Raw genomic sequence first — 104,232 nt, 5'->3', positions numbered from 1 at the left:
CTAAGTTCCTCCATCGCAATGGGGAAGTGAAAAGGGACTATGAGATCGGAGCGGGGAAGACAGTGCTATTGGCCTGGAAGAGGTTATATGGTTTTGTCCAAAAAGAACGGGGCTCCTTATCGAGGGCGGAATGGGAAAGACGCTGGAAATGGACGATTGATGTCCCTCCCCCGATTATGTGAGAGTCCGACGTGTTGTATTTCTTTGCTTGTAAGGACTATTCTGTATTTCTTGGGTTTTGCTTGATGTATCCTGGTCTATATTGCTAACCTGTGGATTTCTGATCTTGTGAATGTATCGTAATGTAAAATTCTAGTAGTTTGTTTATTCAATAAAGAAAACCTCCCTACATGACAAGCTGCACCTGCTGAAATTCCCTTATAGTGTATCAAAGATTCTTCTGCATGGCAGCAGTACCTGTGAAAGGGTGCTGGAATATAAGAAGTCCCTTTCCCTCTGTCTGCCTCACAAAAAAACAGTGTCTATGTGAAAGGATGGATAAGAACAGAATCAGCTCGAAGTGGTTAATAGAGAAGAAAGGAATCTTCCAGGGGTGTCACTACAATTTATCAAAGGTGAGTGGGCGGGGGACAAATTCCCTGGGCCTGTGAGGGTGGAAGGCCTTCCAGCTGGGTGACAGCTTCCTCTTTTATCTCTCCCCTCGCACTTTTGAATAAGAAGATGAGGGAGTAGGGACCTTGCTTCCCTTTTGTCCCTGGGCCCACTCCATCCTTGCTAGCCCTTGGAATCTTCCTTTTAAAAAGCCCAGCCCAACCCAACTCAATATGCCACATTTCTGCGCTCCAGAATATTTATGCTTCAACAAGAATATTATTGTGATTACTGTGCACCAGTCTGTACTGTGTGTTTTGCTATATGCCTCGTTTTGGAAGCCTATCCACTGTACAATGTTCTGGCTGACAACTAAGTATGCATATTGTTAGCTGCAAAGAGGAAACAGATAATTTACTTCCTCAACCCAACACAGAGGCAACAGTCAGAAACTGTCTTCAAAAGGCCTGTAATCTTTCAGACATGACAGTTATTACCAAGAAGGGATGACTAGCCAGCATCAGATTGATGGATAGATCAGCCCCCAATAGTTTTCACTACTCTTCCTCCTTTCTTGTGGTAGATAATAAGTCAATGGCGGGGAGGGGGCAGAATAGATACTAGGAGTATTTATTTATTTATTTTTATTTATTTTTACATTTATATCCCGCTCTTCCTCCAAGGAGCTCAGAGCAGTGTGCTACATACTTGAGTTTCTCCTCACAACAACCCTGTGAAGTAGGTTAAGCTGAGAGAGAAGTGACTGGCCCAGAATCACCCAGCTAGTATCATGGCTGAATGGGGATTTGAACTCGGGTCTCCCCGGTTCTAGTCCAGCACTCTAACCACTACACCATGCTGGCTCTTCAAAGTATGTACTTTGTGTGTGTCAAGTTCTTCTGGGACTTGTCTTGGAAGGGAGAGAGGTACTACATTTATTTTATTGTGAGTATCTTCTCTGGCTGCTGAGCATGTACAGAGGCCAGTTCAATCCAGACTTTAGATCTGATGCTATAGTGGCAATTTTATCTTTCTTAGCACAACTTACCCCACAGGGGTGTTATGCACATGAGATATCTCTATTACACTGAGGAAATATTAACAGAGATATTTTCTCTCATTATACGTAAAACAAAAGCAAAACAAATGTAGACCCATACTCTGAAATTGCTAGTTTGATTAATAATAAAGCACCACTGTCTTCACATAAGGCTTTCAAAAAAAGTATTTGCTTGATTTCAGTAAAGAGCTAGAGTATTCCCTGTACCAGTGAATAAAGCTGTGCAATCCTAATTTGATACGTCAGCAAATATTTCATATATGCATAACTGATGTAAATACCCCAGATACATATGTCAGACTGAATTATCTGGCTACAATTTATGCATTGTGGCTTCACAGTAAATCCCATTGGATTCTATAGGGCTTCCTTCTGAGTAAGCATGCACACTGCACAGGATCTGACTATAGGCCTCTCATGAGTCTGGTGATAGGCTTACAGCTTGATTCAATGCATGCTTACTCAGAAGGAGGCCCCATTGAGTCCAGTGGGACTTGTTGTGTATAATTAAATTGTAGCCAAACAGCCTAACCTTATACATGTTCCTCTAGAGGATGTCTAACAGAGTTCAGTGGAACCAATTCCCAGATGTATATGGGATAGCAGCCAGAGGGATAAAAGGATGGTTTTCTTTCACTCTGTGTGCTTATTATATGCTTATTCATTAATGATTGTGAGGCTAGAATCAGGGGAAGAATTATGTATGTTTGTGGTATGGAGACAAATGTAGCTTCTTGATAAATGTTTAATCTTATTTATCAGCATACCATGAACTTGGGCACCTCCTACAGTAGTCTTATGCAGTCACTGCTGCACAATTCACATGGCTGATGTGAGGGAGAAAGTTTCAAGAACTTTGTATTCTTAAAAATGCCTAGAAATGTTCAGTAGTAATAAATCCTATTCATGCCAAATCCTATGCATGTTTACTTAGAATTATGTAAGCATATGTAGGATTGCAGCAAGAATCTCACAACTTTGGTAGTGTACTATGAATCATTCTTTTATTTAAAATGGGATTGAATCTCTGTGGTGATAAGAAAGTTGACATTTATAACATTTAATGAAAATGTGCTTTCTGGGTTATTGGGAAATGTTTAATTAGAAGTGATGTTCTTGAAATATTTGTCACCATCAAAGCATACTACCATACAAGACTGTGAACCTTTTAGAGATAGGAAACCATCTTATTTCTTTTGTATGTAAACTGCTTTGAGAAATGGTTTGCTGAAAAGTGGTATATAAATATTTGTAATAATAGAAATAATATAAACCAAGCCACCCCACACTCCACATTAACATGCAATACATTGTTATTGTATATCAGTGTTGTAGGAAAGCCAAGCCAACACATTTGGGTGCCTGAGATGAAAAATAAAACTCCCTCCCAGTAAGGGGCAGACTCTCCACTGCTGGGAGTTCTGTGTGGCTCATGTTTGCAGAGTAGCCAGCCTCAAAATAAAATAAAATAAAATTGGGGGGTGGGGATTGCAGAACTCAGGGGAGGCAGGTTGTAAAATGTCAAGTGAAAACAGTCAGTGAGGCTGGGAAGATATTTTTTTGGCGTGGCAGGTACACACCATGCCACCAGCTGGCTAAGAGACTTGCAAAACCTACACTCAAGACATGACACCTATTTCCAGGATGACTTTGGATACCATTTTATAGGTTTGGCAGCTCTCCACAGATAACAATGAAAAAAATTGTGAATGAAAAATGAAAAAACTGTAGCATCGTTGCAATGGAGCAACTAGGGCTGGCCCTTGCATGAAGCCCAAGTGGAACTGGGCTGCTTCAGGTGGGCCAGTCCTCAGAAGCCCATTCGGCTCTTTCCACCCCCACCTCCACCCCATGGATGGCCTATAGAGGGAAGGAGGTGAAATGACACCACACTGCTTTTGATCTTCCTTTTTGAATAGCAAAGGAGGGGAAGGGGACAGATTTGCAAGAAGGAAGGAAGGAAGGAACTAGGGGTGTGGTTTTAATAGAGAGAGAAGGAAACCCAACTCTCTTCTGCAAATGCAAGGTAGGAGCAAAATCAGTTGTTCATCCTCTTTCTAACTCAAGTCTTATTTTGTGTGGAAAGTCTATGTTTTTTCTGCAACCCAAGCTATTATATTTACTATATGGGTTTGTTTTTTCAACTGGAAATCCACACCGGCCTCAGCTCCACCACTAACTTGCAATATTAAGAGTAGACTATACAGCCGACCTGTCCTAAGTCACAATCAGCCATCGTCCTCCACCTTGAAACCTGATAAATGGGGATAATGGACTGTATTTATTTATTCATTCATTCATTCATTCAATCAATTTTTATACCGCCCTTCCAGAAAGGCTCAGGGTGGTTTTGCATTGCTATTGGCCAGGCAGTTCTTTAAATGTTTAAAAATAAACAAAACACAGCTAACATGTTCACATGAAATAAGGTCTGAAAGAGAAAGAGCATGAACTCCTGTCTTTGGTACTACTTTGTGTCTCAGTGGATATGCTCCTGCCCAGTTGTGCTACACTAAGATCCTGGATGTCTCCATTGATTTTTGTGGCTAGCTCTCACTTCTGGGAAAGGGCAAGGGGAAACAGCATCAAAAGTAACCAGGAACCGGAAGAACTGTTTCCAGACATTCAAGAGTTGTGGCGAGACTGCTTCTGCCAGATGGGACAATAAGGCAGAGAGCATTCACCCAAGAGCTTCTGCCCTTATCCATTGCTACTTCTGAAGTCAAGCAAATTCACATACCTCAAGCAGTGCTGAGCTGGCAATGGAAGCTCAGGGACATAGGAAGCTGCCTTCTTCCAAGTCAGACCACTGGTCCATCTAGCTCAGTATGGTCTGCACTGAATGGCAGTGGCTCTCCAAGGTTTCATCTTTCCTTCCAGACTGCTAAAGCGACCCTGGGACCTTACCTGGCCCTGGCTCCTTCTGAAGGGCAGGTTTCCCAACGAGTAGGGTTTGGGCTGCCAGTTGTGCACTTCTGTGGTGTGCCGTTGCTGTACAAGCTTCTTCTTGTCGTTTCTGAAGGTCAAGGGGAGAGACTGGCAAAGTGCTCGTTTGAGTTCCAGCCCAGCAAAGGGTGTTGTATCCAAAAATGAAGGATGTGGTATCCAACACTTGGGGCCAGGGAGTTGTCTGGGGTGGCTCAGCCCTTGCAATAAGCTTGTCTGTCAGCTTCCCTGGGCTGGGGGGCAGCATGTCCATTGGGTATTGGGGTCCACTGGTCTTTGGGAGTAAACTCCTCCACCTCCGACTATGGCTTTGGCTCGGTGCTGAAAAAAAGTTGGACAGTGCTGCTGAGAAATGCCCAGGGTTAGATTTTGGGAGGTTTCAAAATAAAGAGTGATTGATTGATTAAGTGCCGTCAAGTGGGTGTCGACTCTTAGCGACCACATAGATAGATTCCTCCCAGGATGATCTGTCTTCAACTTGGCCTTTCAGGTCTCTCAGTGGTGCATTCACTGCTGTCGTAATCGAGTCCATCCACCTTGCTGCTGGCTGTCCTCTTCTTCTCTTTCCTTCAACTTTCCCCAGCATTATAGACTTCTCAAGGGAGCTGGGTCTTCACATAATGTGTCTGAAGTATGATAGTTTGAATCTGGTCATTTGTGCCTCTAGTGAAAATTCTGGATTGATTTGTTCTATAGCCACCTAATGGCACAGCAGGGAAGTAACTTCCCTAGGGAGCAAGAGGTTGCTGGTTCGAATGTTTCCTAGACAATGGGAAACACCTATATCGGGCAGCAGTGATATAGAAAGATGCTGAAAGGCATCATCTCATACTGCGCAGGAGATGGCAATGGTAAACCCCTCCTGTATTCTACTAAGGAAAACCACATGGCTCTGTGGTCACCAGGAGTCGACACCGACTCGACAGCAGAACTTTACTTTATGATCCATTTGTTTGTTTTCCTGGCTGTCCATGGTATCCTCTTCTAGTAGAAAAGTAATCTATAAATTTTTATCTTTTTATTAATTTTAAATGTGTTATATTGTATGTTTTTAATTCTGTAAACCGCCTAGAGATTTTTATACTAGGCAGTATATAAATTCAATAAATAATAATAATAATAAATAAATAAATAATAAAAGTCTTCTCCAACACCAAAGTTCAAAAGCGTCAATGCTTTTTCTGTCTTGCTTCTTCAAAGTCCAGCTTTCGCGTCCATAGAGTGTCACGGGGAAAACCATAGTCTGAAAGATTCTAATCTTTGTTGGTGTAGACATGTCACGGCATCTAAATATCCTTTCCAAGTCCTTCATTGCAACCCTACCAAGTGCTAGTCTGCAGCATATTTCTTGACTGCTGGATCCTTTACTGTTGATGGTCAATCCTAAAAAGGCAGAAGCTATCCACCACTTCAATGTCTTCATTGTCAATTCTGAGGCTGGTTGCTGTACCTATTGTCATTAGTTTAGTCTTCTTTACATTTAGTTGTAGTCCCATTTTTTCACTGTGCTCCTTGACTTTCATTACTAGAGCTTGCAGATCATCCGTATTCTCAGCTATCAAAGTGGTGTCATCAGTGTAGCGCAGGTTATTGATGTTTCTTTCTCCAACTGAAAAACCATGCTCATCTTCTTCCAATCCAGCTTCTCCCAGTATATGTTCAGCATATAAATTGAATAAAGAAGGAGAAAGTATACAGCCTTGTCTTACTCCTTTGCTGATCTGGAACCAGTCTGTTTCACCATGTTCTGTCTGGACTGTGGCTTCCTGTCCTGTGTATACATTTCTCATGAGAACAATGAGATGTTCTGGGATGCCCATTTTCCTAAGGATATTTCACAACTTGACATGGTTGATGCAATCGAAGGCTTTTCTGTAGTCAATAAAGCACATATTGACTTCTTTCTGGTATTCTTTGGCTTTCTCAATTATCCAGCATGCATCAGCAATGATGTCTCTTGTTCCTTGGCCTTTTCTGAAACCAGCTTGAACATCTGGCATTTCCCTTTCCATGTAGGCTCTAATCTGCTTTGGATTATCCTGCGCATTATTTTGCTAGCATGTGAAATTAAGGATATTGTCCGATGGTTTGCGCAATCTGTTAAGTCTCCTTTCTTTGGGATGGGTATGTAGACTGACCTCTTCCAATCTGTTGGCCACTGTGTCATTCTCCAAATTTGCTAGCATAGTTTGGTTAGAGCCTTGACTGATTCTTCTTCTGTTGCCTGCCATATTTCTATAGCTATTCCATCAGATCCTGTAGCCTTCCGACTTAGTAATGATCTAACTTCATCTTCCCATACTAGAGGTTCTTGCAAGTAGGGAATATCTTCTAGAGTATCTTTGATGTTGACGTCCCTGCTGTACAGATTTTCAGTATACTCCTTCCATCTCTGTTTGATCTTTGAATCAGTTACTATCTGTCCTTTGGCATCCCTTAACATACCAATTCGAGGTTGGAACCTCCCTCTGAGTTCAGAGATCTTTTGGAAAACTTGCCTTGTTTTTCCGTGTCTATTTCCATCCTCAAGGTCTTTACAGATGTCATTGTAGTACTGCTCCTTGTCTCTTCTAACAGCTTTCTAAAACTCCCTATTAAATTGCTTTGTGAGGTCTTTATCTTTCTTGACTTTGGCTTCTCTCCTCTTCTGGGCAATTTCCACCATCTGTTCTGACATCCCTTTTGCTTTCTTCTGTTTCTTGGTCTTCAGCAGTCTTTTTTCACATTCATCCTTAACAACTTATTTGATTTCATTCCACAGTTCCTCTGGTTGCCTATCAATAAGGTTTGGAACTTCAAAGCAGTTCCTGATGTTCTCCTTGAAAATGGTGGGGACATTCTCAAGATCATATTGTGGAAGCCGGATAGCTTTGTTTTCCGCTTTAGTTTGACTTGGAACTTGCAGATGAGCACTTCGTGATTGATCCCACAGTCGGTCCCTGGCCATGACTTTGCTGTTATAACTGCGCTCTTCAATCTCCTTGCACCAATAATGTAATCAATTTGATTTCTGTGTACTCCATCTGGTGATGTCCATGTGTATAGGCGCCGCTTTGGTTGTTTGAAGAATGTGTTAGCAATGAAGAGATCATTGGCTTGGCAGAAACTAATAAGTCGTTCTCCTGCTTAGTTTCTGTTTCCTAGGCCATAAAGGCCAACTATGTTTTCCTCCTTACTGTTTCCAGTTTTGGCATTCCAGTCTCCAACCACCAGCATCACATCTTGCTTGCATGTTCTGTCAATTTCAGACTGAACTTGAGCATAAAACTCATCAACTTCCTCTTAACTTGAGCATAAAACTCATCAACTTCAGTTGTTGGGGCATAGACTTGAAGAACTGTCATGTTAAAGGGTTGTCCATGAAATCTAATTGATATTAGTTAGGGATGTGCATGGAACTGGGTGGGGGGTGGCTCGAGGGGGTGAGAGGTGCCACTTTAAGGGTGGGGGGTGCACTTACCCCTCCCCCCACTTCCCCCCACCAGTGCTCGTTTTCCATTAAAGCCTTCGGGGCGGCAATGTACCTCCCTGCCACCCCTTCCCCCTCTCCGGCTGAAAGTGGCTGGAAGTACTGGATGCGCATGTGCACGTCACATGCACACACCCATCTGACATGCACGTGTGTGACGTGCACACAAGCACCCGGTACTTCCGGCCGAAGAGGGGGAAGGGGCGGCAGGGAGTTACACTGCCACCCCAAAGGATTTTATGGAAAACGAGCACCAGCAGGGGGGAAATGGGGAGAGGGGTAAGTGGTACCCCCCTGGCTTTAAACTTTGAACCCCCCTGGAGTTTGAACCTGGCCTGTAAAAGGGCCTCTGAACAGGTTCGTGCACATCCTTAATATTAGTTGGTCACTGACTGCATTGTACCCAAGTATTGTCATTGCTATATCCTTCCTGACCATGAAAGCAACACCATTCCTCCTTTGGTTTTCGTGTCCTGAGTAGTAAATGGTATGATTTTCTGACTGAAAGTGTCCCATTCCCGTTCATTTTAATTCACTGATGCCCAAGATGTCAATCTGTAGTTGATTCATTTCATCTTTCACTCTGTTGAGCTTTCCCATATTCATGCTTCTTAGGTTCCACGTTCCCATTGTAATTCTGTCTTTGCAGCTTCGGATTTTCTTTTCCTGCACGGCAACATCAGCTGCTAGATGTCCAAAAGCGTCATAAACACCATCGGTACTCTGAAGGATCCTCAGCTCTACCATTCAGCCTGAGGGGCCCATCATCCAGCACTACATTGACAATAATTCCGTCTATCCATGTGGTGTTCTTGTTAAAATACAGGAGTAGTTTACCATTGTCTTCTTCCGTGCAGTATGAAATGATACCTTTTTCGTTGTCACTGAAGTGATTGTCCACCTCCAGCACCTTCCTATATTGCTGCTGCCCAATATAGGTCACTGCTGCCCAAATATTGCTGCTGCCCAAAGAAAGAGTACTCCAATTTAATGGGCTGTGGTCAGTCACTTAAACTACTTTTCTGTATGCTTTTCTTGTATGGTGATATGACTGGTATTGTCAAGGAAATTACCTAGCCTCAATTGCTCATCTATGTCATTTAGAATAGGGACATTGAGGTGGAGGTGGGCAGATATAAAAAGAGATGGTTTCTTCATTATTATTATTAGCATTAGCATTTGGAGAGTTGCTTTCAAGTGTTCAAAGCATTTTATGGGATTTATCTTTATGTAATCCTTACAATTTATATAATCCTTACAATTTACAAAAGGGTCAACCCTTTTAGGATCGACCATCAACAGTAAGGATCCAGCAGTCAAGAAATACGCCACAGACTAGCACTTGGTAGGGTTGCAATGAAGGAAAGGATATTTAGATTCTGTGACGTGTCTACACCTCCAAAGATTAGAATTGTTCGGACTATAGTTTTCCCCGTGATACTCTATGGATGCGAAAGCTATCTTGCCATAGAAGCAAGATAGAAAAAACATTGACACTTTTGAACTTTGGTGCTGGAGAAGACTTTTGAGGGTACCATGGACAGCCAGGAGAACAAACAAATGGATCATAGAACAAATCAATCCAGAATTTTCACTTGAGGCACAAATGAGCAGGCTATCATACTTCGGACACATTATGCGAAGACCCAGCTCCATTGAGAAGTCCATAATGCTGCGGAAAGTTGGAGGAAAGAGAAGAAGAGGATGGCCAGCAGCAAGGTGGATGGGCTCGGTTAAGACAGCAATGAAGGCACCACTGAGGGACCTTAAAGGCCTAATTGAAGACAGATCATCCTGGAGATAGTCTATCTATGTGGTCCCTAAGAGTCGACACCGACTGGACAGCACTTAATCAATCAATCAATCCTTACAACAACCCTGCAAGGCAAGTGGGTATTGTTATCCCTTTATTGCAGCCGGGGAGCTGAGCGTGAGAGGGGAGTGGCTTGCCTGAGGCCATCTAGTGAGTGAGATTCCAGCCAGGGAAGTCCTGATTCATAGTTCAGTCTCTTAGGCACTATGTGAAAAGGGCAAGGCAGAGGGCGAGGCCTCATTGAAGCTGTGCCTGGCTGTACCACTTCAGACTGCAAGTGGGAGGTCCTGTGATTGAATGCTCCTGCAATCAAGCAAACTAGTTTCCTCCAGAGAGAAAACTAGTATGTCAGAGGGAAGGGTTCTAGCCTAGCCTTCTTCCTGACCTGCTGATACACCAGCACCACCCTGACGTTTCCTGCAGCAAACACATCAAGTGTGCAGGGCTGTCCTTAGGGCATGGCAAGCAGGGGGACTGCCCCGGGCCCCACTCTTTTAACCCCCATTAGAATAAACTGGCTGATCTGCCCCGGGCCCTGCACCCTGCCAGGGCTCTCTAAGGACGGCCCTGCAAGTGTGGACAACATATTTGCATCATTGGATGTGCTCATGTCTGGAAATCCATGCCTGTGGTGTGTGTGTGTGTGTACAGGTGTTTTAAAGATGAGATATGTCATCTGCACTTTGCTGGGGGAAACTCAGGTCTAATTGTACCTGTGTTAATTATGTCTGAGTCATGTAAAGTGCAGAGTAGCTCTTCTGTCTTTACCTTAACTGAAATGTAAGTGTTACTGCTTGTATACATGACTATTTTTTTGCTGTTTCCCCACCCCCACTGAAATGTGGATTGTATAAACTCTTCAGAGCCAGGTCCTGCCCTTTTTGTTTTGATCACATCATAAACATTGAAAAGCATCATGTACATTGATGGTGTAATAAAATCTAAGAAGAGTCTGCTGTACAAAACCACGCAGTCCAGCTACTACGTGGTCTTGTACAGATTCCAACAGTAGCCAATCAAATCCCCTGGGAAAGTTCACAAGCAGGGCATGGAGGCAGCACCCCTCCCTCTCCCACTGTTTGCCCTTCCAGCAATGGGTATTCAGAGGTATACCAGGCAAAGTAAAGTGTGCCATCAAGTTGGTGTCGACTCCTGGCGCCCACAGAGCCCTGTGGTTTTCTTTGGTAGAATACAAAATGGGTTTACCATTGCCTCCTCCCATGCCGTATGAGATGATGCCTTTTGCATCAACTATCCTAATGACCACTAGGGGCATTGGGGGTAGAGATAGTGAGTAAGGGTCTCCCTGACTGTTCTACCTGTCTCTACTTTATGACCCCTGATCTGAGTCACACAATCCTTCCCTTCTGCCCACCTAGAGAGAAGATGGAAACCTCTCTCTCCCTCCTTACCTATTCGTTATGTAGTCCTTTAGATTAGGTTTAGGTCTTTCCTATCCAAGTGTATTTAACCAATAAATATTTAGTTCTACAAGGATCTCCATGTGTTTTCTCTAAATAGCTGCAACAACTAAACCATCCTCTGCTACCCACTCTGTAAATGGAGTGTGTGCTCATTCCTTAGTGCTCTGCTGTTTTACCTAGGGGGGTGAAAATTAACAACCTCTAACAGGACTACCATAGGACGATGAGGTTAATCTAGCTATCATGGTTAATAACCATTGATAGTCCTCTATTTCTATGAATTTATCTAGCCCCTTTTAAAAATGTGTTGATTTTGAGCTGTGAACAGAGCCTATCACAGCAAAACGCGGACCCTGCATCTTCCCAATGTTAGGGGGAAGTCGTGTAAATGTCTTTTCATGGGGCGCCCTCTAGAGGGGGAGGAGGTTAAACTGTTTACTGGGGAGCTGAGTCTTTATAGACTACATTTCCCATCAGCATCCTGGGGAGCGAATGATTCTCCTTTTTCGTACTTTCAGAGGGCGGGTTTGCCGTGCTGGCCCGATCACGGTGCTTTTGATTCCTCTGCAGAATACTTTAGAAGAGAGACCTACTTACCTTCAATATGGCTGCTTTCAGCTGGGATTATCTCGGCAGGGGCGTATCTAGGGTGGGGCAGGCAGGGCACATGCCCCTGGCACCACTTGAAGGGGGGCGCCATTTTGTAAAATTAAAAAAATGGCTGCCAAAAACAAAATGGCCACTGTGCATGCTCAAATGGCCTCTGTGAGGCCCTAGGTCATGCCAGGCCTTGCAGAGGCCATTTGAGCATGCGCGGTGGCCATTTTGTTTTCAGTGGCCATTTTAAAAAAAAGATTATTTTTAAAAATGGCCACCGCACATGCTCAAATGGTATCTGCGAGGCCCTAGAGGCCAGCAGGGTGAGGGGGGACCTTTGCAAATCCCCCCCACAGCCTTTAGGAAGCCCCCCAAAGGGGCTACAGGTAAAAAAATTAAAAATATATAATATAAGACACTGTACACATATTCACATTGGCACTATGTACAGAGAATCAGGGCTTGTGAATACTGAACTGATGCTTATGACCTAGGATTGTATTCATTTGCTCTTACTTTGCTTCTTGTGATAAGTGAGTTAAATGTGATGTCTTGCTAATATGGCTATTAATGGTGAATTTGTCTTTGACTCAGTGTGAAATCCTTAATATTAAGGCCCAGTGGGAGTTTCTTACTCTCTTTCTCTCATTTTAACTGTCTTTCTGAAATACTAGAATATATTCCAAGCAGTGACACAGTTTACTCTGCATATCCTTTAATTATTTACAGAGTGTCTGGGAAAAGCCAAATTCTCCATTGATTTTCAAAACTTATGTAATGGTGATGCTACAATGCATAGCAGAGAATTAGACAGACACCTCCACATAGTATTTGGGTATTTCATGAGCCCCAGCATACTTAAATTTGTAGTTTTCCAGCATTTTTTGGTCTGGCTACATCCACTGCTAAATATTTTTTGAAATATTAAAAGATTAGCGAGCCTGACCTGTATTTTTCAGCTGATATTATGGTAAAGTTATCTGAAAGATGGGTGTCAGATGCTTGGACAGGGGGCGCAATTTCAGTGTTTGCCCTAGGCGCTATTTTCCCTAGATATGCCTCTGTATCTCGGCAAGGTGATTATCTGGAAGAATCTCCTGAGTAAGAACTGGCGGAGTTCTTTCATGTTTTTCTGTCCCCGCGCCTAGGATTTAGGAAGACGATAAAGCCTCTCACCCAGGAACTGGGAGAAGTAGCAGTCCTTTGTTCTGAATCTGGCAGGAGAGCGATTTGTGCAGCCCGGTTTTGTGTTTGCCTTCTGGAAATATGCCCCACTGAGCGCAAGGGGATTTACTCCCAATTCAAGATAAAAGTAGTTGCACTTAGTCTAGTTAGTCTTAACTTTAGATGTCTTAATTCCATGGCTTTATCATGCTATTTTCTGCTTCTAAAACATTTTCTATTGTTTGCTTATTATTTGTGTTAATTTTTAAAGAGACCCTGGGAGTTATAGAATGGAAAAGCAGGGTATAAATTTGTTGGTTTAAAAATGATTGTCAGCTCTTGCATTTCAATTTAAAGCATAACTCATATTTCTCTGAATCAGGGCCCCTGTCCTAGGAGTCAGAACTCAAAAATACTTCCAAGGGTTGATGCCACACCATTTAGGATCTGAGAAATTCAGTATTGTGCAGTGTTCTACATGTAGTGAATTCCAGGGGGTTTGAACAACCTTAACATCATTTGGAATTAGTGTTCCAAAGACTGGCTCCGTTTCCCTGAAGGTGAACATCAAGAGGTCACTTCTAAAGTCAAGCACAACTACTTTGATCATACAGTGCTGTGCTGCTAACTGGGCTAAAACCTCTGGTGGTTTCCCCTTCTCTGTCGGTTCTGCTGTTTTTAAAATCTAAAACCTCTCTCACCTTCTTGGCCATGGCTGCAAGGTTCCTTGTTCCAAGGACTCACAAAGGTTTCCCTTGTATGGCTTTGACTTTTGCTTGGCTCTGTAGGGGCAGAAACAAATGGAAAAGTGAGGTCTTGGTGGCTGAAAGGAAGGGCACCTTTCCCCACTTGTGCGGGATTCTTCTCACCTGTGTATGGCACAGATTCTCGAGGAGGAGGATGCTGTATCCACCCAGTCTTGTATTCATCTATTTCCTTTTCATTCAGTCTCTGGGTTGATTCTGGAGGATGAAATTCAGGTGGACCATTAAATCCAAGTCAGGATAGGGTTCTCTAGCTCCTTCTCCACACTTGTTATCTTCTGGCACTTACAAGACCCCTCCCTTGGCAAACCCACTTCCATCCTGCCAAAAAGCCCCCTTTTGGGACACCTTACCTTCACTTTCATCAGAGGATTCTTCATTTCCTGGGGAGTTGAGGGAATCCCTTAGGTAAGTCTTTGTAGAGTGGAGAGCTGGGCGTGACAGAAGGAATTGGGGCAAGTTTGGTTTGATGTTGGAGATGGATCTTATTTCTCCAAAAGCATTTACTATAGGACTCTCAAGCAAGGGTGTAGCTATCATTGAGTGGATGGGTTCAAAGAACCTGGGCCCCCAGCTCCTGAGGGCTCCCCAGCTTTGACCCTCCCTATTTCCTTCATTATCTCCCTCTCTCTGAAGGGGCCACCAGGGGAGAGGGGTCCCCTCTCTAGCTATGCCCCTTCTCTCAAGGAATACACCACTACCCTGCTCAAATCTTCACCTTGAGGTGTTCATTTATTCCAGCCTGCCCTTTTGCTTCTTAGGACTCCCCCCAGAGTTATTTGATTACTCCTGAATCTGACCTTTCTTCCCTGCCTTGGCCTTTCTGTAGTTGTATCTGTTTACAACTTCTAAACTTCTGGTCCATAGCTGTGTGTTTTCCTGTTCTGAGGACTCACAAGGGTCTTCTCTGTGTTGTTTTGGTTATCACCTGATTCTATATATGCATAAATGTGTGGGAAGGTGGGGTGTTAGTGCCTGACGGGTGTACCTTTTGATGGGTGTGCCAGGTTCTTCTCAACTGTGTGGGGCATTGGTGAAGGATGCTGATAGGCCTGCAGGTTCTCATAGTCATAGATCTTCTTTTCATAAAGTTTCCGGGTTGATTCTGGAGGATAAAATTCAGGCAAGTGGTTAAATCCAAACCCAGAAAGTTTCATATTCCTCCAGTTTGTTCTGTAATTCATCACACTTTTCAGCAGTACCAAACTCCCTCTCTTAGCAACTCCAGCCACACTTGCTTCCCTTGCTGTTTTCAGATGGCAATGGCAACCACCTTCCATGTCCCTAGTCACTTTGCACCCTTTCCTACTCATCTTCTGCTACCCTAGGCTTATGCACATCTTTGGCAAAAGCATGCAAGCAAGCACATTCAACAAGCACAGTATGGAGCTCCTCACTTGTGCAGCTCCTGCTCACATGGTTATTCCCTCTTTACCCATTCTCTTTCTCTCTCCTCCTGCCTCTTTCTAGGAGCAAGGCAGTTCAGCCACTGGCAGCCAGAAATCCTCCTGCCTCCTCTCTGTGAGATAACAGTATGCTGGCTGCAATGGCATTCATGACATTTGTATCCCATCCTTTTGCAAAGGAGCTCACAGCAAAGACTGTGTTCACCTTCACAACAGCCCTGTGTGGGAAGTTGGGAGATGGCAATTTTTCTAAGGCCTCCCTGGAATTTCCTGGCTGTACAGGGATTTGAATCCAAGTTTCCCAAATCCAAGCCCAGCCTTAGCTGTTGCACCCCACCCCACTGGCTTTCTCTTAGAGGGAATCCATACTATGCAGCAAGCAGGAGCATCATTAAGGGGTGGCCCATAGGGTTCAGGTCCCCAATGAATGGTTCAGAGCCCCAAATTTGATCAGCTACCTCCTTCTTGAATAGGGGTGGGGTGGGCAATCACCTCTGCTGCTGCTCCTCATCTCTGTCTGCTCCCTAAAAGGTGTTGTGCTGGGGACAAAACGGACTCCTTTAGCCCCCCAAACAGCACTTGTCTCCTCCAGTTCCCCTTTGAGGAGGAGTCAGACATAATTATTGGGGAGGGGGGGAAGGCATAATTGAGTTAAAGGAGGCTGTGGACCCAGGCGGCCTCCGATCTTTTGAGTACCCAGCAATGCCCCTGGCAGCACGGGTCACCTGTATGCTTGCTGCATTAAGATCATCAAGTATGAATGACAGGGCTGTGCCTCTTGAAGAGACCGGAAACGTGTGGCCAGGAAGCTAGGGACCACTGTGGCTCCCTGGTGCATGCTGATGTCATGTCCTTGGTGTTTAAAATAACAGGCTGCCTTTCATATGCAGGGCAGAAAATCCTGCTAGATACACAGTAAAAGTGCTTGCTGTGTGAAGTGCAAATTGACCTTCAGTCCTGACTTAGAGGACTTGGTTCAAATGGGCATATGGGATGTCACTGGGGAAACAGTTGCTTCTCAGTTCCATTTGTAAAATGGGAATTGTAATAGCAGCGATTACAGGAGTGCTGTGAGTATCTTATCAGATAAGGAAATGTTGTTACACCAGCCCTGGACTTTTCACCCAGGTTTTTTTGTTGGCTTTCCCCTTCTGAGCTCCACTCCCCAAGTGCTACCTGCTTGCCCTGGTTAGCAACAGTACCATATTTAAGAACATAACATAAGAACAGCCCTGCTGGATCAGGCCCAAGGCCCATCTAGTCCAGCATCCTATTTCACACAGTGGCCCACACATTTATCTGAATCCAAGACCAAGTTTTTTCCATGTTATTTGATGATTGAAATTGGGGAGTCCTCTTAAATTCAGAATTCTCTTCCTTTTGGGTAAATACAAGTATAACCTAAATTTAACCTCTAATTTTTAAAGGGGGTCATCTTAAATTTGGAGTCATCTTCTGTTCAGGTAAATATGGTATTATCTTAGTCCATACCAACAATAGGTCCATGTGGGATCTTGTATTTCTTTAAGCGGGCAAGGAGTTCAGCATCTGTCAAGCGTACCTTGTAGTCGTCCATAGTGCTACCTAGAAAGTGATAGTGAGAAGTTTTTCTTACCAACCTCTGTTGGGTCCCTTTGCCCATACTCTTCCAATCATCTCCCCCGCCCCAATTAAAAACGCTACCTTTACAGCCTTTCCTCTGAGAGCACATATTCCAATGCCTTCATTATTTTAGCTGACCTTTTCAGTAACTTCTCCAACTTTCAGGTTTGAATGATGGTGACAATAATTAAATGTGACCACACCATAGATGTATGTAATTGCATTATGATCTCATGCCATCCTTAACATGTTAAGAACTGAATTTTTTTTTCATCGTATATATTGCATGCATGCTTTTCAGAGAGGTTTCCACTGTGACCCTCGAAAGAATTTCTTGGCAGTCTGAGCCAATATGGACCCCATCAATGTGATGGTTCATTAGCAATCCTGGTTCGCAAGCCTTTCTTCTGTGCTCTGTCTACAGTTCCATGGGGAGAGAGGGATGTTGCAGGTGAATTTAAAGATGCAGTATTAGTGTGGGGTGGTCTCATATTCAGTTCGGACTGCCGGTCTTTGTTGCAAGCTTTGGACCACAGAGTGGGAGAGCAGTCAGGGGCATCCTTCCTCATTTCTTATACAACTGACTCAGTTATTAAAATTGATAGGTTTGGGTTTCCTTAAGAATTTCCCCATCAAGACATGTCTCTAAGGCTTATGACCAAAAAAAGAGAAATTTGAAAGTGAGTGAATCCACAGTAGGTTTTCCAAGGGAATAAGCTTCAGTGTCCAGCATACCTTTGTGCCTCTTTCCAAAAACAATAAAAGCAAACAAAAAACAACTCTGTACAAAATAATTTTATATATGCAAGTATATTTAATTTGCATGGCCTCAGGGTGACTTCAGGGTGTTAGAAGCCCAGCAGAGAGGAACAGGGAGAGTCTATCCACTTTCCACCCAGTACTGCCTGGAGTGAAAGACCAGGTGGGTTCTGGGGTTCCTTCTGCTGTTGTCTGCCTGCTTTTGCTTCCCCTGTGGGGCTGCAGCCTCAGGTTAACATCTGTGGGAAGTGTGGGCAGGATTGGGACCAGCCCCTGAGTGATTCAGCTGTTCCTCGGGTCACCTGCTTAGTTTTGGGCTTTATAGGAAGGCTGCTTGTGGCGGCAGGCCCGCCACCGAAGGGGCGGCACCAAAGGGGGTTGCCCCCTTGGGGGAGCCACTTCGGGGGAGAACAGAGGGCTTCTGTTTAATCAGTTTTAAGCTGTTTTGGACGAGTATTAGAATGGTCCACCCGAAAGGTTATTGGATCCATTAAGATTCCAAGAAGCCTTGGAGGAATTCAGTGTTGGCTTTGCCGGTGATCCTGTTGATGCCCTGGTTGAGAATTGGAACAACTTGCTCACCAGGGTGGTAGACACGATTGCTCTCAAGCGTCCCCTCGGACCTGCTTCAAAATTGGCCCCTTGGTATACGGAAGATCTACGGGGGCTGAAGTGGCAAGGTAGGCGACTGGGGCGCAAGTGGAGAGAGACTTGACTCGAATCCGATAGATTGTGACATAGAGCACATCCAAAGATCTATGCTCAGGCAATACGTGCGACAAAGAAGCAATTCTTTTTTGCCCGTATTGGCTCTGCGAGTTCACGTCCAGTGGAGTTGTTCAGGGTTGTGAGGCGACTAGTATCTGCTCCCCCTCCCTTGAACCAGAATTCAATTCAATTCAATTCAAATTCAATTCAATTTGAAATCAATTCAAAAATTTGGAGTCATCAGTTACCCGCTGCGATGTGTTTAAAGAGTTTTTTGCAGATAAAATCTCTCGGATTCGGGCCAACCTAGATGGAGACTCCACAATTAATTTGATGTCTGAACTGGAGGTGCCCATCAACTCCTCTTATGTGATTCGACTAGATTGGTTTCAGTTTGTGACTCCTGCGGATGTGGACAAACTGCTTGGAGTGGTGAGGCCTACCACTTGTTCTCTTGACCCTTGTCCCACATGGCTTGTTCGATCTAGCAGGGAGGCTGTTGTAGACAGCCTGGTGGAAATAATAAATGCATCTCTGAGGGAGGGCAGGATACCTCCTTGTCTTAAGGAGGCAATCATTAGACCTCTTCTAAAGAAGCCTACATTAGATCCCTCAGAGTTGAGCAATTATAGGCCTGTTTCCAACCTCCCATGGCTGGGCAAGGTAATTGAGAGGGTGGTGGCTTCTCAGCTCCAGGTGGTCTTGGAGGAAACTGATTATCTAGACCCATTTCAAACTGGTTTTAAGGCAGGCTATGGGGTGGAGACTGACTTGGTCGGTCTGATGGATGATCTCCAATTGGGAATTGACAGAGGAAGTGTGACTCTGTTGTTCCTTTTGGATCTCTCGGCGGCTTTCGATACTGTCAACCGTAGTATCCTTCTGGAACGTCTGAGGGGGTTGGGGGTGGGAGGCACTGCTTTGTAGTGGTTCCACTCTTACCTCTCGGATAGATTCCAGATGGTGTTGATTGGAGATTATTGCTCTTCAAAATCTGAGCTTAAGTATGGTGTCCCTCAAGGCTCTGTACTTTCTCCAATGCTTTTTAACATCTTCTTGAAACCGCTGGGAGAGATAATCAGGGGATTTGGAGCTGGGTGTTACCAGTATGCTGATGACACCCAGATCTACTTCTCCATGTCAGCTTCTTCAGGAGCTGGCATATCCTCCCTAAATGCCTGCCTGGAAGCAGTAATGGGCTGGATGAGGGAGAATAAACTGAAGCTGAATCCAGATAAGATGGAGGTACTTATTGTGTGGGGTCAGAACTCTAGAGAAGATTTTGATCTCCCTGTTCTAGATGAGGTCACACTTCCCCAAAAGGAACAGGTTCGCAGTCTGGGAGTATTTCTGGATTCACACCTCTCCCTGGTTTCTCAGGTTGAAGCAGTGGTCAGGGGTGCTTTCTATCAGCTCTGGCTGATACGCCAGCTGCACCCATTTCTTGAGATCAACAACCTCAAAACAGTGGTACATTTGTTGGTAACCTCCAGACTTGACTTTTGTAATGCTCTATGTGGGGCTGCCTTTGTACGTAGTCTGGAAACTTCAGTTGGTTCAGAATGCAGCAGCCAGGTTGGTCTCTGGGTCATCTTGGAGAGACCACATTACACCTTTACTGATGGAGCTACACTGGCTGCCAATAGGTTACTGGACAAAATACTAAGTGCTAGTTATAACTTATAAAGCCCTAAACCGCATAGGCTCTGGGTATTTAAGAGAGCGTCTTCTTCACTACAAGCCCCACTGCCCATTGAGGTAATCTGAGGACGTCTGTCTCCAGTTACTGCCAACTCGTTTGGTGGCTGCACAGAGACGGGCCTTCTCAGTCACTGCCCCGAGATTGTGGAATGCGCTCCCTGCTGAGATACGATCCTCCTCATCTCTGGCAATTTTCAAAAAACACTTGAAAACCCATCTTTTTGCCCAAGCTTTCTCAGCTTCCTAAATTTTTAGGTTTTAATTTCTGATTTATTTTTAAATTGTTAAATTGTTTTTAGTTTTTGTATAAGTTTTTAACTTGTTTTATGCTATTGTCAACCGGCCAGAGACGAAAGTTTGGGGCGGTGTATAAATTTGATAGCTAAATAAATAAATAAATAAATAAAGACCTATTTAGGTTGCAAAATGGATCCACTCTTGGTGTAGTGTTTTTTTGTTTTTTGTTCTTGGTAGTGCAGAGTATATGCCTCCCTATTGAGAGGTCCCTTGCCAGGAATGTTCCACTATTACAAAAAAGCAAATGCTGACCCAAATCAAGACAAAGTTCATTGCACTTGGTCTCGTCACTATCAGTGGGCAAATTTTCTCCAACCAGTTTAAAACCATTTATTTCAAAGGAATATTAAGTACAACTAAACTGGACACCTGTCTTCATGTAACTGCGCACTAATAAGAAAATTCTGTAACATAAATAAGCAAATTTGCCTGCAATCTTTGCAATTAAATACTGATATTTGATTGGCAATAATGTATTCACAGAAATATAGTGTCTTGGTGTGGCTTATCACAGGAAAAACCCCAGTGGAACCCCTTCCTTGAAAATAGTAATTTACCCCTCCATGCTTTCCTACTGTCGCAGCATTAAGCCTTCTGTGTGTCCTCCAAGTCACTGGCCAAAGACTCCCATTCCATATTTTACCTTTATAACTCCATGTTTCCCACCAGCTACTTATACGCTGTGGGGAAAGAACTGTGGAGACTGGACTCCATTTAACTGGTAGATAATTTGGGTGAGGGAAATAATACCAGAGCCCCACATTGTTGAGTTGTGCCTTCATTCCATAGGGTTATGCCTGCATTACCATGCTGAGAATATTCCTAATTTCTTGACATGGAGAGTCAGTGATTTTCCTTAGGTATGGCTTTGCAGAGCTGAGAGGGGCAAAATGAATTGGGGAGAATTTAGTTTGATGTGGAAGATAGCCCTTCATCCTCCAGAAGCTCCATGTGCCTTGCAATGCATATACCCTAACTGATTTTCCTCCTGAGATGCTCCTGTCTTTCCATAGTTGTCCCAGATTCTTCTCACCCTTGTAGGATGCTGATCTTCTAGGCAAAGGATGCTGCTGTGTCTGCAGGTTCTCATGTTCATAGATATTTTCATAAACTTTTTTGGTCGATTCTGGAGGAGGGAATCCAGACATGTGGTTAAATCCAAGCCCAGAAAGATTGCTAATATCCTCCAGTTCTTTCCACAAGCTCTTCTGGAAATGAGAAAACTCTCTTTCTAGGGCAATCCTGGCCACGCTCATGACTTTTGCTTCTTTCAAATGGTTACTACTTTCCAAATCCCTGCTCACTTCCCCAAGCATTAAAGCATTAAGACTGATAGGTTGCATATTAACAAGCATTAAAGTGTTAAAACTGATGGAGAACTTAAACCCAGTTACAAGGACTACATGTTTTATTCTGTCCCACATGACAGCTATCCAAAAACTGATTTATGCTGTACAACACCAAGCCTATAGATTGAAAATTGAATTAGTGGTATTTGTTGATTGCAATGTAATTGTGCTAGAGTTGACCAAAGAGAAAAGAGGATTTTAATCCATTGAAATTGAATATTTAAAGAATTTTAGCATATAAGGGATAGAAAAAGTGTGAAGGGGAGCCCAAGCGGTGGTCGGGGTGGTGGGGACCCATTAGTATAGTAGTGATGATGTTACATCAGTGACAGTCTGTGATTCAAAGCATATATAAAAGTAATTCCTGGGTATTATGTCATTTTATACAAAGAAAAGAGAAAAAGGCAAAAACTAATAGTTGGGAATACTTGAGAGAGAATATAAAAGTTCCTCAGTCACCAGAGTATAGACAAAGTTTTGTGACTGAAGAAATCAGATCTTAGAATACATGCTAAATGTATGCACCCAAGACTAGCTTCTTATGGCAAAGCAGAATGAGAGATAATATCAGGAAGAGCCTACATATAGGGACTATCTAACAGAACTTAAAGAAAAGACTGTTCTTGTTTTTCTTGTTGCAGAGAAAGCATTTGATAATGTAACAAATGCTTTTCAGCTGCAATGCTGACGTCATTTTGTTTCAGCAGTACTTTCTCTCCCACCCTGTCAATTCTCCTATTTTGCCTAAAACATCTCTCATCATCTCGTCTGCAGCTGAAGTTTTCTGTGTCCCAAGGACTCTTAAAGGTCTCCCGTATGTTATTTTGTCTACTGTGCAGCTCCATATGGGGAGAAACATGTTGAAAGGTGGGGTGTAAGTGCCTGATTGCAGTACCTTTGCCCAGTTGCCCCGGATTCTTCTTTTCTGTGTAGCACGCTGGTCTTCGGTGTGAAGGATGCTGATGTGCCTGCAGGATCTCATATTCATAGACTTTCTTTTCATAAAGTTTCCGGGTTGAATCTAGAGAAGGAAATCCAGGCGGGTGGTTAAATTCAAGCCAAGGAAGGATGATGATTTATTTCACAAACTCATCATTCTGCAAAACTCCTTCCTTTGTTTCTTTCAAAGGGTAGACACCTCCCATGTCCCTGGCCATTTCACAGCCTTCTCGACCCTTCCTCTACTGCAGCGGTCTTCAGGAGCTGGGAATCCGACTCCCTCAACTTGCAACAGGGAGCCCACCTTCAAAAGCCCATGCATGCACCCATTGGTAAAGCCCAACAGTAAAGTGGCAGAGCCTACAGAATAAGCTAGGTTTAAGGTCTCCAGCTATTCCATATGCTTATAAATTGCCTGTCATCAAGCAATGCATTGATGCATGATACCAGGCCTACACAGAAAACCATTACATGATCTTGACAGCAGCTGTGACACAAGCACAAAGGAAGAACTAAAAGCGCATCACTTGAATCAGCTGCAGTTTACATACTGGGTCCTATGTATAAACACCCATGTATCATATTATTAAGGAATTCCATATAAAGACATCCTGGGAGAACAGTGTCAGTATATATTAACTGTGAGGTGGTGTGTACAGCTTTAATTACAAAGTGCAAGTCACTGTGTTACAGCAGGTGGTGTAACTGGCAACATGTGAAGCCTGTTAACGAGTGATAAGGCCCTGAGTAATGGCCTGTGGTGATTGGTCACTACTAGTATAAGGGTAAAGCTCGAACTAGAGCAACTTGTCCACAGTGGTAAGGCTTATGACCAAAAAAAGAGAAATTTGAAAGTGAGTGAATCCACAGTAGGTTTTCCAAGGGAATAAGCTTCAGTGGTATGCTGAGGAAAGTTGGAGGAAAGAGAAGAAGAGGCCGGCAGATTCATTGAAGACAGATCATCTTGGAGAGGATCTATCTATGTGGCCACTAAGAGTCGACCCTGACTCGATGGCACTTAATCAATCAATTACTCTGGTCCTGGGCTTGGCATCCAGGTCTTCTGAAGTGCATGCCTATTTACGTGCCCAGGCACGTAAATCTTATTATATTATCATCTTACTTGGGGCCAGGATGAGGGTTAGGCAAGCAAGGCAGCCACCTAGGGCAGAGAGCACAGGGGGTGTGTGTGTGCAATGAATGACAGTTTTAACTATGAAGTGTTATACTTTATGAACATATTTTTACTATCAGGAAATTCATTCCTCTGTGGCATATATTTTGTGATGCTTCAAGCTGTTAAAATAAAAACCCAGAGCCTTTCAGTGGACACCACCACACAGATATTTGGCAGTTTGTGGTGGGAGTGGGAGACGTTACTGGAACCATTGCAAAAGGTAGATGGACGTCGCTGCAGTGCAAAACAAGAATCTCAACCTCCTTTGAACAGTCATTTACTAATCCTACAGTCTGAAATGTATACGTACTCTGAATGCTTCTCAAGAAAGCTAGACATGCATTGTTTATGGCAGGATGGGATAGCAGGACCTTGTTGTATATAAGCCTGGTTCACACAACCACCAGAAAATAAGACGGGAACCAGAGATTTCCAGGGAGCATGTGCTCCTAACCTAGACTGGTGGTCCCAACTCCACCTGACTTTCACCTGAGAGTCTCAGCCCAACTTCAAATGATGGTGACAACTTGAGCACAGAATCTCAGGCAGAAGGCAGGAACCAGCACAGGAACTGGTTTTGAGAGGTAAAATAGTGCCCTCCACATTTTCATTGGGGACTTAATTTTCAGACTGTGCATAAGGTGCACAACTGCCTTGTCTTGGCTCTGGTCAGTCCATACCAACAACGGGCCCATGCTTGATCCTGCATTTCTTCAAGAGCGAAAGGAGTTCATCATCTGTCAGATCTTTGTACCTGTCCATGGTATTACCTAGAAAGTGCAGGAGGGGAAACAGTTACAGCCAGTACACTTCTTGCCATGACTAGGAGTAAATCCACAGATTAAAACATAAATAAAAAGTTTGACAAAATTGAACCACAGGTTAATAGACAACTGTGTTAACAGCCGGAACAAATAACCTTGAAGCCAAATGCAGACTGGCCATAAGCTAGACTGTTACAAGTTTCCTGCAAATGGTGACTCCACTTGGCAGTTCTCTTACCATAGTGAAGTGGACAAAATGAAGGTAAGTTCTCACCAAATCAACTATACGTGGAAGACGGCATTCAGGTGGGACAAGAAAAAGAAAATTCAGTACCAAAGAGATGGAATTGTGTAGAAAATGTAACGCCGCACTCTGCTTTCTCCTCTGTTGTTTTAGAGAGTGAGATTGGCCCTAAAGACAGCATTGCCTCACTAAGAGCTTTCAATGTTGCCCCTAGGTTGTGGAACACTCTTCCCGTGGAGATAAGAGGATTGTCTTCGTTGGAGGCCTTTAGTAGAGCCTTAAAGACCCATCTTTTTAGCCTGGCTTTTATTTAGTTTTCATGTTATCTAGTTTTAATTGTAATTTTAATCGCTTTTGATTGGTTTTTGATTATAATTGTTTTGTTTTTTAATTTAATGTAAACCACCCTGAGCCACCTTTGGAAGAGTGGTATATAAATTGAATGAATGAATGAATGATAGAATAAATATTTTACTTATTGCCAAGTGGCAAGTGGTCATGAATGGGGTGGCTGGGTAGTAGATGCCCTGTCAATACACCTCTTCGAGTGGCATTGTAATTAGTCCATGTTGTGGAAAGGGATGATGGGAGCTGAAGTCCCACAACCGCTGGAGAGCCTCAGGTTGGCCATCTTTGGGCTATACCAATAGGCCACTATAGGAACATTGGAAGCTGCCTTCTATCAAGTCAGACCATTGGTACATGACCTAGCTCAGTATTGTCTACACAGATTGGCAGCAGCTTCTCAAAGACTGCAGTACTTGGGTAATTCAGCTGGGTAGGAGGGCTTCATCCTACCCAGCAGCTGTACCCAGCTGCTGAATGAGGTAGGAGGAAAAGCGCTTCTATCCTGCTGATGCTTAGAAGGCCATCACTGCCTGTGTCTCCTACCTTGTTTTTCATCCAAGTTGCGCACGATCACAAAACAAGAGCACACACAGCTCCTGAACTTGGCTAGGACACTTGTCCTACCCAATTTCTGCTCATGTGAACTAGCCTTTAGTGTTCTATCATCCCAGTTCAACCAGTAGTTGTGCTGGAGGGCCAATTTGCCAAAGGAGCGGAGGGGGAGGGGGAGGGGGAGGGGGGAACCAAAGACTTATACTCCACCCTCAAATACTCTGATGCCAAGATGCACTTGCCAAGCCTCTGCACCACTCTTTTGCCATAAGGATCAATCCCAAAGGCGCTACTGAACTACCAACAGCTTCAATTTTTGCATCCTTGCTTTCACCCTGTTGAATCAGAGCCACTGCTGTGGAAGATACAAGAACTGAAGCAGTCTCTTTTTCATTCTGCCAGAGGGAGTCCCAAGGGACTGAAAAGGATTGTTCTACAAAGGTAGCAGAAGAAAGCCACGGGGCGTGTGCCCTTTTATTTGTTGGTCGCACTTGAGGCTTCGCTTACCTCAAGTTACCAGCTTACGTTTATTTCTGTATGTCTCTGCTGGTTTTCATTGGACTGAAGCTACTTGCCGCTTCTATTCTGACAACCTCTGGGAATCTGTAAAAGGAACGATACCTCCAGAGGGTGACTTCCCCCACCAATGGCAGTGCTAAGTCATGGCAAAAGCCATGCAGATCTAATAAAACAAGGTACCAGTTAAAATCAAATCATTACACCTCTCTGGATATGTCTGACATTGTCTTTGCAAGGTTCAACCTATGCCTCTTTGAAGAAGGGTAAGTGTTACTGTTCTGTGCTGCCGATTCAGAGCAGATGAGATGGGCAGAGCTATAGTCAACCTTTGTCACTAGGCAGGGCTGCCACGTCTCCAGATGGGGCTTCAAGGAAATAAACGGGAAAATAAATTATTTCCTAATCACTGGCAGAAGCTATTAAATGGTCATCAGATGCATGTGTCTCTCTCAATTTTTTTGTCTGTAAATAGTAGTAGACATTTACATGCTAAATACAAACAGTTGTTTTTAAGTCCCGAAGCTTTTATTTCCTTATCATAAACACAGTTCTTCAATAACTCCCTTAAGTTACTGCTCTGTCCTTTTGAGCACCTTACCAATTATTTATTTCTATCGCATTTATATACTCAAAGAGGCATAGGTTGAGCAGACAAATTTCTGGGTGGTTTACAGACTAAAAAGACAAGCAATAATTAAAATATTACATCATGTAAAACAATCTAAAGTAACCATCCATAAAGCTGTAAACATGCTTTTCTCCCCATGCTCACAGGCATGGGGAAGGGTGGGGAGGAAGGGTTTCACGGTGTTTCATTTCCCCTGAATCATGGAAGCTCTGTAAGGTGACCGTGATTTTGGAAAATCCACCCAGAGGTGAATCGAGAGGGTGGATCAGCTCTGCCGACTAAAACCAAATTATTATAGGTCTCGTTCTTTGAATGGAAGCTGTCATCATGCCCCAAGTCTGAAAGCTTATCTTTAAAAACAACACCACAAGTCTTAGGTTGGGCTAAACAGTGCTGGGCTAAACAGGATGGCCCAAACTTTCGACCCAGGTGGATGGGAACCCTAGGAGAGAGTAAAAGCTGCTTTGACAGCAGGATCCTCTGCCTTGCATGGCACTGGGCTCCCGTTCCCTAGAGGTTTTCAAACAGAGACTAGTCTCTGGCCATCCGTCAAGGATGCTCTAGCAGTTCCCTACATGAAATAGGGGGCTTGTCTAGAAGACCTCCAACTTCAAGGTCCCTTCTAACTTTCTGTCCTATGAAAGGAGGAGGAGGGTGGGGTGGGGTGGGGTTGCATAGGGGCCGGCAAGTGTGGGGGGAGAGTTAATTCAGTACCTGCTATTCTGAGAGTGCTGAGCTCAGGAACGCAGATGAGAGCTCCTGGAGGGAGCGGAGGCTGAGACCGCAGTGGAAGCAGCCCCCGGGAAAGGCACTAATGCCTCCCTCTAAGCCCTGCCTGGGTCTGGGGCGTGCCTCTTTCTCTTACCTGCTCTGGACGGGCTGCTTGGTTTCATCTCTTGTTTGCGTCAATCCAGCCTTATTGGCAGTGTGAGAGAACAGAGCTTCCTGCCAAGCTAAGGGAAGAGAAATGACAGGCGGGGGGCAGATCTGCCAAGAAGGAGGTGCCTCTAGCTTTCCAATTTACCCTGGCTGGCACCTCTCATTCAAGGGCAAATGTTCAAAACGGCCTGATACGTACTTACTTGGCGCTTAGCTCACTTTCAGGCCCTGTGGATTCACAGTCAGGCTCAACAAGAGATGACTATAGTGTCATCCTATGGGGCTGTTCTCATGTGCAGCAAAGCCCAGGCTAGAGAAGCCCAGCCTGGGTTAGGCTGCGCCTGAGAACCACCGGGATGAGGAGGATGACGACGACTCATTATTTATTTAATTTAATTTATTTATTTGATTTGTACACCGCCATTCCAAAATGGCTCAGGGCGGTTATTATTTATTCGATTTCTATACCGCCCTTCCAAAAATGGCTCAGGGCGGTTTACACAGAGAAATAATAAATAAGATGGCTCCCTGTCCCCAAAGGGCTCACAATCTAAAAAGACACATCAGATAGACACCAGCAACAGTCACTGGAGGTCCTGTGCTGGGGGTGGAGAGGGCCAGTTGCTCTCCCCCTGCTAAATAAAGAGAATCACCATGTTAAAAGGTGCCTCTTTGTCAAGTTAGCAGGGGATTGGCCTGATCCCAGTGGGGCTGGCATTTTAGCCCACAGTTAGGCATGGTTAAGGGAGTGAGAGCCCCCTGAATCCGGGCTTCCTGCTCTTGTGAGAGCTCGGGCTTGCTTCCAGCCTGGCTGCACACAGAGACGGGCTCCTAGAGTGCCCGTGTCCTGGGGGAATCCCGCAATGCATCACGCATGCTCATTGTGGGGTCCCCGGAGGCTGAGATGCATCATCCCGTCTCTGCTGGCGCTGTGTGCTGCACCATGCAGTGTTGCTTGTCTAAGAGTGCGGTCCGTGCTCCCAGAAACAACCTATCACTCGTCTGGGGGGAAGGTGAGTTTAACCAGCCTCCCCCCCCCAACACCTGACTGCTGCCCCGCCTGCCCAGTCATGTGAACGACCTCTATGCCTATCCATTTATTTATTTATTTTATGTAACATGTTATATCCCACTCTTCCTTCAAGGAGCCCAGAGCAGTGTACTCCATACTTCACTTTCTCCTCACAACCATCATGGCTGAATGGGGATTTGAACTCAGGTCTCCCTGTTCCTAGTCCAGCACTCTAACCACTACACCACGCACGCACTGAGTGAGCCTGTTCTCACATGCAGTCAAGACAGGGCTAAAGGCAGCCAGGCCTGGATTGGGCTGCCTACGAGAACCGCTGGGCCAGCCGTGCAGTTCCCTTGGCAGCAGACCCTGCTGTGAAGCCCAGCTGTTAGACAAGGTTAAGGGAGTAAGCTCTCCCTTAACCCTGTCCAACTGACCATGTGTCAGCATTGGCTGCTTTCAGCCGGCACTGAGACCCTGAGGGGCACCCTCCTGTTGCTGGGGGTGGGGGGAGGGGGAGAGGCCCCCACAATGCACCTCACACTTGCACACTGTGGGATCTCTGCGGGCTGGGACAACGTCTCCCACCCCCCGCAACTCCAAACCTCCTGGGGAAGCAGCAGATTGTCTGGGTGTGCAATTCACGTGCCCAGCAACTGGGACCCGATCCTCTGTGGGGGAGGTAAGCTCCTGCAGCCTTCCTCCCTGCACACCTTCCCTCCTGGGTCCCTGGTTGTGAGAAAGGGCCCAGTGAGTTCTATGGAATTAATTGACAAGTGTAGATGGGACTACATGCTGAAATGAATGATAGCAGATGCTTATAGAAATTAAATGCTTCCTTCTGAATGGCTTTTGGAATGCCTTGAACTTTTCAGCATGGCCATTCATATGCATGAATGTTCAAATGCATGAAATCAAGGGCGATTTGTTGGTTACACATGGGTTTTTTAGACTGTGCAGTGTGCACAAATGGCTAAACAAAAAATAAAAAAAAATATTGTTTATTAGGAAAACAAGAATAAACATAATAAGCATATGCCCTGCTAACTGGGCAAAGAGGCACCTTTTACCGTGGTGATTCTCTTTATTTAGCAGGGGGAGAGTAACTGGCCCAATCCACCCCCAGCACAGTACTTCCAGTGACTGTTGCTGGTGTGTGTCTTATGTTTCTTTTTAGAATGTGAGCCCTTTGGGGACAGGGAGCCATCTTATTTGTTATTTCTCTTTAGCCCTGAGCCATTTTTGGAAGGGCGGTATAGAAATCGAATTATTATTATTATTATTATTAAGAACCAACCAGTGCATTCTGAAAAGGCTTGTCATTCAGAATGGCCATCCATTGCATTGGGATGAGTTAGATCTTCCAACCTGTCCTACATGGCTCAAAATAAAAATTTAAAAATAATAACACTGCGTTCTTGAAGGCATTTAGCTGTCTGTTGAGGTTTATTTGTACATTTTGAAATGTATGTGTCATTTTTCAGTCTGAAAAGGATTTGATCCTTTGATCCTTTGCACACATACAAGGGACAGTTTAAACAATGCAATTACAAGTCAAGTAAAAATGAATCTATTAGACATAACATATAGACAGCACCAAAACATCCCCAAAGGTTCAGAAAATGATGCCTTGCATCAAACCATTAAGCTAGTTTAACGTAAAACTAAAAGAGAGAATCATAAGATGATCTGATATCCTAATATTCAGAAGTGCAACTAATATTCAGAGGTACACTGCCCCTGAACATGGAGGTTCCATATAGCTATCGTGGTTCGTAATTTTCTTTTTTGGCGAATGTTTTTTTAAGGCAAGTGTTGTCAGTACATCCGTTCCTGATCCCTTCGCAGGCGATAGGCGCACCCTGCATCTTCCCCCGTCTTCGAGTGGTCGTGTAAAGATCTCGTTACGCTGGCGCCCCCTAGAGGGAAATGGGGTCTGCACCCATTAACTGCGGTCTCACCTCCTGGCGTTCTGGAGAGCGCGTGAGTGTATGTTGTTATTTCCCCGCCCGATTAGGAGGCGGGCTGATCCAGGACTTTATAGGGTAGCGGAGTGCTCTGAAAAGTCAGACGCATCTCAGGCATTGCTGCTTCTGGCTGGAGTAGTCATCATCATCTCGGTGAAGAGGTCATCTTCTGGTGAGCCTAAAAGGAGGTGAGCATGAGATGATGCCTTGTTGGATTTCGCTCTAGCCTCTAGGGTTGAGGAAATTTGTTAGCGAGCAGAAGCAGCAGCATTTGCCTTGTTCTGAATCAGGCAGGAGTCAGCGTGATTTGCAAGCCGGTTATATGTCCGAATTAGCGGGAAGGGGCCCCACTGAGTGCAAGGGGGATTGACTCTCATTGCCTAGATGAGACCAAGGTCCGTCTAGTCCCGCATTTTAATACGCTGCGGTATTTCACGCGCTTTGTTCTTTCTAAGATGTAATCTCTTTTTATATTTTCTATGGAAAAGTGGAGAAAATGAAATGAAATCCATCAGTCAACAAAGCAGCAGCCACCCAGATGCCGCTGAGTCTGGAATGCTCCCAAGCAGGATGTGATGATGATGACAGGCTCCCCTTGTTTGTTCAAATTATATACCGCCCTTCCTAAAGTGGCTCAGGGTGGTTTCCATTAAAATAAAATAAAAAATACATAATAAAACAATTAAAATAAGAAAACATTTAAACCAGATTAAAACTCATTAGAATCAAACTAGAAATCATTAAACGCCCAGCTAAAAAGATGGAATTTTAAGGCTGTCCTGAAGGCCTCCGAGGAAGAGAATCCTCTCATATCCACAGGAAGTGCATTCCACAACCTAGGGGCGACAACTGAGAAGGCCTGATCCCAGGTCGCCACCAAATGAACTTGTGGCACCTGAAGAGAAGACAGACCCCTCCTGATGATCTTAATGAGCGGTAGATATTGTAGTGAAAGGCGCTCTCTCAGGTAACCCAGCCCAAAGCAATTTAGGGCTTCTCCTCACTTGTTACTCAAAGATGTGCTGTCTCTGAACATGGAAGTTCTATCTAGCTCGCCCGACTAATAATCTACAGCCAATCAGTTTCATGGGGTGATCCTGAGTTTAGTATTGTGAAAAAGGGAGATCTCCACAGAGAATATTGCAATGGGCACACTCTTTCTAATTGCATGGACCAGTTCAGAAAGGCATTGTCAGAACTGGTTCAGGTTTGTCATCTTTGAATTCTCCACAGCTCTGACCTTTGGATTGGTTAGTTTGATTATTCCCCTAAGTGGGACGTTGAGGGCACTGTGCCCCCAGCCCTTGCTTTGGGGGTGACCTCCTGTGTTGTCTGAACCCCACCGCCCATACACATGATGTGGGCAGAGTTGCTGGGTCTCAATCCTGAGGCGGATCTTGCACCTTTAAGTCCACCAAGTGCAACTTCTCCCTCTGCAACTCTTCGAGATTCAGAAGGGGTGGGCATGCCTACTGTACCTAGCAGTGGCGCTTTCCAGATTAAACCCCACAACAGGGTCGCTACGGATCTCCCAAGTGTGCTTCTGTACTTACTGTGTTGTGGCACCGCAGCCCCTGCGCGGTCAGCAGGAAGCCGTTCACATTCCCGATGCCTTATTTGGGATTTTACCTTTGTATTAAAGTGCTACAATGTTGCAAGTCCATTGCAGAAAAATAGCTTAATTTTCCCATGTAGGAATTTGAGATTCTGGGGATCGTTTTCAATACGATCCTGCCAGGGGCCTAGTGAGACCCCCGGGGGCCCAGAGACAAAATCTTTGTAGGGCCCCCCATCACGTGTGCACCCCAAGCCAGGCCCCCTGTGACTGACGTCAGATGCAAGGAGCAGGGCAACAAACATCTCCCCCTGCCGCTGCCCCTGCCCTGCGTGGCCACCCTTGCCTTGCCGCTATCGCTGCTGCCCTGGCTCCACCGCCCCTGCCCCACTGCCACTTCTTAACTTTGCCCCTGTGACAAAGATGCCCCCGCGGTGGGTGCTGTGGCTGGGCCGGACTGGGCCTCTCCAGCCAGCTGGCGAGCCTCTCTCTCTCTCTCTCTCTCTCTCTCTCTGGCCGGCCGAACTGCCGGAGAGGCCCAGCCTAGCCACCGTGCCCACCACCACATGGGGGCAGAGATAAGAAGCAGTGGCGGGGCAAGGGCGCGGGGCAGCGGGCAGCAGGGTGGTCTGCTTGGGGGGGGGCATGATTCTCTGGGCCCAGGGATCCTGCCAAGCCAAGGCATTTTACCCCATTGCAGCATGCAATCTGGAAAGCACCATTGTGAGGTCTGTGAATTGAACTGCATGAAGATATCTGATCTCCAAAGAAAGTTTCATTCCTGCTGATTCCTCAGCCTTGTGTAGGACAGTTGGAAACAGTGAGATCAGGACCAGCTTAATTATGAAGCAACATGATCTGGTCTTTTCAGACAGTAGATTGTGTGTGTGTGTGTGTGTGTGTGTGTATGCACACACAGCATGTTGCAGAGATAGGGCCATAGTGTGGTGGTAGAGCACCTCCATTACATACATACATTTTGATTCAAATCAATTAAGCGATTCACAAGTTAGCTCACTTGCACCTCAAAAGTTTACATGTCCGCCATCTTGAATCAGGGTGGATGACAGCATCACAAACTATGCCATTGAGGTGTCCCTGTGTGTCCCTGTGTGTAATAATAATATTAATTAAAATATGACAAAGTAAATGCATAGAGGTTAGAGACTGTGAGCACAAAGCTAAAATCTATGAGGAGTTCTAAAAGTTAAGATTAGAATTAGCATTTGATTAAAATACGAAAAAATGAAAACTATAACTGGGTAGTAGAGATAGCAGTTAAGTGAAAATTAATCTGAGGGTGTTGTTGGCAAAGATGCAGGGGCATAGCAAGGTTGGAGTGGGCCCAGAGACAAGATTTTAAAATGCTCATGAAGTAAAGAAATATTAAATGAGGCTGAATAGTGGTAACAAAAAGCATATCTATATCTATATCTATATATCTCCTATGTGCCACAATAGAAAATTATCCTAAATTATTTTTTTAAAGGTTTTGTAAATTGTGACCCTATCCACCCCCAGCACAGTACCTCCTGTTACTGTTGCTGGTATCTATCTTGTGTTTCTTTTTAGAATGTGAGCCCTTTGGGGACAGGGATCCATCTTATTTATTTGTTATTTTTCTGTGTAAATTGCCCTGAGCCATTTTTGGAAGGGTGGTATAGAATTTGAATTAAATAAATAAATAAATAAATAAGTCATTTCATGGTACTAGAGAAAGACATGCTGTTCTGGTGGCTCCAGGTCTTAACACTCACATCAGTTTGGGAGGATGAATACAACTGAAGGAACCCTGGGCGGGTGCACGGCTGGAAGAGTCAGTCATGTGCCTCTTGGGGGGGGGCAGACAACTGTCCCCCCCCGCCCTATTTTAGTTACGCCCTTGCCAAGATGGGCTGTGTTTATTATGTATTCTGTATGCATTCTGATTCTGTGTTGATTATGATTCTCAAGTGCAGTATATTAATATAGGCATATCTTTCGCTACCATCTGTCACCAGATGCACTGGGCATCCCTTTTGGGCCTTATCAGTCCTTCCCAGTTGAGGATCCTTTCCCTCTGTTGCAGTAACAGTCATCTGCAGGCAGTGAGTATGGCTTGTGCAGCCCTTAAGGACAAAGGGTTGTACAAGTGGGCTGAAGAGGGCAGGAAAAATTGACAAAATACTAGCCCCTTTCCCCACTCAGAGCACTGCTAGTCTGGAACTTGCACTGCTGCACGTGTGCAATGCAAGTCTGGATGTAGATAACTATTTTGTAACATTCATTAGTAACCATTAATGGATGTCATTGCAATATTAGGCGATTTTGGCAATTTTAAATATGTGACTAAGGTTTTTCAGGTTATTAATCTCTAGGAAGGGTGTGGGAGAGTACATATGTTTTACTGAGTACTCCAGTAAAAATAATTTCTTTCCATCTACTTTTTAAAATCTGTTTTTAGTATAACATCTAAACCATATTAGGTTTTAGGTGTTAGTATTGATTCTGTCCCCCACCCCTGCAACAATTCAGTTCATTGACATTGCTACTTGAAAAACTATAGTGTGGGAAATTAATATGGGTTAAAAAAAAATCTGTTAAATAACATGCCAAATCAGATCTCAATCTATTTAGGGCTTCAGAAAAAATTGTATAATTTTTGTATAATGTATAATAAGGGGAAAATGTAATGCCAATATGATGCAAATAAGGTAAAAATTGCATGGGAAACTTCTGCAGAAAGTTTTCCCGTTCAAACCTTTCCAGAAAAACATACACAGATTCTAACATCTTTTTCTTCCCTCTGTGTCAGCCATGGCTTCTCCTCAGGACTTCCAAACATTTGTTTTCTTTGATGTTGAAACAACTGGCTTGCCTTATGACAAGCCTTGCGTGGCTGAGCTGTGCTTTTTTGCAGTGAATCGCTGTTCCCTCCAGAACTCTCCACAGGATTTTTTACAGACCCCACAGCCACCCCGCATTGTGGACAAGCTCACCTTTTGCATCGATCCCCAGAAGCCTTTCACCGCTATAGCAGAGGAAATAACTGGGCTGAGCAACCATGACCTGGAAGAGAACTGCAAGCCCAAATTCAACACTGCTGTGGTGGAGGTCCTGAGGGGTTTCCTGGATCGGCAAACTGGCCCAATCTGCTTGGTGGCCCACAATGGGTTTCCCTACGATTTCCCCCTGCTGCGTACAGAGCTGCAGCGAGTAGGAGCTGACCTGCCCCCAGACACTGGTTGCCTAGACACTCTGCCTGTCTTTAGGAAACTGGACAAAGCTGCAGATGTGGACAAAGCTGCAAAAGTGAGCTACAAGCTGGGGGAGATATACCGGCGCTTCTATGGACAAGAACCCACCAGAGCCCACTCAGCTGAAGGAGATGTGCTCACTCTTCTTCTGGTGTTTCTGGCCAAAGCCCCTGAGCTGATGGAGCAGGCAGCCAAAGAGGCTCGTAAATGGGGAGATATCCAGCCTATGTATGTCCCTGAGCCTGAGGAAAGGTGCCAAATTTAACTTGCCTCTTCTAATTGCCTTCCTCCCCCTGCCCTCTTTTCCTTTATGTAGGGGGCAGGATGCCATCTTGCCACTTTGCTTACTCTCTAATAATCTGCTGCCTGAGGGACCACCTTCCTTAGCCTCATAGAAGGGCAGCCCGCTGCCTGCTGGAACAGACAACATCCTACACACACACACACACACACACACACACACACACACACACACACACACGCTAAATCGCAACTAGAAGGAGCTAGTATAGATTTCTTTGTGTAATATTTTAAGTATTCTCCTAGGCTTTTGGCTGGGTTGCAAATTTTAGCTGTTTGGCTTGTTTGGAAGCTATTTATATAGGATGACTAAATTAAAACATTCAGCACATAGCAAATGGCATATGAATTGCCAAAATGGATGTTGACTGTAATAATACTTCACATTTTTATAGCAGTTTTAGATTGTTTGGATTGCCTTAATCTGAATCTCAAAAATGCTGTTAAACTTTAAAACAGCCCTACTGTAGAGGTGTCCAGCAGCTCCTCTTGTACGGTGGAATTGGATCATTTTCCATTTGTGACCGCAGAGGATGTGGACAAGCTGCTTGGGACACTTCACTTGACTACCTGTTTTCTTGATCCTTGCCCAACATGGCTTATACAATCTAGCAAGGGGTTATTGGAGAGGGTCTTGGAAGCATCATTAATGCTTCTCTGAGGAAGGGCAGGATGCCTCCTTGCCTCAGGAAGGCAATGATTAGACCACGGATGAAGAAACATGCATTGGATCCCATTCTCCAGCCTCCCACAGTAGGACCAGATGACTGAGAGAGTAGTGCCATCTCAGCTCCAGGCAGTCTTGGAAGAAGCAGATGACCTGGACCTATTTCAAAATGGCTTTCGGGTGGGCTATGGGGTTGAGACGGCCTTGGTAGGCCTGTTGGGTGGTCTCCAATTGGGAATCGACAGGGGGAGTGTGATCCTTTTGGATCTCTTGGCAGATCCTTAGGATATCATTGATTGTGGCACCTCCTGGAGCTCCTGAAGGGGTTGGGAGTGAGAGGCACCGCTTTGCAGTGGCTCCACTCCTACCTCTCATGTAGGTCCTAGATGCTGTTGCTTGGAGATTGTTGCTCTTCCAAACGAGAGCCATTGTATGGGATTCCACAGGGCTCCATTCTATCTCCAATGCTTCTTAATATCTATATGGAACTGTGGGGGGTGGGTGGGGTGGTAATCATCAGGGATTTGGTGCAGGGTGTTATCCATATGCTGACACCCAAATCTCTTTCTCCATGTCAACTTCATTAGGAAATGGCCTAACCTCCCTAAAGACTTACCGTAATGAGCCGGATGAGGAAGAACAAACTGAGGCTGAATCTAAGGAAGACAGAGGTACTCATTGTGGAAAGTTTGGACATAGGAAGTGGCTTAGATCTGCCTGTTTGGGATGGGGATACACTCTCCCAGAAAGAGCCCGTATGTAGTCTGGGAGTACTTCTGGACCCAAGCCTCTTCCTGGTCTCTCAGGCTGAGGCAGTGGCCAGGAGGGCTTTCTATCAGCTTAGGCTGATACACCAGCTACGTCCATTCCTGGAGATAGACCACCTGGAAACAGTGGTGCATATGCAAGGTAACATCCAGACTGCACTACAGCAATGCAGTGTACATTGGGCAGCTTTGTCTGTAGTATGCAGAATGTATGTAGAATGCAGCAACCATCTTGGTCTCTGGGGCTTGGGCCCAAGATATTATTTTATTTATTTATTTGATTTATATACCGCCCTTCCAAAATGGCTCAGGGCGGTTTACCATTAAAAACAAGCCACTAAAACAATAAAAACTAAAATAAATTAAAAACAATATCGCAATTAACAATATAAAAACATTTTAAAATAGGATTAAACAGTTTACAGTAATTAAAAGCCCCAAAATCGGGTTAAAATTTAAAAAGCCTGGAAAGCCAGGCCAAACAAATACGTTTTAAGGGCTCTCCTGAAGGCTAACAGAGAATTCAAATTACAGATTTCTGCAGGGAGCGCATTCCACAGCCCCGGAGCAGCCATAGAGAAGGCCCGCCTCCGAGTCGCCACCAGACGAGCTGGTGGTAACTGGAGGCGGACCTCCTCAGATGACCGTAATGTGCAGTGGGGATCACGCAGAAGAAGGCGCTCTCTAAGGTAACTCGGGCCTAAGCCGTTCAGGGCTTTAAAGGTAATCACCAGCACTTTGTATTTTGCCTGGAAACATATCAGCAGCCAGTGCAATTGTTTCAAAATAGGTGTAATATGGTCTCTCCGGGTTACCCCAGAGACCAATCTGGCTGCCGCATTCTGAACTAATTGAAGTTTCCGAACTACGTACAAAGGCAGCCCCGCGTAGAGCGCATTGCAATAGTCAAGCCGGGAGGTTACCAGCTGGTGCACCACTGTTTTGAGGTCATCCTCCTCAAGGAATGGACACAACTGTCGAATCAGCAGAAGCTGATAGAAAGCACTCCTGGCCATGACCTCCACCTGAGATACCAGGGTGAGGCCTGGGTCCAGGAGTACTCCCAAGCTGCGCACCTGCTCCTTCTGGGGGAGTGTGACCCCATCCAGCACAGGGAGATCTAACTCACTCCTCAGATTCTGAGCCCCCACAATGAGCACCTCCGTCTTGCTTGGATTCAGCTTCAATTTGTTCTCCCTCATCCAGCCCATTACTGCCTGTAGGCAGGCATTTAAAGAGTGAGTGCCATTTCCTGAAGATGAAAAGGAGAAATAGATTTGGGTGTCATCAGCATACTGATACCACCCAGCACCAAATCTCCTGATGACCTCACCCAGCGGTTTCATGTAGATATTAAAAAGCATTGGTGACAGAATGGAGCCCTGAGGGACTCCATATAATAGCTCCTGCTTTGAGGAGCGACTGTCACCAAGCTCCACCATCTGGGATCTACCCGAGAGATAGGAACGGAACCACTGCAAAGCAGTGCCCCCTATTCCCAGCCCCTCCTGGCGACCCAGAAGGATACCATGGTTGATGGTATCGAACGCCGCTGAGAGATCCAAGAGGACCAACAGGGTCACACTCCCTCTGTCGATTCCCTGGTAAAGGTCATCCATCAGGCCAACCAAGGCTGTCTCAACCCCATAGCCAGCTCTAAAGCCAGTTTGAAATGGGTCTAGATAATCAGTTTCCTCCAAAACCGCCTGGAGCTGGTTAGCCACCACCCTCTCGATTACCTTGCCCAGCCAGGGGAGATTGGAGATTGGCCTATAACTATCCATCGCTGAGGGATCCAGAGTAGGCTTCTTAAGAAGAGGCCTAACTATTGCCTCCTTCAGACAAGGAGGCACCCTACCCTCCCCCAGCGATGCATTTATGATATTAACTAGGCCATCTCCAACAATCTCTCCACTAGATCGAAGCAGCCAGGTCGGGCAAGGATCCAGAGAACAAGTGGTAGGCCGTACCGCTCCAAGCAGCCTGTCCACGTCATCAGGAGTCACAGATTGAAACTGATCCAACCTAACACTGCAAGAGGGATTGCTGGATACCTCCCTCACAGACCCTGCAGAAATAGTGGAGTCCAAGTCGGCCCGAATACAGGAGATTTTATTCTCAAAGAACCCACTAAAGGCGTCACAGCAGAGTATCTCCGGGAGCTGATTTGAGGCAGAAGGAGCAGAGATTATACTCCTCACCACCCGGGAGAACTCTGCCGAACGTGAACCTGCAGATGCAATGCGCGCCGACCAAAAATGCTTTTTTAGCTGTGCGCACTGCCATTGCATAGGTTTTCAAATGGGTTCTATGCTGCATCCTGTCAGATTCGAGCCGAGTTCTCCTCCACTTGCGTTCCAGTCGCCTACCAAGCTGCTTCATCCCCCACAACTCCTCCATGTACCAGGGGGCCATCTTAGAAGCAGGCCTGGAGGGACACTTAGGAGCGATAATATCTACTGCCCTGGTGAGTTCTCTATTCCATGTTCCCACCAGGGCATCGACAGAATCACCGGCCGCACCAACATCAAAACCCTCCAAGGCCTTTTGGAAGCCTGCTGGGTCCAGCAGCCTTTTTGGGCGGACCATCCTAATAGGTCCATCACCCCTGCAGGGGTGGATTGTGACCGTGATACCAACCTTAACCAGGTAGTGATCTGTCCATGACAATGGGGTAACCACCGGATTCCCCACCCACGGAACACCCCCCTGATCCGAACAGAAGACCAAATCCAGTGTGTGGCCGGCAACATGAGTTGGTTCAAAAATTAATTGGGATAGGCCCATAGTTGTAATGGCCGCTATGAACTCCTGAGCCGCACCAGACAAACCAGTCCCAAAGTGGATATTGAAGTCCCACAGCACCAAGAGCCTGGGGGACTCCAACACCAACTCCGCGACCAGCTCCGTCAGCTCAGTTAGGGAGTCAGTTGGGCAGCGGGGTGAACGGTACACCAACAGAATCCCCAATCTATCCCTAGTTCCCAGCCTCAAGAATACACACTCAATATAGGTCAACTGTCTCACAGGGGCCCTGGTAAGGGAGATAGTATTTTTATGGACCACAGCCACTCCACCCCCCCGCCCACTTCCCCTAACCTGCTCCACAACAGAGTAACCTGGAGGGAGAAGCTGAGCCCATACTGGGCCACTCACTTCCCCCAACCAGGTCTCAGTTATACATGTTATATTAAAAGGAATGCTACCTTCTTCATGAACCCTGCGGCCTATTCAGATCATCTGGGGAGGTTGGGTTGCAGTTGTCACTGGCTCAGTTGGTGCTGACCCGAAACCAAGCATTACAGCAATGCACTGTACATTGGGCAGTTTTTGTCTGTAGTATGCAGCTGCCAGATACAATTTTGGGAGGCTCTAGAACCCATCATTAGCTCTTGCTCTTCTCCATGAGTAGCAGAAACTGAGTAAGTTATGTAAAATAATGAACATTTGCCTCATTTAAATAATTTATGTGCAAACTTCAGCTTTGTGTGTTGCAGAATAGAAAATATATATGACATAACTATCTAGGCCAACAAATGGTCTTTCTAACAATGGCCAGCCAGGTGCCTCTTGATTGATTGGTCAAGTTGGGGTCAACTCTTAGCAACCACATAGATCAGGGCTACGCATCTCAAATGCCCTAGTGGGCCGGAACCATCCACAACTTGGCATGCAGGAGCCAAAGTCAATTTTTACCAAATTACATTAAAATTAAAAATATTATTAGTTTCTTGTGGATCTATTCCCCCTGTCAATGGACTTATAGTTTCAACCAAGGATAGTGGCCAGAACATAGGTCCTGCCCCTGCTCAATCAGTGGGGCCCCTAGAGTGCATGTCAGCACCAAACAAATGCCAAGTCCTCTTCTCTCCCTAAATTGTCATTGCTTTCAGGCTGCAATCCTAGGCATGCTTACATGGGAGTGAGACTCACTGGGAACACCATGGAACATATTTATGAGAAAACATGCATAGGATGGTGCTATAAGGCAGTTCCCAGCTCCCGTGTTGCTGCAGGATACCTGGGGGCCAGTAAAATAGCCCCTGCAGGCTGAATCTGCCCCCGGGCCTTATGTTGTGCAAGCCTGACATAGACAGATCCTCTCCAGGACTATCTGTCTTCAACTTGGCCTTTCAGGTCTCTCAGGGATTCACTGCTGTCCTAATTGAGTCCATCCACCTTGCTGCTGGTCGTCCTCTTCTTCTCTTTCCTTCAACTTTCCCCAGCATTATGGACTTCTCAAGAGAGCTGGGTCTTCGCATAATGCATCCAAAGTGTGGCAGTTTGAGCCTGGTCATTTGTGCCTCGAGTGAAAATTCTGGATTGCTTCGTTCTGTGAAGTACACTGCTTGTGAACAAGGAAGTTCCACGTAACCATTCCGGCTTAGAAAAATTGATAGATTTTCTGCCGAAAGCCTTATCGCCACCGGACTCCACTGCAAGTGACATGCCCAACCTGCGTCTTCCCCAAGTTACAGACGTCGCGTAAACAACACAGGGCATGCATCTCTTCCCACGGGCGGCGCCCTCTAGAGGAAGAGGAGAGGTCTGTACCCGTATGGAGCTGAGTTCTACAGACTACATCTCCCATCAACCTCCTGGGGAGCGAGTGATGCTCGTTTCCCCTCCCCGCCCAGTCTGGAGGAGGATTTGTAGGGCTTGCCCGTACATGTTGCTTTCAATTTTGCTCTGGAAGTCACGTCAGACGCAATAAGGCTTTGCTGCTTCTGGTGGGAATCGCCCTGGCAAAGTTATTTGGGGAGTATAAACTAGGTGAGTCCTCTTGGATTTTGCTCTCTTGCCCAGAATTTAAGTAAAGTGTTAGAGCGAGAGCTGGAAGCAGCAGCAGCCGCAGCATTTTTCTTGTTCAGCCGATCTGGAGGGAGTGTGACTTGAAAGTTGAAACTCCGTTTTATGTCTGCTCTGCTGACCAGAGAAGATGCTCCCCACTGTACTCCTAAGTGCAGCGTTGGCGAGTTAGAAGATAGGGATTGCCTGGGTCAGATCAAGGTGTGACATATTTCACCCATTTTATTGCTTTGTAAAGGTAAAGTGTGCCATCAAGTCGGTTTCGATTCCTGGCGCCCACAGAGCCCTGTGGGTTTCTTTGGTAGAATACAGGAGGGGTTACCACACTGCTTTGTACGTGTGTTGTAATCTGCGCTGATAATGTTAATTGTAAGTGGGTTGTAAATAGGGGAAAAACAAACAAACAGCGGCCACCCAGGTGCCTCTGGAATGGTCTCATGCAGGGTGTGACGGTGACAGCCTTCCCTTGTTTGTCCCCATCACTGGGTACTCAAAAATATGTTGCCTCTGAATATGGAGGTTCTGTCTAGCTCTGCTGGCTAATAATCTACAGCAAATCAAGTACTGGGGTGACCTTGAGTTTTAATATTATGAGAAAAGGAGCAAAATACTTTGTTCACAATATTTGTAACTTTACAAACATCTGTTGTGTTTTCTTACCCCCTGTCTTTTTTGGTAAATTAAAAAAAATATCATCTCTCACCTTTTCTTTAGGGGATGTATTCTGGTCCCTCACTAACGTTCATTGACCCAATACTTTCTCTGACTTGTGATACTGACCCCACCCTCCAATGACAAGAACTGAATTCCTCTGCAGATGGTTTGATTGATTGATTGATTCCATTTCCATACCGTCCTTCCAAAAATGGCTCGGGGCGGTTTACACCGGTTGTTTCCCGGAGCTTTCTAATGTAACATCAAGATACATTTTCTGGATAATAACACCCACTGTAGAATGTGTATGTGTAATTACAAGTTGTTGGGGGAGAGGGCTTGTGAACTGGGACTCTTGTGTTCTAGATGGAGGGAGAGGGAGGGATTATGGTGGGTGGGTACTTGGCCCCCTGGAAGAGGGAAGTCCAGGGCTATTACATTGAATGGAATCTGGTGAGAACTATTATTCTCCCTCAATGCTGTGGAAAACAACAGTGACAAATTGTCAATATCTGTCTTCTTTAAATTCTCTTCCTCACATCTGTGAGATAGATCAGCATTTTTATTACAATTTTAGAAGTGGGAAACTGATAGCACGGTGTGTCACAGTAGTTTCTTTGGGGATCAGATGACCTCCTATATTGTCTCATCCCCACCATCCTCTGTATGCTTGAGGGTGGGGTTGCTGATCTCAAGTAGGAGCTGGATCCTCCACCTTTAAGATTTTCAGAGAAAGGGAAATTCCACCAAGTGCAACTTCGCCCTTCTCTGCAACTCTTCAAAATACAGAAGGGCTCGGCCTTTGTGAGGTCTGTGAACTGCATGAATGTATATGATCTCCAAAGAAAGTTTCATCCCTCCTGATTCCTCAGCCTTCTGTAGGGCAGATGGAAACAACAGTGAGATTGTTGATAGATCAGGACCAGCTTGTTCATGTGGCCACATAACCCATTTTTTTCCAGGCAGTAGAATTGGAGGAAGGTGGAAAGGTGAAAGAGATCCAGTGTGGTGTAGTGGTTAGAGTGCTGGACTAGGACTGGGGAGACCCGAGTTCAAATCCCCATTCAGCCATGACGCTTGCTGGGTGACTCTGGGCCAGTCACTTCTCTCTCAGCCTAACCTACTTCACAGGGTTGTTGTGAGGAGAAACTCAAGTATGTAGTACACTGCTCTGGGCTCCTTGGAGGAAGAGCGGGATAGAAAATGTAAAATTAAAAATAAAATAAATAAATTTTAAAAAGGTGTGAGGCATATTGTCATTTTCTTGCTCTCAGATTCTGTTGATAACTTGAAACAAAAACTCTGGTGAGGAGCAAATGGTTGTCATTTTGACATTAAGTGCAAAACTGTCTGAGAGTGGCAAAGGCCAGGATGGGCTGTGGTGTTTATGGAATCTAAAGTGTCGTGTTAACATATGCACATCTCATCTAACATCTGTTGTAGCTGCTTAGGGGCACTGGGGGTCCCATTTTGGGCCATAGCCTTCCCAGCATCTTTTTCTCTCTGCTGAAGTAGCAGGCACTCTCACAGCAGTGAGTATGGCTTACTTCCCTTTTTTTTTTGTCTTGCTACTATCACAGGGCAGAAAGAAGATATTTATGATTCAGCCCTCTTGGGATTTGTTCTGTGCTCTGGAGCAGAGAGGACAGCAGTCCTTCCTCATTCTATTGATTTAATTATTTTCTTGTGTAAGTTTTTGTTAACTTCCTCATGACACAATGAAACCTCTACTTCCCACAAAAGTGTCAATGTAACAAGTACAGTGAGGGAAATAAGTATTTGATCCCCTGCTGATTTTGGCCGTTTGCCCTCTGACACAGAAATGACCAGGCTATAATTGGAATGGTAGGTTTATTGTAGCTGTGAGAGACAGAATAACAACAAACAAACCCTCAAAAGCCCAGTGCCCAAAAGTCAGCGATGGATTTGCATTGTAGTGAGGGAAATAAGTATTCGATCCCCTATCAACCAGCAAGATTTCAGGCTCCCAGGTGTCTTTTCACTATATGCAGGTAACGAGCTGAGATGAGGAACACCCTCTGTAAGGGAGTGCTCCTAATCCCAGCTTGTTACAGTACCTGTATAAAAGACACCTGTCCATAGAAGCAAGCAATCACTCAGCTTCCAAACAATTGGTAACACACTACGCCGTGAAGGACTGAAATCTTTCAGTACCCGCAAGGTCCCCCTGCTCAAGGCAGCACATGTACAGGCCTGTCTGCAGTTTGCCAATGCACATCTGAATGATCCAGAGGAGAACTGGGCGAAAGTGTTGTGGTCAGATGAGACCAAAATCGAGCTCTTTGGCATCAACTCAACTCGCCGTGTGTGGAGGAGGAGGAATGCTGCCTATGAGCCCAAGAACACCATCCCCACCGTCAAACATGGAGGTGGACACATTATGCTTTGGGGGTGTTTTTCTGCTAAGGGGACAGGACACCTTCACCGCATCGAAGGGATGATGGACGGGACCATGTACCGTCAGATCTTGGGTGAGCACCTCCTTCCCTCAGCCAGGGCATTGAGAATGGGTCATGGATGGGTATTCCAGCATGACAATGACCCAAAACACACAGCCAAGGCAACAAAGGAGTGGCTCAAGAAGAAGCACATGAAGGTCCTGGAGTGGCCCAGCCAGTCTCCAGACCTTAATCCCATAGAAAATCTGTGGAGGGAGCTGAAGGTTCGGGCTGCCAAACATCAGCCTCGAAACCTTTCTGACTTGGAGAGGATCTGCAAAGAGGAGTGGGACAACATCCCTCCTGGGTTGTGTGCAAACCTGGTGGCCAACTACAAGAAACGTCTGACCTCTGTGATTGCCAACAAGGGTTTTGCCACCAAGTACTAAGACATCTTTTGTGAAGGGATCGAATACTTATTTCCCTCACTACAATGCAAATCCATCGCTGACTTTTGGGCACTGGGCTTTTGAGGGTTTGTTTGTTGTTGTTCTGTCTCTCACAGCTACAATAAACCTACCATTCCAATTATAGCCTGGTCATTTCTGTGTCAGAGGGCAAATGGCCAAAATCAGCAGGGGATCAAATACTTATTTCCCTCACTGTATGTATTAATTTGAATAGCATGTATTCCCTGTATTAAAGGTGCAATCCAAAGAAATATTGTTATACAAACATGGTTGGAACCACACACACCAGTGTTCCTTGTAAGAGGGATTCCCAGGTGTTGTTGACTACAGCTCCCATAATCCCCAGCCAAAGGCCATTGCAGCTAGGAATGCTGGGAGTTGTGGTCCACAACTTCTGAGAAACCCTCTTACAGGGAACACTGACACACACATAAATTGGTTTGTTTTAATTGGCACCATGGTAGTTCCTATCATTGAAGGGGCAAGCCTTTTTAAAAAAATGCAACATTGGCTTTTCTCTTCAGCAGTTGGGACTAGTGCTGCATCACTATGTGAGAGAATTCCATTTGCGCATGCAGAACAGAACTGTGTGGTTTCTTTTTTACCATGATTGGTTGATTTCATCCCCACCTGGATTAATGGTGGATGTAGCGATCCCAGTGGAAGTGGAATACACAGATTCTAACATCTCCCCCACCACCCCTGCTTCTTCTTTTTTGACAGCCATGGCTTTCCCGCATCGTTTCCAAACATTTGTCTTCCTTGATGTTGAAACAACCGGTTTGCCTCCTGACCAGCCTCGGGTGGCTGAGCTGTGTCTTTTTGCTGTGAATCGCTGTTCCCTACAGAACTCTCCACAAGATTTTTCATGGAACCCACATCCACCCCGCATTGTGGACAAGCTCAGCCTTTGCATTGATCCCCAGAAGCCCTTCGTCCCTGTAGCAGAGGAAATCACTGGACTGAGCAACCAGAGCCTGGAGAAGAATTGCAAGCCAGATTTCAATAATGCTGTGGTGGAGGCCCTGAGGGGCTTCCTGAATCGGCAAGCTGGCCCAGTCTGCTTGGTGGCCCACAATGGTCTTGGCTTTGATTTCCCCCTGCTGCGTACAGAGCTGTGGCATGTGGAAGCTGACCTGCCCCCAGACACTGGCTGCCTGGACACTCTGCTAGCTTTAAAGGAACTGGACAGAACTTCAAATGTGAGCTACCAGCTGGGGAAAATATACCAGCGCTTCTATGGACGGGAACCTGTTGGAACGCACTCAGCTGAAGGGGATGTGCTCACTCTTCTTCTGGTGTTCCTGGCCAAAGCCCCTGAGCTGATGGCATGGGCAGCCCTTAATGCCTGTCGCTGGGGAGAAATTCGTCCTATGTACTTCCTTCGGCCCAGACAGTAGCAAGAACCGATGCTTAAAAACAAGACATCCCCCTGCATACATGTACGTGTGTACACTCACACTCACCCACCCTTCCTCTCTCTCAAAAATCCGGAAGGAGCCAGTACTTTTTGGTATAGTGCTGTAGTGTCCTATGTAGAGCTTTTGGCTGGTAACCCAGGGCTGCTCAACTTTGGTCCACCTGTAGATGTTGGCCTACAACTCCCATAATCCCTGACTATTGGCCTCTGTGACTGGGGATTATGAAAGTTGTAGTCCAAAAGCATCTGGGGGTCGTAAGTTGAGCAGGCCTGATCTAAGCCAACTTGCCTTAGGAGGCCAGAGAGATGCAGGTTTGGATGCATGGGACTCTGCTTGAAGCTCATTGGCTAACTGAACAAGTCGCTGCCTCTCAGTGCAACTTACTTTGGTGCACAGTTATTGTAAGGATTATATATGATGAAGGTATACTTGATGAATAAACTATTGATTGCACTTCCCTGTTACAGAGAGAAAAGTTCCCCAGGTCTGACTGACATCAGGAGTTGGCATTGTTGGGCAACTGCTGAGGGACCTGGGCTGTCAGAAGGGCCCATTGCCAATACCCGAGACCACCTCTATACCCCAGCCTTTGTGCATTGGCAGTGCAGGGACTAAGTCAAGGCTCTGACATGACAGTGGCTTTGTTGATATCTTCTCTCTCCCATCTTTTGTGCCAAGAAAAGCCCCAGCACGAACCTTGGGGGCAGGTAGGAAGGGGTCCTTGAAGGGCAGTTTGCAGAACCCCTTGAATCTGGAGCTGGCCCTTGGTTCCTCCCCACCTCCCACAAGGAGATGCTAGAAGATGGTGGCGATGCTAGAACCTTGCTGACGATAAGCAGGCTTGGATCTGATCTGTGACAGCATGGAAGGTTGCTTGGGAACTCCATAAGTTCCCAAGGTAAGGTAATTTAGTTGCCTGAGAGACTGCTGCCTTCTGCATGATTCCCCCTGCTTACTAGGTCATTGGGGTGGATGGCTCCAGCTGTAGTTACCACTGACTCAGTCAGACCTTCTCCTTAGCCACTACTGAGTTTGTAACATGCTCCCTGCAGAAATAAGGTCCTTCAAGAAGGCCTTAAAACACATTTTTTAAAAGCCAGGCTTTTCATGGATATTTTAAATTGTTTTTAACTGTGTTTGATTAGTTATAAATTGCCTTGAGATTTTTTAGATGTGGGGTTATACAAATGTAACAAATATATCCACTTGAGTTCCATAAATAATAATAATGCTACCTGTAGCCAAAAATTGATGAGACCATAAAATTGAAAAAGTGGTAGAAAATGAAGATGTAAAAATATTATGGGACTTCCGACTACAAACAGACAAACATCTGCCACACAATACACCAGATATAACTGTAGTCGAGAAGAAAGAAAAACAAGTTAAAAGAATCGACATAGCAATATCAGGGGATAGCAGAATAGAAGAAAAAGAAATAGAAAAAAATCACCAAATACAAAGATCTACAAATTGAAATTGAAAGGCTGTGGCAGAAAAAGACCAAAATAATCCTAGTGGTAATTGGCGCCCTGGGTGCAGTTCCAAAAGACCTTGAAGAGCACCTCAACACCATAGGGGCCACAGAAATCACCACCAGCCAATTACAAAAAGCAGCTTTACTGGGAACAGCCTATATTCTGCAACGATATCTATAACAACTGACAATAAAATTCAGCCATCCCAGGTCCTTGTGAAGGACTCGATGTCTGGATAAAACAAACCAGTCAATAACACCCGTCTGTCTGTGTAAACAAGAAATAATAATAATAATGTAATACAGAAAACAATTTATCAGAAAATTAATTCTGTACAATTTAGTCAAGCTTTCATACTACTACTATTTATATATCACTTTTCAACAATGAAGTCCTCAAAGCAGTTCCTGTAGAAAAATAATATGGTCCCCTGTCCTCAAAAGGATCATAGTCTAAAAAGAAACACAAGATAAACACCAGCAACAGCCCCTGGAGAAATGCTGTGCTGAGATGGGTTAGGACTGGTTGCTTTCTCCATCTGTTAAATACAAGAGAATTGTCACTCTGAAAAGTGCCTCGTTGCCTAGTTAGTAGGGGGACTAACCTTTTGGAAGGGGCATATGCATAATGTTTAGAGAAGGCAGTCCCGTCTATTGTTAAAATAGAAGGTTAAAAACCTATTGATGTTTTTTGTAAATTTGAAGGCGAAAAATAAACCTGCCTTTTGGGTGTGTGACTGCTCATCTTTCTACATATACAAATCTTGAGGTGTGCAAAAATCCATCTGAAAAAGCCATTTATGCTATTGACCATTGTGACATCTTACAACTATTTCCATAAGTAAATGATGTGTTGCACTTGGAAGTACTTCCTGTTGTCTGTCTTGTGTGCCTGCAGCTTATCAGTTGGCATTTGATGACCTGACCTCTTTTGTAGTGTGCTAATTATTGAGAACCCTTTGCTACAGGAATATATAAAGACTATTTTAAAAATTGGACTGGGTAGTCTGTTTTATGTTGCAAGACCTAGAATGTACCCAACCCTCTCACATGCTTCCCCTGTAATTGCAGGGGAAATCAGAATGGGTGGTGGAGGTTAGGCTGCTGTTTATATGTTTATTATATTTACCAACCACCTTTTTGCTTTGGTATTCAAGATGGCTTACAATGTGAAAATATTAAAACAACAACAAAGATCCCATGAAACAAACTGTCACCTCAGATCAGTACCATGACCTCTTCTGGCCTGGGAGTATTTTCTTCTTTGTTCCCTTCAGGGATGCTTGCTGTTTCTGATATTCCCATTGAAGAACACACTAACCAGTTTCAAAGAAACTCCAAGGTTCAGTGGAATTGCAGTTTAAAAACCACTCAGGAGAACAAAAGGAGTCCAGAATTTCACATATTGTTCATCAAGTTAATGCTATTCAGAGCGGCTATTTTCCTGAAGGAAAAAATTATTATTATTATTATTATTATTAATGGCTCCTTCCAGCAAAGCCTTTCCCAATCTCTAGCGGACAATTATTAGCATAGACAAACCAGTTGGTCAAGAAAGGAGCTTTGGTCTTAACTGGGTGGAAATCTTCCTGCAGCGGTTTCATTGAACCACATTGGAGCTCTCCAGAAGCACTTTTGTGGGGGAAACTGAAAAACACTTCAGTAAGGTGTGAGAGGAGGATTGTGGAGAGTCTTCTGGTTTTTAACAGCCTTTCCCTCACGTCTTATGAAAATGTACAAGCATAACCAGGCTCTATAACTGGAACAAACCCTTGTTCATGTGATTCATTTTCACAGTAACATAAACTCAATGTGAAGCCAGATATATAGGTGGCCCTCGTTAGGGGTGAAGAAAGGTTGGCTCCAGGGTGGATTTGATTTAAATCAGATTTTTTTATTTAAATCGGATTTTTTTGATTTTTATCCACCCTGCTAGTGATTTAAATCGTGATTTAAATCGTGATTTAAATCAGTTTGATTTAAATCAAATCCACCCTGGTTGGCTCAGGTCACCAGCCAGACACCATTTTTACTAGTCAGCACCCCCACCACCAAAAGGAGGCGGGGAGGGGAAATCACTTCTGCCCAAGACAAAACTTACTGCTGTCTGCCACAGCCAGCAAAAAAACAATGCAAGAACTCGGAAAGCAAGCAGCTGTGTCTCCTCTTGTGAAGTGGGGAGTTTCCTCCAGTTCCTCCTCCCACTGCTTTGCTCCCTCCACATGTCCCATTAGCTGGAGTGGATGCTAATCGCGGCTATTTCAGCTTTCATTCCTTGAGGACACCTTGACTGTTGCCACCAAGGAGACCAAAAAGGAGCTGGGGTGGCAGGGAGGAGGGTGCCAGACCTCAAACTATGTTGGTACATTATTCATCAGGATATTTCCACTTGTTAGACATAATTTGTCTTTTTCAATTATCACAAACTAGTGGATTTTTTCAGCCCTGGCCCTCGTTACTGCAGTTCTGGCACCCATAGTTTTGCTTATCTGTGGATGGGTCATAGAGACCTGGTTTCTATATCCAGAGTACAAAATGTTTGGTCTGCATGGGGTGCTTTGATGGGGTGAATGCCTTGCAAAAGCATCCTAGGTCATGGTTGGACACCCCCCCCCCCTTTTTGCTGGATCTTTTTTCCTCTCTCAGGAGGATCCATAATTTCCTCCCTTTTTCCTTCCCCTCCTAAGAAGTCTTCATGTTCCCTTCCCTTTCCTGGGTAACAGGGAAATATTAACCCCCTCAGACCCCCTCCCCACAAATTATGCTTGTGTGGGACTATTTTGTTGCAGGGCCCTTAGGCAGGTGGAGGTGCCATTGATGTCTGAAGAAGCACTGGCATGGCATGGTATTTAAAGGAATTTAAATGCCCTTTCCATGCTGAAGATGGGCGAATGGCTCAAAACATGCACGATCACACCAGACATGCCCCCTTCCAGATTGTGGCCAATCATGGCCATTCCGTTGATGTGCCGATGCTTTGCCCACAGTCTGTCCATGGCGCTTGCTAGGATCAGCCTTGGTGGCCAAGTAGCAGGGAGGGACTCCCCTCCCCTGGAACCAGAGGTTGGCAGACCGCGGTTGGAAGAACGTCTGCGGTGCGATTTAAAGTTTCAAATCAAAACTGGATTCGCCAACCTCTGGTTTCATGCTATGTCTGAATTAGGCCAAAGAGACTAAAAATGGCAGGGCCGTGCCCACACTCAGGCAGCTAATCAGATTTCCAGTTTTGGCTGGAAGGGCAGGGAGGGAGAAGCAGGCCTAGAAGCCTGAAGGCCTACTTCAAATAAACCCAGGGAGCTACTTAATGCCTGCTCCTGCCATACACCACCTATCAGGCCTCCCTTTCCCATTTAGTTCATACTCTACAGTCCTTACTGAGCCACAAGCATAAAACAGGAGTAAAGAAAGCACTCTTAAGAGCAAAGAGGTGCCTGCAGAGCAGAGATGCAGGTGACTCTCAAACCAACCAAAGTCTGCTGGATCAGGCCCAAGGTCTATCTAGTCCAGCATCCTGTTTCACACAGTGGCCCATCAGATATTTCTGAGAAGCCTACAGGCAAGAGATATGTGCCTGCCCTCTCTCTTGCTGTTGCTCCCCTGCAACTGGTATTGAGAGGCATCGTGCCTCTGAGGCTGGAGATGGCCCATAGCCACCAGACTAGTAGCCATTGATAGACCTGTCCTGCGTGGATCTGTCTAAGCCCCTTTTAAAGCCATCCAAGCTGGTGGCCATCACCACATTGAATCAATGCATGTTATAGCAGGGGTGCCCAGCTGGAATTGCGGCTGAGGATGATGGGCATAGCAGTTCAACAACAGCTAGAGACAGAGGCGCACCTAGGTAATTTTGGAGCCTGGACCTAAAGGCCTTTGGAGTCCGCCCCCCCACCCATTGCAAGTTAAGCATCATGCCCCTACACACACACCCCACGTGGTACACATGTGGTGTTTTTAACACATGGGTTCTTGAAGGCACAAGCAGCAGCTGAATTCACAAGAATGTAAGAATATAAAACAGGCATCTTAAAACTGCATAAATATTTATGCAAATATGCACTAGCAGAAACGTTTCAACATGCAAATTAACATATTGCCATCCCACATATTTCTTTCCTCACTCCCCCCTCTGTCCCTAAAGCACCTGGCACAGATCATAATCACATTTAGCTGCCAGGCGCTGTGCAGGCCAGCGGCAACCACACTACCCAGGACAGACTAAGGATGATTGGGGGGGGGGGACAGGCGGTGTTGAGGCCCTGGACTTTTGCCCCAAAGTCCAGGGGTAAGAGTGCCATTGGCAGGAGAGCTTACAGTTGGCCACCCCTGTATTGTGGATTCTCCCAGCTAGAGATGTGAAGGGGCGTGACTGGGAGTGGGTTGGTCCCCCCCATTTTTCATCCCCAATTTTTCCCTAGGCCTTCACCTCTCTACCTGCAGAAAGCCAAAGCAAGAAAATTTTCATACAATGGCCTGAGGGAAATCTCTGAGGCTAGTTATTATCAAAGTATGCTCACACTCTCCCCTCCCTCTCTCTCAGTAATAGGAACAGAGGAAGCTGCCTTACGCCGAGTCAAACCAGTGGTCTATTGCAGGGTTTTTTAACCTTGGGCCCCCAGATGTTGTTGGACTACAACTCCAAGAATCCTCCCCAGAGACAAGATTTTAAAATGGGGCCCCACTCACTAAAGCTCAGCTCATGAAGTAAAGAAATCTTAAGAGCATCATCCTAAATTATTTTTTTAAAGTTTTTGTAAATTGTGGATGATGCAAGTCATTTAATGGTACTAGAGAAAGACATGCTGTTCTGGTAGCTCCAGGTCTTAACACTCACAAAAATTTCGAAGGATGAATACAACTGAAGGAAGCCCAGGCGGGTGCGCAGCTGGAGGAGTCAGTCATGTGACTTGCCTCTTGGGGCCCCCCCAAGGCAGTGGGCCCCCAGACAACTGTCTCCCCTTGCCCTATTATAGTTACGGCCCTGGTTCCTATCATTGTGAGATAGAGAGGGGGAAAGTGTAAGCATACTGAGATTGTAAGCTAGATAACAGCTAGCTTCAGAGATTTCCCTCAGGCTATCATATGAAAGTTTTCTTGCTTTGGCTTGCTGGGAGTAGAGATGTAGAGGCCTAAGAAAAAACACGGGGGGGGGAACTATCCTCCCCTCCCCACCCCCACATCTCTAGCTGGGGGACTCTACAATACAGGGGTAGTCAACTTCCCAGCCCCTTCATCAAGAGGGGCTGGGTAAATTACTTAAGATGAGGATTGCCTAATACCCAGTGGAGGATTAAGGCAGAGTAGGCATTTGCCTACGGCAGCAAAATTTGAGGAGCAGCAAATTTTGCCCTTTCTCAAATTCTGCTGCCCCCTTTGTGGGCAGCGGCGGCTACAGCAAGGGTGGAGTGGGTGAGGAGAAAGTACTCCCCCTTTACCTTATTTAAAAAAAAGGCAAACCTTTCTTGTTTAAGATAAAAGGGTGGCAAAAGCCTTCTTGCCTATGAGTAGCAAAAAGCTTAATCTGCGCCTGCTAATACCATAGAAGTCACCACCTGCACTCAAACTCCAAAGGAATTAGAATGTGTAGGTTGTATTTGCAGTTTATGGAGGAAGGCAACCTCTCAAACATACCTGAGATCAAGGACAAAGTTTATGGAGGAAGGTGTACAAGGTTTATGGAGGAAGGCAACCTCTCAAACATACCTGAGATCAAGGACAAAGTTTATGGAGGAAGGTGTACAAGGTTTATGGAGGAAGGCAACCTCTCAAACATACCCGAGATCTTAGAGTCGTGGCTCCTGGATCTCTCTCTTTGGTTAGAGATTAAAGAGTGGAGGGAGAGGATGTGATGAACGAAATGAGGCTTTGGATTTCTCCAAGAAGCCATGCATTATTAGACAACCCTGTCCCTTCTATGATGCGATTACGGGAAAAATGTTGAGACAGTTAATAGACAAATTCAAGGGTTCAGATGTAGAATGTTTGATTTATCTTCTTGCGGATGCGGTTCCATATGTCAGTTATCAAGTTTCAATTTTTGCCTTGCTTTCTTTAAAATTTAGAAAGAAATTTACATCTATTATGCCTTGTTCTAAATTGTAGCCTCCTTCAAGCATTGGCTTGGTAAATTAGGTAAGGAAATGTCTCTGATTTGGGTAAACTACTTAAATGTAACTGTCATATCTGACAGACTGTATCAACTGCATTAAACATTAACTTTGAACTATAATGCTGAAATCTGGTCAAGTACCATAATAAAGATTGAAATTGTAGCCTTGGTTTTAAGTTAACTAATATTTTTTATCTGCTGAAGCAACTTTATGGTACACTGTGTGTTGTTTTAATGTTTTTCTCTTATGTTACGACCAGTGGTTATAACAAACTTCTTACTTACTTTTAGACAGTCCTGTTCCACCTAGAAGTCTTGAAATGAGACATAGGGCTGATTTACACTTGCAGGTATATGATCCATCAAAGATGTACCACTTAATTGCTTGGACTTACCTAAAACAAGTGAACTCTCTTCATTAAATAGTGTGTTTTGAGGTGACACGAAAGCATGATGGTAATAAGGAACTGGGAAGTATGCTCTATCTCTATCTCTGTAATATTTACCACTGTAAACTTTATAAAATGAAGCCACAGAAGGCTGAAGCAAGGAATAAACTCACTTTGCTTAATACTATGCTCTTACTATAACTGATCCCAGCATGACTGCTACCCCAGAATTCAGCTTTCTCATGTCCGTGGGATTCAGTTCAGTACTGGTATTTCCCAAATCTGCTTCCCTGCATGCACCCTTTCACAGAACATTTTGGTTCCTACTTTTATTATATGACTGTTTCTCACAAGGTAGTTAGCAAGATTCACTTCTCTGGCCTGTTCTTTGTTTCTGGACATGCCAATAATGCATAAGTAAGTGAATCCAACTACATTGGACCTAAAATATTGATACACTATGCTTAGTGTGGTTCTCCATAGTTGGATGTCTGCATGTCAACACTGGGCAAAATATGTTCATACATAAATAGGTGTTTAAGCCCAGGAATGGGTGAGTTGCATCAATTTCACTACCTGGCCAAAACCCAAGCCTTTGACCAGGCACTGAAATGGGAGCCACAGATCCGAGACATCACACACAGAAAATACACTCCAAACATTTATTTTTAAATACATTTTCTTTCTCTTTTTATTTGGTTTTTATTCGTTTATTTTCTCTATACCTTTTGGGGTGTGGGGGCAGATTTGGGAGAATTAATGCATATTTTTCCTGTTGTTTTGCTGTTGTCGCTGGTATTTTTTGTCATGTAAAGATGGAAGAAAAAATCACACGATATCGACCGGGGCAAAGAGCCAGACAAACCGAAACGCACAATTACGGCACGATCAGATACACAGACACTGAGTAATATATAGTCAGAGTGCCACTGGGAATGGGGGTAGGATGGATTGGGGGGAGGGGCTGGAGAGAAGCTTTGGCTGCTATGGAAAATAGGATGGGCTAGAGGCTATAGGTTGTAGATTTAAGGTAGAGCAAGAATTTTGGGAAGGGCCAGAGAAAGGGATGGGTGAGTGGAAAGATACATAGCGCTGAATATATAGAGCTGAACCAGCTCTATGATGACAAAGAGAAAGAAGTGTAGGGAGAATGGGAGGGGGGGAAAGGAGTGTGTGAGAGATAAATCAAAGAGAAAAAATGAATTGGAAATGGAGGGCAGGAGAGAGATAGATTAAGGGTTATCCTGATCTGAAACACATTTACTTGGAAGTAAACCCAGATGGAACCAATTTCCAATAAACTATGCTAAGTTCAGAATCTAATACAAATCACAGAAGATAACAGCCTTCTTCTGTACCAGAAGTAATCCAGGATCACTGCCCATAGGGCCCAGCTCAGGAGCTCAGTTGCTCCCATGCAATTGTCTATGGCAGTGTGTGGAGCTGCTAGCATGCCCAGGACCCAGTGAAAATGATGTTGAGGCACTGGTTCCATCACTGCGGCAGCACTTTTCTGAGCCACGACTGCTCAAAGTGCGGTTCATAAAAGCTCTTTTGCCTCTACCCAATTCCCACTGCACTGTAAGCCTGACAGCAAGTCCCAACACTCCCCCAAGTGGTCATGCGGAGGCCACCAAACATCTGAACACTGAAATGATGCCCACTTTACCTCTATTCACACATTATGTTTGTGAAAGGTGTACTCACAGACAGATCTGTACACTTGTGCAGTTAGTCACAGATTATGTTCAGTGCATTTACAGTAGTATGCTTCCTAGCTGAACCCTTATTTAAGGGAGCCTATACCCAGGTTCACTTGGAAAATGAATGCAAGAACAGTCATTCACACAAAATGTGTACATGTGTACAGCCACCTGTCGGCACATACAACATAATGTCTGAATAGGGCTTTTAGCTACCCTGATTGTGAGTATGACATGAATAAAAGGTATTAAGACGAATCCACATAAAACTATCTTAAATCTGCAATCTTAGACAAATAAATTAAAAAGAGCATGGAAAAAAAGGGATGGATCGTGGAGTCTCTCCCTCAGTCCCCCCTGCCCCTGAACTGTGGGCCCCAGCTGCACTGGTAATCATGGCATACATGCTGGTATCAGGGAAAATCATAATGGGGCTCTGATCAGTGTTCCCTCTAAGGCATGCGCATGTGCACGTGCACACAAGTGTTTTGATGTCCACTCAGTTAATTGTAGATAGAATTCAGGTTAAATCAAGAAGGCCGCATTCTGATTGTACGTGCACACAGAACAATACTCATTTCACGCACAGATGAAAAAAATTAGAGGGAACACTGGCTCTGGCCCCCAGAAAGACAGCTCACTGGAAGCGATACCCCCACCCCCACTCTGCTTCTTGCCTCCCCACTCGAACTCTTCTGCAGTGATTAGACATACACGCACACACACGCACACACACACAGACACCCCCCCCTTCAAAATAATAATGAGCACCTCAGTGCTGTAAATCCCTCCTAGGCTCACCCAGTTTCACCATCTGCAAAATGGACCATTATATGGAAGAGGAAAGCAAGAGAGAATTATCCCATGATTTAGGAAGCCCTCCATCCTGATCCTTGAATTTTTGAAGGTGCTGAGAATGGAGGGTGTGTGTGTGTTAAAATCTGAATTAAAGTGCTGGCTGTAGGACTGAACCCCAAACCCCTGAAACCCCCAAACTGCCTGGCATTCAAACTCTCAAGACGACCCCCTCTACAAGGCATCCAAAATAGTCCTCAACCGTAGACCCTTCTGCCCCTCCCCCACTTGCTTTAAAAAGGGGCATGCAGAGGGGAGATGGGAGAGGTTTGGGGAGTACTTTGGAATGTGTTGGAGGTGGGTGTCCAAGAGTGAGGAGAGTCATGCAATCCCTTCCATAATATCAGGTGGGTGGGGTAGGGTCGAAAAGGGATGGGGAAGGGAATGGGCAGGTTAGAGAGGTGGTCGGATAGCTAGTTTTAGCTGGAGAACTGTGGGGGGGGTGGCTGCAGGGAGTGGCATGGGGTAACAGGGTATCAAGGGAGCGGTGTAAGGGCAAGGAGCTGTCTTGGGGGGTGGGTAATGACGTAGGGCAGTGTGTGTGTGCATGACGCAATGCGGTAGTGGGAGGGGAGGCAGTCTATCCCTAGTTGTAGTTTCTCATATATATATAATATATATATATATATATATATAAACAGCACAAACATCTACATTCATCCTGGGGGGGACCCCGCCAGCCCCCTCCCAGTGCGAGCACCCACCAGCCCCCCCTTTCCCCTGCACAAGGGGACATGGGGGGCAGGGACAGGATGGCGGCTTCCTTCTCACAACGCCTCCTACTGGGGGTTACGGACCTGCAGAGACAGAGAGGGAGGAAAAAAAACGCAACTGAGCAAGGAAGATAGAGAGGCTGGCCTGCGATAAATAAAGACAGCAGTGTAACACACACACACAAACACTTATCTCCCCGACTCAACCATGAATACAGCTGAAAAATCCTTCTGGTAAGTTCCCAGGATAGCCCAAGAATATCATTAAGTGGCGAAATCTCCCTGACCAAGATGTTTTGGGAATGGGAACGTCTCCAGGTATGCCATCATCACTTCCTACCCCCAGCAGCTTGGTCAGGGAGAATTCCACCCCACCCCAGAAGTTTACAAGTGCTCTGAAGTGACAAGCTGGCTCAGACCTCAGTCCAAGTGGTGAAAGAGGCAAAGTTTCATCTCTATGCTGGGGAGCAAAATTCATCACTTTCTTTAAGAACTGAGGCTCTACTCAATGGACTAGCAGCTCTCTTTAAAAAGCTTCAAGTGTTTAAGAAAAACAACACCTGCTACTAGAAAAAAACGAGGAAAAACAATTCCTTTTACTAGAGAACTGTATACAAAATGTGTTTCAAATAAGTAAAATTCAACTACCTAGATAAGTAAAATTCAACTACCTTTTTATTTCCATAAAAGCCTGAATGTTGGGTTGACTAACTTCCCTTCTGCATTTCTTAATGCTATCTGTTAAAGAGTGACTTAGCTTGAAACACAACAGAATTTGATATTCCTTATTAAATAATAACTTGATACCCAGTCTCTTTGTTTCTGTTGGTTCAGATAATGTGGGCTTACCTTTCTAGTTGTGGCTCATAGGATCTCTCCCCATTAAAAGAAGAAGAAGAAGAAGAAGAAGAAGAAGAAGAAGAAGAAGCAGCAGCTAATAGTAGCCATGAGGGGTGGGGAGGAATAGAGAACCACGGCACTGTGCGAGAGAGGTTGAACACTCTTCCCTGTGTTGTTTTCCCAATTAAAATTGCTCCCTGCCAGCTACCATTTCTTACAACTACCTTTATGATTCCTGTACATTTTCCCTGCAGCTTCAAGGGGGTGCATTTTAATTGGGAAAAAGTCATGTGGAAAAGTGTTAGATACTACTTCCCCTATGCTGTGGTGTCTGTGTCTCTTTCCCTCTTTTTGTTTTGTTTTTAATGTGCTTTCAATTGTATGTTTGTAAAAATTGTTTTATTGTTGTTAGACTTGGTGAACCGCCCAGAGAATAATTGTTATGGGGTAGCCAATTAAAAACCAAGTTCTACTTCTTCTGCTACTTCTGCTTCGTGTGTGTGTGTGTGTGTGTTTGTATCTATATTTATATCTATACACACACACACACACTCTTAATTTGGCTCTACAGTATAACCACAATAAAATTCCTTTGCCCAAAGGAATCTTGATATAGTTAGTCACAACTTTGCACAGAGTTCTTCACATTAACACCTAGAATGAATAATCACTCTGTGTTGATCGATTCAGATCATTGTAGAGCAGTGGGGGAGACCTTTGGATCTGAAAAGGGTAAGATGGCCTCACTTATGGAGGTGCCTGCTCAGCTGCCTGAACTGAGAGGGCTCTGATGGCTCCCTCCCAGGAGGGGCCATGCCCATGGCAGAGAGAGCTTCTGGGAGCCAGTTGGAAGGATGAGTCATGGCAGCAGCCCCGAGGAGCCAGCTGTGTATGCACTTTAGGAAAAGACGTTGAGGTTCCCAATGGGATTTGAGAGACTTGAGTCCATGTGCCTAGGAATGTGCTACTTAACCTAATAAAAGACATTACATTCTCCATCCTTGGTAGTTCGCACAGCTGATGATCCTGCAGAGCCCAGAGCCAGCAAATAAATGTGCCAGATCAGACACAAGGACATTGGTACAATGTCATGGATTGTAGTGCTGTTGCACCACTCTTTCAGACTGATCACTCCCTGTGACTGGGACACTATGCCAAGACATCATGAACTTGCTAGGCAATTTCTTCTGTTGCTGATGTGATACAACCTGACTGCTGTGATGTACCACGAAAGTGGCCCTATCTCCCTTTTTGTTGTTGCGCTCTCCACACTGTGGTCAGGATTTGAACAATAATGTTAATAGCACTGAAATGCAAACAAATTATCTTGGAAAGCACTCAGTACTTCCCTGAGCAACAAAAAGTAACAGAGTTCCCCAAGGAGCGGGGAATAAGCCAATTTAAGACTGCAGTATATAGGTAGACCAACATACACATATACCTGGCACAATCTCTCTTAATGGAAATAACATTAAAACATGTTATTTTATTCCTCTTTCATGCATACACATTCACCACATACTTCTAATACTCCAACACCAATGATGCCATGGGGCAGCTCTCATCCTCCGATTTACTCTACTGTGCACGGGCCTTTTCCCTTTTCTTACACTCCCCATAGGTAGTTTTTATCAACAACAATCATGATTCACGTATTTGGCCATATAATTCTGATGGTGTTTAGTTAACACCACTTGGTATAGTTGCAGGGCCTTCTGAATGTCACAATTCTATGAGAGTGCAGGAAACTTACCCAACGTGGTCCTGGGGGGAGAATCTCAGTTTTGAGTTTGGGATTTTTTGTGTTTTTTTAAAGCACGTATCTAGCCTCCAGGGTTCTGAAAATACACTTGAAAGTGTGTGGGTAATGTCCATAAGACTTCACAAATGAAACCTGCAGAAGAGCTTCCAAATAAGATTTGTTGAGCTCTAGTGCCCTTTATTAGCTCTTGTCCTTCCCCATGAGTAGCAGAGACAGAATAAACTGTGCAAAACAATGAACCTTTGCCTCATTCAAATAATGAGGCTGTTCTCACGAGCAGCTTTGCCCAGGTTAGGGCAGCCTAGCCTGGGTTAGGCTGCTCGTGTGGAGCTCTGGGATCCACACAGATCCCAGCTCTCCCACCTGGCTGAACCTTAACCCAGTTGCCAGGACTGTGTGTCTTCTCTGGCTGCACGCAGCCCAAGGAGACACAGAGATAGGCGCCTAGACCACCCGTCTGACAGGGGAATCCCAGTGGGTGGTGCATTGTGAGAAACCTGGAGGCAAGGACGCCTCATCCCAGCCTCCGGAGCTCCACGCTGCCTGGTGCAGCGCTGCTTGTCTGGGAGCACGGTCCACACTCCCAGGAATTTTCTGGGGAATTTTCTGGGGGGCAGGTAAGGTTTTGCAGCCCCCCCCTGAAATGTCATGTAAATAGCTCCAATGTATGATTGAGGAATTTTGATTTATAATCTGTTTATATGGGGCCTTATTCATCCACTTCCCCTCCCCTCAAAACTACACAGGGAATCATAGGAGTCTCAGTATATGCAGAGATGTGTCACCCTTTTAGAGTGGGTAGCTGGCTTCCTAGGTCACGTGATAACAGACTGGGACTGAATAGCTCAAAAATAACCCCTACAACTATGCTCTGCGCAGCTCTGAAAGAAGAGGCTTCCCCCCACCCGCCCCCTGAACTGGACGCTGCACTTTTAATGACAACTCTTGATATATGTGGCACACAGACAAGCAAAGGTTCTGTGCTAGCACAAGCTAAATCTGAATGGACTGACTCTGCCCCACCCGAATTCAATCAGAACCATTCCTGGCCACGCCACCTGTTGAATTGGCACCCCAGTGGCCTGTCTGCTTTGTGTCTCTGCCAGGCAGTGCCGTCTCACCCATTCACCTCCCTGGTGAAAATCTCCCCAAATCTCCCCTGGAACTCCCCAGCCCAGTGCCTGCTTTTGAGCTGCTCTTGGTTCCCTGAACTAGCTTGTAGCACATCCCTGCCTGGAACCTAGTTCTTACCAGGCACCCAGATACTCTTGGACCCCCCCTTGGAACAGGCACCAACCTGGCAGTCAAGTCCCTCCAGCCCCAGTGACAGGCTTACTATGGTGTAGAAGCCAGACCTCCAACCTGAGATCCACAGTAGTCCATCCTTTGCTTCTCCTTCAGTCACTCAAGAGCCTTCAGACCCACTCTTGCTGTCAATTTTGAGTACCTGATTATGGCAGTGTTCTCTTTTAATGAAATGTTTTTCTTTCTTTTGAAAATCCCTGAACTCTTTTTGTACCCTTTTACACTGATGCTTCACTATCTGGATCTGATCTGAACTTGTGTATCCTTGCTGAGTTGGTGCTAGTTAATCTTGGGCCAGTTCACTGGAGGGATAGACACCTGCTTTCTTGGTTGGTCAAGAGTTGGCAGTAGAAGGAAAGGGTTTCCCTAGCACTCAGGTAAGTTCCCCAGCTTTACAAGTAATTCCCTCAGAATTGTTTTGGTGTCTCTGCCCAAACTAGGTATTCTGTTCACATGTATGAGACACTAACAGATCTCAACAAGTGTGATAGCCAGACGATGGGTTGGGTAATATGCTGTGATTCTGCAGGAATGCAGCAAAGGCGCAGAATGTGACCTTGTGTGCAGAATCCAGCTTCTTGAGAATCTTAGCTTTCAGTTTAAAAGAAACAGCTGACAGGATGAGGAAGGTTACTCAGAGGAGTCTTACTGAAATTAAAAGGGGAAGTTAGGCATTGCCTAACTTGCCCTATTAATTGCAACTGAACTAACTGAGTAATTTTCCTCATCATGTCAGCCAACAAGTTTCTAGCCCTTGGGGTTGCAAAGAGACATTTGATAACGTGTGGGTAATGCCTTCTGAAATTCTAGAAGCTAGAGTGTGAGCTGAATAAGATTGGGGGTGGCAGTGTTAGTTCCCTGTCTACAGGTGAGAGAAGAGCACCATCCTCCCTGTCTCCATAACTTACCCGCCTACATCTGGTTTGCGAAGGAAGTGGGCCCGCCTTGGCCATAACCACCCTGCTGGCCGTAGTCTGCCTGCTGCCCATAACCCTGCTGGCTGTAATCAGGCTGGTAGCCAGCCTGCTGCCCATATGAGTCCTGCTGTCCATAGCCTGGGGCTTGGTTGTAGGCATCGCCATAGGTGTCAGGTGCTGGCTGCTTCTCCTGGGCAGGGGGATACTTCACGAAGGGGGTACTCCAGCCTGTCTCTTTGAACACGAACCACAGGTTCCCCAGCCAAAGCACCAAGTTCAGGAAGCCAAAAACCTGAGGACAGGAAGGGAGGAATAAGAACATTTCATTATGGAATGTGGAATCCTTTGCTCATCCAGTGCAATCCTGTGTGTGCACACACGGGGGGTAGGGGTGGTGGGCGCTGTAGTAGTAGTAGTAGTAGTAGTAGTAATAGTTTATGTATTGCAAAGCAATCAGCCTTCACAAGAGATGGAGGCTATAAAGTTATTTGGGTCTCAAAGCAGGAAACGCTACTGAAGCCTTAATTCCTTGTGTTGCTGCAGTAATTTGCCAGAAGATGGAGCTGCTGGTGCTTTTAGCCTGTAATCAGCTGGCTACGTACCAGCTTTGTACCAACAAAGTACAACACTATACTGACCATGCAAATGGCCTCCTTGCATGCATGGAGGCCAGGTGAGTGATGGAGCCGTGCTGCTGCCGCTGCATGTGGGCTGCTGGGGGGAGCGCCACCAGCACAGGAAACTGCCTGGAGCAGTGGTCATGCTGGTAAGGACCTGTGTCTTTACTTTTAAAGGTGTGCCGTCCCCCACCCCCAGCACCGCCTCGAATTGCCGGACTGGTTCGTGGTTCGGCTGAACTGGACTGAAACAGTTTGGCGGACCATGGACCGGTCCAAATTTGGACCGGACCTCGAACCGTAGTCCATGTACACCCCTAGCCAGAAGGAGGTATTGCAGGCTTCTATCTAACACATCCACGCCAATATCAACTAGGGTTGCCAGGCTGCAACCCGGAAAATGAACATAGGAAGCTGCCTTTTACTGGATCAGACCATTGGCCAGATTCAGTATTGTCTACCCTGACTGGCAGCAGCTCTCCAAGGTTTCAGGCAGGAGTCTCTCCCAGCTCTACTTGGAGATGCTGCCAGGGATTGAACCTGGGACCTTCTGCATGCAAGCAGATGCTCTTCCACTGAGCTATGGCCCCATACCCTAAGAGGAATATCTGACAGCACAATGCTCACATTAGTCACTCATCCAAATGCAAACCAAGGAGAACTTTGCATAGCAAAGGAGACAATTCATGCTCGCTACTACAAGAACAGCTGTCCTCCTCATGAGCTTATGGGTCAGTTCATATGCTACCTTACTGGCCCATGTGATTAGGAAGGGCATGCATCATGACAGAACTGGGATGCATCACGTCTGTCATGATGTCTTGTGGACATCTCAGTGCTCTCCCAATATGTCCCTTTATCGTGTGGGTGGAGGCTGTTAATCCAAATGGCCCTTCTACATGCACTTGTGCAAAAGTGAGCAGGTCCAATTAAGACCAGCAGAAGGCAGTAATGAATTTGTGTATACCAGCTTTCCACCAGAAAATGCCTATCCAGAAACATGCATTGGCAGAACATGCACGTTTATCTATCTCTTACAACTCAGCTCCATGGATAAAAAGCTGCCCTCACTAATTAAAACTGGCACCACTGATTAATTAAAGCTTTAAGGTGATTAATCTTGCTATTAAAGCAAACCAATGCTGCAATTTCTTGGGAATAAGTCCCACAGCATGGCTTTCTTCTGGGTAAACTTCCTTCTGGGTAAACACATGGAGGAGAGCTGGTCTTGTGGTAGCAAGCATGACTTGTCCCCTTTCCTAAGTAAGGTCTGCCCTGGTTTGCATTTGAATGGGAGACTGCATGTGTGAGCTCTGTCAGATATTCCCCGTAGGGGATGGAGCCACTCTGGGAAGAGCATCTTCATGCTTGCACGCAGAAGGTTCCAAGTTCCCTCCCTGGCATCTCCAAGACAGGGCTGAGAGAGATTCCCGCCTGAAGCCTTGGAGAAACCGCTGCCAGTCTGTGTAGGCAATACTGAGTTAGATGGACCAATGGTCTGACTCGGTATATGGTAGCCTAAAAGAACAGCACAATAGTGGCAGGGACTGGATCTGGGACCTTCTGCATGCAAACTACCACTACAACTCCTCCCCATTGTCAGCAACCTAAAACTGTACCTAAGCACTGAGGATGGAAGGGTGCACATAGGTAGGTGCCTTATCCTGAGCAGCAGCTCTTTAGGGTCTCAGGGTCAGAGGTCTTTCCAAGCCTTACCAAGAGATGCCAGGAATTGAACCTGGGAACTTCTGTGTGCAAAGCAAATGCGCTACTACTGAACTACAGCATCATTTTGGGAAACAGTCTGGTCACTAACCAACGTTCTAAAACCTTTAAAAGAAATCTGTCTCCTTTGGTAGATTGTATGACCATTGATTCTAAGGCAGACATTCATTCATACAATTTTTTCCCTTTGATATAATTAGTGGTTGGTTGCAATCTTGATTGTGTACATCAAAATTTAAAACTTAACCTCCCCCGCCCCCCCCCCCAAAAAACAACCCACAAATGAGCACACTACAAACAGCAGACACACAAACACCATGGATAAATTTAAATTTTAAAATTTAAAAAATTACAAATGAATACATGAAAAGCAGAGCATACGTATATGAATGCACCCACAAACACACACACGCCATGAATAAGCCCACAGACACATATATACAGTAACACAAACCTTAAAAGCACTCTACAAAATGCACACTTAGATCCTACTGCACAAATATACACACAAAGACACCCGCTCGTAATATCTCATTATAGTAAGTTGGAGGACTAACCACAGAGGTATTCAGGCCAGAGGTGACTGGATCCTTTAGCTCTTTGCACTTGATACCTTCTCTCTCGCACAAAGGCATGTCTTTAATCACATTTTCAGGGTCAGTGGCCTCCTTGACATCTGACAGCCCCTTGGCCCAAGCACAGGAGCTCACTAACCACATGAAGGCAAAAACGGCTGTGACAATGAAATCCTGCAGCAGAAAAAGAGGTTTCAGCCTTGACAATCCACTGCATACAACAGGCTCCCTGAAGAAGGAACAGGAAACTACCAGTGGAAGTGCTGGTGTGTAGTGGCTAAGATGGCGAGCTTAGGAAGCCCCAGTTCAAATCTTGCCTCAGCCATAAACTCACTAGCTAGCTATGGGCAAACCACGATTTCTGAAGCCCCAGATAAACAGCAAAGACAGGTGCTTCATCACAACACTGAAAAGCCCCTTTTACATTGTGAGTGGCTGTTCAGTCTGGTGAGTCACAAGAATGTCAGTGGTCAAAATAAGCAATATCTCTCATGTCCAACCTTCTTCCTGAAGTCCAAGACACTCATGAAAGCCTGCCTCGTTCCCTTATCAAAATCGCACCCCATGCCAAGTTTGTGTGGCCCTGAGCAACACACGGGGCCCCAGAGGTTTCATCACATGGCGAGGTAGGAGATCCAAAGGGTGCTCTCTTTCCCAACTCACCCCTAACAATATATCATATCCTGAAACATTTAGCATGGCCTGAGGGCCCACGATACAGCTGCCTTGCAGAAACTAGGCAGGCCTGGGCCTGGATGGGTGACTGTGTAGGAGTGATATGGACACGGCCTTGAGTTTCATTAGGGAGGTAAGGCAGGATGCACATATAATAAAAATACATAAGTATTTTGCTCTCCTGTGAAGTCTGATGCTGGAGACAGGTGTCAGCCAGCATAGTGTAGTGGTTAGAGTGTTGGACTAGGACTGGGAAGACCCGAGTTCAAATCCCCATTCAACCATGAAACTCACTGGGTGACACTGGGCCAGTCATGTATCTCTCAGCCTAACCTACCTCACAGGGTTGTTGTGAGGATAAAAATAACCATGTTCCTCTGAGCTCCTCAGAGGAAGAGCAGGATATAAATGTAAATAACAAATAAATAATGAATAATAAACTGTCCTTGCAACAGCCTTTCAGAGTGTAATCCACATATGCACCCTTAGGGCGCTCCTTCTGCTGCTGCTGAGGAGAGCTAGAAACAGTAGCCTAAGATGGCGGTGGGGCAGGGGCAGGCTTTCAGGCAATGGCCTAGATCAGGGATTGTCAACGTTGGGTCCTCAAATGTTATTGGACTTCATCTCCCATAATCCCCAGCCCCAGTGGCCTTTGGTTGGGAATTATGAGAGCTGAAGTCCAATAACATCTAGGGACCCAATGTTGAGTATCCCTGGCCTAGACTGCCCTGGGCTATCCCATCATCCTAGCACTGCATTTCATCACATGTGTGGTGAGTTACAACCTGGGGATCCAGCACTCACAATCATGGGTCCCTTGTTGTTCTCCCTGTATTTGTCCTGCATGAAGATGTAGACGATCATGGCGGCCAGGGTATAGAGGAAGGTGAAGACTGCAATGGTGACAAAGAACTCGGCAGAGGAGGAGTAGTCGCCAATCAAGAAAATCTTATCCTGTTCGCTCCCTTTACAAGCCGGAGCATCAAAATATACCTGGTGGAGCCTAATAAAATGGGAGCCAAGAGTGGGAGGAGTTATAACAGGGATCCATATAAGAGGGACAGCCATTGTATCAGAGCTATATGCAATCAGTGGGATTTAAAACATTTCACCTAGGCAAGCCAAATGCTGTGCCAATAAAAGCTGGATTTTGCAATCCCTCTCTCTGTATACATACTCACATTATATACGTAGCGGCTGACATACTGCGCAACAGGCTGACTGCCTTTGAACAGAATATGCGTGCAGTTGCACAAAGGTGCTCTTGCGCAAATGTGAAGAATTGCACAAAGGCAGTTGCGGGATTGACAGACATAATTTCCGGTGGCCATCTACTGCACAACTGTGCCTGCGCAGCTCTTCACATTTGTGTAAGAGTGCTTTTTGTGCAACTGCGTGCACCTTCTGTTCAAAGGCAGTCAGCATGTTGTGCAGTACATCAGCCACCCTCTCTCGTAACATTAGAAGTGTGGGTCACCCAATGAAATTGAGGGCAGGATGCTCAAGACAGACAAAAGAAAATATCTTATTGACATAATGCCTACAATATATGGTGCTCACTACCTCAAGATGTGGGGATGGCTGTAGTTAAGTACAGGACAAATTTGTGGAGAAGGGCCAAACTAACAAGGGCTGTCAGCCATGTATGATAGCTACAGGGTCTGGAGGACACAGTAGACCTCTGAACACCAGATGCTAAGAGCAAACATCAAAGGAAGGCTTTTGCCTTCATGTTCCCCTTGGGTGCTTCCTGGAAGTAGCTTGCTAACCTCTGCTGGAAACACAGAATGCAAGGTGAAAACTGGGACTCTCTGGGAGCAGATTTCCCCCCGGGCACAGAAATATTCCCCACTGATGAAAAAAACTTGGCATACCATATAAAATACAGCCTGAGAGTTTATTTCACTACAAATACATAAAATGGGCAGCCAATGTGTCTAATGAATATCAAAACCGTGGATTATGGCAAAATAAAGCTTAGTGCCCCATATCACACATTATACAAGCATTCCCCTATAGGACAGGGGTGGCCAAACTGAGGATTGCCAGCGGTTGCTGGACTACAATTACCATCACCCCAGTCACAATGTATTACAACTGAGAATGACAGGAGTTATTGTCCTCTCTAGGAGAGCATCCCCACTGTCTCACATTGGATTGGGGGGGGGAGGTAGCTGCTCCCCCACTTGCCCTATCAACTTCACTCAATTAGGGAAGAGCTGCTACTTCATTCTTCCGCCCAGAGATGGAAGTTTGGGGTGGTCTACAAATTTGAAGAACAAATAATAAATAAATAGTTTATATAATGGCAATGCAATATGCATGATGGATCTACTGTAATACTTCTCTCCAGACTTTTTTAAATGCGTAAATTAAAACATAGAAAACAGGAATTGCAACAAAGAACAGACGTTTTGATGCATATACGTCAGCTTCAGTGTTCTATATCCCACTTTTTAAAATCCACACTTATATCCAAGACTTTCCCCCAATCTAATTATACACCTGAGTAATACATAACAAATGGGGGAGGAGAGAGGAGGAGAAGGTTGATGACTCACAGCTATGCCTCATTATCACTGACACAGAGAGAAAAAACCTGGAAGAGGGAGGGTATGACACAAAAATGTTATTTGCACCCTTTAATGTCCTACCTATGTACTTTAAGATTTCCCTCATTTTTTCTTTGCCGTTAACCTCTGGCTGTAGTTTATCCAAATATAATGCTTCCCTTATCTTCCTTTTAAGTGTACAATGTTCAGGTTCTAAAAACACCTAGCAGATTCTAAATACATAAACAGGGAACAACCATGGTCGATACATATGAAAAATAAACATAATGGAATAACAATGTCTCTCAAAGCAAGCATTTTAGAATCTAAACATTGTACAGAAGATAAGGAAGAGGAAGAGGAAAAGGAAGATGTTGATAGTGTCAACATACACCTGGGTAATTCTTTGATAGTGTCAACAGGCATGTGGATAAAGGTGATCTGGCTGACATAGTATACTTGGACTTCCAAAAAGCTTTTGATAAAGTTCCCCACCAAAGGCTCTTGAGTAAACCTAGCAGTCATGGAATAAGGGGACAGGTTCATGTGTGGATTGGTAACTGGTTGAAGGACAGGAAACAGAGAGTAGGAATAAATGGACAGTTTTGACAATGGAGGGAGTTAGAAAGTGGGGTCCCCCAGGGATCGGTACTGGGACCAGTGCTCTTTAACTTGTTCATAAACGATCTAGAAGTTGGGGTGACCAGCGAAGTAGCCAAATTTGCAGATGACACTAAACTATTTTGGGTAGTGAAATCCACAATGGATTGTGAGGAACTCTTACAACATTAGAACCAGAGGTCACTCCATGAAACTGAATGTTGGGAAATTTAGGACTGACAAGCGGAAGTACTTTTTCACACAGTGCATAATTAATCTATGGAATTCCTTGCCATGGGATGTGGTGATGGCCACCAGCTTGGATGGCTATAAAAGGGGCTTAGACAGATTCATGGAGGACAGGCCTATCAATGGCTACTAGTCTGATGGCTGTGGGCCATCTCCAGCCTCAGAGGCACAATGCCTCTCAATATCAGTTGCAGGGGAGGAACAGCAGGAGAGAGGGCATACACATACCTCTTGCCTGTGGGTTCTCCAGAGGCATCTGGTGGGCCACTGTGTGAAACAGGATGCTGGACTAGATGGGCCTTGTGCCTGATCCAGCAGGGCTGTTCTTATGTAAGATAAGGGAAGTATTATGTTTGGATAAACTATGGCCAGAGGTTAACGGCAAAGAAGAAATGAGGGAAATTTGAAAGTACATAGGCCATTAAAGGGTGCAAATAACATTTTTGTGTCATATCCTCCCTCTTCCAGGTTTTTTCTCTCTCTCAGTGTCAGTGATAATGAGGCATAGCTGTGAGTCAAAACTTCTCCTCCTCTCTCCTCTTCTGTTTGTTATGTATTACCCAGGTGTTTAATTAGATTGGGGGAAAGTCTCAGATTTTAAACAGTGGGATATAGAACACTGAAGCTTATGTATATACGTTGAAACGTCTGTTCTTTGTTGCAATTCCCTCTTTCTATGTTCTAATGTAATTTATGCAATGAAAAAGGTCTGGAGAGGATTGATTGATTGATTGATTGATTGATTGATTAATTAATTAAGGCATTTCCTGGACTTAGGAGTGGTCTAATATATTTCGTTCTAGCCCCTTTTCTAGTGGCCGGTGTTGGAACACAGCCCTTATCCACAGGTGTCTCTCCACAGCTGCAGGCTGCAGGCACAGGCCTGTGAGCAAGGATCTTTACATGCACAGGAGCCTAGGAAGCTGCCTTATACTGAGTCAGACCATTGGTCCATCTAGTTCAGTACTGCCTACACTAACTGGCAGAGGCTGTCCAAGGTGTCAGGCAGGAGTCTTTCCTAGCCCTACCTGGAGAGGCCAGGAACTGAACCTGGGGCCTTCTACATGCAAAGCAGATGGTCTACCAATGAGCTATGGCCCCATCCATGAGCTGCTGTGGAATGGATTATCGTTGCTGGGTTGGGAGGGGGCAGAAGACAAGAATATGTTTACAGTGGGGGGAGGGAGCTCAAAACACTGGAGAAACATTGCACTATGGGAGAGAGAGAATGAAAGGACAAGAGGCTTCTGTTTTTGGTGGCAGTCATATGTCTCCTGGAATGTCTCCTCCTGGCCCTATTCATGCAGGTCACTGCTTGGCCTTTTGATATAGTGAGCTCTATTCCTTGTTCAGGGAACAGACTCGTGGACTTAAACCTGCTTCCACTTCCCACCCACTGTCCAGCATCTCCACAGCTGTGCCCCCAACTCACCGGAAAGGGTATGAGAACTCCACCTTTATATTGAGATTGCTCTCGGTCTTGTTGGGGCATTCGACACTCATGCGGAATTCTCCAGAGTAGCTGCCGCACGTCGCAAATGCAAAGATGGAAAAGAACTGGGGAGGAGGAATGAGAAAGAGAGAGCACAAGGGTGAGCACTTGAGGGGATCGCGCATTCCTGATTTTCTCCTTGCAAGTCACTTCCATGTAGGAAAGTGCATGATTCCCAAATTACAGAGCAGGAAATAATTCAGTGGCAGGTGAAGATGCTATGAAACAGCAAGGGGCATTGGAGGCAGGAGGCCTAGGAATCTAATAGCTGTAATCACACAGAAAACCACCAACGGAGTCTGACATGAATCTATGAATCTGAGTCGTCTTCTTTTCCTTTTTTTTTTTAAAGAGTACATTTTTAGCTACAAAGACTGTGGTGGTGGTGGGGACAACACTGGAAAGATGTGGGCAATTACTACCGGTATTAATCTGCATTGCAAATTTATATCTTTAAAAAAATTAATCCAGATATAGAGTGTGATTCAGCTGTATGCCAGTTCAATTCTCATGGCTTCCCCCAAAGAATCTTGGGAACGTTAGTTCAGTGAGGGTGCTTAACATTCTGTTTGAGATCCTAGCAAGCCTATCCTAGCACTATTCACACACGTCATATGAAACACTTGTACAATGTGCGTAAAGTGTACAGAGGCAAAGATCTGTCCGCAGGTGTCGTGATTCACATGTTATGTTGCCACAGCAGTTTTCTTTCTGCACCATGCATTTGAGAGACCTATACCCTGGTTCCTTTTTAAAATGGACCCAGGTATAGCCATTCTCACGAAGAACACGTTAATGTGTACAGACATCCGAATGTGGGTTCAACATATGGAGGCTGTTCATACGGGCAGCCCTATCCAGGCTTGGGCATCCCTACCTGGGTAGAGCTGCTTGTGTGAAGCATCAGGATCATGGCCAGTCCTGGTGCTGCCTCTCCGGGTGGCCCAGGGTTTTTACCCAGGCGGAAGGGTGCAAACACACCCTTCCCCTGGGCCCCTGGTTGTTTGTCTGCTCGGAATGCCTGTAGCCCGAGCAGACAGAGCTGGGTGCCTAGAGTGCCTAGCTGAGTGAGGAACCCTCAGTGCACCACACTCCTTGTGCACTGCATGGAGGGATTTCTTGAGGCCGCGCTGCCTTTTCCTGGCCTCCAGACGGCTGTGCAGTTCCCAGGAGTGCCGCTCTCGTGAGCACGTAGCCGCATGGCCAGAGGAGGACCGGAGATTGTCTGGGGTAGATGCTATCCTGCCTTTCCCCCGCCCTCCCCACCTGACTTGAAGGTTATGTGAACAACCTGAATAGGGCTCCTGGGAATAGGGAACAGAAGTGAATCTGCAGTGTAGACAGACTAAGCGCTTAGGAACAGGTTGTCCGGCTGGGGTTTCTAGTATTTCCAGAGGGCCCCGATCCTAGCCTCCTGCGTTTACACACCATTGGCAACAATGTTCTGTGAGATTAAAGTTTCCCTTCCCAGTCCAAATGCTGCAGGACTCTTCTATTCCCCACTGAAAATTGTGCAAAACAATAAAGCACACACAACATCAATCTGTTTAAATGCACTTAGTTTACACATTTGATTTGGCTACAAAATTTGGGCTTCTTTGGTGCTGAACTTGGGATTGTTTAAAAGTGTCTAGTGTCCCTGGCTAGAGAGGATAAAAGCCTGTGACCGTTTTGCCCAAGGTGAGAACTGTGCACTATCATGGTCAAATTGTGTTTCCAACCTCCAGCTATTTTAAAACAAACTTGATTTTAGGAGTGTTCCCTTCCACCAAGCACCCTTTTCTTGGAAAAGATCCCCTTTCCTCAACTCATAAGGTACAAGGATGAAAGTAATGCTACCCCAGTTCCAACAGAAAGCATCTTCCTCGCCTGCAGGGAGGACATGGAGGCTGCAAGTCAGCAAGGCCAGTATCAACACCAATGCAATACTGGTGCTGCAGGCTGACTTCCTAAGCCACGGGCAATTATTGTGCCAGCAGGGGGTACTATAGGGAGCACCTGCCAGATGGTTCTTTTCCAGCTGTGGCTGCTGCTGCTGCTGCTGCAACCTCTTCTGGTGCATTAATCCTAGCCTGGTGGGGGGATTTTTGTTCACGGTCATCACGGATCAGCTGAGAAACTCACTGTGTGATCGTGGGTATTTTTAGCGCGGAGCGTGAGCTCAGTGTAGGCAGAGACCGAGAAAGCGGACGGGAGGGGCAGCTTCTCCCCCCCTTCTTTTAATCCCCTCCCTCTAGTGGCTGAGCAGGGACCAGATATTAACCCAGCCTGACCCACTTTGCCGTCTGCCACCCGACGGCTCTGCATCAGCACCGTGCCATGCCTGCATTCACTCCAGAATGCAAAAGAAATCTCCAGGAGCCAGGTGAAGAGACTGGTGCTTTCAAGTGCTCTTGCTTTATTTTGATTATTGACAAGATGGGTTATTTTATGCGTAGTTATGAAATGGACTATGTGCTACTCACAGCTCTCTGATTAAGAGGCTTATAAATATTAAAATACAGTACATTAAGAAGTAGCTGGAGAGAGACTGGGGCAGGTCGACCTAAGGCTGAGCAGGGCCACAATGCTTGAGCAGAGACTGACCAAGGACCATCATGCCATGGGGAAGACATAGCATTACTGGGCATGCATTTGCAAGCATGCACACAGGGGGATTTTGAGCCCTTGGTACAATAAAGTATCAACCATGTATATCAAGCCAGTGGATCAACCCAATAAGTTGCTTGAGGTGATCGTTATAGGGTGCCTGTGGAGCTGTGCACTAGCCAAGAGTTGCATCCCAGCATCCTTTGCAATATGGCAAAGATCATGCACTGTAGCTGCGTGAGCTAGCAAAACATCTTGGGCCTAGTTGCGGCGGCGGGGGTGGAGTGGGGACGAGAGTAAGTTACTCATGAGCTTGCTTATAGGATTCCCAGGGCCATCTGATGGGCCACTGGGAGAAGTAGAACACTGGACCTTTCGTCTGATCTGGCAGGATTCCATGACCACTGGAAGCCTTTGTCCAGAACATGTAAGGGGCACCTGTGTTAAACAGGACAGGCAACACACTGGAAGCCATCCATACGAAAACAGAAAAGACCCTTTTCACTGGGTTTGGGGACAGAATGTCAGTCTGTGCAGATTACCCACCCAGTGCTGATCCCCTTCTCTGGTGAAAACCACCAGGGTGATGCAAAGGCACCCTTTCATTTTTGCACATTTGTGCAGGATGCTACAGGGCTCACAAGGGCCTTAAAAAGCACTGCTGAACCCTTTCAAATTCTAATTCCAGTGTCTCTGGACTAGTTACTGCAAAGCGCACGAGAAAAGATGGATTAAGAATTGCCGGTGAACTGGACAGATAAATGGATTTAGAATTTAGCTAAAGCCTCTGAGGCAAGGATATGTATCTTTGAGCGAAGGAACAGGGAAAGAGGGGCTTTTGTGTCTGGGTGTGCTTCAGGCTGCACTGGCAAGGAGGTCGAGAGAGTTGATCCACTCCTGATGGGTGAAATTTTCAAGCACTGCATGGGAGGGAGGCAGAATCTTGAGCTGTTTCACACCTTGTCAGGAAGAGAGGTCCAGAATTGCTTCAGGCCCTGTAGAAGCGAGAAGTTTGGAAACGTGCCTCATTGCATGCAGGGTCCAAAATGGCTCCAATCAATGCCGAGCAGTGCTACTTGTGACCAATGTTACCACAATATCCATACAATTGTGTCTTGTATGGATGCTACATGCAAGACAACCATCCTGCCTTTATCTTATCCTGACCGGCATTGCTTTCTGCCCAGCTCAGCTATGTTCTACTTATCAAGGGAAAAAGTGTGAGCTGAAATGCCAATTGTGGCAGGAACCCATAAAGGAGGCTGCGCCCGAGTTTTGAGTTTGCTTCTTTTACAGTATTACCATGAGGAAGCATGGGCTCCAGCTAAATGTTTTTAGTTCACTGAATGGTTTGGGAACAGATCGATCCAGGGAGTCCCTTTAGTACAACATTTGTGGTTTCTCTCTTTCTCATATGTATTTTTGGAGATACTGGAGCAAAATGTTCAGATTTGAGAAGGGTACAAAAATGCATGAGCTGGCATAATTATGTAAAATTGAAGGATGATGCAGTCGTTCAAAAGTGCCTAATTAATCTTTTTGTAGAGGCTAGGGCAAGCTGGAGGCTAACCCATTGGGTTAGAGGGTGGAGTCCACAGAAAATGCTCTATCAACAACCAATGGGTACAAATTCCCTCTCTCTTTCCTACACGCACTGACTCTGCTTGGCTTCAGTTAGAACTGGCAAGGAGGAGGAACCATGATGCAAGATTAACTCATTTAACTCATTAGCTGCTGGCTGCATGCAGCCTGAGCCTAGTTGCTGCAGCTTTGCACTCTGAAGAATGCGAAGAGAGAGAGCCAGCCCTCTTTTCTGGCAATGCTGTAGATGCCAACCCAAATACACTGTGAATTAGGAGCCCTTCTGGCAAATGCCAGATTACAAGATGCCACTATCTGCCCCCACCTACATATACTGTACACCTAAAAGGGATAGGCTCTTCATCCCACATCCTCTCTGGCGAGGTCCTTCATTGTCCTCTTTCACAATGGTCGATGTTGGGTGGGTGCAGTTTCTCTTCCTGGTCTTTTTATGCTAGGCACACTGAGGTACCTGAGTTTTAAGTTACTGAATTTTCTACACCATTTCTTTGTGTACTTCATTCCACTAAGCAATCTCAGTGTTTTATCTTGCTTGCATACAGTAATGGACACATTTCTATTTTATGATCTTGTAGGCTGTACAATACAATTCCCATTGCCTCCATTTCCACTCGTCTCCATTTCCACTCGTAGAACCTGTGACTCTGCCATGGACCAAGGCAACATTTATATCCATCAGATCATTATCAATTGAGGGGTCATGGGCTCTAACAGGGATTCCCAGATGTTGTTGACTACAACTCCCATAATCCCCAGCTGCAATGGCTTTTGCTTGGGAATTCTGGGAGCTGTAGTCAACGACATCTGGGAATCTCTGTTAGAGGGAACACTGGTCATGGGTTACAGCTGTGTTGGGATTTAGAATTATTAGAGGCCTGGTGGGTAAAAATATCTGACATTATGCCAGATCCTGTTACTTGAGATCTAGAATGGCTAGTTTGGACTCTAGAGCAGGTGTTTGAATTCTTATTCTAAGATGTTCATGGTATTCATTTTGCATTAACTTAACCCCAAATGCAAACTATCCTCCAGTTCTATTATTATGGTGAGGGTTGCTGGATCAGAATCACCACTAACATATTCCATTGGGGTTGACTTTGTTACTCTGTAATATGCTTGAAGCCTGATTCTATGGCCCACTGCAAGGGAGGGAAAAGTAGACAGGCACAAGTTCTGTTATACTAGTGCTGGATCAAATCACCACATCAAAAAAGGCTGAACCAGTGAGGTCTATCAGATCTGAGGAGATCTTACTATAAGGCCAGGTGATGCAATTGTCTCAGGCAGCAGGCTTGGAGGCTACTAAGGATGGCAGAGTGACAGACAGGCAGAACTGATCCAAAAGGGACCCGATCCATTCGGAAATGCACATGCCTCATTGCAATACTCTTGAGCAGCTCATGTTCATGCCAATGAGGAACTTCCCAGTGGATCGCACCCTGTATTAACTAGTCAGAACAAAGAAAGTCCTTTTGGATTTCCTATGTAAGGCGCTAAAATGTTTCTGCTCCTCACTTTACCACAGATTGCCTTTTTGAGCATTTGCTTTCAGATTAATGATACTTTGCTGTATTCATCAATACTAAAGGGCCTTCAGTTTACCAAGTCACCCTTTATGGGCGGATTCATATGTAATGTGGAACCTACCTACACCATCTGTAATTGACTCTCTGAATGAATGCCAAGTCAGGAACATGAGTTCTACTTGAGGCCTCAAACTGAGACGTGTAACCAAGATTTCAAGGTGGCTTGCCAAACCACATGCTGCTGCCGCTGACATGGGTGTTATGTCTGAACCTACACTCTTATGAACCTCTGGTTTGTTTCCAGTAAGCCTGCCCCCTTTGTCATTGGGACCAACGGCTGCAAGGTGGGATTGCATCCAGGGCTGACTAAGGGGGTACACCTAGCTCAACTTGGGCTACTTCCAACAAACCAAGATGTGATCATTTGTGGCACCAAATTCAGGTTCCCTCCATATCTTGGACTGGGGGAACCTCAGGTTCCATGTTATGTGTGAACCTGTCCTATATGTACTGTTGTTGAAAATCTACCGGGGACATTTCTCATGGAAATGACTGGGGCATGCACAAGAACCAATTTATATCTCCATAGACCTTGCCTAATAGCTGTCCCTTGTGAATTATACCAGCACTTTTTTATTCCACTGCACTTACACAGCTATTTGAAAAACAACAAGACAGGGGTGTGTCAACAGCTAAATCATTTGTATTCCGTGATTTTGAGGATGCATGTTAGCATTGTCCCATATTCTGTGGACCAGAGAGCTTATTGCTTCAGAGGGCAATATGGTTTAAAATAGCTCTGTCCTTGCTGGAAAAATCATCTAGAAGTGCTTCAGGTCGTGCATGGAAGAAAAGATTCACATTCTGGAGAAGGGAGTTAGAATTTCTCAAAAATCTGGATTTGTTCACTACTGTGTAGATAAGAAGGGAATCTAGGTGGGCCATCAGTATTTAAAGGATCTAGGAATCCTTTAAATCTTGAAGGAATCAAAGGGGGCTTTCTAGAGAAGGCCAGATTTATTACATCTGAAGACAAAGCAAATGGTGTCTTTCCTTGCCTGTCTTTGAACTGGGCAAGAAGTGGCTATGCGGCAGCCTTGGACTCACCCATTCGAGCAACTTTACAAAGCCCAGAGGCTCCTTGAAGACCCGGAACTGCCCAACGGCCACAAGCTGTGAAGAGAAAAAGGGAAACATTTGGCTTAGAAGCGCCTGGATCTTATGAAGAGAAGAAGCGGCCTTATATTCAGACCACTGGTCTATCTAGTTTTGAGGTCTGCTTCAGTTAGCAACAGCAGTCCTCCAGCGCTGCAGGTCTCTTCACTGAAAATGGTGGGGATTTCGTTTCATACCTGGGGCCCAACACAGGCAGAGCATGCAATCCACCACTGAGCTGTGAGCCCTCCTCCTTCCCCCTCACATTATACCCCAAGCCCCTCTTGCAGCTGTGAACGGAACAGGGCTGTTCCCAGTTTCCCTTCTCACTTTCCTCCTCCACTGTGATCACCTGGGCCCCATCCCAGTGGCTTAGATCAGAGCAGTTTCAGCCCAAGAAGATACATTGCAGAGAATGCATTTTGATGACCTACAGACACACACACTGGAATAATAATTAACTCTATTCCATTTCTGAGGAAACCAAATTACAGGAATTTGCTCTTGGAACTGCACAGAGAATAGGCCTAGAGCTGCAGAAGTCATCTCATTGTACCCTGTCCTGGCCCATGAGGCAGCACTGCTCGTATTCCAGAAGTCCTGACCTGGATATTAATTATTATTATTTACATTTATATCCCGCTTTTCCTCCAAGGAGCCCAGAGTGGTGTACTACATACTTGTGTTTTCTCCTCACAACAACCCTGTGAAGTAGGTTAGGCTGAGAGAGACATGACTGGCCCAGAGTCACCCAGCAAGTCTCATGGCTGAATGGGGATTTGAACTCGGGTCTCCCCGGTCCTAGTCCAGCACTCTAACCACTACACCACGCTGGCTCTCCAGCGTGGTGTATTATATTATAATTCACTTGTTTTTTGTTTGTTTATTAATTTCCTGTTCTCCTCCCTCTGATTCTGAGTTGGTTCACATCACATTCAAAATTATTATCTTTTAAAATACCCAGCCATAATTAAAGCCAATAAAGCAACAACCAGAGAGAGAGAAAACAAAACAATAAAATAACAATAACAATAAATAAACTGCAAAGCTGCAAAGGCTGCAAAGATACATTATCTACACAAGAAATTCCCAAACTGTGTGCCAGGGCTGTGAGATAATTGTTAGTGTGCCACCATGAAAAAGAAGTTAATGAAATAATGAAAGGCTGCTGCAAACCCAAAGTACCCACCCACAGAGGAGCGTACAGCTGCGTCTCTGTGTAACTATCTGCTCGGGCCTTGTGTCCTAACAGAGATGCAGCAGGTTGTCCTGTGTTTTTTCACAAGTTGTACTCCTGCCTGCCACTTTTCCCAGAGGCATGCCCAGGTCAGAGACTCACACAGGAACACAAGAAGGTAGGCACCTCTTACATACTCCTAAATTAAACATCTTTCAGTTACTGGAGTGAGGCGTGCCTCCAATTTTAATTCATTTTAATTTAGCTATCAAATTAAATTTGAAATACCAGTTTAGCCAGCCCTTCTCGAAGGCTCTTTGGAATCAAAACATCTTAACTGGTCTCTAGAGGGAACCTTCCCGCCCTGTCCTCTCCTTGGCAGGGAATGCCAGAGGCAGAAAGCTCTGCTCCAGTCAGCTTAACTTCAGAGTAGATCGGGGTGTGTGTGTGTGTTTGTGTGTCTTCTCTTTTCCTTGCCATGGCCAGCTCCAGAGGGCAGCAAGATAGAGCCAGGAGTGATCCAAGGCATTTTGCTGCCTGTGGTGAAGGACATTACGACACCCCCTCAACTGCGGGCAGGCAGTGACAGGGAGGCTCTGGGGAGGGTCCCCATAGGTCAGCCAGTGCTTGCCGCCCCCATGATGTCTCTCCTTGCACCCATGCTTGAGGTAATTACCTCACCCTGCCCATGGAAAGGCTGCCCCTGGAGACAGGTTTTTCAGGGCCCCAAGACCAACAAAGGGTCCATCAATAGAGCCATTATTATTCTCCCTTTCCACAGAGCACCAGAAAAGGTCAGAGCCAATGCAAAAGAATGGCCAGTTTTCAAGCCTCGCCTCTTCCAAGTCTCACTGAGGGTACCTTGCCCAAGGACGCCCAACTTTCTAGAGGTAGCACTCTTCTTTGCAAACACACTTTAATCCCAAGCACAGTCATTCTTCCCAGCAATTCAACATAACACTCCCCTCATGCACCACACTGTGATCACATCACACCCCATACTTAAAAACACAGTAATTCTTTGCTTCCAAGAGAAATACTGGGCTTGTCAACTGCTCAGCCTTTTACTGCTCTGACCTGTAAAGCTGGGTCCCTTCTGTTAAGTAACTAGCACCAGTGGCTTAAGAAGCCATTAAATTCCCAATTCTTCCACGGATTCTTTTCAAACCCATCAGATTCCATCCTGATTCTGCCCTTGACCTCTTCCAGTCTTGGCCCCCCAATTTGGCTTGGCTTCTCCACACCTGCCCCTGGCTCCAGTAAGCTGATTTCAGAAACATCACGGATACCTTTCACCAGTAAGGCAACCCCATGAGTCCCTCACTGCTCCAAACACTGTGCCAAACCCCAACAACAGCTCTCACAAACTGCCATGCTATCACACAGCCCCCTCATGTCAATACATATCACTCCCAGAATCCACCTGGGCAGCCACTCTGTCAGGCCAAGCCATACAGTGAAGCTATTCACACATGCATGCAAAACTGGGCTAAGGAAGTCCAGCCTGGTTTACACGTGCGCCTGTACTGCCAGGATCAGGTCCAATCCCGGCAGCACCATGGTGGCAATCCTGGCAGCTCCGTCCCGCCTACAGAGCCACCCTCCAAAATGAGGTAAGGAGAACCAGCGCTCTCCAAATCCCGTTTCTTTGATCATCTGCCAGCCCTGGCTGCTTGCAACCAGGGCTGGCTGACTGTAGGACTCCTTGTCGGCTTCGGGAAAGGGAAGGGGGATCCCCATAATGCACTGCGCACTCACACGGTGCATTATGGGAGCTCAGGGGGGTGGGACAGAGCACGGCATCCGGCATCCCAATCCTTGGAGCACCGGAAGCAGCCGGTAATCACCTGGGCGGATGATCCACCCGCCCAAAGGGGGAAACCAGATTGTCTGTGGTGAGGTAAGCTTTTTAAGGTTTCCTCCCCACTAGTCCTTTTGCCCTTTCTCACTACTCGTGAGAAAGGGCTCATAATTGAAATGTTGCACCCTGCAATGCACAAAGGCAGCCAAGAGATATCTTTAGAAGTTTGCCACTGATTTGGAAGCTCAAAGAGAAAAATTTCTCAAATATTTTTGCACTCTCAAAGAAAACAAACAGCAGCATGTGACATACCCCTAAGCATGACCCTTCTCTTGATACAAATGTTCCTGCAACTCAATACACAGGCCATAAACTCCACCAAAGAAAACGCACACCAAGCAATTTGTTAGACATATAAAGCCCTCACACTTTCCACAACACAAAACACAATGTCATTTGCACCATCAAAAACTGTGTTCTACCTGGGTTTGGGGGCTGTGTGTGCTCCCAATTTCCAGTTGTGTGGAAGCAAGGTAGGAGGAAAACCTGGGTAGAAGTGATCGTGTGGAAGCAAGGTAGGAGGAAAAGCTACCCAGGTTCTCCTCCTACCTTGCTTCTACACAACCAAAAACTGGGAGCACACACACAGCTCTCAAACCCAGGTAGAACAGTTTTTGATGGCGTGAAGCTGACACGCAATGAAAATTCCTCAGAATAGTCCCAATACAATTAAAAGAACAAGTTAAGCACAGCCTAACTTGCCCTTTTAATTTCAATGGGACTACTTTGAGGACTTTCCCTCATGTCAGCCAGTTTTCTTCTCAAGGTTGAAATCTCCCATCTACAAGTATAGTAATAATACTTCACATTTATTATAAGTGTTTTTGAGGGTTTGAGAATACCCTTACAACAACCTTGTCAGATAGGCCAGAAAAATTATTATCTCTATATTGCAGGCGTGGGTTGGCTAAATAGTGTTGTGGAAAAACCATCTGAGAACATTCTCTGAAATTTTCCTTAAATACTCTTAAAATTTTAGTTTCTGCTTGGTAGGAACCCCAAAATACAGTACTCTTAATTTCTTCACATTCTGAATTTCCAGCACTAATAGTGACTTACCTAAGACACCTGTGAGTTTCATCTGTTTATTTACACAATGTATGGATCAGTTTATGGATGAGGTAAAATTTGAATTAGGAACTTACTGACTCATAGTTCCTACTCTAGTCATTATACCTACTGAAAGACTGACACAGCATCCACCCACAAGAGCAAAATACACACACACACACACACACACATACACACACTTGTACCTTCACACCCCAGCACAGGGAGACAAGTAAAACCCACACAACACCAACATGGCCCAATCGTATCTTCTTACTTCTCAGTTTCAATCCACAAACACCCCACCACAAAGTCAGTACAGCCAGTAAACCCACCAAACCACCCTTTCTCATCCTCGCACTGGTGATGTACTATTGGAAACACCAGTCCTGTTATGACATGGGATTGATTGTCAATCCCTGGCATCTCCAGTAGGGTTGGGAACAGAGGCGTAACTAGGGAAAACGGCGCCCGGGGCAAGCACTGAAATGGCGCCCCCCGCGCCCCCCAACATACTACATTATACTTAGGTTTTTCCTCACAAGCGCCCGCCGCCGCCGCCAAGCCAGGCCACTGACTGGCCGCCAGGCGCCAGCAAAGCAATGGGGGGGGAGCGGCGTGGAAGGGACCGCTCATGGGGGAGGGGGCGCCGACGCGCTCCCTTGACTGCTGCAGCGCTGCTGCACTGAGCAGGAAACATTTGTATTAACAAATTTTTTTAAAAAAAAAATTTAAAAAAATGTTTTTGTCATGGCGGTGCCCCCCACGTGACCAGAAAAGATGGCGCCTGGGGCACATGCCCCCCCTGCCCCCCCTATAGTTACGCCTCTGATTGGGAAAGAACCCCACCTGAAGCCCCAGAGAGGGCTGCTAGTCAGTGCAGAAAATTCTGGACTGGGTGGACCAAGAGTTTGACTTGGAATAAGGTTCTATACCTCTGCCCCACATTTCTAGGCCTCTTCTCAACATTCACCCACACTCACTGATTCATTTATTTAAAGGGTGTGTTTATCCTGCCTCTCCAGACTTAAGGAGGCCTATGGTGATTTCAAATCTTGTCACATCATCATTATTTTATTAAACTTATATTCTGTTTTTCCTCAAAGCTCGAAGTGGCAGAATGTAAAAAAAGAATAAAAATCATCAAAAGAAGAGCAAACCTTAAAATACCCCCTCCCAAATAAAAACCAAGACATATTTTTAACCCTACCATTCACAACAGCAAAATGAACCAGCATCATGCCCTGACCAAAAGACCCTTTGGCATTTACTGAAATGCCACCTAGCACCCGTCATCATCTCGCCTTCTGTCCTTCCCCCCCTCTCTCTTGCTAGAATTTTTAAGTGGGCAAAGAGGGAGTGAAAGAGAGATTTCATGCAGAGAGCTTCCCTGAGATAAATTCTAATTTTTTTCCTTCAGTGGAAAGCTGAAAAAGGTCCTACCGTCTCCTAAGATACAAACAATGCCGAAAACCTCCACAAAAGCAACTCCACATTTCTGGACTCTCTCCCTTCCAAATGCTCCTTCAAGTAAACAGCTCTGCAACTGCACCCACAACTTCACAGGCCTCCCCTGGCTCCACCTGCTTCATTTCCTTAAAGGGGGGGACACACACACACAACAACCACCCTAATTTCTGGGCGCTCCATCCAGAAATACCCCACCCCACTTCCCTTGAGCATTAACTCCAGAGTCTGTGCTAAAATCTGTGCATCACACCTCCTCCCTCAGGCCAGCTGCTGTAAAGAGTCAGAAGCTGCCCCCCCTTGGAAAATGACACCCCATCACAGGTAATCTTCTGCCCCAACATATCTCACTGCAATTGCTCTAGCTGGGGGGGCAGAGATTAGAAGACGCCTCTAAGCTGCATCTTCTCCTTCTTGCCTGCCCTCCAGTTCCTCTAGCATGGGACTAGTGGGCTGCATCCCTCCAGCTGTATTTATTTATTGGCAGCCCTCCCCCATTCTTGCTGTAGATGCTGGAAAAAATAATGCCATGCCTCCCCACACTTCACTTCCCAACAACCCTTGCTCTGTTCCCTCTTCATCTACAGGCGTTGAAGTTATTCCGCAGCCACATTGATGCTTACCACCACCATCTGCTGCAGCCAATAGAGGGAAGTTCTTCTATCCTACCCCCCCTTCATACATGTCACCCACACCCCAGTTTTTGCCTATCATCCCCAATGTGGATGAGAAGCATCTACCCACGAGATTCTTTCTCCTCCCTGACCCAGCCTTTACTGCAAAGGAAATATAATATGCAAACCAATCAACCCGCCCCCCCAACCACTTCTCATTCTAATCCCTTCCTTCAATCTAAACCAATTCACCAGACCCCTTATATTATTCAAGCCTCCCCCCCTCCCCGTTTCTACCACACATGCCTGGCTCTGGCATTGCCAATCCTCTCTCCCCAATTCCCAGATAGTGTTATGACTAATCCCACCTCCTCCAATACTGGATTGCACCCCCCACCTCACAAAATACATGCATTTCCTGCCAGCATGGGCTTATTGACCAACATCAGTGCAGTGATATCGATTGCTATCACTGTCTCCCCCTCAATCTGTTTACTGTGGGAGATAATAAAGTGCTCTCCAGTCTCCCCCTCCTCAGTGCCTAAGGAACATCCCTTCCCCTGTTTATCCAGCATCTTTTGGCTCCCCAGTGCCAGCCAACATTGCGTAGCTTGACTGCATCACCCCAGCCATCTTGACTCTGTATTTCCCCCACCCACCCCAATCTGCTGCAATGGTTGAGGACAGAATATTCTAGCTCAACACACACACACATTCTCTTCTCGGATATATATTTTATATTTCCTTCTATAAAAGCTGTTGCAAATGAAAGAAGAGGGTGGATGGGAAATAGGGTCGACCTGCAGCTATCTCTCGCCATAGATAACATTTTTAAAATCCTGGATCTTCTCCCCTTCCTTTCCTTTTCCTTTCCTATTCCCATCTCCATCACTGCAGCAATTCCACAGCAACCTCCCTTCCTCTTTCTGTCTCCCCTCCCCTCAGTGCTGCAAATTGCTGCAGTGGAAAATGTTGCCCCATCATTCAGGCTTCGCCCCCACCTCCTGCAAATACGGAGCTCTCGCTGATTTTGCAGCGCTCAAGGCATAAAGAAGAACGGGGCATCTTGCACTCGGCAGAATAAATCTCTCTGGGGCCGGGATTAGGGTGGGGAAGTTGAGCTGCAAGGGTGGGGGCAATGATGGGGGGGACATGTCTCTGTAACAGCCACGAAACAGGGGGTGCATCCCATCAGGGTCCCCTCCCCACAGGCTGCCCTCCGCCCAAAACAGCGGGACCCACCAGCAGTGCGACAGGGAGCTGTCCCCGGTGTTGAATTCCACAGGACTTACCTGATTGACGACTTCCATCTTTGCTTGGGGAAAGCGAGGGCGACGCAGCAGAGCGCAGGGGAGGTTGGGGCCGGCGGCGGGGAGGAGAGTTTTATCTGGAACAGCCTCGGAGGGAGGGGCGAGGGGCGGCGGGGGGGAGGGAGATGAACAGTGGTGGGGAGAGACTAGAAGAGCCAGTGATGTCAAGTGCTGGCAAGCGAAGCCAGAACTGGAGCCATGTCCTTCCTTGGCAAAGGGAGAACAATCATATTCATTAGAATGGGAAATGGAGGGTGAAGCTGATGGTGCTGAAAGTTGTAGTCCCATAATTGGTTAGGATTGTCCATATTTTGGGACCTCTGCTCATAATAAGCAGAACATCTTGCTGCATGTTTTTTTTTTTAAACAGCACTATCAATGTGCAGGTAGTTTTATAGACTGAAAACTAAAAGACTGGTCTCTGCCCCCAGGAGATTACAAATTAGAATTCGACGGCGCGGGGGGGGGGCTATAATGAGAGAAAAGGAAGATGGAGATGGGGGTCAGCAGGAAAAGAATGTGCGTTCAATTCAGCTGCCTCTACTTAGTCTTAATTTCACTAGGAGGTGAGGACTGACTGGTTTTGAGAAATATATATTAATACCACATTGGGTATGTATATTGTTCTTAGCAATGTTTGAACAAGAACTTTGGGTATATGTTGCTCTTACAATATATATAATGTGACTGCTCTCACATTCTATGTATGGATACACTTTCTACGGTATTATCCTAGCTCCAAGGGTTTTTTGGTAATAGAAAATATCACACATCCTGTTATTTTGTTCTAACACCAGGCAAGTGCTGTGTAGGGAAATTAGGGCCTGTAGTGACTCTTATGGGTCGTATCAATTGCCTGTATTCCAGCCATGTAATCACATGCCCAGGATGGCCCTGTGCTGCCTCTTGATGTCCTAATCATTTCATTGTACTGATGTGTTGAATGACAGAAATGAACATCATTTGCCAGGCGAAAAGATGGCAGTTCTGGAAGAAACATCAATCATAGCTTCAAGTCTTGTCATAAGAAATGGGGGAATTGATGCTTAGCCTGTGACTAAGGGATAAGCATTGTATCCATCTCAAAAGCAACTGATCTCAGGGCCTAGCATGGTCACTAGGTGTAAATGTTACAGGAATTCCAGGTGGTAATTTATTTTCAACGACCTTAGTGAAAATAAATGCCTTATTTTCGGTGTCTTTTTAGCAGGACTGTGGGGAAAGAGGTGCGATTGTACAAGCTGCCTTTCCAGGAGGCAATAAACTGTGGGATGTTAAAAACGGTTGCACAAGTTTGAAGTGTGCTCTTACTCCCAGTGCACATGCTGCAGCATGTTTCTGTGCGACTGTGTGTTCTTATCCTTTGCAAACAAACTGAGCAGGGAGCTTGCACAGTTTTTGCAACACCTCTTGCTCACTCACTCTTCTTGGAGATGCAGCTCCTGATGGCATCGACTCTTAGCACCAGCAACCCTATTGACCACTAGGGGTAGATATAGCGAGCAAGGGAATCCCCTCTCTGACTATGCTTCCTCTACTCTATTTCCCCTTTGTTAGACTGATAGACTCAGGTGCAATTCTCTCACCTGGAGAAAGAGACTTCCTTCTTCTCCCTTCCCCTCTTAATGTATGTAGCTGGCAGCAAGGCATGTAGGCCTTATCTATCTCCCTGATAGATTTCCTAAATAAACTACTTATTTGGAATTTTAACTCATTGTTTCCCGACAATGTTAATTTGTGGTGTTCTTCTTACCTATGCACTTCTGCTGCAGCTGGGGTAGAGAAAGAAATCTCCCCTCCGAGCCAAGAGCGTAGCAAGGTTGGAGTGGGCCCAGAGACAAGATTTTAAACCCCGCCCCCTGAAGTGCAGCTCTTGAAGTAAAGAAATCTTAAATGAGGCTGAATAGTGGTAACAACAAGCAAGGTTTTGTAAATTGTGGACGATGCAAGTCATATGATGGTACTAGAGAACGACATGCTGTTCTGGTAGCTCCAGGTCTTAACACTCACATCAATTTCAGAGGATGAACACAACTGAAGGAAGCCCGGGCAGCTGTGTGGCTGGAGGAGTCAGTCACGTGACTTGCCTCTGGGGGCCCCCCAAGGCAGTGGGCCCCTAGACAACTGTCTCCCCTTGCCCTATTATAGTTACGCCCCTGCTCCAAGCTCTCTAACAGTTCTTGCATTCTGAAAAGAACCCACCTTTTCCCCCTGTTGCCACAAAAGTAGTAATGAAAAAGGGTGAGTTCTTCTTAGAATGCAAGAGCTGGCTGGCATGTGACACTGTGAACATGATGCAGGGTCCCTGCTTGGCATGTGTACGGAGGGTAAGATTTCTTCCTACTATGGAAGCTTGCTGCAGCGTGTGAATGGTAGTCCAGGCCAGGAATCTAAAAATGAGTTGATCAGTACATTTTGTGTGGATAAATGGGGTTATGGTTTTTTGATTGCTTATGACCCTAGTAGAATGATTAGTCATGACACCCTTTGATAATGAGTAGCTTTCACCCCCAAATACCAGCTTATTGTGTAAACAAATAACTTTAAAATGCATAATAAGCAACAGTGATCGTATGGTGGCCAAACAACTTTACTAATCTAACATTTTCTATCTGAATTAATAGACTGATGGCTAAAAATGAAAAAGGATGAGGCAGTTTTCCCATGACAATATTTATGAGGATGACTTTGAAACAGGCAGATGACGGTAATGACTTTTAAGATTAGCTACAATAACTTTATTTGAAAATTTTCAGTTTCCTATAATCCCTTTTACAGAAATATTGTGATCTTTGAGTGTTTGCTGTAGATTAATGCTTTTAAAATACTAATAAAATAATAAATATTGCCATGGGAATTTTTAGCTATCAGTCTGTTACTTCAAATAGAAAATGTTGGATAAGTAAAGTTACGTATTAGTAAATACGGTCACTATTGCTTAATATGCATGTTAAAGCTTTTTTTTTTAACATAAGCTGGTTTTGGGGGGTGAAAGCTACTGATTATCAAAGTCCATCATGGCTAATAATTCTACTAGGGTCATAAGCAATTCAAAAAACACAACCCCATTTATTCACCCAAAATGTACCAATCAACTCTTTGGGCCCATAGACTATGAGAGCCAGCGTGGTGTAGTGGTTAGAGTGCTGGACTAGGACCGGGGAGACCCGAGTTCAAATCTCCATTCAGCCATAATACTAGCTGGGTGACTCTGGGCCAGACTTCTCTCTCAGCCTAGCCTACTTTACAGGGTTGCTGTAAAAGAGAAACTTAAGTATATAGTACACTGCTCTGGGCTCCTTGGAGGAAGAATGGGATATAAATGTAATAATAATAATAATAATAATATGAGGAGTAAGATTGCACTTGGAACCTGCGTGAAAACGTTTAACATCCCACAGTTTATTGCCATCTGAAAAGGCCCGTTGTCCCTTTTGTACAGCCCACTCGGAGGCATTCCTAATGTTAATCAGTGATACCAAAACAGAAGTCCCTAGCTCTGCCCAAATTATGCTTTTTTGTGAATATTGTGAGCATGGACATCTTAAGATTCACCCAGAATTATTAACATTTCTCTTATTAGCAGCAAAGCAGGTGAGGGCCAGATTTTAGAAACCTGAATCAATCTCTGTAGTGGAGAACTGTCTATCAAAAACTTGGGGTCTCTTGTGAATGGAGGAACTGCTGCAAAAAGTTAGGGCAAACTTGAGGCCTGTCTGCATATTTATCTCTTTTGGCAGCAGTAACTCACAGAAGGGATTAAAAATAAACCTGAGCACAAACCTTCTAGCCATATCGATTGATATATAGTTGTAGCATTATAGTAACTTCATTTTCTTGAATGGAATTGAACTGATTACAGTCATAGGCCAGCGATTCATTTTCTTTTATTAAACTGAATAGAAGAGCTACACTTTTCAATCCTGGGAAACCAAGTGTTCTTTTAACAAGAATTATAATTACTTTATTTCACTTAGTGAGGAAGTCTGCTTCCATGTCTTCACTTTGTTGCTATGCAACATGCCTCTGTCATGCAATGGTCTTCCTGTGAGTAGTGTTAGTAAATCTCTGTATTGTTCCAACCATAGGTCATAAACAAAGCAGCAGAGGGCACAAAACAGAGCAACTGTGTACAATAAGAGGAAAAGGTAAAATAAAATTTCTCACAGCACATAAAATGCATATTTTAAAGGTCAGTAAAAAGAACTGTATACAGAAGTGTAAAAGGGAGGAATGACATGTTATAAAAGAAATCACTCAGTGGGATCAAGATGAATAAAGACGTTTCCTCGGGCCCCAGCAGCCTCAGCAGAGTTGCCTTATCACGAGAGGTCATTAGGAAGTCTGTCTTCTGCAGATCAGATGGTCTTCCTGTGAGAGTGGGCTGAGGGTGTGTGAAAAAATAAACACGTTGAGCAATGTAAATATAGAGCATGCAAAAATTAAACCCATCTCATGACATTATTCTCCTAGCTCAAGATGCTTTGATAATATCTAGATGTTATCTATATAGTACCTAGGGATAGGCTAGCCTAGCTCTGCCACATTAAGCGGTTCTAAGGCACAAACCAGAAACTGCACTTCTGGATCCCTGGCACTCTTTTAGAGCAGTCTTGAACCTTTGTCAGACTCTGAGCCTGTCTCTAACCGGAAAGATGGGTCCCACTTTTAATGGACTGAGTGCCTGAGAGCCCATAGTACAGTAGCAGCCAAGCAGCTGCTTTGCAGGCATAAAGTCCCAGATGTAACCTCTGGCATTCCCATTTAAAGGTAATTTGGGGAGCAGGTTTAGGAACGATCCTCTGTAGGGATGTGCGGTTCGGTTCGGATCCGGACCGGTTCGTCCGAACCGGTCCGGATCCGGCGGCTCGATCCCGGACCGAATCGGGCCCTTCCGGGGACCGAGCCGGACCGAATTCGAGCCGGTTCGGTACCGAACCGGCTCGGGTTTCCCGAACCGGTTCGGGAATGAAATTGAGTCTCTGGAGTGTCTCTTTAAAGTTCCAAGTCTGTCCTCCATTTTGTGTCTCCTTCCCGAAACTTTTGCTCCTCCTTGCATCCATTTTGTGATGCTATTTCCAGGCATTGTATTGGCTGCGCTATTGATCCTTGATTGGCCAGAATGAGTCCTTTGGTCTGGTAGGCTGCTTGGCTGTTGCACTGTTGAGAGCTGGCACCCTGTTGGCCGTGGGGGGAGTGCAAAGGTGGGGGCTCCCAAAGGAGGGAATTTCAAACCTATATAAACCCAAGCCTCTTCTCTGGAAACTTCTCTTGGCTGCAGTTGTGGGATCATCTCTGAGACCTGCTTGCCCTTTGCTGGCTGCTCTGGTGTCTCTGTGAGTCCTGACTGTGTCCTGTGTCTCTCTGTGTGTGCTCTGTCTAATCCTTTGTCCACCTGCCCTTTGTGACTCTCTGTGTGTCTCCTCTCTCTGTCTGTCTCTTGTCTGTATACTGTGTGTTACTTCACTTTACTTTCTTCTTAATTTCCCCCAATTTTCCCTGTTCCTTGTCTGTCTGCTTTTCTCCCCCCCCTCCCCCCCTTTCCCTTCTCATCCTTTGGGCCTACCCTCCCCCTCCCCCACTCCCACCCACTGCATCCTCATTGCTTTAAATCTTCTTCCATTAATTATTCCTCTTTGTCCTGCCTTGTTGTTGTCCAACTTTTTGATTTTCACATTGCATTCCATTGGTTTCAGTTATATATTGCTTGCTGGTTTTGCTTAAATTGTACCATTTTGTTTGTTTCTGCTGACTGCTGCTGCCCTGCGAGTTGGTTCCCTGAATCCCTCCCCCCCACCCCCAGAGGATTCTGTTGTTGTTTCTTGTTGTCCCATATAATCAGTTTTGGTTCCCTGCTCCCAACTTGCCCCTCCAAGTCCAACCACACCCCACCCCAACCCCACCCCATCCAGCCTTCTCCCAAGTTTGCTGCTGCCAAACCGAGTCCAGTTTTCTTTGCTTGGTTCCACTTATTCATTTGCTATTATTAATTTGCAGCAATTGTGGTTTCATTGTCTCTGTTCACTTAGTGGCCCCCCTCAGAGTCTGTGTTTGGTTCCCCCTCCCCACACCCCCAACCCCAAGTTTTTTCTGCTGGTTATAGTCTTTCTTTTAATTTTTTTTTTAAACTTCTGGCTTGTGTTCTCTTGATATATATTGCTTTATATATTTTGCTACCCTCCTCCTCCTCCTCCCCCCCCTGCCTCCCCCCCCCCACCCTCCCTCCTCCCAGACCCTACCCTAGCCCAGGCCCAGCTCCTCCCCCAACCACCCCATCCAGCCTAATCGCTGCTGCTGCCCGAGTTGTTCCAGTTTCTCCTTTGCTGTTTGTTGTTGCCCCCTCCCCTTCCCCCCAACACCCCTCTGCCACACACTAGCCCCCAACCACACACACCCTCTCTGCTCCCCCCACCCCACCTCTTTTTCTCCTTGCCCCTGACTCTCTCCACTCACCCCAGGCCCCCTGCCACACACTAGCCCCCAACCACACACACCCTCTCTGCTCCCCCCACCCCACCTCTTTTCCTCCTTGCCCCTGACTCTCTCCACTTACCCCAGGCCCCCTGCCACACACTAGCCCCAACCACACACACCCTCTCTGCTCCCCCCACCCCACCTCTTTTTCTCCTTGCCCCCGACTCTCTCCACTTACCCCAGGCCCCCTGCCACACACTAGCCCCCAACCACACACACCCTCTCTGCTCCCCCCACCCCACCTCTTTTCCTCCTTGCCCCCGACTCTCTCCACTTACCCCAGGCCCCCTGCCACACACTAGCCCCCAACCACACACACCCTCTCTGCTCCCCCTACCCCACCTCTTTTCCTCCTTGCCCCTGACTCTCTCCACTTACCCCAGGCCCCCTGCCACACACTAGCCCCAACCACACACACCCTCTCTGCTCCCCCCACCCCACCTCTTTTTCTCCTTGCCCCCGACTCTCTCCACTTACCCCAGGCCCCCTGCCACACACTAGCCCCCAACCACACACACCCTCTCTGCTCCCCCCACCTCTTTGGACCGCTGCTACTGCTGTGTCCTCCCCCCACACCTGAATCCCCCCTCCCTGCTGCGCTGCGCTTCTCCTCTCTCCTCTTTCTCTCTATCATCTCTCTTTCTCCTCTCTCTCTCTTTCTTTTCTCTCTCTCTCCTCTCTTTCTCTTTGTCCCTGCCCCCCCTCTCTTTTCTCTCTCTCTTAGTCTTTTCTCTCTCTGCTCCCCTTCACTTTCCACCTCCTCTCCCACAGCTGCAGCCACACACAGTAGCCTACCCACCTGGCGGCTGCCATCGGTTTTTTTTTTCTTTTTATAGTTTTTGGTTGATTTTGTCTCTGCTTGGGGGTGAGTTGAGCGACACAAATAGTGTTGTCTCCTCACTTCTGCCCCTCCATCGTTGTTGAACTACCCCGGTTGCCTGTGTGCCTCGTGCGGCCGCCCTGCTGTGTCTCAGCCCAGGGTGGCTGGCTGGCGGCGGCGAATCCGTGACCAGCAGTGAGCGGCAGGAGAAGGACCGGAAGAAGAGGGGTTAGTGCGTGTGCGATTGTGCACCTTTTGTTGCCCCTTTCTCTCCCTAGCTGGCGGTTTTAAATAGGGACACCCCTATTCTGAAATGCATTTGGGTGTGGGGAGGAGGGAGGGAACCTTGGAGAGGAGATGTACTGTTGTAAAACTTGTGTCTTCATGCCCATGCCCAGTAAAGAAATTGCTGCTGTGTGTTGCGTTGCATTGCATGCGTCTTGCAGGTGGTTTTTGAACAGGTGCCTTCCAGAGTGCTTCCTTGCCTCTGGGGCAGTCTGAGTGGGGTCCAGGGTTCTGATGCGATGCTGCCACTACATGCTGGGCCCATGCCATGCCAGAGTGCTTCCTTGCCTCTGGGGCAGTCTGAGTGGGGTCCTGGCTGGGCTCTGATGCTGCCACTACATGCTGGGCCAATACACACGTATGATGATGATCATGATGTTCAATCCATGAGGCTGCCATCAAGTGTTTGCTGCTGCTTGCTTGCCATGGCATTGGGCAGGCAGAGTCACAGAGTGGGTGGGTTCAACCTCTGTGTTGGTGTGACTGGGTTCTGGTTTTGGTTGTGTGCAATTTAGAGTCACTAAATAGGCTGCATTGAGTTTGATGCTCCCCCCACAGGAGCATTACTTGAGAACCACCCCCCAGAACCCACACTTTGTGTTCCAGTTCACTAAATAAGGGTTTCCTCCTTTGATCTGCAGGTTCCCAAGCGTTGACTGCATCCCTCCCCCACCCCCGGTAGGTGCTGTGCCCTCCCCCCATCCACTCCCCCCCCCCAAAAGCTAAAAACTTGCCACCCACACCACAACTACTCCACCCAACTGCCCGTGCCACCCTCCCACACCGGGGTTCCACCCTTTAACCCCCTATTTTTCTAAAAAAAAACCCTCCCAGCCCCATCTCCCCAATTGGCTTGGTGGTTGACTCCCAAATTCAAAAAGGACACCCTCCCCCTCACTTCGATTGGCTTCCCCCCCCCATATCAAAAAGTCTTCCTTTCCCCCCAATTGGCTTCCTTTTTTGAAAACGAACTTCCCCCCCGCCGCCTCCAAATCAGCTGCCTTTTTTTTGGCCCCTAAGCCCCTCCAAATTATTTTTTTGACCCTGTCTGGCCTTCCTCCTAAAGTCTCCCTCCTTCTGACCTAGCAGCATGTCTGAGCGCCGTGTGGCGGGCAGGGCTCGCTCAAGGCTGGCAGGCAGAGGTGGGAGAGGCCAGGTGCGGGGTGCGCCTGCGGCACGGGGAGGGAGAGGACGCGGGGAGCCTGAGGACACCCCAGTTCTCCCCATTGGAGAATTCTTTGCTCCGGCCCCATCTTTGGTGCGCAGGATTCAGTTCCCCACGCCTGCTGCCGCCAATCGCGGCAGAGGCAGAGGCACTGTTAGGGCTGTGGCGGGTCCCTCCTCGCCGGCGGCACCAGGTGCTGCTGAGCTACCGCCAGTTGTTGAGGTGGAGGAGACTGTGGAGTTGGAAGAGCAGGTAGAGGGCGGTGAGGACCGTGCGGCTGGCAGTGATGCAGCCAGGTTCTCCCTCCCTCTGGGGCCCCTTCCCCCTATCCTTTCGCCGCTCAGTGGGCCCCCCCCTCGTGAAGCCCGACACTCTGGTGGGGAGCGGTCTGGCGAGGTGGTGGAGGAGAGGCCTGCCTCTCCGATGCCAGTTGAGCCGGGCCCTTCCTCCGCTGTGGAGGGCGGAAGGGGCGGGTTGGGTGGCAGCAGTGGGCAGGCAGCGGCGGCCGCCCCCCCCCTAGGACTGCAGCCACCCTGCGAGAAACGGCCTAGGACGGCGCCCAGGGCGCAGGAGGCCAAGGGCAGTGGTGCATGGGTGCATTTTGAGGTCCCTCAAGATGCCCCATTCCACGCCCGCTGTGTCCACTGCAGGATGCTTGTCAGCCGTGGAAGGGACCCTGCGCACCTGGGTACGACGCCTATGTGGAGACACCTAGAGCGTCACCACCCAGGTCTCAGGGGACAGGCTGGCAGCGCTAGTGCGCCTTGTGCATCTGCCACTAGGGCGGGCAGCGGCAGTGTGCCAGCCAGCAGGCAGGCTACACTGCCCGTCCAGCGGTGGACGCAGTCCTCGGGCAGCCAGCGTATTGTTCGCGTGGACCATCATCACCTCACCCGCCTCATAGGGGAGATGATTTCCACCGATGACCAGCCGTTTCAGGTGGTCGAGAACAACGGCTTCCGCCGTATTCTCCAATACCTGGCTCCCGAATACGTCATCCCCTCAAGGACGACGTTCAGCCGGAACGTGGTCCCCTCCCTGTACCGCCGGTGCAGGGAGCTCGTGTCGGCTGAGCTGCGTGCAGCTCCGGCCGGGACAAGCGTGCATTTCACGACTGACCTCTGGACCAGTGTCAGTGGGATGCACGCTTCTTTCCTGGCCCTCACTGCCCACTGGTGGGGACCGGAGAGTGAGGGGACCTCCGCGGGCGATGCTTCCGGGTCCGGCGCGGCTCCCGATGCACTACGGCACAGGTGGGCCGTCCTGCACGTAGAGACGATGGACACGAGGCACACCGCGGAGGAGGTGGCGGCCGTACTCGACCGCCAGATAGAGGAGTGGATTGGCGGGTGTCCACACCTCTCCCGCGGCTTCATTGTCACTGACAATGGAGCCAACGTTACCGCCGCTGTCAAGACAGTCATGGACTGTGTGAACATACGGTGTATGGCACACACGCTCCATCTGACCGTCAGGGACGCCCTTGGCCTTAAGGAGCTGAGGGCGTCCCAGGAGAAGGGGGCCCGCCCCATCGCAGATGCTGTTGCTGCCACGGCCACGCTTGTGGATAAGTCCCGCAAGCTGGCCGCCCACTTCCACCGCAGCGAGAAATCCAGGAGACTGCTTCGCCAGAAGCAGGATGACCTTGGCCTTCCTCGCCATCTCATCCCTACGGATGTGGAGACGCGGTGGAACTCCACCTTCCTCCTGTTCCAGCGCCTGTTGGAGCAGGAGAGAGCCCTTGTCGCCCTGGCGAGGGACGAGTCCTTGGATGTCTGCGACTTCTCGAACGCAGAGTGGAAGCAGATGTCCGAGGCGGTGTCGGCACTCGAGCCCTTCCAGCTTGCCACGAAGGGCTTGTGTGGCGACACCACTCCCTTGAGCCAGGCGCTGCCCACAGCTGTTGGTCTCGAGAAGCTGATGGGTGGACTCCATATCTCTCTGACCACACCAGAGGGTCGTGCTCTGGCTGGGAGGCTGAGGTCTGGGGTTGACAAGCGGCTCGTTGATGTGCTGGGAGACAGGGAGGAGTATGTCCTTGCTTGTCTCTGTCACCCAGCCCTCAAGGGCAATGCCGTGAGTGCCGACGACTTGCCCAGGTGGAAGGGCATCCTGGTCGAGAAGGTTAGGGAGGAGGAGGCCGCTAGGGCCCGCAGAGACCAGGGTGTTGGTAGTGGTGCGGGGGCAGCCCTCGCGGCCCAACCCGCACCCAGCAGCAGCATGGGCGGCCAGCCGGCGTCAGCTTCCCCTTCCCCTCCCTCTTCCCAGTCCAGCAGCGCGGCATCCCAGGCGGCGCCATCGCAGCAGCCATTTGCTACCGACTCGAGATCCGCCCAGTGGTTTCAGCGGTTCTGCTATGGCGCCATGCCTGGTATGCGGGAGGCTCGACCTGCCAGGCCCCCCTCCAGTGCTGAGCAATGCGTTGCGCAGTACTTGGAGGAGCCTGTGGAGGGAGACGGCGTGGACTGCGCACAGTTCTGGGCGAGCCGCCGCCAAGTCTGGCCGGACCTGGCGGTGGTGGCTGTGCGCCTCCTCTCCTGCCCCCCAACCAGTGTCCAGAGCGAGCGGGTGTTTTCACGTGCTGGGGACGTGGTGACACCCTCTCGCTCCCGCTTGGACCCTGGTCTGGTGGAGCAGCTGGTCTTCCTTAAGGTGAACCTCCCCCTGTTGGGCTACCCCAAGCTGCAGTTTGAGACGGGCGAGTGATTACCGTGGGTTGCCCCATGGTTGGTCACCTGCCTGGCTCGAACTCTGTGCTTATCCCTACCCTCCCCCCTTCCACCTCTAGCTGAGCTGACGTGACAGATGCTGAGCCGTGCCAGCCAGTCGCAGCGTGTAGTGTGCCCACACAGAGATGCAGTTGTAGTAGTAGTTGTAGTGCTGCGACTGGCCAGATGTTTACAATGCCCACGCCCACCTAAAAAGAAACCCAATGCTGACCAGCACAGGCCCTTTATCTATCCACCTGTCAGCATTTGGGGACCTGGCGTGGGCACGGCACACCCCCCCAAAGTAGCACAGCCCACGGAGTACTAGACTTAGCGGCAGCGGCGGGTATACGTTCAAAAATGCAGTGTAGATATGTAAATACTGTATGTAAATAAACATGTAAATAATTTTTTCTTTAAAAACCCCATGTCAAAATCAAGCCTCAAAATTATGCAAAAGAAAGAAAAAAAGGTGACAAAGGGAGAACAAAATGATGAATGCCAAATGAATTGATTTTATTGAAAATGTCACCAGAAATCATGTGTGGGGGGCTTGGTTTACATGGAGAAAATGATTGGGTGATTTTTTGAAATGAAACGAATGAATTATTATCATCTTATGTTCATCTTGATTGTGGTCACTGTTGATGTTGGCTGATGGCAAAAAACCCAAAACCATCAGAATAGCAATGAACTGGCTGCCAACACAACATATTGATTGATAACTGTGCAGGGGGGGAATTGGGTCTGTGTGTGTGTGTGTGTGGTGTAGGCTCAGTCTGTCTCTTCCTGTTGTGTGTCTGTCTGTCTGTCTGTCTGTCTGTGTGAATGGATGCCTAGCACTGTCTCTGTGTGTGGATGCTTTCTGTGTGTAGTGTGGTGTGTGTCTGTCTACATGTTTTTTTTCCTCCCCCCCATGCCTCCCTCCATCCTTCCCCTCTCATCCTCTCCCCTTCCTCTTCACCACCTTCCATCCTCCCTCCCTTCCAGCCCACCACCGCCTCACCTGCCCCCAACCCCGGTCTGGCAGATGATGAGAGTCTGGTCTCTCCCACCGAAGCACACACGTGAGCACGTGTGTGCACAAATATGTGGCTGACCAACTCTGAGCCGGACCCTCCCCCCTTCAATCCCCTCTACATCCCTCTCCCCCTCCCCTTTCCTCCCCCCTGCCTCCCAGCCTCCCTCCCTGCCTCCCTCCCCCCTCCTAGCTAGCAGCGCACACATACACACACAAAACACCTGTGGTGGCAAACACCACCAGCACACATGCACTCACACTGGTGCCACCACCTCTGCCTTGGGCCTCTGTGTCCTTGAGCAGATATGTGGTGGTGGACCAGAGAAGCATTTCTTTCCAGCAAGGCAAAAGGCATGCACTCACTGCACACACACACACACACACGAAGAGGTGAAGACGAGAAGAGGCAACTTCTAGAACCAGCAGCAGCAGGTGAGTGTCGTGTAATTGTGTTGCTTCCCAAGGCCACTGCCCATGCTCAATGCTCAGTCTGCTGAAACTAAAGAACTAGCTACAATCACCCTTCCTCACATGCAGCTCAGCTCAGCTCAGCTCAGCTGCACAGCACACTGACTAACTAGACACTACAGCTGGTGGTAGAAAAAACAGAAGTCTAGATTCTAGAAGATGTCCTGGTGGATTTTAAACTTTCAAATCTGTGCTAGGATTGCCTCGCCCGCCTCCTCCTCCTCCTCCTCCTCCTCCTGCTGCCTGTAATTGTGCCCTCTCCCCTTGCAGTTGCGCCGTCGTGATGGGTTGGTGATGTGCGTGCGCCGTCTACTTGTTAGCTCTCTCCTCCTCATGTTGGCTGGGCTTGCCAGGCACTGGCTGGCAGCAGCTGTTGGCTGTGTGCTAGGCTCAGGCTGTGGCGCGCGTGACTGGACTGGGAATGTTTTTGTAGCGGCAACACTGGTTGTGGTGGTAGCAGTAGTAGCTGTTGTTGTTGCTGGGCTGGTGGCTGCTGGCCTGTGCTGACTCTGCGCACTTGGTCTGGTCTGGTCTGGTCATTGGGATGCAGATGTAGGGTGTGTGTGCATCATCCATAGGGAGCATCAGAGCAGAGCAGAGCAGGTTGGCTGGCTTCTGTCTGTCGGGCCTAGTCAGTGGCAGGCACTGAGTGAGGCGGTGGTTTCTTTGGGCATCACGTCACCCATCATGCAGAGCGGCAGGTCTGCTGCTCTGCTGCTCCGCCTCCTGCTTCTTCTCTGTGTGTGCTGCTCTTGTGCTTAGTGTGCTGCTCCGCTGCTGCTGCTGTGCTGGCAGGCAGCACAGCAGTGGCCTTTTTGTTAGATCAGAGAGTGGGTGTTGTCTCTCTGAGTGTCCTCCTCTTACTTGCTTGGATAGGAGTGGTGGTAGTAGGTAGGCATTAAGATGGACTGACTAGGTGTTACGTGTTAGGGCGCCCAGAGAGAGGCGCCAAAAAGATGGGGTGGCAATTGTTGGGTTGCTCCTAGTATTATTGGTGAATTTCTGAAGAAAATTTTTTTCCCCATTGGCTAGAATGGGGGTTTGGGGCTGCCCCAGACCTGCCTCTGTGGGGTGGCAGCACCGCCAAAGTGGGTCCGGGGCCATGGCAAAAATGCCCTCAGTCCCTCCCAGCAATCCCCGTAGAGATAGGAGTGATGGTTCTGTTGTTTTTCTGAGGTGTTCTGAGTGAGTGTGGATTCTGTGATAGCAAATGAGAGTGGATTCATGGTGTCTCATTGGAAATCTCATAAGCTATCATAGAATCTACACTCAGAATACCTCAGAAAAACAACAGAACCATCACTCCTATCTCTACGGGGATTGCTGGGAGGGACTGAGGGCATTTTTGCCATGGCCCCGGACCCACTTTGGGGGTGCTGCCACCCCACAGAGGTGGGTCTGGGGCAGCCCCGAACCCCCATTCTAGCCAATGGGAAAAAAAAATTTTCTTCAGAAATTCACCAATAATACTAGGAGCCACCAATTGCCTTGGGATTTTTGGGGTGGAGGACACCCATGGGTGGCTACCACCCACCCCAGCTTTTTTGCCCCTAAGGGCTCCACATTGTGAGTTATGGGCAAAAATTTATTTTTTGAAAAAAAATTGTAAAAAATCAGAGGAAGGTCCAATCGACTTGAAATTTGGGTGGCAGGTAGAACACAATGTCCCCTTCAAAACCAGCCACTTTTTGTGATCCGAACCGGTTCGGTTCGGATCCGAACCGGTTCGAAACCGAACCGGACCGGGGGGGTGGTCTGGCAAAACCAAAACCGAACCACCCCGGTCCGGTCCGGACCCGGTTCGGACCCGAACCGAACCGGGAGAACCGGTTTTATGCACATCCCTAATCCTCTGCCTGAGGTCCTCCCTGAGAGCTATTGCCAGTCAGAACAGAAAGAACTGGGCAGGATGAACATGTGGTCTGACTCAGTATACAAAGCTGCCATAAATCTTTTTCCTTCTCTTTCTAGAGTGAGCAAAGGGAGGACAGCGCTCCCGTTAATCCCTAGTTGCATCAGAGGAGTGATTAAAGGTAAAGGAGCCCTATTCTCCTTTCCATCTGGTCTCCACTCTGTGTTTCTCTGCTTTCTCCTTTTTAAAATTTCTTTCTTTCTTTCTTTCAGCAAAATGCAACCCATGTTAGGCTGGGGTGTGAACCATCTCTGAATCCCAACCTACCAGTTGGACTGATGTCACAGAGGAGGTTGCAACCCAGGCATTGGATCACATGCTGTTTAATTGGCACTCCTCACAATAAAATTGCTACCCCAAGTGCCCACTTGTGGAGTCAGGCTGGCCCTGTGGATAGGGATGTGCACGAAATGTGATTCGGATGCCGAATCGCAGCACAACCCTTTTAATGTGGAGGGATTACACATGCCCTTTAACATGGAGGAGAGCAGGGCCATACTTGCTCCTCCACTGCTCATTGCCACTTCCTTAACACGATGCAACCCCTGCCCCCAGCTCTCATCGCACACGGGTGGCACTCTCCACATCTGCCTCTGTGTGAGAGCACCACCAGTGTGTGATGATAGCGGCAGGGGGGCACAATAAAGGAGGTGGTGGTGAGCAGCAGAGGAGTAGGTATGGACCAGCTCTCCTTTGTGTTAAATGGGATGTGTAATTCCTCCCATGTGCTGCAATTCGGTGTCCAAATCGCATTCCGTGCACATCCCTATCTGTGGATCCCATGCTCCTTTTGTTTGGGGGTATAATAACATCAAAAATTAGGTCTTAGTTTGTAGTAGCCTGGAATGTGCATAGCAGTTGATCACAGTAGCTGATATGCAGACTAACACTGCACTATTTCACCAAAGATGCCTCCATGCAAAAGGCCATGTTGCTGGGTAGCTTTGCATTATTCTTTGCAACATATATAGATGGAGGAAGAAGCTTCAAGGCAGGAGTCGTGCCACAGTTTGAGGAAGTGCTGCTGTTACACGGTGCAACCCTGGCCTGGAACTCAAGCTCCTGATTTAATGGAACTCGCTAGTGCAACATCCTTGCACTAGCGCAACGTGTTTGTTAATCTGACATCCAGATTAACTAGTGCAGTGTTAATCTGGATATTAACCAGTAGGTACTTGGTTTCTAAAATGAGAGGTCCTGGAATTCAAGTCTGGCTGGGATGGACACAAGCTGCTGTACTACAATCCCTTATCCCAGATGTATGGGGTTGTGTTTATACAGTGGCGATGGGGATGCTCTTTGCAGTGTCTAAAGACGCTGGTTCCAGGGATTAGCCCAGCATTGCATACTGGAGAACAAAAAGGAAGAACACAGAGAAATTGGCAGAGATATTCAAAATGTTTCCAAATGCATGACTCGTACAATACTTAAAATCCCTAGTTTAATAGCTCTGTGTCTAATTATCCTAGATCTACCCGTCTTTTCCTCTTGCTTAAAACATTGCTTGACCACTAAGGTTGTAAGCAGACCTCAAGTCCAGTCAAACAAAGTAAATTCTAAATAACTCTTTTGGAATTGTACTGTCCTGGTTACTGATATCCTCCAGCCATCCCAATTTAATATGTACCCTGCTGATTTCCTCATGATACATGTAGGATGGTGGCAGGTATCATTAGAGACTGCATTTGTATCGAATACTGGAGCTGACAAGCCTGCTCTACAGTATTGGAATGGACCTTCATAGGCTCTCATGCTTAGGAATCGTAGCTCAGAACTTCTAGTATGTATCCAGTTCTGAAAATTGTCACTTTCGGGGAGCAAAGAATTGGGTGATGATAAAGGCAGAGGGCTCTGTGTGCTCCAAAGTAAAGCACTTTTCTTTTCAGAGGGACAGTTAAGGCTGTAAGTAACTAACTAACTGTAACTTTAAAGGTCTTCACTTTGCTGGAACATGGCTATACTGATGAATGACAGCTAAGTGTTTATTTGTTTTATTAATTAATTAATTTATTATTATTATTATTAAGTGGTCTATTTTCTCCCTCCAGCCTTAGGGGTGGGGGAACAGTGTGCAAACTCGTTGCTCAACACACATTCCTAATAGATTGTGCTCCTCCTTTCTCTGATTTCCACATACCTCCAACCTATTTCAGTATGTTTCTTCCCTGGAAAGTTCATAAAGTGTACCATAAATCAGAAAGTGGCTGTGGCTAGCATATTTGGACAGACCCAGGTTGAAATAAATTATTCTCTATGAAGTAGCCTGATCTAGATCATAGGACTTTTGTGAGGCTAACATGGGGGACCCATTTAGAGTCTAGCATGGGGGGAACCATCAAAATGTATCCCACTCACTCAGGCTTGTCAATGTATTACATCTTCCATAGTCCTGGTGTCCTGAGTAGGGGCATTCTAGATTTAATATTGGGTGCTGTCTTTTTAAGTTTGGACTTCTTCGGTTTTGTTCAGCCATTTCTGAAGAGAAGCCCAGCACACCTTTTCCTTGCATATCAGAAAGAACTTCAAAGGATTATGGGATTGCAGAGACAGGTAGCAGACAGCCTACAGGTACTTTTCCTATTGTACGGTGACCTACTTTCATCCATTGCTCATCTGCTAGCTGAGCAATTAGTGAAACTTCAAAGGTGTCCACAGCCCTTTCTTCAGGACACAACAGGGGAGCTGTCTGATGTTTCGCACATATCTAGAAACAGTTAGGTGATAAATTAAGTTTAATAAACATCGGGGAGCACCCAGAAAGGAAGTGGCCAGGTTGTCTCTGAGCAAGTACATGTGTTCTGACTGGTCCTTTGACTGTGGAAATGATATGTTAGCATTCTCAGATGTCCAGGTAACCTAAGAGCACAATCCTACTTAGCATGTTCTGTCTTACAAATGGACTGTGTGATCTTGTGAGTAAATGTGGATTTACAAATGTTGTAATATAATGTAAGTACACTATGTAATCATACGTTTATAATAACAATAGCATAGTTAGCATGAAGCTTGAACTGGATGGGGTAGTTTTGGCTTAGCACTCCATGCAATTGACAGCAAGATTGGTTGCTTCCTATGAGGGGCAATTAAAAAACAAGTAGCTGTCTAGAGAGGCTAATATTTTCTCTGGAGGACAGAGATGTTAATGCAGATGCTGGAGCTTTCCCACTACAGCCGGATTCCTTCCGAGGTCCGTTTGATGGTTTTGGAAGCACCCCACACACAAATCGGGCTTTTCCTTCTGGATTTCACCTCATCCCAGTTTATATCTGAGTTTTTAAAATCCTGTATTGTATCAAAGTTTCCTGGAAAATCTGAAGCAAAGCACTGATGCCAGTTTTAACAAAGCTGTCTAGCTGCCTTGCCTTCAACCCTGAGGCGGAGTGGAAAAATCAGTTTTCAGGCTTTTTGCTCTTTGAAAGTTTTTGGAGAGCAATCGAAGCTGGGATGGGGGCTGCAGAAGCAATGCTGCAGGAGGACTTCTGTGTGTATGTGTGTGTGTTGGGATCATGTCGGGTGGGGGGGAATAGAAAGCCAAGGCAGTCCGATCCACAGACCAAT

The 104,232-nt window shown here is 46.4% G+C and overlaps 4 protein-coding genes across 8 annotated transcripts; 2 read left to right on the top strand and 2 right to left on the bottom strand.

The window, feature by feature from the left end:
- Positions 1 to 13,550: 13,550 nt before the first annotated feature.
- Positions 13,551 to 21,313, bottom strand: LOC128343720 (emerin homolog 1-like). The gene is made up of 7 exons (XM_053293156.1): positions 21,296 to 21,313; positions 16,687 to 16,779; positions 14,778 to 14,894; positions 14,143 to 14,220; positions 13,895 to 13,987; positions 13,727 to 13,807; positions 13,551 to 13,579 (listed from the first exon to the last, which is right to left on the bottom strand). Exons 2-7 carry the CDS (start codon positions 16,769 to 16,771, stop codon positions 13,551 to 13,553), a joined length of 483 nt encoding a protein of 160 aa, XP_053149131.1. The 5' UTR covers positions 16,772 to 16,779; positions 21,296 to 21,313.
- Positions 21,314 to 30,541: 9,228 nt separating this feature from the next.
- On the top strand, positions 30,542 to 42,932 carry LOC128346469 (three prime repair exonuclease 2-like). 3 transcript variants are annotated; one of them, XM_053299836.1, is made up of 5 exons: positions 30,542 to 30,828; positions 34,990 to 35,683; positions 36,986 to 37,069; positions 41,303 to 41,938; positions 42,689 to 42,932. In XM_053299836.1, exons 2-3 carry the CDS (start codon positions 34,992 to 34,994, stop codon positions 37,017 to 37,019), a joined length of 726 nt encoding a protein of 241 aa, XP_053155811.1. In that variant the 5' UTR covers positions 30,542 to 30,828; positions 34,990 to 34,991; the 3' UTR covers positions 37,020 to 37,069; positions 41,303 to 41,938; positions 42,689 to 42,932. The 3 variants fall into 3 exon arrangements, with proteins under 3 accessions (XP_053155811.1, XP_053155810.1, XP_053155812.1); XM_053299835.1 differs by having other exon boundaries at positions 39,084 to 41,938; XM_053299837.1 differs by lacking the exon at positions 41,303 to 41,938.
- Positions 41,820 to 49,127, top strand: LOC128346470 (three prime repair exonuclease 2-like). 3 transcript variants are annotated; one of them, XM_053299839.1, is made up of 2 exons: positions 41,820 to 41,938; positions 46,221 to 49,127. In XM_053299839.1, the coding sequence occupies exon 2, from the start codon at positions 46,223 to 46,225 to the stop codon at positions 46,895 to 46,897; it is 675 nt and encodes a 224-aa protein (XP_053155814.1). In that variant the 5' UTR covers positions 41,820 to 41,938; positions 46,221 to 46,222; the 3' UTR covers positions 46,898 to 49,127. The 3 variants fall into 3 exon arrangements, with proteins under 3 accessions (XP_053155814.1, XP_053155813.1, XP_053155816.1); XM_053299838.1 differs by lacking the exon at positions 41,820 to 41,938 and adding an exon at positions 42,799 to 42,933; XM_053299841.1 differs by lacking the exon at positions 41,820 to 41,938 and adding an exon at positions 44,296 to 44,316.
- Positions 49,128 to 55,538: 6,411 nt separating this feature from the next.
- On the bottom strand, positions 55,539 to 85,931 carry SYP (synaptophysin). The gene is made up of 7 exons (XM_053297166.1): positions 85,804 to 85,931; positions 78,295 to 78,360; positions 71,411 to 71,535; positions 67,382 to 67,580; positions 65,885 to 66,076; positions 62,977 to 63,277; positions 55,539 to 58,245 (listed from the first exon to the last, which is right to left on the bottom strand). The coding sequence occupies exons 1-6, from the start codon at positions 85,819 to 85,821 to the stop codon at positions 62,981 to 62,983; spliced, it is 897 nt and encodes a 298-aa protein (XP_053153141.1). The 5' UTR covers positions 85,822 to 85,931; the 3' UTR covers positions 55,539 to 58,245; positions 62,977 to 62,980.
- Between the last annotated feature and the right edge of the window lie 18,301 nt (positions 85,932 to 104,232).

This window comes from Hemicordylus capensis, chromosome 2 (assembly GCF_027244095.1).
Source record: "Hemicordylus capensis ecotype Gifberg chromosome 2, rHemCap1.1.pri, whole genome shotgun sequence".
Lineage (NCBI taxonomy): Eukaryota > Metazoa > Chordata > Lepidosauria > Squamata > Cordylidae > Hemicordylus > Hemicordylus capensis.
This window is presented reverse-complemented; position numbering and strand designations above follow the sequence as displayed.

Bases quoted from the DNA above. Each gene is read 5' to 3' on its own strand.
- LOC128346469 (XM_053299837.1), top strand. From the start codon at position 34,992: ATGGCTTCTCCTCAGGACTTCCAAACATTTGTTTTCTTTGATGTTGAA. The intron at 35,684-36,985 runs GTGCCAAATTTA...CAACTTCATTAG, and splicing joins GTCCCTGAGCCTGAGGAAAG to GAAATGGCCTAACCTCCCTA.
- LOC128343720 (XM_053293156.1), bottom strand. From the start codon at position 16,771: ATGGACGACTACAAGGTACGCTTGACAGATGCTGAACTCCTTGCCCGC. The intron at 13,988-14,142 runs GTAAGGTGTCCC...TTCATCCTCCAG, and splicing joins ATCCTCTGATGAAAGTGAAG to AATCAACCCAGAGACTGAAT. The intron at 13,808-13,894 runs GTGAGAAGAATC...CTGCCCCTACAG, and splicing joins AGAATCTGTGCCATACACAG to AGCCAAGCAAAAGTCAAAGC.
- SYP (XM_053297166.1), bottom strand. The intron at 71,536-78,294 runs GTGAGTCCAAGG...CCTCCTCCCCAG, and splicing joins TTGTAAAGTTGCTCGAATGG to TTCTTTTCCATCTTTGCATT. The intron at 67,581-71,410 runs GTGAGTTGGGGG...CCATTTTATTAG, and splicing joins GAGTTCTCATACCCTTTCCG to GCTCCACCAGGTATATTTTG.